Raw genomic sequence first — 144,179 nt, 5'->3', positions numbered from 1 at the left:
CACATGATCCAGGTATGATCCCTCATAAATCGACCATGCCCAATACATTTATGGGGTAGAAACTGCAAAAAAAATGCCCGAAGAACAGAAAAACCCCATCAAGCATGTACCGCATACACCTAATGTTCAAGCACCTACGCCCTACTACTCTCTCTCTCTTTCTTTCTGTGTTAGGTTCTCAAGAAGTTCGTCTCGGTGCCACCAACCCCGGGTTTTTTCAGATTTTGTTCCATGAAAACTGTTTGTTGGAATATAAGGGCTTAAATTGTCCCACGAAACGCCTGTTTCTGGTTGATTGAGTTAGGGTGCAAAAACCCAATGTTCTTGCTTTATGTGAAACTAAAATGAAAATCATCCCGCTCGTGGTCGTCTCTAGCATCTGGCAGGGAGTTAACTATTTCCTTAAGCCAGCGATAAATCATGCAGGATGTATCCTTATCTTGGGAAAGCAGTCTTTAAATTTCTTTCAACTGAATGTTGGTCTTTTCTCTCTGTCTGTTGCTTTCAATTTGTAGGCAGTTGATAGAAGGGTAGTGGTTTATGTTGTTTATGGCCCTAATCTCGCCGCCATGAGGCCCGCATTTTGGGATGATTTGGATAGGGTTGTCGTTTTCAGCGCAGATTGTCACCTTCTTATGGGGGATTTCAATTGTTTGCTACCTATTCATGACTCTAATAATCTCGTAATTCCTAATCCCTCTATGCGAGGTTTTCAAGACTTTGTTCATCGACATTTTCTCTACCCTATTCCTTTAACCGGGGAGCGCTTCTCTTGGTCGAATATGTGGTCTCATCCGTGCTATAGGGTCCTTGATATGGTCTTTGTCACTCCTAATTTATTGGACCTCATTTCCGACGTTAAGTGTGTGTTGTCTGCTCCCTCTATCTCGGATCATGGGCAGATCATTATTCATTGGGGGGATGACTTTCAACCCACCAGGAGCTTTGTGTTTGAAGAACGGTGGCTTCAACAGCCAGATTTTCTCTCAGTTATTGCTAATTCTTGGAACAAACCTGTTGATGATCATTGGGCCGCGCTCCAAGTTCAAAATAACCTTTCTCGTCTAGCTAAGGATATCAAAGCTTGGCTTCATAGTCGTAAGGTGGAGAAATTTCAGCAAATGGCCGCATGAGATAAGGAGATTTCTACGTTGTATCAATCTATGTCTTTTCCAGACTCTCTTTCTGATTTACAACTTCTCAGTCTTCAGGCCAGGTCCTTAGAATTAACTATGCTCTTGAAAAGCTGGAGGATCAAAGAGGAAATTCGTTGGAAGCAGAGGTCTAGGGTGAAATGGCTTGCGACTGGTGATGGAAACACTAAATTTTTTCACTCATATGCTTCCCATCGTCATAAGAGAAGGGTCGTTCCTTCTATCTCCATTGAGGGTGTTTCATATCTCAATCAGCACGTTAATCCGACAGTCTTGCTATATTTTAAGGACTTATATTCTGCTTCGTTAACTGCAGAGAGTGTCTTTGGTAATATCCTAGTTGGGTCAATTCAGCCTGAGCAAGCCAGATCTATACAAAGGAGGTTCTCTGACGATAAGATTTTTAGGGTCATTAAGGATCTGTCGGGTTGGAAAGCGCCTGGTATTAACAAGTTTCATGTCGACTTTTTTAGAATCTTGTAGGACTGTGTTAAATTAGACATGGTGAGCATGTTTGATGAGTTCCATCGTAACTCCAGACTACCTTATCATTTTCATGTTGCTATTATTTTGCTCATTCCGAAAGATGATGAGGCCACTGATATTTCACGATTCTGCCCAATCTCAGTTATGAGTGCTCTCTATCGGATGTTTGTCAAGGTTTTGACGAATAGGTTGAAATCGGTGACTAACCAGATTTTTTCAGACTCTCAGTTTGCCTTTATCCGTAATAAGAGGGTCCAACACTCGTTCATCATGGCGTTCGAGGTTGTTTATTCCTTATAGCATAGCGGTCAACCTTACTTTGTCCTTAAATTAGACTTTCATAAAGCTTTTGACTCTGTGCATTGGCCATTCTTATTTCAAATGTTAGCAAATTTTGGTATTAGTCATCGTTTTTCTGGTTGGGTGAGGGAGCTGGTCTCAAATGCCCAGGCTATGTTAAATATCAATGGTGTTAGAGGAGACCGGTTCAAGCTGGGGCGGGGTTTGCGGCAAGTGTGCCCCCTATCGCCTTTGTTGTTCAATGCAGTTGTTGAGGGTCTTGTGGTCTTGCTTAAGCGGGCTGTTGTATCGTGTTTCATTGATCCTTTGCAGGTTTTCGACTTTCTGGGTCATATTCTTACTTATGCTGATGATATGATCATTTTTTGTTGTGCAAATGTTCAACAGATGCTTAGGTTTAAGCTTATCATTTAGTTCTTTCTCTTCCTATCTGGGCTTTCTTTAAATGAGACCAAATGCTCTATTATCATGTTCAATGTTAATGTCAATATGTTTGTAGCTGGAAAGAGAATTTTTAATTGCACTATTTCTGACTTGCCTATTATGTACCTGGGTTTGCCGTTACAAGTGAAGCACATCTCTTCTGCTGCTTGGGCTCTGACGCTTCAAAAAGTGAAGCGCAAATTGCTTTTGTGGCAGTCGTCTTATCTCTCCATCGCTGACCGTCTAGCCTTAGTCAGACATGTTCTTTCAACTATTCCGGAATTTTTCATGTCTATGTTTATGATGCCTGTGGGAGTAGAGAAGCAGCTGACGCGCTTGCTGGCAGGTTTTTTATGGTTTGGGTGTCAACTCAAGGGTAAGCGTCACTTGATTGGTTGGCGTTCGGTGGTCTTACCTCGACGTATGGCTGGTTTAAGCATTCCTGCGCCCAGACTGAGAAACATTGTTCTTGTCGCCAAGCAATGTTAGTTGGCCTACCAACCGGATAACCCTTGTGCTAGTTTGCTTCTTGCTAAATATGAGGCTCCTGCTCTTATCCCGGTTCGTCTAGGAACCCGGGGATTGACGCTTTCTCATTTGCGTAAATCATGGTTGAGGGTTTTAGCCTGCTTTAGAGACCATTTTGAGGATTTCGAAAATCTTGGTCAGTGGTCGCAGTGGGCGCTGGCGCCAAGCGGAGAGTTCCTCACAAAAAAAGTCTATAGATCGTTGCTCCTCGCGGGGGCTGATTGGTTGCCCGAGGATGTGCTTTGGGCGAAGGGTCCTTCTCCCCATTCTCGAGTCTTGGCTTGATTAATTTTGCACGATAGGATCCAGACCCACAGTAATTTAAAGAAGTGGGGCATTCAGCTCCCGAGTTGGTGCATGCTTTGTCAAGCTGCAGAAGAATCTACGTTTCACTTGTTCTGGTCTTGCCCAGTATTTGTGGATCTCTTTAGCAGGACCTGGAGGCATCCGGAAGTGTTTGTTAAGGAGGAGTCCTTTGCACTAGATCTGATCTTGGGGCCAGTTTGTATTAGGCGCAACAAGAGGTGGAGGTTCATCTGGCGTACGTGGTTGCTTACTTCTTGGTGGTTTGTTTGGATGGCGCGAAACGATGCTCATTTTCGTCAAATTACGGTTAACATTCAAAACCTGGTGCATAAAATCTTGGTAGATGTTTATGCGATCTTGCGTATGCATCTTAGTGATCTTCCACTCCCTCTTGCTGACACTACCTCTCTCTTGCCACAATCTGGGCAAGCGGCTCCGGCGTGAGCCCGTTTTATATGTTTGATGTTCTTTTCTTTATTTGTTTTGGCTTTTGCTCTTGTTCAGTTCATGGGTTCAACATTTTGTTGATCTTCATGAGTGGTAATGTTGAATTACTTTCGTCTCTCTCTCTCTCTCTCTCTCTCTCTCTCTATATATATATATATATATATATATATATATATATATATATATATATATATATATATATATAGCACGCAAAGAAGAGTCCCAAATAACACTCAACAGTGTAACAGTTTGATTATTTTGATACAGAAGAAGTTACATGAATCAAGCCAGAACACAATGAGGTGCCAAAAACAACCTTCTAAAGGCGACTCAAGAAAAAACAGAAAACTCGTTATACATTGTTTGCCAAACGCGAATCAAAGAAAAGCAGGCAGCCCATATGATAAACCTGGGACGAACATATATAGTTCGCATATATCTCTTAGAGGCTGTGTCACATGTATACGACCATTTTCATGAAGTTTTCAATATGAATAATATATAAGTGCACCCGAGACGGGGCCAAAATAGAGTAGCCGTGTGACATAGCTTACATGCAACTTGCATTTCAGAACAACTCCTTGTCACTTCCAACACCATGCAAACTGCATCAGGTGAAGCTATTACAGAGCAACTTGCCAGAGACCATAACTTACAGCAAGATTTCTTTGCTGGCAGACGTCAAAAAGAAAGGCCTACACATGGTAAATCATGCCAACCTCTATGAGACTTATATGCGGGATGTTCAGTGCTACGGCCGGCCGGCGACAGTTCTTTCTCAAGAATGAATATGCAACATCCACAACAAACTTCTTTATGAATGAGGACGTCTTCCTAGCTTTGATGTATGAGTGGCCCATTATGTACGCTACGCCCGTTTGTTTAGCCTCGATCAGCTCGGTCAGCTCTTCTCTCACCTCAGGATCCATGGTCGCGGCATCAGGCATCTCGAACTGCACTCGTCGCCTTGCATTCAATTGTGGTGATTCCTGCTCATAAAGTGACGGCAGACCTTGGAGCGTTTCTGACTTACTGCTACGAACCGTGCTTGAGAGGCCGTCGTCCTCTGATTCGGACATCACTATCCTTGGGCCAGATCTGGCAGAAGGGTGAACAACAGCCATACGACCATCGACCGATGCTTCACAGCTGCCAGAGTGCAACTCCTCAACCTCCATTCGGATAAATTCTGATATACTCATCACAAGCTGATTCTCAAAGTTGTCGTCGCTAGGCACGTCTTTGTACCCATATCTGACGATACAACGATACATCCTGTAAGCTTTTGGGCCAATCCTGCCGATGAGGTATCGCTCCTCAGTTGGTACGTAAGGTACAGGAACAGATTTCACACAGATGAAGACTAGAATTTGGTGGAAGGCTGGAAGGTTAGTGACAAAGTGGGAGAAGATGGCCGGTACGCCCGTGACAAGGTCGGTATAGATTAAACCAATGCCGGGAACACGGACAATGCCGAGGCTGGGGCCAAGTGTTAAGATCCACTTCATTGATACCTTGTTTTGCAAGTCAAAGAGATACTTGCACCGTGTACCGTAGTGCCACACATACATTACTACCACAAAAATCGCAGCCAGGACGAGCGGTGCCCACCCACCTTGAGGCACCTTGATTATGGATGATGAGAAATACAGAGCCTCAATTGATCCAAAAAACAGCAAGAAGATGATTGCAAATAAGAATGACTTTTGCCATACATACACAATGACAAGAGTCATAAGCCATGTTGTCACAAACATCACTGTGATACATGCAATACCTACAGGGCAAACAAGTGATATTCTGCTTAGCATAAGAATGAAAATATAGTCAATCTCTGCCCATTAATAGAGAGATTTCTATGGATGAAAGTACTACTGACCATATGCATTCCCAATGAGAGTAGTATCTTGAAAACCGATCGTTGTTGCAAGACATATTACCATGAGGATCCAATTGATCTCCGGAATGTAAACCTGCCCATAAATCCTCCTTGATGTGTGGACGATCTTGACACGGGGAAAACAACCCAATGCATGACATTGTTTTATAATTGAAAAGGTAGCAGATATGACAGCCTGACTGGCAACTATAGTTGCTAAGGTGGCCACAATGAAAACAGGCCAAAACACAGCCTCTGTAAAAGCAAAAAAGAACATGAGCAATTAGCCATACAAAAGCAAGCACCACATCATATGCATGCACACAAATATACACAGTTATACGACCCTTACCCGGAATGGAATCGTAAAAGCTTTTCGGAACATCAGAGAAGTTTTTTGAAAGAAAAGCAGCCTGGCCCATGTATTGCAACACTAGACAAGGATATATGACACAACTGAAGGCAAGCTACAAGAGGGAGAGAAAGATCATTAAAAAATCATAAAGAGCTGCTAATGTTTCACAAACATATCAAATCCACTGCTGATCTTGGGTGTTCCATTCAATTGGATCTAGACTCAACACAGACAGTCCATATTAAGGTAATTCAAATAAAGATACAATCTATCTTCCCAAGACATACCACTTACCCAGTTGAGAAACCGATGTCATTGATACAAATGTTACAGCAAAATGACAAGGAGCATATATGGTCACCTACCCTGATTGAGGAACTTGTGAAGTGACCAAGATCTGCAAACATAGCTTCAGAACCTGATTAAATCAGGGAAAATGATTTAGATTAAGGTGCTCAAATAGCACTGACAAGGATAAAAAAAGAGCAGAACCACTGTGGAATAATAACGTGGAGGTTCAAGCTCGCACCTACCAGTTATGCAAAGAAGTACTCCTCCAAGAGATATCCAACCGTCTCTTCCGGTCTCTTTAAAGAAGTTATACACATACACTGGTGAAAGCGCACAAAATACTCTGGGATTCCAGTATATTATATTGTATATACCAATAACAGCAATGGAAAAAAGCCAACCAAGTATAATCGGTGCAAACATGAAAGCGACCTTGTGAGTGCCGCAATGCTGCAAGGCGAAAAGTCCAACGAGCACGAAACATGCAATAATTACCACCGTACCTATTTGTATAAGCATAGTAATCATGAAAATCCATAAGGAAGACATAGCTAACATAACCATATTCTGGAAAAAAGCCAACCCCTGAAAAGAGCACCATTACACTAACATATGCATATAGAACATTAAAATGCATTTAGATACCATAACAGAGAAAACTACAGAACACCTACTATCCAAAGTTAATAACTAAAACATGATAACCATAAAAAAAAATACTACTTATAAAACCAATCTTCTATTGTTTTGTTTTATTTCAAGTTAATTTCTGTGATAAAGAGGGCATAAAAGTGATGTCAGTTTTATGTCCAGATTGGATATATACATGCCCAAGGATAAGGTGTGCGTCTATTAAATGCTTGCATGTATGGGCATGAACACGTAAGCGTTGTGCAAATGCCCTGAAACTAAGTCTACACATGCAGTGAATGTATCCTTGGGGCCACATCCTAAAGAACAACAGCACAATTATAGTTTGAACTGTACAATTTTATGGACTTCTCTCCTTGCTTTCCTCCTTCAAAGAGCATTAGGCATCAGTCTTCTCATTGAACTTATATTTTCATATTTCTAGTAGCAAAATGCTAGACCCAGAAATGAGGAATCGTGACCATACATTTTCCTAAAATGGGCTTCATGTCACTCAACTTGCTAAACAGAAGAAAAGAAGAGCAGTAAACCAACTTTGCAGCAAACTAACAGGAAGCAGAAGAAAAATGCAACTTGTTGAAGATTTGAAAATGATGCATTCAAATTAATGAAGTGGTAAGACTCTCCCAACCCCACCTTGCACAATGGGAACAACTGAAACATGATCATCAGTAATAGGCTGTTGAGACATTAAAGTATAAATTGACATGCCAAGAATCGGATTACTAGAACACACCAGATATGGTTTCTATTATCTTCATAATGCCAGGTAATTCCCTCCATAATAATGCCTTCAGCATAAAATTGCTCTTGCAACAAATTCACAAAATCCCCTTAAACAAAACTTCACTAGGCAGAAAATTTTCCGCAAGCATGATACATAACAATGGAACAAAAATTCCGATCATCATAGCCAGAAAATCACTCATTAATAAGAATGTGATGTATCTCAAACATAATCACAAGACAAAGTTTTTAGGCAGACTTACAGACAAGAAATACTAACCATCATTCAAATTTCTGGCGCGAACTTGGAGCCCAGATATTGATGACAAAACTGCATTAAACCAGAACCATGGTACATATGATTTGGGCTCGATCAGTTTCAAAATTATTTTCTAACCAAAACAAATTTGAATTCAAGGACTCATGAAAATCAGAAAGAGGGAGAAAGCAGCCTTACCAGATATTGCAGGAGTCAGAACTCCATCACCAATCACCATACAGGCACCAAACAGAACTACAATTAGCAAGCATGTTCTCAATCTTTTATGCTTCTCAAGAAACCTTTTTAAGGGGGAAGCACCGACTGTCCTACTTGAATGCCCAAATCTATAGTATGTAGAGAGTTCCTCATCAGCTGCTTGATGATTAGGTAGTAAACTTAGTTTTGCATGTCTGCAGAGTAGTGAATACAGAGCAAACGTTCCTCCTGCAAATTTTGGAATAAATATAAGTAGAAAAAGAGCGGTAACAATAGGCATAATAAATTTTAGTAAGCACTCACCTTCACCATTATCATCTGCAGACAGTACAATGAAGACATACTTAAAGAGTGGAGTCACTGTTAAAGTCCAAAATATCAAGGAAAAGACACCAAATATTATCTTTTCACTTTGATAGTGGTGTAATCTTCCAGAGAAAGCACTCTTAAAAACATAAAGTGGAGAAGTGCTCAAGTCACCATATACGACACCAAAACTTTGGTAAGCTAATAGAAGAAGATTCTTATAATAAATCTTCCAGTGGACCTGCATGATCAATGGCCAATGTCTGAATTACAAAAACAAACAGCTAGTACAGCTGATGCATGTTCAACAGTGAAGATAATATGACCTTAAGATGAAAAAGATGCTAATTGGTAAATCAGAAAAATTAAATAAAGCAGACAACGTGGTCCTTCAAACAGATAGCTGATTAAAATTATTTTACTACAATCAGGACTATTATAATTATGTTAAGAAACAACGTTTCAGGTGTCTTGCATCGGATCTGATTTCAACAATCACACTAGTTCATGGTGAATAATTAGCTTCCTATAATACAGTAGAAACCAACAAGGAGTTTGCTAAGCAAATCACGTACAAGGTAGACGCCCTCACATTAAACAGCTGAATTCACTTTGAGGGTAAACAGTAAAAATATCATCATTGAAAAGGTGCAAGAATTAATTTGAAGCGTCTTGTAAACACTTCTAAAACTGAGATGCTCAATATCGCTTACACAACAATCACCAAAGGAAAAATTGTCATGCAAGCATATTAAGCATAGACGCGCTATAAGATCACTCTCCTGAAGCAGCTCCATGTTTCTTACAGTTATCAAAACCTACTTTCATCATACCCCATGCGGTAAACAAATCAAAGTTCTGCTCTAAAACAGCAAGGCGCTCTAGGTTTCCTAACCTATAGTCTAAAACTTGTTCCTGTTTTCCACATTTTTAACTTATAAAGTTTTGATGTTGTCTAAACAACAAACAACAGAATTCCTGCAAATACTTCCTAATTATATAAAAAAACAGTAAAAATTAACCGTGAAAATAAAACATTTCACAACTCAGCAGTCCACTTTCATATATAATACTACAAGCCAATCATCCTGGGATCTAAACTAAACAAGGTTAATGCTCAAATCCAAGAACAGTTACAAAAATGATAACCGCAGTGATGATGGAAGCAGATTTTCAAAGAAACAAAGGTCAACCATATCATATCAATGGCCATGTTCGTTTTGGCGATTGCCAATGATAGCATGTTTACCATGAACTCTTGGAAATCATGCCGCTGGTATAGCATTCTACAAGAGTACAGCTTGCAAAACATGAAGCACACACATTAACAACAATAGCACACATTAATCATAGCAGCAATTAGCCCTTCTCTATGCGCAATTAACTCAATCCAAAATCATGGAAGCAGCAACTGAATTAATTCTAGAAAACAAAATAAGGTGACTGGATATGCACCAATAGAAACCATAAATTTCATACAAACTAGAGATATATGATCTTTTTTTCCTTTTTCTCGAAAGGTAATTCTTCAATCTATCCTATTCACTTTTATTGGTATTTGTCATTGATACTGGAAAATTGGTTTTAGTTTAGATCACCTGACATATATATCCTCCTAAATCTAATAACACTAATAACACAAAAATGCTTCTCTGGGAAAAGGATTACTACCAACAATTATGCTTTTCAATAGAAACAACCAACAATTATATTTTTGAAAGAGAAACTACCAACAATTATACATTTCAAAAGAACATAAGGCAAATAAAAATAAAAAACATCATGAAAAGAAGAAACATGAGCAACAATCCAAACCTGATCATTGTATTGATTATGTGGGATCCCACTTTCCTCGTCCATATCAACACAATGAACAAGCCAACACGATTTACAGGAAGAGTTCCGGCTTCTTCACAACCAACCTAGCAGAAAAACCACAAAAAGCAAAAAAAGACGAGTACACGTGGTTAACAAGGACTAAAAACATAGGGGCAAAACTAGCAGAAAAGAAGGAAAAAGGGAAGGTGGGTGCCCTCTAAACCAAACAAAAAGCAAGAGATTTTTGTTTTTTAGAATTAAAAAAAAAAGAGAATTTTCCATCTTTGATTTGGAAAGATTTTGCTTTAGAATCGGACGTTTTGGTTACCGCCTCCATGTTTTCGTTTGGATCTTGCATGGCACGTGTGGAAGACAGTGGTGGATTACGTGTCACCATTTCTAAAATTGAAAAGCAACCACGGGTCGGGTCCTCCTTAATTAATTATTATTATCAATAGGCCCCTTTGCTTATGTTATTTCTGCCAAGCTTCTTGAGCCTTGAGCCCATTAATTGGAAGGATTTGAGGTTTGAACTTTGAAATGATAAAATACATTTTTGCAGGGAAATTCCCTCCAGTCCTAGTGATAAAACTTAAAAAACGGCAGAATATTACACAAATTTTCATGATATTTTTCAAAATATCACCAATTCTTCTAATTAATATCTTTTTTTTTTATAGGCAAGCTGGGGTTAGGCAAACTCCTACCAGATATCTCTTAAGCCCCATGTGTTAGAGGGATTCAAACCTGGGTCTTCAGCTCGGCACAGGACCCCGCTTACCACATGGGTTACTACATGTAGTAACATGCTACTATGATACCGCAATAAATAAAAAACCATCTTTCTCTTTTTATCCTATTTTTTCAAAATCACCATTCTCTTCTTGCCAACCAATGACAAAACTATCTCCAAAGTAACTTGACATCACATTAAAGAGGTGAAAAGATCAGGTGCACAAAATTTGTGCATTAGGCACCTAATTACCCTCCATCTTAAGGACAGGACCTGTTAGGTGCGAGACCCCAGACCTGATGGAGGGCCATGGAGTGCTAAATGCACAAAATTTTGTGCAATCATATTGCACCCGATCCCAACTCACGAAAGAGTGCATTTGTCTTTACATTTTTTTTAAATGTAAGAATGATTTTGAGAAATAAAATAAGTATGTGATCGTTTCTAACAAAAGATCAGGAGTATTATGAATTTTTTTTAAGTCAACATTATGAAAATATTAGCAAAAACCCAAGTTCATTCTAAAATAGTTAACGGTTTGGAATTTATTTTTAAAATTAATGAACTTTCAATTTTCACACAGACGGTTCTCCCCTTCTCCAAGTTTCCTTCTAATCAATGGGGCCCACCTCTCCTGATTAGTCATCCGCCCTAACGGCTCAAGTGATAAGCTTTGTCACATCCTGATGCACCAACGATAAGGCATCACACTGCTGTCCAGCATCATCATCATCATCCCACTCTGATTGCTATTGGACGGTGATGATGCTTTATTACTAGTGGACCGTGATCAGGCTTATTGCCTAATATATATATATATATATATATATATCAACGCGCTCAAGGAGGGACTAAACCGGTCCCTGTCCCTGTCCAGATGCTGTCCCGTGATTAAAAAGCAGGAACCAGCAAGTATGGTCCGAGACCGGTTGGTCTCAACACCTTCGCATTTAGTGAAAAGATCAGGTGTCATCACATTGACTGACATTTAGTGTGCCGCTGCACATGATCACCCTCCATCTTGGGGATAGAGCCCGTCAGTTGTGGGGCTAAGAAATGATGGAGGGCCATCCGGTGCAGCGGCACACTAAAAGTGTGTCATGTGAAGGCATCCTATCCTCCCTCTCCTATTTAACATGGCAGAAAGGAACCAGTGAGACACACCCAACCCACAAAGCCTCCACAAATGGGATATGGTGTGATCAGGTGGCTTTTGTCCACACTACAAGGATGAGAGTGATTCTTTAACAGCCACATAAAAAGTCATCGCGATGACTTTAGATATCTCCACGAATACCTTAGCCCCGAACAAATATTGCCATTATGAACATGTCTATAACTGTTCTCTTGCGACTTACTTGTTGAGTCTGATGTAAGCTGCCCGGTTCAGGTGAATCAATACCCCAAAGGGGCAGCCCGTATACTTGAATTGTAATAGCCTGCGGGCAAAATTATGAATGAAGTAAATGCGTTGAGCTTTCTTTTGTTCGCCCTCGTTGTGATTGCTTCTTGTGATTATAATTTCTCTCCCTCTATTCTCTCTTGCTCTCTTGCACTCTGATTACAAGCTTCCGTGATCGGCAAGCGAGCTGACAAGTAGGCTTGCGGCGGTGGGAAGGACCGTCGCGTCGCGCTGACCCATTGAAGGAAATAGGCCCGTGACAAGTGGTACCAGAGCCCGTTCTCATGCTGGGGAAGGGACTCCGGAGTCGGTGTCGTCAGACACGCCGACAAGCTGCGGTTTGTGAGCAAGACATCTTGACGCCTTATCAAAACTTGCGCAACACCAAAGGCAAGGCAGTTGCTGAAGCTGAGGAGATGAGTTCACCTCGGGGCCAAGAAGAGTTGACTGCAACTGTTAACAAGCTGGTGGAAGAGGTGACTTCGCATGAGAAAGCGATTTCACGTGCATGTGAATCATTCAATGAATTGAATGATGTGGTGGCAAGCCTGCAAGAGCAGGTTAACTTATTAATGGGGCAGGTCACTTGGTTGACAACTACAGTGGCCGACTTACAGACTGAAGTAGGGGAGCTTCAATTGAAGAACCGTACGTTGCAGCGGACGGTGACCCTAAATGACAGAAATGGTGAGAGGCCATCAAGGATTGATGTGCCAAGACCCGCAAAAATTCAATGGTTCTCGTGACAGCAAGGCCATTGAGAACTTCTTGTTCTAAGTAGAAGACTACTTGGATATCCAGAATGTGACCCTTGAAGATCTAAGAATTAAGGCTGCAGCGACCTTACTTGATGGTGATGTTATCGCTTGGTGGAGGCGGAAACGCAATGACATGGAGAGGAGTCAATGTGTGATAGACACCTTTGATGACTTCAAAGTAGAGTTGCGCAACTACTTCATGCCAAGAAATGAGCAGAGACAGGCTTACCGGATGGTTCGTGAGCTCAAACACACTGGTTTGTTGCAAGACTATGTCAGAACATTCCAGAAGCTTATGCTGGAGATACCTAACATGCCAGAAGATGACATGCTCAATTGGTTCATTGTGGGACTTCAGTCATGGGCACAGTCTAAAGTGAAAAGGAGCAACCCCCGTATTTTGGAAGATGCATATGTGGCGGCAGAGCGCTTAGTTGACACTCAGCGCAAGCCTTTCACCCCATCAACCAAAGTTGGGAAGAAGCCTGACCACGGAGGCAAGAAGAATGAGCAACGCAATGATAAAGGTGAGGCGTCGACACGCCATCAATCCGAAAAGAAACATAACTTCACAAAGCATAACAACAACAACAAGGGTGCGGTTGTGACATGTTGGTTCTGCGTCGATAGACATATCGCCAGGCAGTGCCCAAAGTGCCTTGTAAAGGACGATGGGCAAGCCAATGCTGCACAGGAAGAATGCAGCGATACTGAATGCAGTGACACTGAGACCATGCAACTAAGGGTGGCAATCGGGTCGGGTTGGCGGGTTGGCGTGTCAGCATACCTCAACCCGAACCCGACCCGTTTAATAAACGGGTAACCCGACACGACCCGCCAACCCATTTAATAAATGGGTTGGGTCGGGTAAACGAGTTTTTAGGTTCGCGGGTCGAGTTGGCGGGTTGACGGATCGGGTTGGCAGGTAGGCAGGTTGGCGGGTCGGGTTGACGGGTCGGGTTGGCGGTCGGGTTGGCGGGTTGACGGGTCGGGCAGACGGGTTGGCGGGTTGACCCACCCGCCTAACCCGTTTATTAAACGGGTCAGCCGGGTTGGCATACCCCCAACCCGAACCCGACCTGTTTAATAAACGGGTTACACGGGTCAACCCGTTTATTAAACAGGTTGGCTTAAGCCCAACCCGAACCCGCCTAAGAGGCGGGTTGGCGGGTCGTGTCAGAAATTGCCACCCCTACATCAACCAAGGATGAGGGCCATGCGATCGATTAACGCAGCTAGAAGTTGCACAACTAAGAACATGCAGGTCAGTAAGGAACTTATGTACATAGAAGTCATTATGAATAGAAAGTCTACTTCAGCAATGGTAGACTCAGGGGCCACACACAACTTTGTCTCGCGGGAAGAAGTAGAGCGGTTGAGCTTGAAAACTGGGCCAAAACAGAGTACTATCAAAACAGTAAACTCTGAGACCAAGCCCATCCTTGGTGAAGCAAGAGATGTGGCTACTCAAGTGGGGAGTTGGGTTGACAAAGCCAACTTCTCTGTGGTGCCCCTGGATGATTTCAAGGTGATTCTGGGTATGGAGTTTCTGCGAAGCCAGAATGTTATGATGCTGCCAAAGTTTAACACGTTGACGATCATGGGGTCAGACCTGTCACACACAGTGCAGTGCCTTACGCAGAAAGGCAAGTCTTCTGTGTTATCGGCAATGCAACTGAAGAAGGGTGTCAAGCATGTGGAGCAAACATTCTTAGTTGCAGTGCATGCAGATGAAGGGAAGGTAGAAGCAGCAGTGCCGCCGACCCTAACCCCACTATTGGAGGAGTTTCAGGGGGTGATACCCCCGGAATTGCCAAAGCGTCTTCCGCCAAGACGTGAGGTCGACCACAAGATTGAGTTGACCCCGGGAGCGAAGCCTCCTTCAATGGTTCCATACCGTATGGGGCCAACTGAGCTGAAGGAGCTACGCAGGCAGCTAGACGTGATGTTGGACGCAGGCATTGTTCGTCCATCAAAAGCCTCATTTGGTGCTCCGATCCTTTTCCAGATGAAACATGATGGCTCTAAACGGTTATGTGTGGATTACCGTGCTTTGAACAAGGTCACGGTGAAGAACAAGTACCCATTGCCATTGATAGCGGACTTGTTCGATCAGCTAGGCAGTGCCCGTATCTTTTTCAAGCTATATCTACGATCGGGTTACTGGCAGGTGAGGATTGCCGAAGGTGATGAGCCAAAAATAACTTGCGTCACCCGCTATGGTGCTTACGAATTTCTAGTAATGCATTCGGGTTGACAAATGCTCCAGCCACATTCACGACTTTAATGAACCAGATCTTCTACCCTTACTTAGACAAGTTTGTTGTAGTCTACCTGGATGATATCGTGATCTACAACAGCAACATGGAGGAACATGTCGGGCACTTGCAAACAGTGTTTCAGGTGCTGAAGGAGAATGACCTCTGTGTCAAATGAGAGAAGTGTCTCTTCGGGCAGGAGGAGATCAGCTTCCTTGGCCATGTTGTGGGGCGTGGTGTGCTGCGTATGGATGAGCAGAAGATAAGGGCCATCCAGGAATGGGTTCCGCCAAGCAAAGTGCCAGAATTGCGGTAATTCCTCGGTTTGACAAACAATTATCGGTGTTTCATCGAAGGTTATTCCCTCATTGTTGCGCCCCTCACAAATTTGTTAAAGAAGAATCGGGTATGGCTCTGGACAGGAGCGTGCCAAGATGCCTTCGATGGCTTAAAGAAAGCCTTAGTGAGGGAGCCAGTGCTGCGACTGCCTGATCATTCGAGACCCTTTGAAGTCCATACTGATGCCTCAGACTTTTCCATTGCCAGAGTTATTATGCAAGATGGTCATCCGATCGCATATGAGAGTCACAAGCTAAAGGATGCAGAGAGGCGTTACACAGTGCATGAACGTGAGATGACCGCCATTGTGTATTGCCTCAGGACCTGGCGGCACTACCTTTTGGGTGCCGAGTTCATCGTCAAGACGAACAATGTGGCCACGAGTTATTTTCAGACACAGAAGAAGTTGAGGCCTAAACAAGCTCGATGGCAGATGTTTTTGACTGAGTTCGACTTTGCCTTGGAGTACAAGGTTGGAAAGACCAATGTTGTGGCGGATGCCCTGAGCCGTAGGGCTGAACTGGCAGCTGCGCGCGCGGAGTCTTCCGAAGTGCATTTGGAGGGTGCATTGTTGAGCCGCATCCGCGAGGGTACGCAGCAGAATCCGACCACACAACACCTTGTTTCTCTAGCGCAGACAGGGAAGACTCGACGATTTTGGCTACAGGATGGCCTTCTCGTAACAAAAGGGGGATGCATCTTTGTACCACGGTGGGGAAGCATACACTATGGGCCGGCCATCCTGGTCAGGAGCAGACCTTAGCACTTCTTGAGCGCGGCTACTATTGGCCGTAGATGAGAGACGACGTTGAGGGGTATGTGCGGACATGTCTCATCTGCCAGCAAGATAAGGGGACAAACCAGAAAGCTGCCGGTCTCCTTGAGCCTCTACCAATTCCAGAACGTCCTTGGGATAACATCTCCATGGACTTTATTGTTAGTCTGCCGAGGGTAGAGGGCCTCAGTTCTATTTTGGTTGTGGTGAATCATTTCTCAAAGTATGCCACCTTCATCCCAGCTTTCAAGGAGTGCCCTGCAGAGAAGACTGCAGAGTTGTTCGTAAAGCATGTGGTGAAGCACTGGGGCATACCAAAGAGCATTGTGAGTGATCGCGATGCTCGCTTCACGGGCAAGTTCTGGCGTGAAGTATTTCGGCTACTTGGCTCTGAGTTGCTGTTTTCAACAAGCTTCCATCCGCAGACAGATGGGCAGACAGAGCGTATCAACGGGATACTGGAGCAGTACCTTAGGCACTTTGTTAGTGCCAATCAGAAAAATTGGGTGAAGCTCCTTGATGTGGCACAGTTTTGTTATAATCTGCAGAAGAGCGAGTCTTCAGGCCACAGTCCGTTTGAGATAGCCACGAGGTAACAGCCACTGACCCCGCACACTCTTGCCACACAAGAAAAGGGAAGGCCATCATTCGCCTATCAGTTTATTCGCGACTGACACGAATAAAATGAGTTGGCGAAGACATTCTTACATAAAGCAGCAAAGAGAATAAAGAAGTGGGCGGACAAACACCGTCGGCCCGCAGGGTTCCAAGGTGGGGACCAAGTGTTGGTGAAGTTATATCCTGCTCGCACAGGCATCTTTCGTGGGCGGCACCGCGGACTACTCAGAAAGTATGAGGGACCCTTCACCATCACAAAGAAGGTGGGCAAGCTGGCATACAAGCTGGAGTTGCCCCCATACTTCAAGGTGCACCCGGTGTTCCACGTGTGCAACCTCAAGCAGTTTCATCCAGATGATGGAGACCCGGAACGCAGTGTGCCACAACGCGCTCCTATCATGTAGAGGGCCCCGGCAGCACAATGGGCCGAGAAGCACCTCAGTCAGATCCTTCGCCATAAGGTCAACTACTTGGGACAAACGAAGAAATACTTGGTGCAGTGGGAGGAAACAACGGAACTAACGTGGGAGCCTGCATTTCGAATGAACAGCCGCTACCCGGCTGAAGTCAGGGCTTACCACGAAACAGATGGCGCCGAGGACGGCGCATGATTTGAAGGGGAGAGATGTTCCCTTGCGACTTATAGTGTACAATTGCGCTTAGAGTCTGTTTTGCTTTTGTTGAGTCTGATGTAAGTTGTCCGGTTCAGGTGAATCAATACCCCGAAGGGGCAGCCCATATACTTGAACTGTAATAGCCTGCCGGCAAAATTGTGAATGAAGTAAATGCGTTGAGCTTTCTTTTGTTCACCCTCGTTGTGATTGCTTCTTGTGATTGCAATTTCTCTCCCTCTATTCTCTCTTGCTCTCTTGCACTCTGATTACAAGCTTCCGCGATCGGCAAGCGAGCTGACAAGTAGGCTTGCGGCGGTGGGAAGGATCGTCGCGCCGCATTGGCCCATTGAAGGAAATAGGCCCGTGACAATAACGGTGCCTTAAGATATCACCATATATTTATAACAACGATATTATAATAGTCATTACATATGTCACCGTTATAAACATATTTATACCGACCTTAGCTATCATTGTTATATGATACAGTTATAATGATGACCTTGTATATCACCGTTAAATAATATGCTTATAAACTCTATAACTGTGACATAAATATCGTTGTTATTGAGTTTATAATTAGTTTGATTTTTTTTCTCTCTTCGGCCTTCCTCCTCTATGCTTGAGTGACACCGCTGGCCTCCTTCTCAAAGGTATCTCTCTTCTTCTTTCCTCATTGCCGCAAGTGCCAAAACTAGCCCCGACTGATTTTGGATTAAGGGTTGCATATGCTCGTAGAAAGAGAACGAGAGAAGTGGGTTGCAGCTATAAACACAACTAGTCTTCTTTAGCAAGGAAAAACAAAATAGAGTAAGAATAGAAGCATAAGTGACATAACAAATTCAACTTTCAGTGTGCATATGATTTGGGTTCTGTATGAGTTCTTAATATCATGTTTTTTTTTTTTCTGAAGGAAGAGTTCTCAAGATTGTCTTGTTACCTGTGATCTTCGGAAGCAGATCAGGTCATGCTGAAAATGAGGGTTTTCGCTCATGCTGACATCGTGGCCATCCGATTTGCATTTTAAAAAGCTCAAAAGTCAATAAAACCACGTGGCATTCATCCAAAATGCAAACAGACGGCCACGATGTCCGCATGAGCTAAAACGCTCATTTTCAGCATGACCTGATCTGCTTCCGTGATCTTCATATTGCCAACCTTCATATTGATCTGCATTTGTCCTCATTCTTGCATTGTTATGCATACCATCTGTCACTTGTGTTGATGTGTACCTTCTAATAAATGATGTTGCAAACCATCATCTTGGATTTAATTTAACCGCCCTTTTATTTTCAGTTAACCATTTGTGATAAGCGTGTTCCCTACAACGTGTTGCACTTTCATGGAGTTGACCAATTGTTTGAATGGAAGGCTTCCCTACAAAGTTTTTTTTTCAAATTTAAATTCTTTGGTTATCTGTTATAAATATATCTGTTTAAATTTAAATTTAAAATTTAAATTCTTTCAAATTGTTTGAATGGAGTTGACCAATTTGTGATAACTCTTTCTTTAAAAATATATCTGTTATTAGAGATAGATTCTTTGGTTAGGCTGTGTCGTAGAATGTGCCTGCAAATATTGTTGTCTTTAGCATCATTTCGGGAAATTCGCCCAGTCGTGCGCGATAACCGTCTCTCTCATGTGATAATAATCTGTAATTTGATAATTAATTCTCGTCTTTTTTTTGTTTGATTGACTGTCTATGTTGATTCTGATTTCAGAGCTAGGGTTTTCCAATTAGGTTTGTTGCATGTTTGATTTTGCAATGGTTCTTTTGTTTGACATGGGTTGTGAATGATGGATTAGGGTTTCTAATCTGTAGTTTCGCAGTGGAAACATTAGGTTTGTGATATGTCTCTTCTTGTTTTTGCTTGCCTTCCTTTTGTCGAAAGCAAGAGAGATTCCTTCCTTGATCCTTTTCTTTCTCCACATGTTGGATGTGCTGTGATCATTTCATAATAATGTTTTTTTCAGATTTTTTTCAGTTGTAAAGGGAGTTTAATGGTGAAGTATTTTATTGGAATTACTTGCCATGAGTAAAGACTTGGGAGGTGAGATGTTTGGATGGTGGCAGTTTCAATTGTATGCCAGAGTTGGTTTTTGTTACAGACTACATTGATGTATGCTTTATTGTGCCATTCATGTTATTTTACTTGCTTTGCAACCTTAGAATTATCTTGACATTGCTATTAATAGTATCAAAATTATAGATTTACCTTATTTTAATTGGTTATTTGTTCTTGTAGATTCTTAAAGAGAACAAAGACAAACGAGATGCAGAGTTCAATGAACAGTTCAAACATAGTAAGCGACACACAATCAAAACTTTTTGACTCTTCATCATTTTTTCAATTGGTTGGATCCAATATTTGTGTGTTATTACTTCATTGATGCATCCCAGACCTGTTTAAAATTCACATATCATCCATATTACTGACCTGTGAAAGGACCATATAATCCTAAAAGTTTAGATATTTCATTTTTTTTCTTATTTTTTGTATGTTGTATTTTTATTACACTTTTTCACATATGACATAGCTTTATCTTTTCTCTCTGTTATTTCTGCAAGTTAGGTCTTTTTGTTGATGGTTGCAGATTAAGAGTATAATCTTTTAGGTTACTTAGGATGCTTGACTGGTATGGCATTTATCATTTGCCTAAGAGTCAATGGTTTTCACTACTGTAGCTTACTATGAGCACCCTGAAACTACAGTAGTTGTAGATTTTGATGTCTTGTTTCCACTAATTTAGGATGCCTAACCAATCATTCTGTTAAAGGGGTCTCTCTCTCTCTCTCTCTCTCTCTCTCTCTCTCTCTCTCTCTTTTCTTCCAACGCTGCTGAGCTGCAACACCCCGATGCCAGCGATGCGGGTGAACTGCTACCGTCCGGTAAGCGCCACCCTTCCTCTTTATCTCCAAGGGCAAGAACCAGAGGGTCGTTTGTCCCCAATCTCTCTAAGCCCTCGCCCTTCTTTGCCCTAGTTGTAGCCTGCGACCGTACCTGGAGGCTCTCTCGATAACCCTCCCCCCCTTCCCTTTCCTTTCTTCCTACACTCTTCCAGCCCTATCCTGCTTTTTCTGGTAGCCCCTGCTCCCATCGACGCCGGAGAAGTTCCGGTGACTCTTAAGCGTAGTGACCTCCACAACAACGTTGTCCCTCGTCGGAGCTACCATCGCCCAACCTCTCGACCTCCTCTGCAGCGATGCCCCTCGCTGCGCAGGAGCCACCATCGTCCCTCTTCCTCTGCTGTGGCACCCCTAACTAAGTTGGAACCTCCATCGCCCAACCTGCTCTGCAGTGACGCCCTTCTCCGTGCGGGATCCACCATCGCCCGACCAACTCTGCAGCGACGCCCATCGCCGCTCAGGAGCCACCGTCGCCAGACTACCCCTCCAGCTTCGCCCTGCCTTCGCCCGACCTTTGGGTCATCCTCTGCATGGTCGTGCCTCACCGCATCGGAGCCACCATCGCCCGACCTCTACAGCGTCGTCCCTCACCGCAACTGGAGCCAACACCAGCTGCAATCGCCCACCATCCCTCAGGCATCAAGTTCTTTGGCATTTTGAGAGGTTTTATGACTGCTGAAAAGGTCGACCTCCCACTGCAACCGTCCACCATCCCTCCGGCAGCCAGGTGCTCTCTCTCTCTCCTTTCTTCCTCATGAGTTGCTCGTTGCAAATTTTTCTAGGGTCTTGCTTCTGATCGCTCTTTGGGAGCAAATCGGAGGGCCCTCCATATCATTCAGGATGCTCTTAATGACTGGTGTGCAGCATTCGCCCTTCGACGGTAGGGTTTCGATGTTGAGCTACCGTTTAGACTCAAGCACCAATTATTTTTCAATCTCTCGGATGTCTTCGGTTCATGCCTGGATGCAGGCTCTCTTCATATCCCAGACGTCAAAAAATTTATCTGTTATGTTAGGAGACAACCTCTCGAAGTCACTTCTGTCATGGCGTTGCTTGACCCGCCTTTCTTTTTTCGGGAGCTTCCACATTGGGTCGCTGATCGAGGCTGGCAGCAGGTTCAGCCTCCATGGCAACGCTCCTTTTGTGCTTTTCGCACAATATCTCAGTTGCGTCGCGCTAGACCGGGAGATTGGTGGTGTGCTTCATGTTTTTCTCTTAATTTTCAGAAACGCTTTGATTGTCATAGGTATGGTTCATCTTTCCTTGCTCATCATCATCCTTTTTGGAAGCGAAGGCGAATAAGTGTTCCTCACAACCATTCAACCAGGAAGCCTCTTGACTCCCACGAATCTCCTATGTTGGGGAGCCACTTTGCCTGTCAGAGTTCTAAGCGACCTTCGTGACATACTTCTTTTTCGCCATGGGTGCATATTGAAGATCTTTAGGATCCAAAGATTTCTTTTCTTGCCATCAAGATTGGGGCTATCTAGGTCCTGGTCCAATTATCACATGCTCTGCCCAGGCACTTCACCTAAAAATCCTTTTCTACTATCGCTCTGACTATATCATCTACACCTCCGGCGTATGTTGCCAAACCCAGCACGTCTGTTTGACTTCTCGTATCTCGCTTTCAACGACCGCCGAACGTACTGTTGGGGGGGGGGCATGATTTCTATCGCAACTAGTTTTGATTATTATCCTACCGATGATAAGTCCATTATTATTTCCCATGCTCATGCCCATCATGGTTTCTCTGTCAGTGACTCTGTGCCTTTCACGACTAGGGCCCCTTCTCGAGGTGGATTGACAGCTTGGTTAGATAGTCATGCAAAAGGTGGTAAAAGGTCAATTTTGCCATCGTCTTTCATTATTTTTCCATTGAGGCGTTTTGATTATATGGTGGTTCACTTTATAGCGTTTAATGCTCGTTCCACTGAGACTCACAGATGCATGATTATTGGTCTATCGGTTCCTTTTCCTTTATCGTCAATCGTCAATGAGGCCACTACTACTGCCTCTACCATCACTGATTATGTGTGTAGTTTTTGGAGGTGTGTGGCTCTACATTCTGCTCCACCAGTTCCTCGACAGTTCCCCACTCTGTCGCCTTTGGGTGTTGAGGTTGAAGAGGCAGCCCAGATGCTTGATATCTCTCTCTCCTCATCGCAGTTGATTCATATAATTGTCGACATGGTATCTACCATCTCGGCAGTCTCTACTATCCTATGTGGCTCCTTAGATCCTTCACTTGATGTTGTCTCTGGTCTAAGGGGTGATTCTTCAGGTTCTTCGAGGGCTACTAAGCGTATGGAGGTTGTTCGGCACCGGCATGTCAGCAGTGGTAGTAGAAGCAAGATGAGCAACTCTCTCAATGTAACGACTTTCGATGGTAGATCTCCACAAAGGTCGGCGAGGCCACACACTCCCCAGATTTTTTCAGATTGTGTCTCATGAAGTCTCTTTGTTGGAATATCATGGGATTGAATTGCCCCTCTAAGCGTATGTTTTTGGCTAATTGGGTTAGACATGAGAAGCCTGACCTGATTGCTATCTGTGAAACTAAGATGGAAGAAGTTTCTCGTTCTGTTGCCTCTGGTATATGGAGGGGTGCTGACTATTTTTTTAAGCCTGCGGTCAGCCATGCTGGTGATATCCTTATTTTGGGGAAGCAATATTTAAATATTTCTCAATTGGACATGGGTCTGTTTTCATTGTCTGTTGCCCTCACTTTGCGAGACAGTGGCAGGAGGGTTGTGGTCACTATTGTGTATGACCCTAATCACGTTGTCATGAGGCCTGCTTTCTGGAATAACTTAAATAGGATCGTCTTCTCAAACAGGGAGTATCATTTTCTTATGGGGGACTTTAATTGCCTTTTGTCTATTCAGAATTCTAATAACCTCGTTCTTCCCAATCCATCCATGCGAGGTTTTCAAGATTTTGTTAATTAGCATCACCTTTACCCAATTCCTTTTATTAGGGAGCATTACTCTTGGTCGAATAGGCGGATTCGCCCATACTGCAGAGTTCTTGACAGGGTTTTTGTCACTCCAAATTTGCTGGATCTCATTCCCGATGTCAAGTGTGTCTTGCTGGCTCCCTCTATCTCGGACAATGGTCAGTTAATCACTATTAGGGGGGGATGGTTTTAAACACGCCAGGAGTTTTGTGTTTGAACAATGGTGGCTCTAAGAGCCAAACTTTCACACTATTATTTCAGACTCTTGGAACAAGCCTTCCAATGAGCAGTGGACAACTATCCGGTGTCATGAGAAGTTGTCTCGTCTCGCTAAGGATATCAAAGCTTGGCTCCATAATTGAGATGCGACTAAATTTCAGTAAATGGCTACTTGGGAGCAAGAGATTTCAACATTGTATCAAACTATGTCTTCCCCGGAGTCTCTATCTGATTCTCACCTGTAGAGTTTGCAGGACAAATCTATTGAGTTATCAACACTTTTGATGAACTGGAGGGTCAAAGAGGAAATTAGATGAAAGCAACGGGCAAGGGTGAAATGGCTTGCGGCCGGAGACGACAATACTAAATTTTTTCACTCATATGCTTCTCATCGTTATAGGAGGAATGTCGTCCCATCAATCACCATTGGGAGTGTTTCGTACCTTAATCAACACGTTATTTTAGCTGTCACTTAGTATTTTAAAGATTTATATTTTGTTTCACTTACTGCGAAGGGTGTCATTGGTCCTGTTTTTGTCGGTTTGATTCGGCAAGATCAAGCCAGAATTATGCAAATGAAGTTCTCTGAAGATGAGATTTTTAGGGCCATCAAAGGTTTGTCGGGGTGGAAAGCTCCAGGTTCTGATGGGTTTCATGTGGATTTCTTCAGAATTTTTTGGTCTTGTGTGAAGACTGATGTTATTAGCATGTTTGATGAGTTCTATCGTAACTCTAGATTGCCTATTCAAACCCACTTGGCAATTATTTCTTTAATTTCGAAAGAGGATGCTGCCACTGATATTTCTAGGTTTCGCCCGATTTTTGTTATGAGTGCCCTTTATGGGATGATTGCTAAGGTATTGGCTAATAGGTTGAAGGTCGTGGCTCACCAAATTTTTTCGAACTCTCAGTTCACCTTTATCCACAATAAGAGGATTCACCATTCATTCATCTTGGCCTCTGAAGTCATTCACTCCTTACATCTTAGTGGCCAACCTTATTTTTCTCTTAAATTAGATTTTCATAAAGCCTTTGATTCTGTGCATTGACCCTTCTTATTTCAAATGTTATCCAATTTTGGCATTGGTCGTCGTTTTTCTGGGTGGGTGAAGAAATTGGTCTCTAATGCTCATGCCATGATTAAGATTAACGGCACTAGAGGTGGCTGGATCAAGTTGGGGCGTGGATTAAGGCAAGGCTGCCCTCTCTCGCCTTTGTTGTTCAATGCCATTGTTGAGGGTCTCGTGGTGTTGCGGAGAAGCGCCTGATAGATCCTCTAGATGTTTCAGATTTTTTGGACCATATTCTTATTTATGCTGATGATATGATTATTTTTAGGCGAGCAAACATACAACAAATGCTTAGATTCGAGCTTATTCTCTAGTTCTTTCTTTCTCTTTATGGGCTTTCCCTAAATGATAGCAAATGCTCTCTTACTATGTTCTATGTTCCGTCTCCTATGCTTGCAGTGGGTCAACAGATTTTTAATTGTGTAATCTCTGAGTTGCTGATGACGTATTTGGGTCTGACGTTACAAGTGAAGCGCCTCTCTTCCGCTGTTTGGGCTCCAACTATTTAAAAAGTGAAAAGCAAGCTTTTTCTGTGGCAGACGTCTTATCTCTCTATTGCTGGTCGTTTGACTTTAATCAGACATGTTCTTTTTTCTATCCTTGAATTCTTCATGTCAATGTTTGTGATGCCTGTGGGGGTGGAGAAGCAAATTTTTCATTTAATGACGAATTTTCTTTGGTCTGGGTGTCAACTTAAGAGTAAGTGCCATTTGGTTGGTTGGCGAACGGTGGTGTTACCTAGGCGTATGGCTGACTTAGGTGTTTTTGCTCCAAGACAGAGGAGTATTGCTCTTGTGGCCAAGCAATGTTGGATGGCCTATCAACCAGGCTCTCCATGTGCTCGCTTGCTTCATGCTAAATATGGTGCTCCTGATTTATCGTATTTTTGCCATGAAACCCGGGGGTTGGCGATCTCACACTTGCGAAGCATGTGGCTGAGAGCCTTATCGTCCTTCAGAGATCAAACTGGGGATGCTGAAAATTATGATCAGTGATTGCAATGGGCGATTGCACCAAATGGTGTGTTCCACACCCACAAAGTATATAGATCGTTGCTCCCCCCAGGGGCAGATTGGTTTCCTGAGTGTGCGTGATGGGGTAAGGGCCTTTCTCCAAGATCTCGGGTCTTGGCTTGGTTAATTTTGCATGATAGGGTTCAGACTCACAGTTATTTAAAGAAGTTGTGCTTTCAGTTTCCAAGTTGGTGTGTGTTGTGTCAAGCTGCTGAATAAACTACTTTTCATTTATTTTGGTCCTGCCCAATCTTTGTGGCCCTATTTAATAGGACGTGGAGATCTCCGAACGTAATTGTCAAATAGGAGTCTTTTGCACTTGATCTGCTCTTGGGCCCTATTGAAATTAGACGATGCAAGGGGTGGAGACTGATCTGGAAGACATGGTTGCTTACTACTTGGTGGTTTGTTTGGATGGCACGCAATGATGCTACTTTCCGTCAAATTCTGATCATCCTTAATCATCTAGTCCATAAAATCATGGTTGACGTATATGCGATTTTACGTATGCATCTTAGAGACCTCTCCTTTCATCTGAACAACGTTCACTCAACGGTGGTTTCTTCTAATCCAGCGGATCCTGGCTGGCTTTGTTGTTTGTTGCTAGTTGTCTGTAGTTTCTTTTTCTTTAGCTTTTGTTTTTTCTATATTTTAGTTTTATTTTCTATTGTGTTCGGTTCATGGGTTCAACATTTTGTTGATCTTCATGAGTATTAATGTTGATATTCTTTGGTCTCTCTCTCTCTCTCTCTCTCTCTCTCTCTCTCTCTCTATATATATATATATATATATATATATATATATATATACTGTAAAGTCTTAATTTTGTTTAGTTCACACTTCTTATTGTTCATTGTTTCCATTGTAGTAGAATCAGAACAGGCTAAGCTGAATAAGGAGAAATTACAGGCCACCAACTTTCACATGGTGGGTAACTATTTCTTTCTTTCATTATTGGTGGGTTTTATGTAAAACCACCCGACAATGTAGGGTGGGAAGATAAGGAAAAAAAATAAAGGGGGGATAACAGAGGGAAGTTATCTCCCCAGTTATCGGAACTCCCCGTGAGGGGAGCGGTTGCCACATATGATCATCGTCGGGGGGGGGGGGGGGGGGGGGGAGGAGGAGGTGCTTCCGGAAGAGGTAACGACCCCATTCCCTTTGTTTTCTTTTATTTGAGAGAAGAGAGATCTAGCATCGGCACCCAATAATTGCCGGTAGTGGATCGTTATGCCGAGAGAGAGATGTCTCTCTTTGTCGCACCACATCTCTGGCAAGCTGTAGAAAAAACAAAAATAAAAACCGGCAACCTTGGTTGTCGACATTATCGCAGAGAGAGAGAGAGAGAGAGAGAGAGAGAGAGAGAGAGAGAGAGAGAGAGAGCAACCTCTACAGAAGGAGGGGGTTGGCAACGAGAGGTTGCCGACAGCCCACGATAGGGAAGACGAGAAGTGGTTGTGCCCAGTGTTGTGAGAGGCGTACGCCTCATAGGCAAAGCGCACGCTCAAGGTATTGAGGCGTTGCATTGAGGCGTTTCAGGCTTGAAGCGCACACTTCACTCATGTGAAGCGCACACCTCAAGTCGAAACGCGCTTCGCTTCTAAAGCGTACGCATCTGTGTAGTCCCTACAAACCGCCTCTTTCCTGCCAAAATCTGCCGCCGGGGACATTGACGAGCAGGTTGGCGCCGCGAAGCCGATGGCGAAGAGGGCAAGGATCCCGATGACGACAAGGATCGCGATGAGAACCGCCGGGGAAACCTCCCTTGCACTTGCACCGCCGGAGTGTTCGGGTTAGGGAAGGGTCGGACGCGCAGAGTTGGGGGTTTTGGAGGAAGCGCTGGTCGAACGCCGCGGTGTCGAAGGCGCTGGGGATCTTTCCGGTGAGGGCGTTGCCGGAGAAGTTGAGGAAGGTCGGCTTCAGTCTGCCGAGCTTCGGCGATATCTCGCCAAAGAGGTTGTTCTCCGAGAAGTCCAGACTGTTTAGGGACGACAGGGAGGTGAGCGACGTGGGGATGCCGCCGTTGAGTTCGTTGTGGCTCAGATCCAGGATAAATAGCCCCTGCAACGAGCCAATCTCCGAGGGTATCTGGCCGAAGAATCGGTTGTGGTGCTTCTGGGAGCCGGTGAGGCAGAACTGGGTGAGGGAGCGGATGGTGCCAAAGACCTAGAGAGAGAGAGAGAGAGAGAGAGAGAGAGAGAGAGAGAGAGAAATAGATAAGGATGCCCTAGGGGTCCGGGACTCGGGGGTGAAAATGGATCGGGTTCGATTGGACCTGATTGATCATGAAGCGTACGCTCCAATGCCTCGAGGCTTACGCCTCGCTTTGCCTCAGCGCATTTAACAACCTTGGTTGTGCCCCTTCCGCCTTAAACCTTAGGTGAGTAGGCAGAACTGATTTGGTCTGGCTGGTAAACTAGACCAAGTAAGGTCTAGGTGCGACCCAAACTGAACCAGGGGGTCAGGTGCGACTGTGATCATCGCAAAAATTCTTCCTCTTGTGGTTTCTCTCTCTTCCTTCTCTTTTCCTTTTCTAACCTCTATTTTCCTCCTTTTTGACGGGAGAAAGATAAAAGAGAGAAAAGAAGAGAGAAGAGAAAAGAAAAGAAGAGAGAAGAGAAACTCTTTTGCGGGATCTCACTTGACCTTGATTTGAAAATATTTAGAAAATTACTCGCCTCCATTTTGAAATATATTGCGGGAAAATGGAGAGACTGGATTCGCTCGTCGGTACGAAGTTCGACCGTTCCTGACGCCTTTACCAGGGGTAATTGAACCAAGGATCGAATCTATGCCTTTTGCTTTGTCTAAATATTATCTAAGAATTTATTCTAAGTCTAAATGCACAAAGAATCATGCTTGTGCAATGCAAGGATGTATGCTCTTTTGAAAGATATTTTAAAAAAATTTCAAATGGTCTGAGATGAACTTGATAATGGAGTGAAGAAATGATTTCTGAATGATAAAATCTAACTTAGAACTTGAGATAGATCCGAGAAGTTCTAAGTCTTTGAAGTAATCAGAGTTGGAAGAATAAATCTCTGAATTTTGGAAAGAATGATTTGAAGTTTGAAATGAAAGGAAATGAAGTTTTAAAGTCAGAAACGGACTTTGAATTTGGATTTTAAACTTGGATTTAGGAAAGAAAATGAATATTTGAAATGAAATTTGAATTTCAATTTTGAATTTAGAATGGACTTGAAAAATCCAAATGATATTAGAAATAGAAATGGATTTAGGAAGTTCAGATGAGATCTGAAAATGGAATTGGATTTGAAATCCAAACTTGGGAATGGAATTAGACTCTAGATCCTAACTAGAACTGGGTCCAAGATCTGGAATCCAAGATGAAATTAGGTTCTGAATCCAAAGATGGATTTTGAATCTCAAATGTTTTTAGGATCTGATAGAGTTGGACTCTGGATTCTAAAATGGATTTTGATCTGAAGTCTGAGATTCAAAAGATAGAGTTGGATTCTGGATCCTAAAATGGATTTGGATTTTTGAAAGTCCAAATGGGACCATTAAAGATGGATCTGGGTTTTGAAAACCCATATTAAATTTAAAACTTAGGAAAGGTTTAAGCTTTGAGATGCAGAATTAATCTCAAACTTTGATTTTTGAAGGAGATAAACTTGATTTTGAAATTTTGAAATCAGAAGATGAATCAGAGGTTTCAAAGTTAGATTGGACTTTGAAAATGGAATTTTGAGATATTAAATTGAATTCGAATTTGAATTTGAACCTTGACAATGAATTTTGGACTTTGATTTAAAAAATGAATTTTGAGTATATAAATGAATTTTAAAGTCGAATTGGACTTTGAATTTAAAGTTTGAATTGGGAATCAGAAGATGAGTCAGAAATTTCAAAGTTAAATTGAACTTTGAAGTTTGATTTGAATTAGAATTTGAATTTTGGATATATAAATGAATTTCAAAGTCAAATTGGACTTCGAATTTAGAATCTGAAAATGATATTTGAATTTACAAGAGTTGAAAATTGATTTGAGAAGTGAAGAAGATATTTGAAGGAAATCACTTGGATTTATGAAAAAGAATTTTGAAAAAATATGATGCAATTCTATCCTAAATGATGAATGAATTTAAAGAATTTGGATTTTAAAAAGCTATTTCATTCTTTAAATGAATTAAAAATAAGATTGAAAATATAGCACATCCCTGACTATGGTCATTGAATGTATTATATAATAATCTATATTTAAATTCAAAAGAAGAATAAAATACATTTTTGGGGCTTCTATAGAATTTAAAATGAAATTAAATCTCAATATACCTTGACTATGGCCATTGGTATATATTTTGAGTTAATTTTAAGTTAAATTATGATAAAAGAGAAAAATATTTAAGGAAAATATGATGATTTTTGAAAAAGGGTCCAATGTGGATCCAGTGTTATTCCATAAAAGATGAAAATCCTAAGTTTCGTTCACATCCTGACTATGGCCATTGATGTGAGTCATCAACTTAGGATTTAATCACCTTTTATTAGAATAGTGCATGTGTCATTCGTGTTCTCATTCGTGTTCTCATTCGTGAACTTTCAGAAATAAAGGAGAAAATAATATGGGAACAAGTAATTTATGATATTTATAATGTTCATTCATTCTAATCTAGAACTGAGAATATAAATATTTTCATTATATCTAACTATTACATTATGGGAATGAATTCTGAAGAGATGGAAAACATCTATCTTGAGAAGGGGGAAATCTATAATCCTGCAAAACAAAGTTAGCTGAAGGTGAATGAAAGATATCATATCAGAGTACAAGTGCATGAGTCTATATTTACTTTACTTTAGAAAATGCACACGCAAATCACTACTCTTATGCTGAATTGGAAATATATTTGCATGACTTAGTGGGAAAATACACAGAAAACTTCTAACTACCATGCAGCTGGTGAGGAAGTCTATGTAAAATTGATCTATATATATGGTGAAGATATCTAACATATGTCAAATATGAAGAAACCCTAAAAACTAACCGTGGGCAGTGGTGGGAGGCACTACTTGATGAAGAGACAGCATGCTGTGAATGACAATGAAAGGTTGTGAAGGACTAAATGACAAATCTCTAGCAATGAACTTAGGTACTGAATGACCTTGTGCTGAATGGGCTATAACAGACAAGTAATGACAGCAAGATGAAATCTAATGTAAATGTCCAATGCCCCTATTAATCTTAAAGTTGTAGGCAAATGATAGCATTGCTACTAAATGTAAACATTATAAGCCAGAAGAAATGGTAATTTTGATGTCATAGATCTGAAGAAAGTGGTAAACCGGTTGTGTATGTCCATCCAAAACTGCTTTTACAGTTCTATGCATGTATAATCTACCTTTACTGCCCACATACATCCTTAAGCTTATGCAGAATTTCAACAGAGGATAGTTTGTGTTCCAAGAATGACAAATGGGCACGTTGTTATGCAACAATCATCATTTAGGGGTTGTCTCAGGTGTACCATACTCCAATTGTATGTAGAAGACACCATAATACTGACTATGGTCATCAGCTTTTCCTGGGAATGTTCAAAAAATCCTCCTAAAGATTATAACAAAGATTGTAACAAAGATTTTCAAGGATGCAAACAATGTTTCCTAGCATATTCATCAGCATTGATATTCAATCTTATCACAGAAAAATGTGGTGGATGCATTGTTAGCATCTATAGTCCACACAATATGTATGGATGGGCATATACATGTATGATAGGCTTTGCAACATGTAGTGGCTACAGACCTTCAGCCAATCGAATTTCAAGATGGATGTTCAGATGAAATGTGCACTGCAGGAAGTAAGTGTGGTGGTAGGGTGTTGTTGTATGATGGAGTGTGAAGTGGTTTTTGCAGGAAAAAAGCAGGTAATAGGACGCTGCATGAGCTTGTTGGCAGGAGCAAGCCATTTACATGTGGTTGCAGCCATATATATATATATATATACATATATATATATATATATATATATATATATATATACATATATATATATATACATGTGATAGGATTTATGAAAATATAAAAAAAACTAAAAGAGCTAGAGCTTCTCCTATGGTTCTACCCAAAATGAATCAATTGAGAAAAATACTTACCTCTTTAAATGAGTGTCATTGGTAGGCATGATCCTGTTCATCTTGGTGTCATTTGTCAACTCTTTACAGCCCTTCTACACTCCAGATTTAAAATATTTCATATGTGGATCCAATTGAGATCACTACTGGGGTGATCTGTAGTTACATCCAGCACATGGCAGCTGAGTTTGAGCTTTCTCTCACAAACTTAGAGCTACAAGCACAACGAGATGGTCATGGTGACTCCTGCCGATGGTGCATCCAGCTCCATTATTCCACTGCAATACCGAAACTCACTTAAATACAGAAATTTTTTGGAAAGTAGAACAAATCTTTGGAAATTTCAACTTCTGTGCATATATAAGAAAGCAAATTAATAGGACAATTATTACCAAAAACCAATTGCCTGGGAGAGGCTGCTAACCCCCCAAACTTATGCAGGAAGCATAGGGCATGAATCCAAGATAAATTGCAGGAGAGGGAATATACGTACCTATGTTATCTGATTTCAGACCATCAGAGACTGAATTCACCTTTGAATCGAACATAATTGGTCGATTCTGGCTTACTTAGTGCACAGCAGGTCGATCTCTCACATGAATCATTAAACATAATCAACCAAAACACAACATAGGACTCGAAAATATTGACAAATCAATAAAAGCCACAGATCGGGGATTTACAAGAAAACAAAAGGATCCCAGTATGATGTATTGAAGCTATCAACATAAGTAAGGCTGCGTATGAGGATAACTGATATAGGTAAAAGGGTAAGGTACTCTACTGTGTAGAATGGGGTGTGAGCCACAATAGGTGGCTGATGCACAGACAATGGAGGTTGTGCCTCCAAGAGCTCTCCTCAAATTTTCCAGACCAAATTTAGCAGCGTTATGGTCATCAATGAAAACAACAATTCCAATCTTTTTACCCTGTAGAACTGTAAAAGATAAACCATACAAAACAGATGTACCTCAAGAAAACATCCTCAAACTTTATGGTTCCCAATGCAAGCCATCCAGGTGATGGTTGGTTGCTTTCAACAACAAAAGGAGCTTCAGAGGGCAAATCCACGTATCTTCCAATTGTCTCAATAACATATAAATTGTTCTTTGATGTGAATGCTTGTTGATTGCTGTGATCCTAATGAATCACTTTGATTCTTTCGACATACCCACCTCATGGGAGAAAACAATTAGTGAACCATGACCTGGTGACCATTGCTTTAATGATACCGTCAATCCTTTGAAGAGGGATGCCTGAGGGTTTTTTTCACAACAGACAACCCATCTTCTTGTCATAGGTCTGATATACTTGCTACCACAGGACTTCGCAGCGAAATCCTCTAATCCTCACGGCCATGAAGATGATCAGAATAGGCAGAATCTGGTGTGACACTAAGTAGCTAGTTATCAAGATATTTTGTTGAAATGATGGATTATGCTTCCTGGAACTGTTAATGATCCAACACGAATGAGCACACCAGACAATGAGATTATCAATTGGGAGGAGAAAATAGCTATAATTTAAATTATCATCATGTTAAAAAAAATGTAGGTGTAAGTGACAGGATGAGGTTGCACAATCTAGTCAAGTGATCAGTGGATCAAACAATATAATTGAAGTGCACGAATTAATGGATTCATACAACAATTATCAAACCGAATACATGAACCTAGCAGTTGAACTAACAGGTTTAATATATATCAAATGTGGAAACTACCAAATGAATCTGTGAGTTTTGAATTCTGACAAAAACTAAATATCCATTTCAACTGAAAGCTTCAGAAACACTCTACCAATGGAATAACATCTGAAAATATAGCATGCTCACAGATTCCAAACAAATGTTTAATAGTAAGAGAGGAGAATTTTAACAGTAGTACTGCAATATGAAGTCAATCTGGTGCATTAACCATCCTTGATGAGCCTAATAAATTAGCCTTTTATCAATTTTTTTTTTTGGGTTAGACTGGACTTAGTTAAGATGAAAAATTGCAGGATGTAAGTAACAACTTCAGTGGGAGAGGTCCAGATCGTGATGACCCCTTTGACTTCTTCTAATATCAAGAATAGCAATAATACTGAAAACTTGATAACAAAAGAGGCAATCGATTAGATGCTAAACCAAAAGATGAATTCAATATAGAATTTAAATTATTTACAGATATAAAGGGAACAAACAAACAAAAAAAAGAAAAAGAAAAATCTAATTCCTATTCCCAATTTCATGGGCTTCAGACTGCATTGGTACATGAATGACTTGATGCACCAACCGACGATACCCACATTCCTGATGAACTGAGATACAAGAGTTATGTCTATAATATGCCATGCAGATTTGACTTCAAGGGTAGAAGCTATGCTGCTAGCAGATGCTTCTGAAGCTCCATGATCACAGGTTGTATAAGCAGAGGGCCAACTCATTGTCCAATGGCGCGTTACAACAGGAAAACAATGACAGTATGTAGGGGGTATAGAGGAGAGGATGCTGATTATGATGCTAGGTATAAAAGGGAAGTGAGGAATCTAATACAAATAGAAAATTAATATGCAGATAGGAAACAAATGAGGGAAATAAAACAAAAAACAAAAAAAAAACGATCGAACATAATCCAATATAAACCAGAAGCTGAAATATAACGAATCTAAACAGGTAAAGCAAATATGGAAGATAGGATTTAAGGTAAACTTAAAATTTAGAGAGAAGATCTAACACAGACCTATAATATCTAGAGGGTACAGATAATGCAGAATAATCCAGCGAAGGAGAGAACAACGATAATCAGGAATCACCAAGCGATGACGCAGAGAAAGCAAAACGACAGGAAATACAAATAAAAACAAGAATCAAAGTTAAAAACGAGAGAAATATGAACAGGAACCAAAGTAGATAGAATAAAATAGCGATTAAAATCAGGATAAAAAAAAGGATGACGCAATCTCCAATACAAGAGATAGAGCGTGGATCAAAAGCAAAATACTGCATAGAAAATAAGTTAAAATAGAGCATAAGCAGAGATTGAAAGAAAATCAAAATAGGAGAGAAATAACTTAAAGAAAGGGGAACGAAGGCAAATCGGAGACTGAAGCGTGAATTGACATCAGAATAACATGAGATTGGAAAATAAAATCCGCTATAGACTGGAATCGCAAATGAAATAATCAAAATATATAAAAGAAAATGGAAAATATGTAGGAATCGATCATTCCGTTGATATTACACTGTGTAAACCGATATTGCGATAGGAAAATCGGGATTACAAGTTGTGTATTAATGGTGCCAAAATGAGAAAATCAGAAATAAATTAAAGAGGGTAAACAAGAGAGACTCTTACTTTGTTTCTTTACAGGGATGATGAAACGAGAAAGGGGATTTTCCCTTTGTTCCACCATGAAAACCCTCCACTGGGATTGCTGATGCTTTGGAGGATCGTTCCTTCGATGGTTTAGAGGGGAGGAGGAAGCGAGGAAGAGGAAAACCGTGGAAAAAAGGTAAAGGATCAGAGAAGTTGAAGAAAGGGAAAAAACTTCGTGAAAGAGGGGTGCGGGGGTGAGAGGCGGTCCTGTTGAAGTCCCCTGCGGGCTTCTCTTAAAGGGAGAGAAGAAGATTTGGTTGGGGGATGGATGGAGGAGAACAGAGGTGGTTGTTGAAGATGAAGGGTTTTGAGAATGGAGGGAAGGAGAGGGAGAAGGTGGCTGAGGGTTTCGGTGAGAGAGAGGGCGATGGGTTGAGAGAGGGTTCGAGAGGGTTCTCGAAACCCTCAGGTTTTTGTAAAAAGCCTTTACTTCGGTTTTTTAAAGATTTTCAAAGAGCTCCCCCTTTTTAAAAGTTCTTCAAAGAAAAGGTTTCTTTAGAAAATGTTTTTAAAAAAAAGAAAGTTTTCAACAACTTATTTATTTTTATTATTATTATTATTATTATTATTATTATTATTATTATTATTATTATATATTTCTTATTTTTTGTGTTTTTCTTGAAATTATATATATTTGTATTTTTTTGAAAACGAAACTCAAAAAACTAAGAAATTTAAACTAATTTTACAAAATTTCAAAATATTTACAAAAGAAAGGGTTTTTTCTAAAAAATCAAGGTTATTTTGGGAAAAAAATTTCAGAAAATGGGTTTGGATCCAAGTTTTGAGAAAATATTCGAGTTTTAAACCTCGAATCGAGGAATATAACACGATGGATCCAAACGGATACCGAACAAACTGTCTGAGCTTTTTCAAAAAGTTATTTTGGAAAATTTAAAAAAATTGGACAACGAAACTCAGATTTGGATCTTTTATCTGGATCCGGATCCGAAATTGAGTCAGATATGTAAAATGAATTTAATTTCAGTAAAACTTGAGAAATAAAATGGAACTTAGATTTAAAAGTCACTCAATTACTCAAAAAATGGGATTAGGAGCAAAAAGGGAATATTTAAAAGATTTTGAAAAATTTGGGGTGTTCACAGCGACCCAAACCGAACAAAAAAATTGATTATACCAGTTCAAACTAAACTGGTTCAGACTGAACCAGTCTGGGCTCACACCCAGACTGGGTCCGATTTGACCAAGATCGACTCGGTCTAGTTCAATCCAGATCGAGTCTGGTCAATTGTTTCAAACTTGACTCGGTTGACTAAACCAGTTTTGTAAGAAATTTAAAATGCAAAAGTCATTCTAGAAAATCTGAGATATTGTTAAACTGTTTTTTTTTTTTAAAGCAAGCTGGGATTAGGTAAATCCCTATTGCTATAATCCCAAAAACATATAAGTGATTTTCTTTAAAAAATCCTTAAACCTATTAGTGATTTTAAAAGTCGTTGGTATGTTTAGTGACTGTAGAAAACATTGCTAATGATGTTGGTGACGTGAAAGCTGGGCTTGGTGTAGGATTGTCAATCGGTCAGGTTCATATAATTAGGTATTCCACCCAACCCGAACTCAAATTTTTTAGTATGGGCATAAATAGTGCTGCCTCGAATCATATTTGAGTTAACCGGAACCTTAGCCGAATTGTATGTGGGCTAAGAAAAAAAAAGGATTTTTGCCGGTTATCTGATTTGACCCAGTTTTTTTGCCTGATATCCGATTCAACCCAGCTTTTTCACCGGATATCCTATCCGACCCAAGTCTTTTATATATATTTTAATTAAAGTAAACTTCTAAAGTTATATGGATCCGGGTTTGAGATTTCATTTTTGTGACCCAACAAATCTTGAATTCAAACCGAAATCCCCGATAATTTGTTATTTGAGTGGGTATGGGTAACACCTTGATGGGTCAGATACCCAATTTATTGGTAGCCCTAGAGTGGCGCGCTAATGACGTTAATTAGTGACATGAGACAGGCTGGTCCCAAGAATATATGTTGAGTTTTGGGAGCTCGAGTACTTTGCCAAGTACTGCTCATGTTCGATCACTAGATCGGCTCTCAACTTAGGTAGCTAATATTGTGGCAAAATACAAAAATGGTTGTTTTGTAGGGTCCAAGCAAGTGCATGAAAAAATGAGCAGATAGGCCCAGCCCGAGAACACGACCCACCAAACTCTTTTAACTTTAGGGTAAGTTTAGACCATAGTTACTGGAAGCATCTCCCCAAAGGAGCTGGGAAGTCAGGAAGTGTGCTTTCAAAATGGGAAGTCAGGAAGTGTGCTTCCTCCAAAACTGGGGAAACATGAGGGAAACTTGCTTCTCATTTAGGCTTTGTTAGGAAACCCATGTTGGAGGGAGTTGCAAGGAGTAAGAAGTAGAACTATGAAATTCAACAAAAGTGGATTTAGGAGGAGTTGTAGACTCCCACTTTTGTTTGGAAGCATAAACAACTCCTTCTCGGATTTAAGTTTGCAACTACTCTGGATTTCTCGCCATGTTTGAGAACCCGTAGCTCGGTCGTCTGACCGAGCTAGGGCCTATATATATATATATATATATATAATCTTATTGTTTAATGAGGTAAAATAGGTGAATATAGGATTTACTGAGGTAAAAATTTTGAACCATCAAAAAATTAAGGACCAGAATCATTTTTATTCAAGGAGTTGCAAATACCTCCTCTATTTAAGAGAGGAGTTCAAAAGGATATTTTGGAGGCGTTGGTGTCGGCTGATTCCCAACCTAAAATCTCGACTCCCTCCAACTCCTTCTCTAAAATGCAAATCAGTGAGATGTATGCCATATGGGATAACTGTCTCCGATTACACTACAAATACTCCTGTAACATGCTCCCAAACAGAGTCTTAGGGGAACCGTGCTTCCCACTGGCTTCCTAAAATGCTTCCTTCTCACATTCCCCTCTTTTCCTTTGGCTTCACTTTCACTTTCCGAGATTTTTCCTTTGCCTTCCTCCTGGTTTTTGTGGGGGAAACTTGCTTCTCATTTAGGGGAAGTGTGCTTCCCACTAGCTTCTTAAAATGCTTCTCGCATCCCCCTCTTTCCCTGTCACTTCTTACTCACTTTTCATTTTTCCTTTGCTTTCCTCCTGCTTTTTGTGTTTTTCATGTTATTATTTATTTTTTTGGCTTCTCCCTTGCTTCCCACTCGTTTCTTTTTCGTTTTCCTCTTGTTTGCTTCACGTTTCTTTTTACTTGATGAATTTTCAAAAACAACTGCATTAAGTCCAGCATTTGTATACAGTTATTAGGAGCAGCACCAATTCTGGCATTGACTATGTTTACACAATAACAGGCATACTTTTCAAGTAAAATTGGGTGCTTACAACCACTTATCAAGAGTGGGAAAATTTGGGATATTGGAGCGCAATCAAAGTTTCTCCCACTTTTCTTGAGCTTGGCTGAGTCACCTGTGTCCAGAGATGACTCGAGCCTGTGGAACCTTCATTCAATAGGAGGCACTCTTTAATGCATCGAAATATGATTTCACCTAAGGGTGTCATTGGGTCGGGTTTACCCGGACCTGACCTGAACCAAACCCTATAGGGTCCGAGTATGGTGATAAATAAGAAGTCTCGATTAATACCCGAGTATAGTTTGTGAAATTTTATATGATTTCACTTAAGGGTGTCATTGGGTCGGGTTTACCCGGACCTGACCTAAACCAAACCCTATAGGGTCCGGGTATGGTGATAAATAAGAAGTCTTGATTAATACCCGAGTATAGTTTGTGAAATTTTATATGATTTCACCTAGAGGTGTCATTGGGTCGGGTTTACCCAGACCTGACCTGAACCAAACCCTATAGGGTCCGGGTATGGTGATAAATAAGAACGAGTATAGTTTGTGAAATTTTATAACAGACCTGGGCCCAACCCAAGTTCTGATTAATCCCACAAATTTTCAATGTAAAAATGATAAAAATATTATTTTACCGGGTATGGCCTGGGTCTGGTTCGTGTAGTTCTTATCGGGTCCAGGTATGGTTTCTTTTATGGTAGGTACAATTATACTCGGGTCCAAACCCGATACCATACCCAAAAATCATTGTCAGGTGTGGTTTCACCTGGGTCCCAACCCATTGACAGCCTTAATTTCACCGCATTCAAAACATGCATGCACACACACGATGGGTGGCATCGGAATGACCTGTGGGCCCCATTGACATTAGCAACATCTCGCTCGGACAATTTTTTGTGCCACTTATCTCAAATCCGTTCCACTCATCCCCTATGTCATCCCTATCATCATACTCCTTGGGATTTCATTAAGTTGTTTTGATCAATGTGGTCAGCATTATTCATTTAGTGAAGATGGACATTTAAATCACCGAAATTCAACTTGTGCATGTGTAGGATTTTTAGTGATTAAAAAATCTACGGTTGACAAAAAAATCATTTTGTTGTTGTTGAAAAAATACAATCCAAGGGTCAGTTTTTATTAAATGAATCATGCTGAACCCATCTATAAGGTCAAATTTAATCAAAACAACTAGAATTGGGCATGAAGATAGGGGATGATATTAGGGATGAGTGGCCCCAAACTCTATTTATCTTGATGATGATGAACGGCACACAGGGAAATTCCTTTGACTGTTCTCTGTCCAAGAAACCTTGGACCTGATCTGCTCTGCACGTGTGCGCACAGACACGTACTTTTCTATATGTAATGTGGTTTTTGAACATCATGTTTGCTGGGATCTGGCCACTGAATGTTAGATCTAACCATTTAGATGTGTTTAACATTGTACATTTACCATGACAGTAGGTATAATCATATACAATATACAATGAAATTTAATTGCTAAGATGGTGAAAAAACTGATGGTCACAATTCATGAAGTTAAGGATCTTTTAAAAATGGCCAAAACATAGTGTTGGAGTCAACACATGAAAATAGTAATAGAATATGCTAAGCATGATTCAAACGTCTGATTTTGCTTATATATATATAGATATATATATATATAGAGAGAGAGAGAGAGATAACAGAAGTACAGAACAAGCCCATGCTGATTCTCTCTGCCATAAGAAAGTACTGTCATACTGGAAACTTCTATAGCAGGAGCAAAGTCATGTTCCATGATGTGACCATGCTACACAGAACAGAGGAGTCTCAGATCCTAAACAGTCATAAAAACGTAAGGAAAAAGAAAACCACTATAAACAGCAAGACTACAGAGACTCTCTCTCTCTCAAATCAACCCTCAAAACTGGGAAGAGCCCAAGTCAAAGAAAACATCAGTGAGTGAAGGGATTGGCTGGTCGAGGCCTTCTGGTACCTGAGATGTGAAACACCCAAGCAATGGGTTCTGCATAGCCTGTGGGTTCAGCAGCCCCAGGCACTCATCCACCATGAAAAGGCTCTCATTGTGGGATGACTGACAGTGTCTCTCCTCCAAAGGTGGCAGCAAGAACCTATCCATATCACCCCACAATCCCTGGCTAATGATTTCATCAAAATTACTGTTACTAGTGCTTGAATTCCCACCATCATGGTTGTGGAAAAGATTGGCAACTTTTGAAACCTCAGTTTCCAAGCCCCCAAAGTTGTAGGTTGGATTGTTGGGTAAAGTGGGGTTTGCAGTTTCAGTTGATCTGTGCAAGTGGGCTCCTGAAATTATGCTGCTCAAGTAGCCTGACCCAGAATCAGCACAGCCCAAGTAGCCCTCAGTGGTACCTCCAAAGGGTGGTGCACCATATGTAGGATAGGTTGGTTGGGGGGAAATGTGGGTTGTTGTTGCATTAGCATGCTGTTGTGCAGTGTGGTAATTGATAGGTTGTGCGTGAGGCATAATGGAGAGAAGGGGTGGCGAAATGATGGGTGTCAGTTGTTGGGGATTATTGATAAAGGCCTTGGTGTCAGAGTAGATGAAGTTGGTTTTGGCCTGTGTCCCCTTTATGGAAAAGGCAGCTCTGTCATAGGCAAGGGCTGCTTCATGGGCTGTGTCAAATGTGCCAAGCCAATGCCTCTCCTTGGTTGTGGGGTCCCTGATCTCAGCAGCATACCTCCCCCAGGGCCTCCTCCTCACCCCAAGAAACCTACCTGGCTCATTCTGCTTCTTTCTGCCTCTCCTCTCGTGCAGGCATGGAGATTGATTTGCATGGTTGAAAGAGAAGATTTGGGTTGTTGGGTCAGCTCCTCCTATATTTAAAGTACTTTCCATTGTCTTAGAGGTAGACATTGAACAAAACGGTTGTGGAATTCAAAAGGTAATGGAGTAAAAATTATAGAAGAAACAAGAATTTTGGGAGGAGAGAAGAAAAACTTGGACTGGTGGATGAAAAAGAGTGGAATGAGTGTGCTTGGTAGCAGGTTGAGGAAGAGAAGAGAGTGAGGGAAATGGAGAGTAGGGGTTGAGAAGAGTTGGTAGAGAATTTGAAGGGAGTGGGGGGGAGTTTAAAGGGTGTGGTTTGAACATAGTGGAAAGGACACTGCATGGAATGGAGGAAAATACTTTTGGAGTGTGCTGACAATATTTTAAACTTTTTTTTTCCGTTTTTTTTTTACAATTTTTTATTTCATTTCTATTTCATGTGGCCTTACTATGGCGTGCCTTGAAGAACAATAAAATCCTCATATTGAATTATTGTCAGAAGGAAATTAACAGGTGGTGATGAGAATGTGGGGGCATGAGCATTTATTACATGGAGATTCACATCCATGCTTATTTTGTTTCAACTATTACATGCATTTTTTTTCATCCTCACATAGTTGTCAATATAAGATTAATTGAAATAAAGTATCCTAGTGACAAATTCTTCAGTTTTTTTTTTCATATCTACTAACCTATTTTTCTATAAAGCAACTGAGATTTTATTTGCTCTTTACCCAAGAAGGTGCACTAAGGCAGTCTCTGTAGCCCCTCCTATAATTATAAGTTTGCGCCCTAGTGTTAGGAGGTTTTGTTCAGGTAGTGACAAAAACTTCTCTAGATTGTTGAAAAAGACAAGAATTCCACCTACTTTTAACTTATGCTCAGCCAAATGACTAAAGTATCTCAAAGTTGGAATTATTTATTGTAATGAATTTGTACGCAGCCATGTTTTGGTGAAAAAGACATGTTTGAAAGGTATGTCCCAAGCACCAAAAAAGCAAAATTTCTTCCTTTATTAAGTTTTTACTAGAGAAAATTGAACAAAATACATAAATTTAATTTCTTGAACTCTGGTGGCTTCCAGGTGTATGGTCATAATGCAGCTAAAATTCCAGAATTTCCTGGATTTTGGTGTTCCCTCTAATTAAGTAGGAGGAAATTCAAAAGAGTTCAGGAAATTTTGGGTGTTTGGTGACACTCCAACATACCCAGTGAAAGTCTGGACTATCACATCTTTCTTAGCTTCACATGCATCTATCCCAAGCCTAGACCCTTCTCAAGCCTCGTGCATGAGCGCAATGCAAGGGATACTCCCTAGTGCTAGCATCCTTAGCTAGGCCAAATAATGAACCATGAAGCATGTGATACAATTTGCATATGGTGATATGGATAAGGAATCCTTGCCACCTTTTTTATACAAAATAATGTAAAATAAGCCTTAGTATTTGGATTTTATTTCAAATTATTATTGAATGTTGCAGGTGAATCCCCCTTGAACAGTACACTCGACACATCCCTAGTTCCTCTTCTCACTGTAGATACGCGTCTTGATCCAATAATTTTTTAAAGTTTAGTTACCAAGCATAATTTTCATAATAAAATAAGATTGCCCATGTGCTCCCTCCTTCTATTCAATATATAATTGATGGGATTTAGTCAGAATACTTTATTCAAGGGGTTTAATAATGGAGTAGGTAGGGTTGTTTCAAGCTAGAAAACATAAAATTGTAATATCCTATCATGTGGTTAATCTTGGTTCACATTGCACTTAGTCACGACTCACAAGACACATGAAAGAATAAGAAACAACTCATTAAGAAAGATTAGTACTAAGCAATCATCAAGGGCACTGTCTTGAAATTCGGGGGCAATAGTCCTATACGTGGTTGTCACAAGGGGGGGAAGCTTTGGACACAGCCCCAAAGCATTGGCCCTACAGTTTTAATTTGTCTTCTTCAGGGAGCATTTTTCATTGTCACTGCCCAAAAGCCTATGAGATTCTTGCTTTTAAAGTCTGAACATGTCTCAACATGGATGGTATGAGAGAGAGAGAGAGAGAGAGATGGTGCACATGTGTACCTTAACCATTATTCCAAGTTCTTCTGATCTAACCTAATGAAGGATGTGTTTGAGGTGGTGCTCTGACTGGAGAAGGATCAGATTGGATCCGGGTTTGTGTCTGATACTTCAAGTACCCTTACTCGGATCAGTATTGTATCAAACATGACTAAGCCCAACAAAATTCAGCTAAATAACATACTGTTGGTTTTGTATAAGAAAATTTGCATCTAAAAAATATGTTAGACTGAATCAGGATACATGGCATACTGCCACTAAGGCCCAATACTTTGCTAAGGACTTGGCCCCAGGTACTAGATCTGTTCTCATGGATCCAAGGGACATTACTTCTGTTCCATTGTTAGATCCTATATATCCAATTTGCCTCAACAACAAGAAAACATGTGTTGTTTTTGTTCAGTTTGACTTGTCTAGGACACGAACCATTGATAGTTTTTTATGAGGAATGGGGAAACTACCTCCGAGATCAAAGACCTAGTCACGCTGGCTAAGCCTACTGTACTTAAGGTCGTCTTCCCGACAGACAGTGTAAACCCATGAAGCACTCCTTGCCATTAGAGAGTCGCCTTGCTTCAGCACTAGCAAGGGGCATAATGCCCTTCCGACCTTTTCTTATATGCAAGGGGCATAATGCCCTTACCTTTCTTATATGCGAATCAAATGTTTCATTTCATCTGGGAAAAACCATCTCTTTCTTAACAATGTCTTTGTCATTTGATCCAATAGCGTTCTTTTTTTAGATAGGAACAGATTTGATAAATATTGATAACTCTCGGATAGAGTATTAGAACAGAAAGATCCATTAGATAATGAACGCAATGAATCAACAATTCAAAGTGATTTTCTTAATCAACCAGCATTCAAGGGGATGACATTCATGAGAATGGAACCCTGGCCATCTGTCCAGCAGCCAATAACCCCTCTCACTACGCCTAACCCCTTGGAGCTGATTCACTCAAAATATAAATAAGGTTATGAATGTGACAGTTAAAAGTGTCCCAAAAACAACATGAATTATACGTTACATGCATGCCAAATGAAGAGAGAGAAGCTTGCCATGTGGCCTTTTTTTATCATTGCAAAGATTAATTTTGAATGGCATAAAGTAGTTGCAAATCGAATAGTTGATCTATGGTCTTCATATGGTCTCTTGATCCATCTATATTAAACTAGAGAATAGTGATAAAAGGGAAAAAAGAGAAGCAAAAAGCAACAAATTTACTAATATAAAATAACTCTAGGTTCATGGCACAAGTAGTCACATTTCAATATATTTGATTCATAAAATACCTCAATCCAATACCTTTTCTCAATTGTACATGACCTAGATTTGGAATCTCTGACTGTTGACTTACCCACTCAAAACTTTTGAGGGTTTTCTCAAGATCATTAGTCATATTTAAAACATATTGAATTTTGTTGCATTCTGCCTTTTAATCAAGTTGAACAAGAAAGCACAAACTCTTATTATCAATTTTGTATATTTCTTTACTACCAGGAAAAAGGAGCACTTCAACTAGCCTCCCACTGTTAATTGTCCTCTCAATGGGTTCCACTTCTTCAAAGGTACCAGTTTTCTAGTTGGGTCCCACCAAATGCACATAAATGATCAACCTTGGAGTATAGCATATGATGATTGAATCTACAAATACCTTGAATGCTTACAACTTTTTTGAAGTCTATGTTGATCAAAAACTTCATACACATGGACAATAATATTGTTGATTTCTTGTACTTTTTAGGGCATTGGTTTTTGCATAAGAATGCTAGCTAGGAACCATGGAAAGGGGTCAAACCTATCTCAAAAGAAGCGTATAAGGTGAACCAATTGGATATATTTTAGGGCCAACCCCTTTTGCTTCATTAATGGCATTTTTCCTCAAGTGTGGACCGTGGTGTGTTGGGCTTTGAATGCATTGCCACTTTTCACTTTTTTCACGGAACACATGTTTTGTCCGGAGTGAAGGGACTCCCCGGTTTTGAGGGAACACATTGATGTCCATTTTTTTTTAAAGGCAAGCTGAGGTTAGGCGGAGCCCACCCTGTTATTATTCAAAGTACCACTGGGTTTTGAACCTGCAACCTCCCGCCACAAGGAGACGTGAACTGACAGCTCCTACCAACTAAGGGGAGCCCCCCGTTGGTATTGATGTCCATTTTTAGTCATACTGTACACACGCAGACAGAGAGAGAGATTAGTGGCATGATCCTCCTGTTCATGTGAATCGTTTACTCTCATTCCCTATGCATATTATAGGAACCCCATCTAAATTGGCCCATTGGCAATCAAGATGATCCTCATGCACCATATATAACCAGCAAGAGAGAGAGAGAGAACTTCACATGGTCTTGTGAACTAAGTAAATCGCTGATTTTGCTTTAAAGTCCTTTCCAGTAATTTTATATAGAGAGAGAGAGAATAGGTAGAATCACAATGTCTTGTGAACTTAGCAAATAGCCTATTTTGCTTAAAGTCCTTTTGGAAAATTGGGATGATATATATATATATAATATTGGCCACTAATGAAGGTAAAGAACTAATGAGTAGAAATCACTTTTTTTATCAAAAAAAAAAATCAATTTTTTGTAGATCAAATGTTACTGATGCGACCTCCATGGTTTTTTAGTAAGAAACATGTCTTGAATAATGTAATTATAACACGTAATTAGGTTTTTTAAAGGATTCAAAAATCAACGGCCCACAATATGCCAAAATTTCATAACTCAGAAGATCACATTTTTACATTAAAAAAGCACCGTGCAAGGCTTGACCCTTAGTAAGCAAACTATGTTGAACACATCCATGTGGTTAGATTGAGACGATACAACTTGCACCTATGATATCTAGCTCATTATTTATGTACCTTCATTAGTAGCCAATATATATATATATATATGTGTGTGTATAGAGAGAGAGAGAGAGAGAGAGAGAGGAACCATGCTCGTCCTTTGCTGCTACTGGCACTAGATTTTGTGAGATACAAGGCCTTGCATATTGTAGTAAATACATCTCTGTATATTTACTATTATCTAACAATTTCCTTGAAAGTGCCATTATGTCATATTTACAAGGTTTGTTTAGTAGGAAACGGGTTTTAGATTATGTGACATGTGACAAACATTTGTAAGTAGGTTTTTCAAAAGCTTGAAAAGCCAACATCCCAAAATGTTTAAAATTTTCACGGTTCATTTTGCTTTTACATAAAAAAAAAACACAAATCAAGGTACAATCCCTAGCCAAGAGGCTATATAAAACACACATTGGTGACATCAGATTGAGCATCTCACCTCAACAAGTCATGAAAGTGATACAAGTTTCTTGTGCCATTCTACCATGGACAAAGTCTCTTCAATCATTAACACTATGAGGGAAGGGAAGTGACGTGCTCCGTTCTATATCATAGGTCATGCCGTTTTAATCATGTGTCATAGGTGACAATCGGACACGATGACACGACACTGGCATGCACTATTCTTATTATAACATTTTTAATAATTTTTAATATATTTGATAATATCTCAATAAAAGTGAATTCTGAATATTAAAATATAAAATTTGTTTTTATTTATTTAAATTTTAAAAATTTCTTGCTTTCGTATCTTATTTTCAAAAAAAAAAAAAACTTACATGTTGAACCCGCATCGCATGTCGGATTAAGCCATACAATTCATAGACCATCACACTGGAGATGACTTATGGTTAATCAACCAAGAAGATGGGATATTATTCCATCTGATTGGTGCAAATAAAATCATTATCCATGACTGAACTTAGGGCTGTCAACGGGTCGGGTACTCCATCAGGGTATACCCAAACCCACTCATATAACGAATTTTTTCTGGATCACAAAGATGGAATCCCAAACCCAAATCAGCATAATTTCAAAATTTTGCTTATACTGAAAATACACATCAAATACTGGGGTCAGATTGGGTACCCAGCAAAAATCATAACCCAAACCTGGCCCGCATATTGCTCAGGTCGGGTTTGGGTCGACCTGAGTATTATTCGGGTTGGCACTTTTCATGCCCATACCAGATATTCGGGTTCAGGACGGGTTGGTACTGGTACAAACCCAATTCATTGACAGCCCTAACTGAACTATACTATTTAAATATATTACATGGTATTTTAATAATATGTGAATCTAATTACTTGACAATCCGTAACTAATAGGTCCTATTCCTATTTCATTTAAACTAAGCTATCATGCTTAAACAAAACTGAATCAATAATGTCAGTTGGCCAAGGAAAGGCATCTCGTAATGTACGTATTAGTGCCACTACATGATCCTAGCAGTAATAGTATGATGGTGGTAGTTCTCTCCTCATAGGGCAGCACATTTTATAAATAATTAATTAGTGGTTAAATTATGAAATGACAATGATATTACAGCTGCCAGTTTCTCTTCTAGAAACACCTATTTAAGTATTTAGATGTTATATTAATTAGTATTCTTTAACATTCTTTGAAAGAAGAAAATAGTTTTTATCATTTATTATTTGAGAAGGATGGGGATAGGTGCAATACAATTTTTCATTACGTAAGTGCTAGGTTTGGTCCCCCAAGGGGGGTTGGCGTAGTGGGGTGGGGTCTTGGCTGCTAGACAGTCAGTCAAGGTTCGAATTCCATGGCATCACTAGGGGTGGCAAAATACCCGCCAACCCGCGTCTTAGCCGGGTTCAGGTTTGGCTTAAACGGGTTAGTGTCGTAAGCCTAACCCATTTATTAAACGGCTCGGGTTCATGTTAGGGGTATGCCAACCCGCCAACCTGTCTGACCCGTTTAATAAATGGGTTAGGCGGGAGGGTCAACCCGTTTACCCGAACCCGACCCACCCACCAACCCGTTTACCCGAACCCGACCCTCCAACCCGTTTACCCGACTCTGACCCGCCAGCCAACCTGCCCGAACCCGACCCGCCAACCCGTTTACCTGACCCGGCCCGCTTATTAAGCGGGTTAACCGTGTCGTGTCGGGTTACCTGTTTAATAAATGGGTCGGGTTCATGTTTGCCACAGCCGACCCGTTTAATAAACGGATTGTTGAGGTATGCTGACCCGCCAACCCGACCCGCCAACCCGACCCGATTGTCACCCCTAGGTGTCACCTCTTTGTGCAAGCCAATGAGTAACATAGACCTCAGGGGCAGGGGTCCTATTTTAGCGTTTAATAACGAGAAACCCCTTGGTAGGAGGGGCGTCAACGAGTCTGATCTGGGTAGGACCTAGGTTAGTCCAAACCCAGATGTGATTTTGAGGTGCGTACCAGGTCTGGATATGAGTCTGATCAGGTCCACCATAAGGAAAACCATATTGTGGTGCTATAAAGATTACCTGAACCAGACCGGGTCCATACCTTATAAAATAATATTTTTTATCTCTTTTACGTTGAAAAAATCACAGATCAGAACCGGGTCTGGTATGAAATTTCATGAACCATACCCGACTTCAAATACTAATCGGACTCGTTGGGTTCGACCCGGATTCTAATAGGACCTAACCATATAGGGTTTGGTACGGGTCGGATCTGAGTCAAACCCAATTCAAGGACAGTTTGACACGCCTACTTGGTAATAAAGTTGAGGAAAAGGTCGATCTGGTCCCTTCTTTTATGTGGAAGGACGGGGACGTTTCCACCCTCCCGGTACGGCCCCCGATGGATGTTGACGTCAAAATCAATCAAAACTTAAGAAAAAAAGAAAAAGAAAATCTTCTGACTGGATCTCCTTTGATCTATTAGATCGTGCCACCCTTCCCGTGGGTCCCACAGAAGACGAGTAGAAGCATGCCACGCGAGAATACAACCGTACATGACTACCATTCCTGATGGGACACGTGGACACTGTGGCCACGTCATCTCACCCTGCAATTGGGAGGGGTTTTCTTCCACGGGCAGATATTCCTCGGCGATTAGTTCATCTCACCACGTGTCGCGTCGTGGAGCACTGTAAGACTTGACAACATCCTGTTGATTCGTCATAGTCTGCCACGTGGTACGGCCATTGTCATTGGGAATTACTCCGCTACGGTTGGTGTCGTGTCTCATTTTTATTGGTGCAAAGTTTGACACGTAAGCACGGCCTTTATGATTTTACGCCAACTTGGAATGACACGTTTCCATTGATGGTTGGATTGCTGGATGACATGGACCCACTTTAGCTGGGCAACGTGTACAACTGTGATTGGCTAATACCGCGGAAGCTGCTTGCCAATTGGTTGGTTGGTCTGAGTCAATATGAGAATGCACGGTAGGAATTGGACGGTTCAATCTCTGTGCTGGTAATAAATTCTTGACCCGACCCGACTAGACTCGACTCGATCGGATACTGCCCAACCTGTACGGGTGCACATCTCCTTTAAGCTGCCATCAGTTCTCCTAGGGGTGTTGACAGGTCGGACTCCACCGGAGCTCGTTTGGTCTGGATGGAGATCTGACTTTGAGATGCTGATATACTGGGTCTGGACCTATCATAAGAAACACCATACCCGGATCCTATAAGGATTACATAACCCTACCCAGTAAAATAAAATTTTTATGTTCTAGATTGAAATTTTATGGGTCTTTTATGAATTAAAAAGAAGTTAGTGAACAACTTGATCATTTATGTATGAAATAAGCCAACACTTGCTTGAAAATTAAGCTAAACCAAACAAATAAATTTCGATTTATGATACGGAAAATTAAAGAATGTGTTACTATTCCAATGATCCATATAAGGGGATTGGGATTATTGAATCCACACATTTCCCATTTGTTGAACTAGGCCTATCCATGTGCATAGTGCTACAGTTTAACTAATGGATGCCAATAGATCCGATTTGGTTTGGTTACCCGATTGACTGTACCATTTAGCTCTTTTTGGTTTGTAAAGCAATCCATATATGATAAAGCTAGGGTTATATTTGATCATAAAAGGCCAGATCTGGACCTGAATTCAAAACTAGATCCAGCAAGCATCCAAATCCAAATACATATAAAAGTGCATCCTGTTAGCTTCAAAGCTCCGATTATGTAAGATTCAGTAATGCCTACATTCAAGCCAAATCCGAAATCTCTAATTCTAATTCATGGGACCTGATTGGCTGATACATTATAGAACGGATTGAAGATCCGTTTATGTAAGATGCAGTAATGCCTACATTCAAACCAAATCTGATTCGTTTAGTCTCTAATTATATTTCATGGGACCTGATTGGCTGATACATTATAGAACGGGTTGAAGATGGATCAGACCCATAGTGACAAAAGTTAAAAATGACAAAATATCGCAGTAAAAAACTCATGAGAATTTGAACTTTTTTTTGGCAAAATCTTGGCAATAAAAAATAAATTGAAAATATATAAAATTAATTTTATATAATAAAATATAACAAATATTTAAAAATAAAAAAAACATGTATTTTTTTTATGATAAATAGGTGTTAAAAACATAAATATCATGTTTAAATCATGATATTTATGTTTTGACAAAAAAAATCATGATATTTTGAAAATATCACAAAAAAATACGGTTTTTAACTTTCAGGTAATTTCTCGCGTAATTTTTTATAAATCTCGTGATATTTGTCACTATGGGACTCAGACTCGGACCCAAACAATTGAGAAGCATTACATTTACAGATCGTACTTGATGAGAAGCGGCCAACTGGTTCATGATAGCATTAAAATTTTGATAAATTTATAACAACACGCCTCAGTTATTACCTATTTACATATGACTGCCTCAGTTTTTGGGTTTTTCTTTTGGGTTAACAATAAAAACCACCTTACTCACTCACGAGCTTATTGATATAAAAACTCCAGGTCTTCTTTGCCAACATGGGAATACTGGCAGCTTTGGCTAGGTCTGGGGAAAGAACCACGCAGCTTTGAGCTCGGTTGCTCCCCCAAAGCTCGTTCATGTTCATAAAATGAGCTCGGCGAAACGAGCTGCGAGCAGGTGTAGATGAGCTGAGTATGAACAATAGGTGATGGACGTTCTCCGTTCGGCTCGTATATAGACAATATATATGAGAAACATGTCATGAAAAGTGCAATTGGTTTGGTGGTCATCACATTTTTTTTTTAAAGGCAAGCTGGGGTTAGAAGGATGGAGAAATGGGAAAATATATTAGTTAAAAGAGGTTAGGGTAGGCCTAGGAAGACATGGATGGAGGTGATAAGAAAGGATATGAATGCTTTGAACCTCACCGAGGACATAGCATTGGATAGAAATGAATGGAGAAGAAGGATTCATGTGGAAGACCCATAATGATTTTCTTTGTTGGTTCATATCGCCGACCCCAATTGTTTTGGGATGAAGGCGTAGTTGTTGTTGTTGTTGCAAGCTGGGGTTATAAACTACCAGTTAAAATAAAACTCCAGCTAGTGCAATTGGTTTGATGGTGATAAATGTTTTTAAAGGCATGCCGTTCTGGCCACCTACCCTTTTTATTATTTTTTTAATATGCTGCTCATATATAGTTTTCAAACTTTGCAAATGCATGACTCCCAAATTTTCTGCCACCTTTAACCAAATAACTCACATTTTCTCTACCACCCCTAGTTTATTCTTGGGTATATATGCGAAACTAAAAATTACTGCATTGCCCCTATAAACACTTGTCTAAAATTCTATCTTTATGTCAAGGTAAATTGATTTTTCTACCTTTAGCTGGGCGGGCTTTATGGCCCACGATGATTTTTTCCTAGGAAAAAACTTTCAGATTTTTTTGGGGACCTATGTGTATTCTGTTACTTTTGAGAGATATTTATCCTCAAAAAGTTGGTTGGGGGTGGGGGACTCTTGTGGGAGGCCACCTGATTCTTTTTCCCCCAAAAAAGTTATCAGAACCATCAAACGCCCAAAGACACACCAAATGTCAAGTTAAAGGTTACAAGAGTAAGTCAAGTCTTTATTTTTTTTGATGAGTTTTGCTGTTTGAGATGGAAACAAGAGCGAATTAAAGGTTGAGAACTTAAGTGCACGTTTTAATTGTTTTGCAAGGATAAATCTTGTTTTTAGGCAAGCTAGGGGATTAACACCATGGGATTCGCACGCGCGCGTGTGTGTGTTATTAGCTCAAAATTAATTGCTTTTTGAATCAAGCTCATTGGTCAAATAACTTTCTTTTTAACTAAGCTTTTGAAAAATTAAATTTTAGAGAAAATTTTCAATTGGTTTCAATTTCAATCTTGGTCTTAGTTTGACTTTGACTAATCTTTTTATCACGTAATTTTAGACAATTGTACGTGTACCTCATAAAACCTTTTCAAAAAAAAAATATTTTTTTTAAAAACCGATTAGTGTTTTATCAGGATATAGACGTCAAAGGTCATTTTCAACCTATTTGAGGAGGAACACCTAGCCTTAATTGCTAGCATCAACATCTCTAGGCACGTTGGCATGTTAGTGAGTGCATGAGGCCTTAAATAGATACATGCTACCCATTTTGAGCCTTAAATGGGTGCATGGCACCTGTTTGGCCTTTATGGGCCGATGCAAATGGTTCTACAGACCGCTCTGTTAGAGTATATATAAACCACAGGTGCCTCAAGTCATGGCATCAACATGTTACAACACTATTTTTTTTTTTTTTTGTGCTTTCTCTTTTCCTTTTTTTGCCTTTTTCTTCAAAGTTATTTAAGTTAGTCGTGTTGTTGTGGGCTAGGAGTGGCTTCAAAATTCATAAACTCAAATATTAGTTAGGCAACTTCATCAGTTCCTACCGAGGTGGTATCCCATGTAGTAACCGGCGTCCTGTGCCAAGCTGAAGGCCTAGGTTAGAATTTCTCTGCCACATGGGGCTTAAGAGATATCCGGTAGGGGTCTCTGGTATATTAAGTCAAGCCACCAAAAAGCGTGTGGCCTAATTTGTTTAGCAATGAGGTCGTACTATCATCAGGGGGGGCAATCGGGTCGTGTCGACGGGTCAACATACCTCAACACGAACCCGACCTGTTTATTAAATGGGTCGGTTGTGGCAAACACAAACCCGACTCATTTATTAAACGGGTAACCAGACACGACACGGTTAACCCGTTTAATAAACGGGTCAAGTCGGGTAAACGGGTTGGTGTCGGCCGGGTTAGCAGGCGGGTTGGCGGGCGGGTTCGTGTCGGCCGGGTTAGCAGGCGGGTTGGCGAGCGGGTAAATGGGTTGGCAGGGCAGGTTCAGGTAAACGGGTTGACCCGCCCGCCTAACCCGTTTATTAAACGGGTCAGCCGGGTTGGCGGGTTGGCATACCCCTAACACGAACCCAACCCGTTTAATAAACGGGTTAGGTGGGTCGACCCATTTACGACACGAACCCGTTTAAGCCAAACCCAAAACCCGCTTAAGAAGCAGGTCGGCGGGTCGTGTCAGATTTTGCCACCCCTAACTATCATAATCAAGAGGCTTGTTCAAATCTCGTGGGGGTTGTCCCCCAACTTGCTTATCAAAAAAAAAAACTTGGGTAATTTTTACTTAGAAAAAAGAATGATATTTTGTTTACTATTTTTTAAACTTGGGCTACACTCATGGGTTTCAACTTTCAACCCCACAAGTGAAAAAAAACATTATTTTTTTATTATCACTAGCCAAAACGGCCTCCCTAGGGCTTAGACCAAACTCTCTCTCATAAAAAAATAAAATTTTACCTATAATAAGTTTTGATATGATAATTTTTCTAAATGAAATTTTTTTACTTGTTTGTGTAGCGATAGAAAAATATAACGGAAATCTTTAAAAAATGAGAGAGAGGGGAGGAGGTTGGTGGTGGTGGAGATTCTCCACCATCGCTCTCTTCGGCATGTCGCCAACCCACCTGAATGATGTTATTAAGACATTCCCCTCCCCACCTCTATTGCATCCTCCCCTCACTTGCTTTCCTCCCTGATCAAACAGACAATGCCCTCCTAGAGGCGTCTTCCCTCATCCCATAGCTCCTTGACGAGGTGCAACAGCCCTACCCTTCCTCCACCACAATGTCACCCGCTATGTCTCCTCCTCATGGAACAAGGCCATCTCCCACCCTTCCTTCTCCCTCTCTAAGCAGACCCTCGATCTCTCCCTTCCTTACCTCTCCATTCCCGCCTTCGACCCTTCCACCACCACCACCACCACCCCTCTCCATTGTTACTCCTTCAACCCTTGCTCCTCTGTTTGGCTACAACTTTCTCCTTTGCCTTTCTCCCACCTCTCATCTCTGTCGGCAATGAGGCTCTTAGTAGGGAGGTCACCGACGATGAGGCTCTCGATAATGATGGCTTTGCATGTGATCGTCACCACCCATGGTGGGTGGTGGTGGTGAGGTGGGGTTAGAAGAGAGGCAACATTGGTTGTAGTGGTTGGGGTGGTGGGAAGTGTGCATGCATGTTAAATCTTATTTTTTCTTGATACAAAACATTTATCACCATCTTAGAGGAATATTTTCTATCAAAATTTGTACTTTTTAGAAAAACTCTTAGAGAAAACTTCACTCTCGTTTGGAACAATAAAAAAAATCATACATTTTTTCTTCTTACCTTCACTTTTCTTACATCTTTCTCACTTTAAAATGTGCTTTCAAGGCGTTTTCTATTCCAATCTCTCTCTCTCCCCCTAACTTTAAGAAGTTTGTTAATATATACATAACTAATTACCTATTTTACTCTCTCTCTCTTAAATTTATCGACCTTTTTATTTTACTCTCTTATCACTCAAAACTTTGTTAGCCTTCTTAAGTTTATAAAACTCCTTATTTACATCTTTTTGACTATTAGATTTTATAATTTTTAAACTTTTTTTTCTTTATATTCGTTTGGTTCTTGTTTGGCTTACACGTTTCATGTGTAGGAGAGACCACTTGGTCTTGCAAAGTAGTGGCAGTCTTGAGGTCCAAACCTAGTTGTATCCTGGGGAGTCAGTCGTGCACAATCCTAGTTTGCATGTTCAGAAATCCTAAAGTGGGGCGATTAAAGTTTTAAAGATGGTGATCGTAAGAACTTGCCTCTGGCCTTGGGATCTTAGTTTTCAAAAATCTTGTTTTTGGCCAATGTCTCAACATATTGGACCCTTGATATGTGATATACATATTTGGTTTAGTAAGTATCAACCGTTAAGATCATGTTTTCCCAATGTGTAAATAGGATATTGTGAGGGTTGAAAAATCATGCCTCCTACCAAATTTTCACCTCTCAAAAAATCAGTTTTATGTTGAAAAATGAAATCCAAGAGTTGATTCATACTATTTGAATTATATTAAATATAACTATATATGGTGTCAAATTAGTTGTCATGACATGTCTCATGTATTTCAACTAAGGAGTTCATCACCTCAGAGTGTACAAATGTAAATGGTTCAGATTCAAATCGAATGTGACCAATACCATATTCAACTAATCGGATATTGGCTAAACAAATTCAAATTTATATTTAGATACAGATGGTGACAAGCTCATATCAGATGTGCTTTTTAACATATAAATAGATTCAGATATTTGTCAAATTTGGATATTTCCCTAATTTGGTAGCAAAAATCAAAACCATATTTGCATCCCATTATAATAAGATATATTTTTGGCTAAACAAATACCACCAAACATAATTGGATTCGATTGGATGTCGGATAAAATCTAGTTTATTGACATTCCTATAAGAGTGTAACGACCCCAAACTGATGCTAAAAAAAATGTCAATTTTTTTTTTAAACGAATAAATATAAATCATTGTGAAAATATAACCCATGGATCTGAAGTATATTACAAATTTTATATTCACCAAATCAACATCCATTCCAAAACACAAATTTATTCAATCCACAAATTTAAATTAAATGGAATTAACTAAGTAAACCCAATTCAAAGTTCAATAAGTTTCAAAAATAGTAACTCATATAGTCGTTATAATCTGGGTCACCAATTTATAAACTGACGCACCCTCCAGCAAGTCGGTCCTACTATCACTTTGCTCAGTTAAGACTATGCTTCAGTACCTAAAAAAGGTTTAAAAAATAAGGTAAGAATTGAAGTTCTCGTATGAGACCTTCTCAAAATCCAATAGTAAATAATGAAACATACATACATCAAATTAAACACAAGTTTAAGGAAGCCTTAAGGCACAATTCTCAATTAAAACAGGCTTTCAATATACACTAACTTAATTTCAGGCAACCAAAAATCGCAGGTCACATAAATAATGTTGATGCATGAACCAGAGCACAATCAATGCAACTTTCATCAATGGCTTTTTAATCTAATTGTTAATCATCTCTTTTGAAAGAATGTCCATACTTAATACAACACATTTAGGTTTCATCTTGCATAAAACTTGTGGATACTATAAACGGGTTAAAATGTTGAGGTTCAAGGTAGTCTGCAGTTGTATCTTAATCACAATTTATTTTATTAATTAGGTCTCACACATGTCCTTCGACCAACATCGAGAATCATCACCCTAAGTCAGAACTTTAGAAATCAACACTTAATGTCAAAATAAAAAGGGACATCATCACATTTTGATGTCGCTTTCTTGGTATACCAATAACTGTAGCTGAGTGAGACAACACTATCGCAAGCAAAGTGGTAGAATTTTTCTATAATCGTGGTTAGGAACACGAACCATTGATTAGGTTCTTAGGATAAACAGTGGACACGGCATTCAGTATCCTTATGGTCCCCCACAACTGCCAACCAAGGATAACACCCTTTCAAAGGGCAACCAAGGAAGAAAATTTGTTATATTGTTTGGGTCTCTTATATCATCCTTAAATTATTAAGAGTTTTGCACACAAGAACAATATGCAAATCAACATGCATTATACAACAAGGCCTTTACCTTGTCGATTATAATAGTGTAATACTTGTGTCACATTAAAGCCTTCAAAGGCCCACAAGTGATTCAACCATAACCACTATTTAATTTAATATACTTAAATAACAATACGGACTTGAGTGAACACCAAACTCACATGAACAAAAGAATGCCAATTTCACACTAACCTCATCTAAAATGCATACTTATGCATATTTGTGGCTACAAGAAATAATATGCATAATAAAATGAAAACTCATATTTAATTGAACTGAAAATTCATACTTAATATTATTCAATCAAGACCCAATTTATTCAATTTACAATCTCATATTCAAATTGCTTCACGAGAAATAAGGTTTTTACTTAATTAAATTCAGACTTAAATTGTTAAATAAAACTTGGATTTTTATTCAATCTAAAACCGTATATAAGCCCCCTCTTAAATTCTTAATTTAAAGCTTATTCAATCATATTCTAAAATCAGAAATTTAGTTTTAAGACCAACCAAGAAGTTAGTTTCATAATGGTGAAGAAAAATCAGATTTTTAACCAGTTACTTAAATCTCAAATTTTATTTAATCTAAAGTCAGATTTTGAAATCGAACAAAAACTCAAATTTTGTTTAATAAAATTCTCATATGCACATGTTTGGATAAATCTCATATTGTTTCAATTAAATTCAAACTCAAAACAGATTTAAACGAAAACTCAGGTTTATACAGTTAAGACCCAACCCAGATTTAACTAATCAACTGCAACTTCAGGTTTATTAAATTTCGAGAAAAAAAAACAGATTCAAATTCATCAACAAAAACTCAGGTTTTATTTCTTCAAAATTATAGATTTAATTAAGCTAGATAAAACTCAAATTCAGTTAAATCTAATAATAGATTTTATAACTTAACTATAACTCATATTTAATTCACAAAAATCCATATTTGCTCAAGCTTAAATAGGACTCGGATTTACAGAACTAAATCCAGATTTTCCTACCTCAAACAAATCTCAAATTTAACGTGTATTTAAATCTTTCTATTTACATAAATAAAAAATCCTAGCTTAAATACACAATATAAACAAAATTTAGCGCATGGCATGAACAAATATTTAAAGCTTGATATGATATGATAAAAAAAAAATAATGTGGGTGTGCATCCAAGAATCATCAAAACATGAATCAGAAAATGCTTGAATCTAGATTAATAAACTAACACCAATATACCTAAATCTAGACTAAATACAACTAATATGAATATGCTATTAATTCCATATGCTATTAAAAATATTACACTCTAAGACAAGGGAAGAAATTTGGATTTCAAATAACACTATGCAATAAAAATTTGTACAATAAACATCAATTAAACAAAATCAATGCCTCAAAAAATTATCAAAGCATGTGTAAATTTGAGCATGTAAAAATAATGTGCTCATGCTCTAACCAATATCAGGATCACTCAGATAAATGAAATTGGTTCATGCTAAAAATTTGTAATGCATGAACAAAATTTTGCACAGGCATGCATCCCAAGATTTTACATAAACGTGATATTTAGGACCTGAGCGAGTAAAAAGAAAAACCCACAGAAGCAAGATCCTAAAAATCTATAAGTGAACCCAAAAAAAACTATTGATCCACGATATAGCAGAACTATACCTATTGATTCCAAAGAAATACTTATAAACAAATCTATATTTTACTTATATTCATTTCTTTGCTTTTCTTAAATTCCATGCAGAATCGACCTATGCTAATCTCCTCCTCTAATGAGTTAAGAGAGAGGCTCGTACCTTTTCGCTATGGATTGATCTGCAAAGAAAAAAAAGAAGATGAAGAAAAAGCACAATCCAACCTGCATTATCTCTCTCTCTCTCTCTCTCTCTCTCTCTCTCTCTCTCTCTCTCTCTCTCTCTCTCTCTTGTTGCCCTCTCTATCATGATGCTCTCTCTCTAAGTTGTGTTTTCACGCCTATTTATAAAGAGAGAAAATCCCCTTTCTTTACCCAGAGAGGAGACAACGCATATAAAAAAAAAGCTTAGGAAGGATACCTTTCCTAATAACAAGTTTACTAAAAAAACTTTGATAAAATATGCCTAAATGAATTTAAAAAATTTTGAAACTCTCAACAGCTATGAACCATGGATCCCATTCACTGGTTTCACTATTTATTAAGGGTTCATGCCTAAACTAACCCCATTGTTTCAATTAAATAATAATATAATATTATTTAACACATAAAATATATAAATTATTAATAATTATATATTTTGAACCTAAAAATTTTATGAGGTCTTACAAACAGTATAACTCACATCTTCCTTTTCTATATTCCCGCAACAAAGAGAAACTTTGTTACTAGGCATTAGTGTTGTCATTGGACGACTAAGCTTATAAAATTGGGTAGAAAGAAGGATCTAAACACAAGTCAAACTCATACCAGTTTGGTGTGTCTTACCATGTCCAAACCTACGGCACAAATACACCAATATTTTGACCTACTCATGTTTTCACCACGAGATATTCACAAAACAAGAAATTCTTAACAAACTCACAAAAACTCCAAAATATTATATTCTCAATATATCTTGATTTCAATATATATATATATATATATATATCATTTATATATTTATATATATATATATATATTGATGCAAGGGCGGAGCCTGGTCGGTCCACAAAGAAGAAGAAAGACAAGAAGAAGTTGAAGGAGTATTAGGTTTAAAAAATTATTTGGATCTAATTTCGGTCTATTTGTCTCAATAGTTTATTTGAATTATGTTTGGATTTTGGATGTGCTCAAAATTTGTCATAGGATTAGGGTTTTCTCTTTCAAATATAAATATATTGTTATAGGATTTGTAATTAGTTTGGTTGATTAATTACTTTAAACTTGATTTTTCTCTCTCCCTTCTCTCCCTAAACCTTATTCTTTGCTTTATTTTTCGTAGTTGATAGTATAGACTCTAGATCATAGAGTAAATTCATGCAAATCGGACAACTGATTTACATAAGTGGTATCAAAGTCTTAGATCACACACTTACTAATTGTGATGGCAAACATTTCGAAGAAAAGCCTTAGAGAATCTATTGAAGCACATGTTGATTGTCTCAATAAAAACATGAAAGATCTGCAGAAAATATTTGACGGTGTCGAGGAGAAAAGCTTGATTACTGATCGAAAGATTAAAAGGTTTAATGAATTATTGGACATGATGGATTAGAATTTCGCAGTGATACCAGAGATGTTTAGGGAACGACTTGAGTGTCTAGAGAGCGGTGGATAAGTGACATGGTACATGGGTCCAAAACACATTTTCAACAAGTCTAGACTTGTTTCAACCTCAAACTTGTTCTTATGTTGCCCGTTTTGAACCCGCTTTCACTCCATACCATTCGAATTGAAACTCAAACCCATATTTCAACCTAGTTCAACCCCAAAATCCACCCCATTCAACCCTTTTGAAACTTTTTTTGGATCCAGTCTGATCCAAAACTTCTGTAAATATACCCATTATGTCCTAAATGCCCTTTTAACTTTAACCAGACCCATTAACCACCTAATCTTTAGCCCTACACCCCCAAAACTCATATTCTAAACCTTATTTTTACCCACTTTCATTGTTTGGATCCATTTGAAAACTTTTTATGCCACCCAAGAAATTATATAGGATCCATATACTCTTGATGCTTGGGCTTTGTCTGATCGGATCCCACCATTGTTAGACCTCCATGCAAAAGAAGTTGTATCAATTCAACCCTTTGCATATGTTGCGAGAAATTAGAAGAAGACTCTAGGTTGAATCTTCTCCAACCCAAGAAGAATGATGGAGGGGCGGAGTCGAATCTAGGTCAATCCACAAAGAAGAAGAATCTAGAGTAGTATTAGTTTTAAGTATTCATTTGTATCCAGCTTAGGTCCCTCTGTTTACAGTAGTTCATTTGGATTATATCTGGATTTCGGATCTACCCAAAATCCGTTATAAGATTATGGTTTTCTCTTTATGTATAAATATATTGTTATGGGATTTGTAATTAGTTTGGTTGATTAATTACTCTAAACTTGATTTTTATCTCTCCTTAAACTTTATTTTTTGCTTTGTTTTTCGTAGTTGATAGCGTAGACTGCAGAGATTTTTGCAAAACTGATTTGCGTCACGTATCAACTTACGCCACAAATAATCACCAATATTTTGACTTATTCATGATTTTATCTCTAGAAATTCACAAAACAAGAAATGGTATCCTTTTATTATATCGTGATTTCAATATATATCATTTTTTTATGACGAGAAACCCATGCCGAAGTGAGGAAAAACCCCAGGTGGGCCCACAACCACCCTGCCTTACATGGTCCCCCTCTGAAAGCTAAGAACACACCAATGCACCAGTAGGGATGATTTCAATATATATCATTTATTTTTATTTATTTTTATCAAGTTTTTTTTTTCAATATCTTGCACACTCCCACACCCCTCCCCCTCCAAAAAAAAATGAAAGAAATAAAATTTAAATTTTCGCAAGCTTTTCCCTTGATGACAAATAGACAACCAGAATTTGAGGTTTTGATCAGTCTTCAGTTCTTTTAATGCCAGGATTTTTAGGGACATAAACAGGTCGGATTTGGTTTGGGTTTAGGCATTAGCAAGTAAATCAAATCTGGATTCGGATTCAGAGTCAGATGGGAATCAGCTAAAAAAGAATTTGGATCCGACTAGCTTAAAATCCAACATTTGGGTTTTAATTGGATCAAGATACAAAACTCAATCCACAGTCTGGATTCAATTATTAATCAGATCCATATAATCCTTCCAAGTAGATTTGGAATCAGATGGATATCCGAACTAAATCCTAACCGTCTACAGCCCTAGAGTTTTCCTTCGCACTTCGATGGGGGCTTGGCATTAGGATGGTCCACACCCTTGACCCAACATGTCCAGCTAGGTTGACCTTTCATCCTTAAGTAGGTCCCTTTCTAGCACATATGAGTAATATATGTGTCATTTTATTCTCCTCTAAAAGGGTAACTGTATGCTGATCCAAGGGCAACCATCAACCATGAATTGGGTCAGGTTCAGGTAGTGTCACATCAGACCCGATTCTGAATTGAGTCTAAAAGTTCGACCTAAACTTCACTCAATCTATTTCGGGTTCAAGTACTGCGGAAAATTTTGAAGTCATATAGTTAACGGATTCAAGTATGACTCAGGTTAGGTTTTTAATGGACTCGTTAATTTTTTAATCAGGTCTAAGAATTAGACCCAGACCTGACCCATTTTGATTCAGGTATGGGCATGGCTCAAAAGTGAAAAATAGACTCATATGGATTAACAGGTTGGAGTTTTGACTCAAGTCTTGATATTATTGGTATTTTAGATATAGTCAGTGGGCTAATCAAAGAATATGTAAATTAAGAGAATTAGTTATTTATTAAAAAGATTATATGCTAACAAATGAGAAGTTTATTAACTATTCTAAATAATGTCATAATTAAAATATAAAATGAATATCTGAATACCAACCAATCATTTCAAGTTAAAATGAAAAGACATCAATCATATATCATATTCAAAAACAGGTTCTGGTTCTAATAGTAGATCGGATTTCAACAGATTCAGTTCATGTTGGTTCACTTATAAAACGGGTTTGGGTACATAGTCGTTTCAGATATGAAGCAGGTTCAGATTCGGGTTGGTTCAAGAATAAAACAGATTCAGGTACATAATCAGCTCAGTTACAGGTGGGTGCAGTTTTATATTATGTGGAACCATTTGGATCGGGTATAAAATGTGAGTCAGGTCTAAACGGGTTCAGACTTTTAGTTACAATATCTAAGACCTGACTAGTTTTCTTTAAGGGTGTACATTTTGGACTTGACCCACACCCATAAGTCTACTAAAATCAAGTCGGGTAGACTATAATCGGTATACCCAATCCAATTACACCCTTCATGATAGACATCCGTGTATTTGAGGGTATGTTTCGGATCTACGATCTTAAGATCTCGTGTTACCCGGATCTGAGATTTGGAACAATTAAATACACTCCAAGAAAGGCAAGAAATGTGGCATTCAAACAAATTATCTCTACCTCCTCTATGAACCTATAAGTTTTGCATGCATGCAATTCAAAATCAAACTTCATTTTTGGTCATTTTATCAATGACGACTATCATAGTGACAAACGTTAAAAAGGGCAAAATCTCGTTTTTCAAAAAACTCGCGAGAATTTGAATTTTTTTCATAAATCACATGCTTTTTCAGCAAAATCTCTGCAATAAAAAAATAAATTATAAATTATCAAAATTATTTTTTATAAGAAAATATTTATATAAATTATTTAAAAATAAAAATACATGATTTTTTCATGATAAATAGCCATTTAAAACGTAAAATATCACATTTAAATCACGATATTTATGTTTTCTTCATAAATCTCATGATATTTTGAAAATATAGCAAAAAATTGCCATTTTAAAATTTCAGGCAATTTCTCATGATATTATCGCGAGGCTTTTCATAAATCTCTGTATATTTGTCACTATGACGACTACACCCAATTTTTTTGGAATCTGATCAGGTCATTTTATAAGTGGGCGTTTTGCTCATCCTTACATCTCGGTCGTCCGTTTATTTGTTGCAGATGAATGTCATGTCTTTGTTCGCTTTTTCGTTAACAGGATTAACAGTTCATTTTTTAATGTAAAAAATTAAAATTATTTATACGGATCTCGAAAGCACCAAAGGTGTCTCAAGAGAACCCCTCTCTCTCTCTCTCTCTCTCTGTGTGTGTGTGTAAGCCGCAGATCGAAAGGGGTTTTTCGCTGGTCATGATCGACGTGACATTCACCCACAACAGGTAAACAGACGGCCGGGATGTAAGGATTAGCAAAACGCTCATTGTCAAAATGACCTCATCTGCTTCCAATTTTCTTTAGTTTCAAATATATATATATATATATATATATATATATATATATATATATATATATATATTTGACTACACCCAATTTTCCCTGCTAGTTGTCACTTCTCCAGCCCATTAATTCATTTGATGGCCTCATATGACCGCTGATCTTGGTGCCTTATCAAAGTTATCATTAGCCTCGTATGTCAAGCATTCTGACTTCTATTAGTTGGTTTATTTTATATGACTTTGCAGTAGGGGTGGCAAAATCTGACACGACCCGTCCAACCCGCTTCCTAGGCGGGTTCGGGTTTGGCTTAAATGAGTTCGTGTCATAAAACAGGTTGACCCGCCTAACCCGTTTATTAAACGGGTCGGGTTTGTGTTAGGGGTATGCCAACTCGCCAACCCGATTGACCCATTTGATAAACGGGTTAGGCGGGCAGGTCAACCCGTTTACTTGAACCCGTCAACCCGCAACCCGTTTATATATACGTTGCAAGGAAGATAACCCATATGCGGTTTCCAAAAAGAATGTTTTTGCTTCTAAAGGTGCAGCAGAGCAGCTCACCATCTGGTCTTGTATATTTAATGGATAAGTTCTTGGCTCTCAGCTTTTAATGACATAATAATTTATGATATTTTGTGCATTGAATGGGTTTTCACATTTTCTTTCTTTTTCTCTACATTAAGGGTATTTATGTAATTTAGTGAGTCTCGAATGTTCTGACTTCTGAGTTTGGCGCCTAAGATCAACATCTTTTGACTGAAAGAACGTTTGACAGGGGATGGATGATGAATAGTTTGGGATTTAAATTTTGTTGGTGACAGTAATACCATTGTTTGATGCAAGAAAGACATAGGCTTTTTAGATTGGAAAGTTGGAGGCAAAAGACTGAAGCACGAGGTTGTTCTTGTCATTGAGGTTGAGTGCAATGCCATCATTGCCTGAATCGCTGATTCTTTCTTGTCTTTCAGTCTCTGGCAGAAATAATAAACTCAGGCGGCTCTGAGCATTTATGGTGACCATCTCTTGCATCATCAACCTATCTTAGTCACTATTTATTTTATTTTTTTATCTGAATGCTACTAACTTTTGCAGTGACGGAAAAGACCTACAATGTTTCATAATTACCAAAGCATTTTAACATGCACCATTTCTTGAAAGAAGATAGAACATAATACAGATGAAGGTGTAATCGGGTTGTGTCGATCCGACCCGTTTATTAAACGGGTTAACCGTGTCGTGTCGGGTTACCCGTTTAATAAATGGGTCAGGTTCGTGTTTGCCACAGCCGACCCGTTTAATAAACGGGTCAGATTCGTGTTGAGGTATACTTCTGACACGACCCGCCAACCCCACTCGATTGCCACCCCTAGTTTACAGGAAGGCTTAACTTTCAACAACTACCTTGATCATACCCATTATGAATTTTTCGTTACTAGCCCACGAGGGCTTCACTCATCTGGTAGAGGAGACTTGTAAATGTCACTAAGCTCAAGGAACGTGAGTTTGAAACCCTAGGGTGTGTGTCACTCACCCGAAGGTCGAAATTGGGTGTACTCTTGCGGTGGGCAAGGGAGACCTAGGGCTTTTACACTAATGAGCTTGTGAGTGAGTAAGGTGATTTTCTCTTGTCGCCGACTAAGTTCGTATGTACTGTTTGGAATGCGGGCAAAAATATAAGCCCGTGACAGTTAGTATATGTCTGCATATTTTGTTGGAGGTCCTTTTTCTAAGGACTAAAAAATGATTTAATACGGATAACTGACCTACGCTTAAATCCTCTTTCAAAGAACTTTTGCCAGAAGGTGACAAAACTTGAAATTGGCTTGGCATACCATTAGCTCAGAAGTTGTAACATGAACAAGGATATGGACACTGATAATGTTGATGATAACCCTTCTCACCTCTCTCTTCTTGATTTACGGGATCTGGTCTCGACGGTTACAAGAAATATCTCGCGTATCAAGTTGGTTATGGAAACTGCATATCGCACCGCTATGATTGTTTCCAAGTTAGTTATATGCTATGTATTATAAATACTATATCCCTGATGATTCAATTAATAAGAGAAAAAAGGAGAGCGAGAGTGTTTTTCGTGGATGTAGATCTAATATGACTGAACCACGTTAATTCCTTCTTATGGCAAATTGTGTTCGTGATCCATCTGGTACACTGCGTAAATCGTTACACAGTGATACCTGCAAATCGCTTCCTATCTACATATCGCTACATGGTGATGTGAGTCATCTCAATAAATCGCCACATGGCGATCTCTCATAAATCGCTATGGTGGTCTCTCTCATAAATCGCTACACAGTGATATCTCGCAAATCGCTACATGGTATCAAAGCGTAGTTGATCTCTTGTTGTTGCGTCTTCCTCTTATTCTTGTCAAGTGTTTCTGGCAACTGTGTGTGATTCCTTTTCATGGCAAACAGCTCGTTAGGACAACCTCAATCTCCATCATCAACAGAGTGAATCCTCGTTCAGGATCAGGTACCTAATATAAAAATCACATCGATATTATTGAATGGTACAAATTATCTTTCATGGTCCAAATCAGTTTCCCTATACTTAAGCAGTAGATCTAAACTCGGATATATTAATAGAGAAATAACTAGGCCAAGCATAAATGACCCCAAATATCGTGATTAAAGGTCTGTCAATGACCTTGTTATGTCTTAGCTTCTTAATTCTATAGAAAATTGAATTGCTGAGGGTTTCTTATTTTTAAATATCGCTCAAGAAATATGGACCACTGCTGAAGAAATGTATAGTGAGCAAAACAATATAGCTCGTATGTATCAATTGTCCTGCGAGATTCATAACCTCAAGAAGGATACTCAAGGTTTCTTTGACTTTTTTGTTAAAATAAAGCGTCTATGGGATGAATATGACTCATATACATCCACATGCACGGATATGATTCCTTTAAAAAACTTCATGAAAAGGACAAATCATTTCAATTGCTCGTTGGGCTTGGGTATGAATTTGATCAAGTTTGAAGCCAGATCTTGTTATCAACCAAATTACTATCGGTTAACATAATATGCTCTATCATAATGAAAGAGGAAACTCGCCGTCGAGTAATGAATGTAGAGAAGTCTCTCCCTGAAACATCCTATAGAGCTCTTTTTTCTGATGTTGTAGCTTATGCAGCAAAAAACTATGAGTCATCAGACCTCAAAACAAGATTTCTTGTACCTTTTGTAAAAAAACTGGACATACCCGGGATAGATGCTGGAACCTTCACGATCAACCAGGAACTGCTCTAGCTCAACGTCTTCATGAAGCCGCACCATCTAGTCATGTGGCTACCACTTCAAACCCGAATGATAAATTTAGCTGAGAAGATTTGTCTAGTCAATTGAAGAATATCGTCAAGCTGCTTAAAACTGTTTGTCAGAAAAATGATCAAGTAGCTATGACGGCCTACACATCCTCTCCTTCAAATCCAGGTAATATTTCTACTCATCACAATGATAAAAATTGGATCATTGATTCGGGACCAAGTGAACATATGTGTTCGACCATAACTGATAAATTTAGGCTAAAACTAATTTACGGCTGCAAGCATGTTGTCATTGCGGATGGAACGAAAGTTGAGGTAACAAGTATTGGTAGATTCCAGCCGTTTGATCGTGCAAAAGAACTAGATGTTATGGTAGTCCCAAGCCTATCGGCCAACTTATTATCTGTGTCAAAAATTACAAATGAGCTTAATTGCAATATCACTTTCTCACCATATAATGTGATATTTTAGGACAGGGCGACGAAGAAAGTGATTGGTGAAGGAAAATTTTCAGACGGTCTTTATGTGCTTAGAAGACACGAAAGGGTCATGCTTGCTGGAAAATATGAAGGATGTTTGTGACATAAATGCCTAGAACATCCATCAAGCCAGTCATTAAACATATTGTTTCCTGATTTTCAATTTGATTGTCATTCGTGTGATGTTTGTAAATATGCTCGAATGACTAGACTTCCCTTTCCTTGATTAGATAATATTGCTAAAAAACCTTTTGATCTAATTCATACCAATGTATGGGGACCTTCTCTTGTAACGTCTTACTCTAGTTTTAGATATTATCTAACATTCATTGACGATTTTTCAAAGGCTACCTGGATCTATTTACTTAAGACCAAAAATGAAGTCCTTGGTAAATTTAAAGAGTTTTTTTCTATGGTAGAAAACCAATATGATACAAAAATCAAGATTCTAAGATCTGACAACGGCACTGAGTAAAAGAAAACTCAGTTTGACGAATTCGAAAAACAAAAGGGTGTAAACCATCAATTTACCTGCATAGGTACTCCTCAACAAAATGGAGTAGCCGAAAGGAAAAATCGGAATTTGCTTGAAGTTACCAGAACCTTATTATTCCAAATGAATGTTCCAAAAATATTTCGGAGTGATGTTGTTATGACTGCTTGCTATATTATAAATCGTCTGCCTAGCCGAATTTTAGAAAAACACTCTCCTCTTGAGATTCTAAAGGGACAGAAACTCAATTTAAATCACATGAGAACCTTTGGATGTGTTGTATTCATAGCCAAACAAAAATCGGATAAACTTAGCAATCGTGCTTCCAAATGTATCTTCTTGGGGTATTCTGCATCTCAAAAGGGATATAAATGCTATAATGTAGAAGAACAACGTCTTTATTCACCAGGGATGTCGAATTCAACAAAAATGTTTCATACTTTCAGCAAAATCAATGCCAGGGGGAGACAACATCTAGAGACATATTTGAGAAAAACTATTCTCAGAAAGAAGTAGTTCAGCCTGCGACCGACTCATATGAAGAAATTGCAACCAGCATAGGAAGAATTTTGGACTCATCGCAAGAGGCAAACTCAGAAACAGAAAATCAACCTTTGCTAAGATGGTCAGAGCGTCAATCCAAAACTTTTGCTCATTTAAATGATTATGTTACATTCTCAGTTATGTACCCTATTGAAAATTATATTGAGTATCACAAAATTAGTAGGACTCACAAAACCTACGTTAGTCGCATTTCTCAGATTAAGGAGCCATCCACATATGAGAAGGCTAGAATTGACCCAATATGGGTTCGAGCTATGAATAAAGAGCTACAAGCTCTTTATAAAAATAAAACCTAGAAAGTTATTTCTTTACCTCTTGGAAAAAAGGCAGTCGGATGTTGCTGGGTATATATGATAAAACATAACAGTGACGGGACTATAGAGAGATACAAGGCCATGTTGGTGGCTAAAGGGTATACTCAGACTCCAGGTCTTTATTACGATGAAACATTTGCTCATGTTGCCAAAATGAATACCATCAGAATTCTCTTATATGTTGCTTGTAATTACAATTGGCCTTTCTATCAATTAGATGTTAAAAATGCTTTCTTGCAGGGAGACTTAAAAGAAGAAGTGTATATGAAACTTCCACCTGAACATCCTGAAGAAGGAAATATTGATAGAGTATGCAAACTACATAAAGTCATTTATGGCCTGAAACAATCTCCCAGGGCGTGATACCATCAATTGAGCAGTTGCTTGGAACAACATAAATTTGTCAGAAGCAATGTTGACAATTCAATGTTTGTCAAAAAAGAAGGTAATCACTTGGTTATTATCTTGGTATATGTGGATGATATCATTGTGACAGACACAGATGATGAAGGCATTCAAGAAACAAAGAGGCTTCTGCATAACACCTTTGACATAAAAGATTTGGGCAAACTTCGCTACTTCTTAGGCATTAAAATAGCTCATTCAAGAAAGGGTCTGTTTTTATCTCAAAGCAAATATACGTTAGATCTTCTTAAAAGTGCAAAAAAAATCGAATGTAAGCCCGTTGAAACTCTGGTGGAAAGCGGACAAAAATCTATTATCTCTCCTGATGATGTAACCGTTAATAAGGAAGGATACAAGAGATTAGTTGGAAACTAATCTATTTAACTATTACTCGACCAGACATTACACATGTCATCAACCTCGCAAGCCAATGTATGCATGCTCCTCAAGAACTACATTGGAAAATCGTAAATTGAATATTGCAGTATTTGAAAGGAACGTCAGGCCAAGGATTGTGGTACAAGCGAAATGATTATCATCAAATTCAAGGGTTCATAGCTGCAGACTGGGCAGAAAGTTCAGACAGAAGGTCTACCACAGGATATTGTGTTTTTGTTGGTGGCAATATGGTTACCTGGAAAAACAAAAAGCAAAGGGTGGTGGTCAGATCTAGTGCAGAAGTTGAGTATAGGGCCATGGCAACTACTGCCAGTGAAATAACCTTGGCCAAAACTCCCCTAACAGAAATGAAGATGTCAGTCGATCTACCCATTACCATATTCTGTGACAATCAAGCAACAATACATATTACAACAAATTCAGTTTTTCATGAATGGACTAAGCATATCAAAATTGATTGTCATTATGTTCGTGAAAAGGTTCAAAGAGGAGAGATCTCTACTCCATATACTAAAAGTGCAGAACAACTTGCTGACGGATTCACCAAATGACCGAGTCGAGATCATCATCGTGACCTTCTCAACAAGTGGGGTTGTGCAAACATCTACACCCCACTTGAGGGGGAGTGTTGACGATAACCCTTCTCACCTCTCACTCCTTGATTTACGAGATCTGATCTCGACGGTTACAGGAAATATCTCGTGTATCAAGTTGGTTATGAAAACTATATATCGCACCACTAAGATTGTTTCCAAGTTAGTTATATGTTGTGTATTATAAATATTGTATCCCTAATGATTCAAATAATAAGAGAAAAAAGGAGAGCAAGAGTGTTTGTCGTGGATGTAGGTCTAATATGACCGAACCACGTTAATTTCTTCTTGTGGCAAATCGTGTTCGTGATCCATTTGGTACACTGTGTAAATCGTTACACAGTGATACCTGCAAATCGCTTCCTATCTACATATCGCTACATTGTGGTGTGAGTCATCTCAATAAATCGCCACATGACGATCTCTCATAAATCGTTACGGTGGTATCTCTCATAAATTGCTACACAGCGATATCTCGTAAATCGCTAAAGATAATGTGGATTTGAGATACTGATGCATGATTCTTCTGAAAAAATAGGATATGAGCAAACATTATTTTAGACATACACTATCAATATTATTTTTAATAGCTTTAGTATATAAAAGTATATTTTATGGCTCCAAGGGGGTTTGGCATGGTGGGATAGGACCCAGATGGTCTAGGTTCAAATCGTATGGGCATCACCCCTTGCGCAAGCCGAAGCGTAGCAGCAAAGGGTAAGCCCATGGAGTAACGCTGCCAGGATGGCATGCAGAGCCAGTGTGGCTAGGTCTTTGATGCTACACGTGGTTTTTCTGTGCAAATATTAAAATTATATTTTTTATTATTATTCAAAATATAAAATAATTAAAAAGATAAATGGTGGTGGACACATGTCACAGTGTGTCATTTGGGGCATGGGCATGACATGTCGTGTCCCTTAAACACTTGAACTCCGATTAGCGTGTCATTATTCGAATATCTAAAAACCAAGAATAGCCCTGGCTTGTTCTTGTGCAGCCCAAAACCAGATGAATCCGGGGCAGGTCCAAATTTCGGATCTGGCACACAACCCGAGAACAGTTAAGTGTTGAAAAGGGTCCAACCCAACCTGACCTGACTCGAGCCCGACAAGACCTAGTCTGAGCCCAAACACTCAAGGTTGGGATCAGGCCTATCAAGCCCCATTGGGAATCGGGGTAATTGGGCAGTCCCATTGTCCAACCCTACTTTTTTTGGTGTAAAGATATAGTGCTTATGTTAACTAGTGCAGATCGGGTGATCTGCCAAATTTTGTTGGAAAAGTGATCTGAGATGTTGACCATCTGTTGTTTCAATCCAACGGTCCCCTGTGCTTGTGAGGATGCTAGATCATTTTTCCAAAGTGATTTGGCAGATCATCTGATCCACACTCCTTTGGCCTACGAAAGGCCATGTTTCTTTGGGACCTATTTCCTGTTTGCTATGCCCACTAGGGTTGGTTCATCTATTTAGGGGGGGGGGACTGGTGAGGTGAAGGGAACCATAAAGAAATCAAGAGAAAGAGAAGGATCTTTGGGTTTTCTTTCTTGGGGTTTCCTCTTGAATCTTGAACCTTGTGAGTTAGGGGTTTGGATTGCAATTTCTTGTTTATACATTGATAAGACTCAATCTTATGTAACATTATAATATTATCTTGATTTAATTAAAAAGCATCATCTTTATTTCTCCCATAAACCTTTGTGTATTCCCTTACTATTTTCACTCTTTCTTTTGGTAGTTTGTGTTTTCTCATGAATATATATCTATATATATATATATATATGTGTGTGTGTGTGTGTGTGTGTGTGCAGAGGCGTGTTCCTTATGCAAGTCTAATTCCTTGATGTTAGTTTCTTATATAATGTTTGATTTTTCCATATGAACATTGAGAAAGAATATGTGAAATAGAGAGAATCATACATGACATGCGTGGTAAGATGATCGGGGAAGTAGCCCACAAGTTTTTGGTTAGGAATGCCTATGGTTTGTCACCTGACATGGGATAACAAAGTTTCAAAACCCACGGGTGGCATTCCTTGCTGGGGGAGTAAAGCTAAGTGTACTCTCCAATGATAACTGCTTTTCAAAACCCATGGAGGGCATTCCTTGCCGCAAGGCCAAAGCTGAGTGTACTTCCCACTGATAACCACTCATGGGGGGAGCGTTCCCTTGCCACAAAATCAAAGCTTAGCTAAGTGTATCCCCAACCAACAGAGGCTCTGCGTAGTTAGGAGCTGTGAGTGCAGGTCTCCTTGTGGTGGGACGTTGAATAATAATTGGTGGAGGTCTGCTTAATCCCAGCTTGCCTTTCAAAAACAGAAAAAGTGTATTCCCCAATGGACGGGGTATACCTCAAAGGTTCTAACGACCGGAGCCATGCCAATGTGCGGTCCTTGATGGCAGGGTTTCTCTTGGCCTAGCCAAAAAATAAAACATAAAAAAGATTGGGTACCCTTTTACAAGAAAATACAAAAATATTATTAAAAAAAATCAATATTTGGACATGATGTGATTGTGACTCGTACATAAGAGATATTAGAGTTTTGGTTGGGAGAGTCAGTACCGAAAGGGTACAATACATGATGGCTGTATGTCATGTATTTTGTGACGATAGTTGTCTCTTGGCCAAGATATTGGTACCGTAATAATACGACACATGAAACCTTAGCTCAAGGTATCACTGCCAGCATCCTAATAAGCTTGAATAAGTGACAGCCTCCCACTTTTCTCCATTTAAGTTAAATAAATTGCTTACCAAAATGTAAAATTATTGAAACAAGTCAAATGACGGAGTTTGGCAATTAAGCACTAGACCAACATTAAGTAGTAACACTTTCCTATTTTTCAAAAAAAAAAAAATAGTAACACTTTCCTTGAGCCTATGCTTTCATTTGAAACATTTTCCTGCATTTTCCAACATCTCACTACTGAATTGATAAAGAACTAATACCTTCTTTTTGAAAGGCAGGCAGATTTTAGTGTTTAATTGGAAAGGTGAGTTGATATGTGAGCAAGGCTGTTTGAATTTCAATTTGAAAATCCATTATAGAGAATTCTTGAAAGATGACCAAATAAGTTATGCTGTTGTAGAAAGAAAATAATAGTTCCTGCAGAATTATTAAGGTTAACAAAGTAAACGTTTCTCCTCAACACCAATCGAAAGTGACTGCATATTAATCCTGAATAGTTTTTATTAGAAAGATGCAAGTACCTTTCTAGTTGGTTGTATGATAATGAAAAAGAGTTTTATTTTTTTGGTGATGAATGGCAACCCAAACACCATGGTTGGATGGTTGACCTCTCAGATGAATCTAACAAAAATTTTCAAAGTCAATTCATTCGATTGATGATGAACTCTTAGGCCCAAACTTTTTGTCTAGTTTTTACCTTGTACTAAGCCTACCGAAATCCCTACGTGACTTACACGGGCCTTTTGGCCTTGTAATAAAATTTAGCCCTTAACAGAATGACATCTAAAGAACAAAAAAATGAATGGCTGAACAACATGGAAAAATGGTGGTGTTTGGATTGTTGTTCATCTCATTAATGAACAGCATCCAAGGCACCTCTAATGCTAATAATTGATATGGCCTCTTGAAATACATGGATCTCTAACCCAACGAGGAGGGGTCAGGCAGGAGATTGTTAAAAAATAAATAACTGATTGAATAAAAATTAAATAATAAATTAGAAAGGAGAAACAGAGAAATACGTGGTTATGCCAAAGGCCTACATTCACGAAAAAAATGTCTAATATCTTTTTTTAATTTATTCAATATCTCAATAATCAAGATGGAATAAAGATAGAGGTTAATTTTGAAAACTATAAAATTATCACCTTAGTTAATAAGTGATAATCTTTGTGATTGCAAATGCCCTCCAAGATAAGATATTATCTTGAAAACTGCTATATGTGATAGGTGAGATCTTTCATATCCTTATAAATTACAGCAAAGATCCTAGAATATCCAATCACCACAAATATGATATCCAAAGCAATAAATAAACACCCTTAACCATCCAAATTGTCTTGCAAAGAGATGTGACCGGGTTGGTAAAATTCATATAGACTTTAACAAATTACAGCTTTTAAGTAAAAAACAAAAGGGAAGAAAGAAATCTTGACGGTGCAAATTGGACAGATACCTAACTTTGGGATTCCTTGTGTGCATTGCATCATTACGGTTCAACTGTGCTAGAGGAGCACCAAGGCTACTTGCAGTGCCTATGATGGTGACTTTGACGTCACTGCTTTACTACTTGAAAAAATTTAAGAATGCAACAATAATGTAGGCAACCTAATGAAAACCTTGGGAAAATTAATATACCAAACTCGTAGTAGGATAAAGATTGGATGATACTCACGTGAGTAGGGAGGGGTGTCAAGTGGTCGGATATGACCCAGTCAGGACCTATACTGGATCCAGAAAGATTTGGTATGGTTTATAAAATTTCATAAACTAGTGAGTGTGCCCCCATGCTATGAATCTCTCTCTCTCTTTCTCGTGTGATAGTTCAACTAGATAAGTTTAATTTAAGATTAGATTTAAAATGATCCTGCATTAGTGAGTGTACACATGATATGAATCGCTAGGTTTAAAGGACATTAAATTCACCCTTAATTGAAGGAACCTTAGATTGAACCCAGGTTGAGTGTTAGATAGGGCCATGACAGAGGTATAGCATCACTACATATGGATCATTAGAAAGTAAAATTCATCATTAGTGACATAGCTCATTAGAGGCTGACATGCTTTCTCACCATAATTACGTCCACTTTGACCCTTCAAGGTGATCATCCAAATCCTTTTATCTCCATGTGAAAATGCCTTCGCCTTTTTAAATGGCCACCCCATGCTTTGCTTTTATGAAAACAATCCCCCCTTGCTTTCCTCGACACCTACAAAATTGCTCGGGCCAGCCAAAGTCCTCCAGAAATGACAAGCTGCCCTTCTTATTTCCTGCATAAGGGATGGGTGTATCAAGAGATTTTGGTATATATATCTATATATATATATAGAGAGAGAGAGAGAGTGTATGATGAGATTTTAGTAGCAGAAATACTGGAAATTTGCAGTCCTTTTAGGGGCTTTTTTCATCACGGTGCGGGTTTCCTTTTACCGATTAGACAGAGAGAAGGGTGTATCATGAGATTTTGGTGCGTATATATATATATATATATATATATATATATACAACAACAACTACGCCTTCATCCCAAAACAATTGGGGTCGGCGATATAAACCAAAAAAGAAAATCAGTCTGGGTCTTCCACATTAATCTGTCTCCTCCAATCATTTCTATCCAATGCCATGTCCTCGGTGAGGTTCAAAGCATTCATATCCTTTCCTATCACCTCCATCCATGTCTTCTAAGGCCTACCTCGACCTCTTTTAACTAATATATTTTCTCATTTCTCCATCCTTCTAACTGGAGCATCATTAGGCCTTCGCCGAATATGTCCAAACCACCGTAAACGATTCTCTCTTATCTTATTTTCAATGGGTGCAACGCCTATCTTCTTACGTATCTCCTCGTTTCGAATCTTATCTTTTATTGTATTTTCACACATCCATCTCAGCTACATTCATTTTTTGAATATGATGTCTCTTGGCAGCCCAACATTCCGTACCATATAGTAAAGTGGGCCTAATAGTTGTCCTATAAAACTTTTTCTTCAACCGCAATGGCATTCTACGATCGCACAACACTTCAGTTGCACTTTTCCATTTCATCCACCCAACCTTTATCCTATGATTTACATCTTCATCAATTTCTCTATACTTTTGAATGATATATCCCAAATATTTGAAACAATCATCCACCGGTATTTCTTACTCAGCAAGCTTCACTACACTCTCATCACTACTTCGTTGCTTACTAAACCGACATTCCATGTATTTTGTCTTACTCTTACTCAACTTAAAACCTCTTGCTTCCAATGTCTGTCTCCATAATTCTAACTTAGCATTAACCTCAGCTCTAGACTCATCAATCAAAACAATATCATCAGCAACCAACAATATCATCAAGCAAAACAATATCATCATCGATATATATATATATAGAGAGAGAGAGAGGGGGGGTGTATGATGAGATTTTAGTAGCAGAAATCCTGAAAATTTGCAGTCCTTTTAGGGGCTTTTTTTCATCATCGTGTACAATGGGGGGGCTTGGAGCAATTAGGTATTAAAACCATGAAAGAGATTGAGCTCTCTCTCTCTCTCTCTCTCTCTCTCTCTCTCTCTCTCTCTCTCTCTCCAAAAAGAGGACAGGTTAAAGTAAAAGAAAGAAGCAATAGACACTAGTTCAAAAGTGGTAACCATAAAACCTGGTTTCCTTCTGTGGGTAGTCCTAAAACCAGACTATACACCAGGTTTTCCGATCAAAATTTAACCTCTCTCTCATAGACGTAAAATCCAGGCGAATATATGCAAGGTGTTTGATGACATAACCAAGAGTGAAATTTGAAGTTTTGTGGGTGAAGACAATGGGTTTGCTATGGTTGGTGACCTGAAGCCCAGCAGCATTTCTGTTATGAGACACTTCCGACCACCCACCACCATCGCAAGTGCTGCTACAAAGCACACACATGAACATGAATGGTAAGCAAAGAGTCTCTCTCTCTCTCTCTCTCTCTCTCTCTCTCTCTCTCTCTCTCCAGTTTACTTTTTTCATAAGGAGAATGGAACCTTGCGTCTCTGGGCATTTGACCAGAAAACAGGAAGTAACCTTATCAAGGATTAGATTTTACGGGATTTGGTTAATTAAACGGCGAAAAAACCCTCGATCTTTTATGTACCTTACGTTTAGTTCTTAAAGTCGGACAATCCATGGAAAATTTTCTCCCCCAGTGGTATATTCGTCACTAGTGCCTCCATGTATAATGTATTAGAGTTCTCGCAATTAACTCGTGTAGACTGTAATTACCATAGTTATTAGTGTAAGAAATGGGTGTGAGAAACAAATCAATGCATGAAACATGGTTTAAGAAACTTATGGATGTGTAAATTTTATATAAAAAAATGACACAAAAATATAGTTAAAACTTGTGTTCTCTAATTAAAATGAACTTTAACTAATTTTATAAAACTATTCATTACATATACATATAGGTTTTATAATAAAAACATAGATTTTGAGAAGGAAAGATCAATTCTTATATGAGAGATTTATTTTCCTTGATTTCCTATTAGGAGAAGCACGCTTCCTGTTGCTTCACAGGCTTTAAGAAGTTTATGATAATTATGGTAATCACATTGTTTTCTTTCCTCTAAAAGCGTGGCAATACGGAGATCCTGCTATAAAAAGCTTGGATCCTTTTTAGTTTTTCCTCTAAATTTACGAATCTCCTCTCAATTCCAAAATGGTTGTTATGTTTGTGTTATATTGGAGTTTTTTCTTTTTATGTTTTCCACTCACAAGGACACACCAATCTTATGTAATTTTCGAACAAGAATATCACATAATACACGCAAATAAATTCGCCTGTATCCTTCTGACAGGCCCTTTCTTTCTTATCCCAAAGGTAGTGATGGTAGGCATGACTGCAAATAATATCACATAACGAAAGGGCACTTATAACGCCCACGAGAATAAAATTGGCAATTACGAACATGGAGGTTATGATAAAAGGACGAGCATGAGACAGCTTTATTATATTCTTGGTTAAATAATTCAGGATGAAAGAGTTAATGAGGAATTTGACTGGAATATTTGCTAGTTATCCAAGTTACAGCTTGCCTTTTGATGTAAAATTGCAATGAATTCCGTAATTGTAAATGGTTTTTTTCTAGGATGCAATTGCATATGCATAATATTGGTGTACACCTGGTTATTGTTCCTTTTACATTATGAATTGGCCCACAAGGGCTCCGCTTAATGGACTAAGGGTGACCATGGTTTGTCACCTGACATTGGATGACCACAGTATGAAACTCACAGGAAACGTCCCTTACCACAAGGTTGAAGCGAGGTGGTGAACCCCCACCCACCCATTACTACCACTCTTGTTTTTAAAGGCAAGCTGGGGTTAAGCAGACCCGCACCAGTTATTATTCAATCGTACCACAGGGGTTTTGAACCAACAACGTCCCACCGCAGAGAGATGTGCACTGACAGCTCCTACCAACCACACGGAACCCCTGGTTAGGGGGACCCCTTTTAAGGGTTTTATCAATCAGAGGCCTGTCAAAGTGTAGACGGTGATGGACCCAGCCAAAAAATAAAATAACCACTAATAAAACTGCAACCACTAAGGTTACTGAAAGATTCAGGACGAATATATCTGTCCATATTTATCCTATGAACCCCTGAAGAGGAAATCAAACCAGATAGCATCTAACTGTCAATTACTGTCATCTGAGATTGACAGCTTCTGCACTCATATGGTTGGGGAGGTATACAAAAGAGGGGGGAAAGCCACTTGTTTCTTCTTTCAGTACGTAAAACAAAACACCTTGTGTTATCATTGAACATTTGAACCTGCTATCCACATGAAATCAAAGTGACCGTTTAAATTACAGCCATCAGTTCATGAATCCTTATCCTTGTGCACCTTTTTCTATTGTTTTTTCCTCTAGCAGCTAAACTTGGCCTGCTCTACAATTATTTGCAAAACATTGATCACAGTCACTAGCTCATCCTATTGATAACTGGGACAGAGATGGCAGGCCAGACCAAGCCAGGATCTAGGACAGAGGTTGCAATTTTCTTCTCTGGGTTTTGTTTGGGAGCTGGAGATGGGGAGTTGATAAATGCTACCCACCTCATTTACTCTTATTGATGTTTGGAAGCCAGGTTTTTGGGAGATGGGAAGGGCGATGGGAGTGAAGGAGATTGCAGATGGGCCTTTTTCAACAAAATCCTCGTAGTTGACAACTCTCCTCTTATCACCCATTTTCTTGGCCACTCCCATCGCCCTTCCCATCTCCTCTCCTCGACAACAACTGCTCCCAAACAGAGCCTTATTGAATCATGTAGTTGAGGCAAAGCATAATTCCTGGGCTGGATTACTGTCACTTGCAGAGTAATACAACAAACACCTATAGTTAACCACATCATAATTGTATACTATGAACATTACTAAGTATGGAATATAAATTACATAGGATAAGGTATATACCGTATACAATACATCACATAATATGACCAACAGTGCCATATCATATGAATGTAAAAGTTTTATAAGTAAAGTCGAACCCTTGCCAATATCTTATTGAACAACATCTTAATCGTAAAGCATTAGTAAATAGTAATTATACCAAGTTATAAAACTATTACCAGTAGCACATTACCCACATTATATGAACTTTGCAGATACAAAAACCTTGGCAGTAACTGACATGAAGCTCATATTTAACACACACACAAAAAAGAAAGATGAGATAAAATAGCAGGGGTGTTTTGGTCATTTAGATAGCAGACCAAGAAGGTGACTTGCATTAGAATATAAACCAATGGTGACTATAGTGTTAAAGCCTTCTAACATAGTGCAGCTTTCAGTTGGCTTTCCATAGAGCGTTGGCAACCCTTGGGATCTACATGAAAATGTTGGCCAAGAAAAGATTATTCATCAACCATTTGCAGTTCCTCTTCATTTCTATTTGTTACTCACACTGGCCACTTTGTTTTGACTGCAGGCCGCTTTCAGATGTTTCCAGTGATCTTACAGTCGAAGTGAATGCAGCAAAGCTCTTCCTTCACAAGGCACCTCTCTCTCTCTCTCTCTCTCTCTCTCTCTCTCTCTCTCTCTCTCTGTGTGTGTGTGTGTGTGTGCACGCACACAGAGCACTGAGAAATGGAGACTGGAGCAGTCCAAACAAGAAAATCAACAGCTACCACATTCTCATGAGAGATTTACGGATTCTCTTTATAAAGTTTACAAGGACAAGGTCTCAAACAAAGCCTTCAGCTAAGAACACCTGAGAGATGTGAACCTTAATCCCACTCTCATAAGCTCACATTCTTGATTACTATACCAGAAAATTCATTTTCATACAGAAAAATAAAATAAAATACATTACGTAACTTCGAGACACTGGAAAAATCTGAAAAAAACATTGCATGTGCACATAGAAGTGTTTCTCTGTATGTGAATGTGTGTGTGTGTGAAGCATCTGTTCTTTCAAATTTGGCCATAATATGTCCACAATTCTATACTGTTTCATTTAATGCAGTCATTTGTTTATCTCACAAAAGAGGTCTCCAGAATTCTTAAGGCATGTTTGCTTGGCCCTCCACCTGAGAGTATTCACAGGAGAATCCCGTTCACAAAAGAATCAATCACACTTCTCAGTGCGTGAATCATTCTCTCATGGTTTATGGGAGAATCTCTCTCAAATGTGAATCATTCTCTCAGGTGGCCATGTGAATGATTCTCACAGGAGACCAAGCAAACATGCCCTCAGTAACTGCCCATTGCACAACTTGATGAGCTAGAATCTGTTCTTCGAGTTAAATGAAATCCTTCAGGGGCCTTTCGGAAAAGAGCATTGAGAAACATCAGGATCTTTGCAACTTTGGTGGGATTTGGGTCAAAATTCACCAGCTCTTGGCAAAGATTTAGGTCTGTGTATTTGGAGTAAAGATTACCTGTGAAACTATCAACAGCAAGTGGCATTTGCAGCATAGGACAGCCATCTGTTCTTCAGTTCTTGGTTCCCATCATTTCTGTCTGTCCCAAACACGACTTATTGTTGCATGAGTGACCATAAAAGCTAATTAGCTACAATTTCCTTCTCCCAGTTTCCTCTGGTTTGTCGAAGTGGGAAGATTCGAAGAATGCTGACTGAATCAAAGGATTCAAGATTGTCAAGGATAATCCTTGATGAATTCCCAGGTGGACCAGAAGCTTTTGAGCTAGCAGCAAAGTTCGGCTATGGCATAAATATTGAGATCACATTGAAGAATGTTGCTATTTTGAGATGTGCAGCTCATTATCTAGAAATGACAGAGAACTTCACAGAGAAAATTTACAAACTCAAGCAGAACATTATCTAAAAGAAGTGTTTCCAAGCATTATAAATTCTATTGATGTCCTTTATCAGTGTGAAGCTCTACTTCCAACTGCAGAAGATATTAGACTTATTCACAGATTTATTAATGGGATTGCATCAAATGCCGGAAAAGAACAGCTAACTACTGAGTTATCGAGACTTGAACAAAATTTCACTACAAAGGCTATCAGTTCAGAAACTGACACTTCACCAGACTGGTGGGGCAGTGGTCTTATAAAGTTATCTCTCGACTTCTTCCAAAGAGTCGTATCTACACTAAAGTCCAAGGGCCTGAAACAGGATATAGTAAGTAAAATTCTGATCAGCTACTCACAGAATTCTCTTCAAGGAGGATCGTTAGATACAGAGCTCCAAAAGAAACAGAGACTTGCAGTTGAAACAATTGTTGGGTTACTACCGACGCAGTCGAGAAAAAGCTCAGTGCCAATAGCATTCCTCACTGGTTTGCTCAAAACAGCAATTGTATCATCTGCGTCACCAACTTGCAGATTAGATTTGGAGAGAAGAATAGGCCTGCAATTAGACCAAGCTATTCTTGAAGATATCCTCATTCCCGCCAATCCATCTAACAGCAACTCCACATTGTTCGACACAGATACAGTTCAGAGAATTGTCTCAAACTTTCTCAACTTAGATGATGAAGAAAGTGACGATAATCTCCTGCAAGCTGAGTTTGATGTGTGTTATGAGCTTGATAGCCCAAGATCTCCCAAGCAGAGCTTGATTTTTAAAGTATCCAAGCTCCTGGATAGCTATCTTCCTGGAATTGCAATAGATGCAAATTTGACCCCCACCAAGTTCATGGCCACGGCAGAACCACTTCCTGACCATGCAAGAGTTGTGAGTGATGGACTCTACAAAGCCATTGACCTCTTTCTCAAGGTATCCTTCTTCAGATTACATAGTCATCTACATATTTATTGTTAAGGCAATATGAAGGTAGTTTTGCCAATGTATTTTCACAAACTTAATTTTTTGATGGGGCAGACAGTTCTTCGCAAATTCAATCATGAAATTTAGGATTTATGCAACAATAGCTCAATTTTCCTCTTCAGATTTTCAGATCTTTTCAGCTCTTAAAAACAACTCAGAAGGCTTCATTCATTGAATGCTCTTTCAGTTTTTAGAGCTTTTAAGTGCCCTTTGAATTTCATATGAGGAACAAGGGGTAAGTTCCCATTTTGAGATTCTGAAACTCAACAGGACAAAGTCACCATTTTCTTCCACCTGGATATAGAACTCCCTGACAGAGTATTAGCAATTTTTAGATTTAAAAAAAAAATTAAAAACCAAAAATTCAGTCTTCTGTTCCATAATACTTTCGACAAACCCTGATTCACCCTTTAAGATTTTCTCTATACCTTAAAGACCAAAACTAAAATTTCTATACAAATATCTGTTCTCTACCAACAAGATGAAAATTCAGTTGTTAATGAAAGCCAGTGCTTACCTATAGTCTATAGATGTACAATCTGTCCTCTTTAATGTGTAAGAGTTCAAAAACTCAAGGCCCAGTAATATTTCCACTGAGTGACAGGACATCTAATATTTTTCTCATAGAAATATGCTCTTTTTACTAAGAGACTGAAATTGCTCTATTTCCCTTGTTTCTAGCTTCCAAGCTGAATGTACCCAAACTTCAACTCTTTTTCCTTTTCCAAATTAGTCCCAATGCACTTTCTGTTTTCAGGTTCATCCTAACATCAAGGAATCAGAACGTTATTGCCTCTGCAAAACCATTGACTGTCAGAAGCTATCTCAAGATGCCTGCACACATGCAGCTCAGAATGAGAGGCTGCCCATACAAATGACAGTGCAGGTGCTGCACTTTGAACAGATCAGGCTTAGAAATGCCATGAATGGTGAGGGCCATCACCAACATCATCATCATCTCTTCTTTGGTTCCGCTGACTCTCAGCAGAACTTCAATAAACTGAACAGTGGTGCAGGCAGCGGTGCCATGTCACCAAGGGACAATTATGTTTCTGTAAGAAGAGAAAACAGAGAACTGAAATTGGAAGTAGCAACGATGAGGATGAGGCTGACTGACTTGGAAAAGGACCACATATCAATGAAAAAGGAGCTCATCAGATCAAATCCAGCTAACAACATACTCAACACTTTTGCAAAGAAGTTAAGCAAACTTAATGCACTGTTTCAAATCAAGGATAGCAGTTCGATCAATTCAAAGACAACACACGGATGCTCGTTTTCTATTTCAGAAGCGTAGGCATCATTCTGTTTCTTGATAATGAGTGTCGGCAGAATCACATGTAATGAATATAAGTCAAACTGTGATAGTAAGGAGATAAAGTTTTTTACTTCTTTTAATTGTTGTCATCCCTTGTTCTCTTCTTTTTCAGGGAGAAAGTAATATGTCAAAAAACAGATCAGTACCACACCAAAATGCCCTATCTGAATAAAAAACTGCAGCATTAGCATGATGTAGTACAACATGATTATTTTAATAACAACAGTCTAAGCAGCAAAATTGAAATATCACTAGTTGTGGTGATAAAAACCTGGAAAGAGCAAGAGACACTAACTCTCAAAAATTCAAGTTGTCTTTTGTAAACTCAATGCCCTGTTTTGAACAAAGAAACAAGTCCGTCAATTCTGAGAAAGCACATATGGACTCACTTCTTATTTCAGAAGCACAGGTAGCATTTTGTTTCTTGATAATGAGTAGCAGTAGCAAAAAGATGTAACTATAATATAAGTCAATTTGTGATCGCAAGAAGATAAATTTTGGCCTTCTTTTAATTGTTTTCATACTTCATTTCACTTCTTCCTAAGCTTGATATAGGTATGTCACGAAACAGATTTATACCACTTCAAGATGGGCTATTTGAATAAAAAACAGCTGCATTCCAGTCGCGTAGTACACCATGTTATTTTAATGACCAAAGTTCGACTTGCAAAATCGGAAGATCCATCATTGAGGTGATAAAAACCTGGGAGGAGAAAAATAGAAACTAACCTTCAAAATCCAATTGCTTCCGCATAAGGGGCACATTTTCACACACACACACACACACACACACACACACACACACACACACACACATTACTGAAATTAGGTCCTAAACTAATTCTGCATTGAGTGTTCTCTGAGTCCATAGACTTCCTTTCTGAATCCAGAAAGTTGAAAATTATCCATTCCCCCTTTTATCGTAAATACAACAATTTACATATTTGACTTTCATCTTACCGTTTAGTTGCTCAGCTTTGTCAAACATGGAGTTCTGCATCGTCAGCTATTTCTTGCAAAAAGCAGGATCATTATGTTGCCAATTAGTCTCATGCCCACAAGCAGCAGATTTTGCTCTTGTTAACATCAATCCAACATCTGGAATCAAAAGAGAAAAGGAAAAAAATGCAGGTATAAGAGTACAATTATATCACCATAACAATCCAAGTGAATTTTAGGACATTTATGAATGATTAAATACAACTTAGTCGATTTCGTTTAAGAACATGACTGCAATATGTACTAACAGAAAACAATAAGAGCAAAGACAAAACACCCAAACCAATATGCATCTACAATCATGACGCAAGAAATTTGCAATAGACACTCGATGAAGCATTTTATGCATTAGGTATACTGTTAGATAATAGCTCTATTAGGAAGCACCATTGCCTCTTAAGTTGGTAATTGCTCAAGAAGAATCACTCACCAAAACAAACAAAGCATTATGTTATTCAAGACCAATTCTGAAGTGACCTTTAAATAAAAATCATAGTTATAAATCAATTGTAGAAAGGTTGAGGTTGTTTTATAACTGTTAGGATGATGACATTCAGTGCGCAATTTGACATGTAACAAGTTGATTGAGGACAACAGCTTAAAAGACAAGGTTGCCTCATGGGAGAAAAGCTTAAAGTTACCGTAGGCACATACTGAGTAAAATGTTTCAAGTAGCAACCCATGAATACTGAACATATGAAACAAATTATTTTCCCATAATTATCCAAAATTGGATTGTGTTTCATCTTCAATCTGTTCTGATCTACCAATGTAAAATGTGGGAGATCCTCTTGTTGCTTGGTAATTCATTCACAAAAATTAATTTTATTGAAGAAACAAGGGAGATATTCTTTGCTGCATAATATAAAAATTAAAGAAACAGACAGGGAGGTATTCTTTACTGCATAACACTATGCTATGCTAAGGGATAGATACTGTTGGATACCTGTTTTCACCTTCAATGAGCTTCCAGAATTTAGTAGTTTGGCTTCTGCGTTGTATGCTGCTTCTCCTGCCTCTAGAATGTAGATTATGTGAGAAGTTCATAACAACTCCCCAAAGACATGTAAAGATTCATCGAATTTTGGACATGCTAGCTTATTCATCTTTCATTTATGCGCCTGTACGTCCTGTTACCAGCAAAATCACTTCCCTGTCTAAACTCATTACCAAACCCTTTATTTCTTCCCTGTCTAAACTCACTACCAAACCCTTTATTTCTTCCCTGTCTAAACTCATTACCAAACCCTTTATTTCTTCCCTGTCTAAACTCATTACCAAACCCTTTATTTCTTCCCTGTCTAAACTCATTACCAAACCCTTTATTTCTTCCCTGTCTAAACTCATTACCAAACCCTTTATTTGTTCCCTGTTGCACATGTCCAAATCGTTCCTGTCGACGAGGCCTGTCAAAATTACATAGATCACCATCCCTGTTGTTTATCCTTCTGGCAAAAGCATCATCTCGAGAACTTCTAGCATTTAATCTTTCTCTATAATCAGCTCCACGATCTTGAGTCCCAAATTTTCTTTCTCTACACTCCCTAACAAAGTTGTGAGATCTTCTAAAAGTGTTATCGCGACCTCTATTACCAAAAGAGCTGCTTATATCAGTTCTTCTCCCACTTGATCCAGAACGTCTATCATCATTGTATCCATAGTCATTGAGATACGAGGAAGACCTCTGTTTTTTTTCACGGACAATCTTATTTCCCATGCTACTTCTTTGGGATCTTGCAGTGCCTTCATCATCAGAATCTGATCCAAAAGAAAATCCATCTTCAGAACCAGAAAAGCTTCTTCCCCTCAAGTTTTTCTTGCTCAAATTCTGCCTAGCCCCTTTCTTTTGCTTAAATCCAAAGCCCTGCCCCACCTCATCATCAGAGTCTGAATCAAACATGATTTCATCTTCTAAATCAAAGGATCTCCCCCTAAGTGAACCACCGCTGCTTCTTCCACCACCCCGTCTTGAAACCTTTCTGGTTTCAGAATTCCAATCAGAATCATCTGGAAATTTATCATCAGAGTTGGACTCTTCCATATCCTCAGAGTTACTGTAAGTCGAGCTTCTCCTCCGATGAGATGGACTGTCAAAGGAGTGAGAATAAGCATCTTGTCTTCCCTTGGAGAAAGTATCAGTATCACTAAAATCATCGGATTCAGAAGAAGTCACTGTGATTGAAGTGTTTGCTGAAGAATCTTGCTCCTTGGAGTTGCCGCTTGACATATCTAGCTCATAACTGCCAACATCATCTTCTTCTTCATCAAAATCATCAAATCCTGTTCCAGCACCAAAAGAAGAGGGTTCCCTTCCACCACGTTCTTTAGATCTGCCTCTTTGGGACATCCTTTGCATTTGAGTGGCTTCAAAAGGATCATCTTCACACCCAGCACCATCTCCTGTAAATGACTGACCACTTGAAGAAGCATATTCATCTCTTCTGGGGGGATCCGCATATTCAAAAGCTGCAACTTCAGCACCATCAGACTCATTATCATCAAAATCAAAATTCCAAGCATTCATGACATTTTCTATATTGGCCACCCGCTCCAATCTTGTTCTTGGACCTGGTGGCTTCTCCCGCAACTGATTCTCAATAAATTCATCAGGTGGGCGCTTGTGGTCACAATGAAAGCATGCCATGTTTCTCCGGTAATTCAAAAAATTGCACCTAGAAGAAAAATATTAAACAAAACTATGAGCTTCCGACATTATTCACACACAGACAAACACAAACACATGGAAAGCATGTACATCTGCATGCTAACAGTTGTGAGGACAAAATCAAACAGTTAAAAACTTTTACATATACTCTGGATTCACAAGATGCAATCAAAATTCAATCAGTGGTCAGAAAACATACTGACTGCATTCCCATTCTCCAGGCAATAACTGTCTCTTTGGTCGCCTTGCATCACACTGTAAACAGACAGTGTTTTTGGCAAAGTTCATAAAATCGCACCTGAACTCAACAACAAAGCAAAGGTCAATGATTTTACTAAATACATCTAAAGCTCGTAAGTAATGGCATGACGATCAAAGGACTGCTACCAGTCATAGGTAGTATACAGCATGATAGCTTTTGCTGAACACCATAACAAAAAGACAAAATGGAAGAAGAAATAGAAAAGAGGAAACAAAAAATAAAAAAGATGTATATGTATTATGTGGGCATACTTTGGACAAAGCCAATCGCCTTTCTTCATTTCAATGTCATCACGACCCACTCGTTTCTTTGGTGGTTGAGGTGGTTGCTTGACTTTCGGTGGAAGTTTCTTGATAACTGGTGGTGGAAGGTTCGGATCTATAGGAATGGCACTTAGTTTCACAATTTCATGCAGCAACTTACGGATGACTGTCTTCAGTGACTTCATTTTCATAATTGGCCTGTTTTCAACTGACCCATTAATTGGATCAAATCCATAGGTTAATAAAACACGCATAATGTCAAGAGTCCGTGCCTCATCCTCTTTGCGGGTCAACAAATAAGCCTTCTCACAGGAACCTCTTAAACTGCAAGAACTGCAAACCTGAGAACATGATAGCATCACAGACTCAGACATGATAATTTACCAATTCTGGAGATATATTAGCAATCAACCATGACAATAGGTTTAAATGATCTTTCATGCATAAAATACCCTAACTTGTCAGTGTTGCATGTAGAACACCATTGGGACTATTGCTTTTGCGCACAGATAAGATATAAAAAGCTCTGGTTATGAAATATGAAATTTTCTACTGGGTTACAATAGGAAAATCAAGAAAAGTGTAGCCATACTTTGTTGTCTCAAACTAGGGCAGATTTAGCAATACTGAAACTCTATGTGATTCATTTTCTCTCCATCAGCTTACACCAGTATTATAAATTTTTATGCATACAAAAAATGCACTTTCAGTAAGAGACAGATGAGAAATAATGAAAGTCAATATGATGATGGCTAAAAAGGGAACAGCCAAAGAGGCATGTGTTTGTGGATTTGACAAAAGGCACAGTATAACCGCATGAAACTGATAATAAGTCAACTGAATTAGGAGAGTTGGTTTAGCATGCAAAGGTTCAACATCAATTAGACAGGACAAGCATAGGCATTTTCTGGTAGTTTTCAGTTTCATGAAAAGATGGATCCTTTTTTTCTTTTCCTCGATGTTTCAACCCAAACAGTGTTGTGAAAAGCGTTGGGGCGTAGCGAGGCGCTCCACCAAAATCTGAGACGAGGCGTAAGCCTCGAGGCGTAAAGCGTAGGCCTCAAAAAAAAATTATTTTTTTTTTTGAAAACTTAAAAAAAAACTATAAAAATATCTAAAATTACAAATAAATAAAAAATGCTTTATTGATGAAGCAACAACCAACAAGAAATAAAAAATCTCAAATAAATACTGAAAAATATGAGATTAACATGTAAAAGTAACATTAATGCAACAATTCTATTTTCTACTATGTGACCTGCAATACACAGATTTGAAATTCGATCTAATTCTGTTTTCTACTATGTGACATGCAAAATACAAGCAGTGGTCTTTGAGTAAAGAGGCATCAATACAATGGCTTGAAGATGAGTAACATTAAAGCCACAATTAAAATTCTAAGAAAATAAGGTGTCAAGCATACTTAGCAAGATAAGAAAACAAAAAAAATAATTTAGAAACAACACATGGTAAAAATCAACCACTAATGTTGTTCTTTACCAGTTTTAAGAATAAACATTATGACCAACAGCAAGGCCAAACTAGCAACTCAGACATTCACAAATAATCATTATGTTATACCGAGTTTTTAACATAATCAGTAGCTTCCAATACAAACATGCATGCATGCACACACATACATATAAATGTATATACAATGCATATTGTACAACATAAATTCTATCTATTTCATGTTGTTTACCAGCCCAAAATTTAATGCTAAAGGAGAGTAGAACTCAATCGAACTGCAGACTGTTATTTCACACAGAAAAATAACAGAAAAGAAAAATATATACAAATTTCTTTCATATCTAAATGACAGAAAAATAACAGAAAAGAAATTTTGTAAATGAAGAGGGGAAGGAGCATTACCTAAATGAAGAAGCTTGCATGGCCGAGAGAGAGACTGTGTGTGAGAGATGAGAGAGAGACTGCGTGTGAGAGACGAGAGAGAGAGAGAGAGAGAGAGAGAGACTGTGTGTGAGAGACGAGAGAAAGAGAGAGACTGCGTGTGAGAGACGAGAGAGAGAGAGAGAGAGACTGTGTGTGAGAGACGAGAGAGACTTTGTGAGAAAAATACGAGAGATAGAGAGAGAGAGAGAGACTAAGTTAAAACAGATATAGGGTCAGGGGCCCTTTTTTAAACCCTAATTTTTTGTCAAATGAGGGCTTTGACCCGTCATTTGACCAAAATTTCAAGGCATGTGCGCCTCATCTTGAGGCGCGCCTCGCCTCGAGGCATGCGCCTCAAGGCCTATGAGGCGCACGCCTCGGGGCTTTTATGCCTTATCCTTGCGCCTCAAGGCATAAAGCCCCTCGCCTTGAGGCGAGGCGCGCTTTTTGCGCCTTGAGGAGCATTTTTAATAACACTAAACCCAAATCAATCAATTCAAAACAAACTGATCTGATTTTACAATATTGAAATAAGGTGTTAAACAGAAGTTTAATCTATACACAACAATATACAAGTGCAGTGATGCCAAAATTTAATATAGGCCTTACAGGTAAATAATGACCACAAAGAAAAAAAGGCTCCAAACAAAACTAAGAATGGATGGCAGCTCACGGCCTAGTATAAAAAATGTGATCAAGAACCTGTTTTACTTGGCAATCTGATACCCAGAAGATGCACCACTTAGACTTAGCCCACTATAGCCAGAAACTTATTGGACCACCACCAACCTGCCAAACACAGCCTTATCATCTTATGAAAGGCCCTAAATCCAATATATGTGTTCTCCCTTTTTTTCTTTCTTTCAATCTGATGTTTTGTTTTATTTCAATTTTTCTATCCATCCATTGATTTTTTCAGCTTGTATTCATCGTCTCCGTGACTTTCCATGAGCATTGATGGTGTTATTCACCATTATGACTTGTTGGCAAAATTGAAATCAAGACTTCCTTTCTATAGGAAAAGAAACGTCTCCAACTTGTAGGCAGTGGATCCCAAACACTCTAAGCAAACAAAAGGCACTTTCAAAAGGTTTTACACTTGAAATTTTGATCGCACACAATTGGGCATCTTCAATCCCCAGTCTGGTGGAACCACAACATGTAGATAATCGGGCCAAGGTGACAACAACTAAGATAAACTTTCCAGGATCAACACCCAGATCTAGATAAACTAAATGATGCTAACCCAATGATGCATTTGTTCAAATTTAAATGTGAATGTGGTGATAGTTGCCACAACTATAAAGAACAGGCAGTAGGCAGAATTGTCAGGCTGCACGCAAGCCCATCATTTGCAATCAATAACTACAAAGTTTCAAACTTTCAATACTCCAATCAATAACTACAAAGTTTCAATACTACTTACATCTCCTTCATCAAGATGGACATGCTTCCTTAGTAACTTGGCAGAAAATACCACCTTCCAATCCACAGAAGGACAACCATGGCCAACAAGAATTTGAATATCCTTCCTTGACAATGACCTAATAATTACATACTGGTCAGTGATATACAAATGGTGTGTACAAAGAATAAGAGAACAATCAAGCATCACAGACAAGTGAAATACATAAGATTGTTCCAAACATGAACAAAGATTATCTGGCAATGAGTGATAGATTATCTATAAAGCATGTGTTCCCAAAAGAAAAACGGATTCAAGGGTAAAGAGAAAGACCAGAAGAACAAAAGAAAACATGTATAAAGAATGATTTCTAACGAAACATCTTCACTAATCCAGTCGTCAAATTCCAACCTTTAAGTTCTCAAAGATTTCCATCCTTAAAGTCAATAAATTATTTTTGCAATACGTATTTATAATAGAAAATTGAATGTGAATGTAAACAACTGTTGGATGATCTTCAAATGAACAAAGTCATTGTTCCAGTTATCAATAACCAACGTTGAACTATGATAAACGTAGTTACAATACTTTGGGGACCAAGCATGCATATAAATTTTCCCAACATCTAGTGTCATTACCAAATTTTTTCCACCTTGTCTTGCTTTTCTGGATAAGTGGGTGCTCCAGGACATCATCTAATGTCATTACCAAATTTTCCCAACTTGTTTTGCTTTTCTGGATAAGTGGATGCTCCATGACATCATCTAATGTCATTACCAATTTTTTCCTAACTTCTCTTGCCTTTCTGGATAAGTGGGTGCTCCAACATCATCTAATGTCATTACGAATTTTTTCCCAACCTCTCTTGCTTTTCTGGATAAATGGGTGCTCCAGGACATCATCTAATGTCATTATCATTTTTTCCCATTTTGTCTTGTTTTTTTGGATAAATGCGTGCTCCGAGACCCTATTAACGTCATTACCAATTTCCTGTGAACTAAAACAGTTGTCTCCATATTCAACTTATAAAACTACGTTTCTCATCAAAATTTCGGATCACCTCTTCCTCTGTCCCATTGAAGTAGGATACCATACAATAAGAAATAAACATTACGGTAACCATTACAAACGATTAGAAAGACGAAAGGGACCAAAACAACTCTGAAAGTTCGAGTAAGGAGGAGGAGGAAAAAGACCTCAAGATGTCGAATCTGTCTCTCCCGAAGTTAAGGCAAGCGGTCCGGACGGTCACCCAATCCCTCGTGAAATCGAACCCCTCATCAGCGAACCCCAACGCATCGACCGCGACGTTCTCGAGCATCATATCCTCGCTCTTCCTCCTGCGGTCGAAGTAGTTCTGCTGCAGCAGCCGCTCCATCAATTCGATCCACTCCGTCCACGGATGGACCATCTCCACGGCCAACCCTCCCCCTTCGCCCTTCATCCCCTCCGCCGCCTCGTCGCCGATCAGAGAAGACGAAACCGCCTCCGCGCCCTCCACACCATCAGAATCGGATTTCTCGGCCGGAGCGGGGGCGGAAGCGTCCGAGGCGGGCTCGATCTTCCTCCGCTCTCTCCAAGCCTTGATCTGCCGGAAGGCCTCGTCCTTGCCGGCGCGCTCGCGCTCGATCGTGTCCATCTGCTCGAAGACGAAGCTCATGCGGGCGGAGAGGCTCCGCGGCGGGCCGTCAGGGTCTCCGGCGGGATCGGTCTCCGGCGAGGGTTGGGCAGCGGCGGAGAACGGCGAAACCCCACCTCCGAGAAACCCTAGAGGGACTCCGGCCCGCCGCGGGAGGAAGCGGCGAAGGCATCCCGTCGCGGAGGTTCTCAAGAACAGGAAGAAGAGGCCCATGGCGGTGGGCGCAGATACGGCTGACGCTAAAGCCCTCCTAAAACCCTAAGCTCCGTTTCTAGTTGGTTCCCGCCACCGGGCGTTTCCTTTCCGCTGCCCCGAAAAAGGCTATCAGTGGATCGGGTTTGTGTTAGATACATGACCCGAACTGAACCCAAATACCCGGTATGGGATGAAAAGTTCCAACCCGAATATTATTCGGGTCAAATCGAACCCGACCCGACCAACATGCGAGTTTGACTTTGTTTGGCGTATAATATAATTCTGCTCGGATGTCTGACCTGATCCAGCTGACCCGAGTGTTTCTTACTGAGCACTGGGTCACTTAATGGGCCTGCCTCACTGAGTAAAACTCCAAGATAAGGACACGATCACCCAGCCTTATGTGCCCCAACCGTGATAAAGCAACAGACACCTCCATGCGCAAATGGGATTCGATCATGGGGCTCTCAGCTTGACAAAGAACCCTGTTGACCACCATGATAGTGATTATGTGAAAGTTTTATTGGTGTAGGTGTAAATATATATTTTAAGAGTGGGGGCAATATACTAAATGAAGCATGTTAAATGGGTTTTTAGGGGTTTTTTATTTTATTTTTAAGTTTTAGCTGTACATAGGGGTATCAAGTTTGGACTAAGGTAGAACCCAACTTGGACCCGTTTTGGGGGTATGGTATCGGGTTCAGACCCGGTTTTAATGGGGTTCACTATAAGAAAGACCATACCCAAACCTGATAATAAACTACATGAATCAGACGCAGATTATACCCTGTAAAACCATATTTTTTATCATTTTTACATTGAAAATTTGTGGGTCTTACTCGAAACGCAGGTCGGGTCTGGATCTGGTATAAAATTTCATAAATTATACCTGGGCCCATGTATTAATCGGACCTTCGGGTTAGAAAACCCGAGTCTTAATAGAGTCTTATTATTTATCACCATACCCGGACTCTATAGGGTTTGGTTCAGGTCCGGTAAGGATAAACTAGGCCCAATGACACCCCTTAGCTGTACAAGAATGACTTGATTTTATAGGGATCAGCTCTTGCAGTGTCCGATTTCATTGCATGGGTAGTTTTTATAAGATTCAAAAAATCAATGACCCAAAATCTTTGTAAATTTTCTAAGCTTCAGATACTGTTTTTTTTCATTGAAAACATATGGTACGGGCTTCTATTCCTAGTAAATCAACCCAAACTCATCTGTCGGGTCAGAATCACAAAAAAAGCACCAGAACAGCCAAAAAAACGCATTAACATGTTTTGTTTAGCATGTTTTCCTCACTCTTGTTTTGAACACTCTTTATATTATATTGATAGTGTTTGAAGTTCGTTTTCCATGCCTAAAATAGCCCGGGTTGGATATTCGAGCTAGATCAATTGTTATTTGGTGAGTTCAAACAAACCCGGATCCAACACAAACCTGATCAATTGACTAAGGCTGCCATATGAGCAGCTCATCGGCTCGAAATTTGAGCTTAGCAAGCCAGCTCATTTAGGTAAATGAGCTGAGTACGAATACAAGCACAACCCTGCTCCAAACATACGGCTTGTTTTACATATTACATTAATAGTCAGGTTCGGATGAAAAAAGATAGAACTGAATCCGGATCTGACTAGCCCAAAACCCAATATTTACACTTAATCGGATTCGGTGAGATATAACAACACCCAGTTTAAAACACTTGTTTTTTCAATGAATCCTTGAAAACAAGGTGGAAAAAAGTGAAAACTTTGTCTTTCATATTACTCCAAAAAAGAAAATTGTTTCATGAGAAATTACATATATAAAAAAAAAACTACTAAAAAGATCCAAATGTGGATTTAATTTAATCATAGTTCAAGCTCAAATCATGGATTTAAACCCTGAATTTATTATAACTTCTTAAAAGAATATTGTCGTGTATGGTCTTTTTTTTTACCTCGTTTTATATCATTAAAACCAATTACAACCTTACATGTGATCTTCCTTTTTTCTTTTTTTTCAACTAATTTGTTGTTACATTTGTTTTGTCATATGTATTTTCCGATACAAACTAGCTTTGGTCATGCATTCACTCTTTTTGAAATAACTTGCAATAGGGTGTGATCATATAACGCAGTAGCGGAAGCGAGATACTATCCGGTTCATAGGGTCCATTTAGATTCATCTTCATTATTTGTGTTATTTATGATTATTTAGTTGGGTATTAGTCTTTGGATTATATTTTGGATATTCGCTGATATCAAATCTACCTTAGATCCATAATAGGATTAGGGTGTATAAGGTTTCTTTATTAGTTGCTATATATATTGTTTGTAAATAGGAGAAGAAAAGCTTGATTAATGATTATCGGTGATTTTTAGTTATTTTTCATTAGTTTTTGTTTTAATATATAATTCAATTTTTAGCTATAGTATCAATTATGCATGACATCGGGGCAATACTCATGATCACTACATCATCATGCAAACACTAATACACAATTGTAACAGTTGGAGGGGCTCCAACGTCTATATGCTCCAAGGTCTCCATTTTAGCAATATAAATAGGGGTTTTCCCTTTTTGTAATTCTTAAGTTTTGTAGCAAAAGCTCTTTTATTTCTTCAATAAAGATTCATATTTTGTATGCCTTTGTACATTTGTGATCTCTTGAATGTATTGTGCCTTTCTGAACATTTGTTCAAAGCAAGGTTGTTAAATGTGATGAGGCGAAGCGAGGCGTTGAGCATGTTATGAAGCGAGGCGTAAGCCTCGAGGCGTTGAAGCGTAAGCTTCATGATCAGAATAATAAAATATATAATATTAATAAAATAATGAAAATTTTAAATAAGAACTACTAATTTGCTTTTAGTTATTTTAGTACAAAATCATAAGAAAATAAAATAAAGATTCATCACTGATCTCTGCGTCCCCCATTAACTGATCGGGGCCGAACAGGGAGGCGACGTCAGAATCGACCTTGAATGAGACGATGCTTGCAGCGCTTTCCAAGAACTGCTCGCCGATGAGAAACCGCGCACTACGGTACTCAAAGAGGAAGAGGAAGAGGAAGAGGAAGAGAGTGTACCAAATTATGCATTAGAGGACGACGATCTGTAGTCTATACCATGAGGCCGCTGACAGACCCTCACTGGCTACATCTGATCTTGAGAGCGGTTTTTTCATGTATAAATAAAAAAAGGCCACCGACAGATCTATGAGGTCGCCGACAGACCCGCCCTGCCCCTTAGAAGTTTTTTTGTTTAATTTAAACTTATACATGTAAGCCTGAAGTCCTACAAAAACTGGAAAAAAAAAACACCATTAATTTATACCTCAGGCTGCCATTAAAATGCATTCAGATAAAGTACCTTAACAAAAACAAATAAACAGGTTGTTTAATATTAATAGCCCTGAAATCAAACGGCCTTTTGTAAATAGATGATAAGTTAGGCATAATGTTTTAAATTGCTCGATATCTTCATCTTTTTTTACCTGACCAGGACAGTTAAAAAAAGAAAATCTTAAAATCACCGTTGAGGAGGCAACGCTTCAGATACTGAGTGTGCGCCTCAGTACCTTAAGCGTGTGCCTCGTCTGTGAGGCGTACGCTTCTCACAACACTGGTTCAAAGTGTTCTTATTATGCTTTTGTGCACGTGTTTTTCATTAAGAACTTAGTGTTCTTATGTATATTGTCTATTTGAAGACATTCTCACATGGTATCAGAGCTTGTTCTTTAAGAAAAATAGTTTGTATATCGTGTCATCATGGTGGTCACCTCGAAAGTTGTGCCCACACTTCATTCTTGTGTTTTGGCATGAAGAGCTTTTGCAATCCGCATATAGTAAAGACACGCTACAACAAGTAAGCAAAAAGAAGACCCGTTGTGGTCACTGTTTTATTTATTAAAGGCTTCTCTTGTCTCTCATAAAAAACTTCTCAAATGGGCAAAAAAGACTCTCATTTTTCTCTTGGTTTTAAGATTAATGGCTCAAACTATCTTTTTTGGGCCGATAATATGGAAGCCCACATCAAGGGTAAGGGACTTTGGAGTTATATCCAATGTACGATTTAGGAACCCGAGCAAAAAATTACTATAGTTGAAAAAGGAGAGATAAAGGTTCTTATTGGAGAGGAGAGAGCAAAAGCATTTGAAGAGTACAACAAAAAACATGAAAAATGAGAGATGAAAAACTATAAGATTCTCTCATAGATTTTTTCTTCGGTTGAGACTATAATTAATGCAAATATCTTGAAATTTAAGAAGGCATCTCAAGTATGAGAATATCTTGAGAGGATGACCTCAAGGGATTTGTCCCATAAATATTATTTTTAAAAAAGAGCTTTGACCCTTCAACAAGGCGAATTGACTATTAGAGAGTATTTCGTCAAACTATCCTCTATTTGGGACGAGCTTGCTATGCTTAACCAAAATGGAGTGGATAAGTCATAGAGCTTCGACACAAGCAATTAGAAAAAGATTAGTTTTTTAATTTTTTGAACAACCTTAGATCCAAATTTGAACAAATAAGATATTTCATTTTATCTTCTTTCACTTCTCCACTACTTGAATATATTCTTACCAAGCTAAGTGGAGAAGAAACTTGTATGGGATTGAGAAAGATCAATCCAAGTGTTCTTGTGATGCCCTCAAATAAAGAAAAAAATGAAGTAACATATACCGTTTCTAGACCGAAGAATTACTTGAAAACATATAAACCCTCTTATTTTAAAAATCAAAATCAAGAAGCGAGAGAAAATGGTGGCTAAAATTGAAGAAGAGATTATAGCGAAATTATATGTCATTTTTGCAAAGAATTAGGATACATTAAACCGGTCTGTCCAAAATAGAAGAAGATGGTGGTTGTGTCTACTACATTTCAACCACATATGGAAGAAGGTTCATCTACTTTCACTAATGGAGCTCTATCTATAAGTCAAGTCGTGGAAGTACTTCAACCTCTTCTAAAAAGAGCAATTTTTGAAGCCGCCATGTCAACCTTCTCTCTTCCCGGTAAGACTTCTTGGCTTTTAAATTTGGGTGCCTCCTTTCATATGACTCCAAATACTTTTTCTCTTTTCGAATATTCAAAAAATGTTTCCCCATCTTTTGTTTCAACCGCGTATGACACTTCTTTTGAAATCAAAGAAATTGTCTCCGAAGGTGAGTATCTCTCAAATGAGTTCAAAAATTATTTTGAAAAATACAAAATTATTTATCAAAAGTCTTGTCCTAAAATACATCAAAAAAATGGTTTAGCTGAAAGAAAACATAGACATATTATTGAAATCACTAGAATCTTACTTATTTATCAAAACATTCCAAAAAGATTTTGGGTCGAAACGGCCCTTGGATCCGTTTATCTTATAAATCGTCTTCCATCCAAAAATTTAAACAAAATTTCACCTTTTGAAATATTATATAAAAAAGAACTCGACTATAATAGATTAAGAGTTTTTTTATGCAAATGCTTTGTTCTTACGAATAAAAATGACAAACTCTCACTAGAAGTCATTCCTTGTGCATTTCTTGGATATTTTGAAACTTAAAAAGGGTTTCGATGTTATGATATTAAGAATGACAAATTATATGTGTCTAGAACGATAACCTTCTTGAAAAACATTAGTGGTTTTGAAAAATGTGAACCTCATGAAGAGAATATAGACTATTCCTTCTTGTTTGAATTATTGTCTAGAAATGATAATGTTTCTAGTGATGATGAATTCACATATAATGATTTTGGTGATAATAAAATAGAAGAAAATAACAACTCTTCTCATCAATCTATCGATCATCATATTGAAGAAAGAGTATCTAGTGATCCTATCACTTATACCCATAGAGTTAAAAGCATTTTTAGAAGTGCAATTGAAAATTATAGTGAACATAGTGAATCTACCTCTTCACATAAGATAAATCCTCAAATAACCGAAAGGTCTAGAAAAGTTTCTTCTAGGTTTATATCCTATGATTTATTTTTACCTAGATATAGAGCTTGTCTTAGCACCATTCACTCATATGTGAAACCTAAAAACTTTGAAGAAGCCAAGAAGAATGTTGAACTGAGAGAAGCTATGGATAGCGAACTTAGAGCACTTAGAAAAGCTAAGACATGGGAATTTCAAAATCTTCCTAGTGGTAAGAAAACTATAGGGTATAGATGGCTTTTTAAAGTCAAGACCAAGAGTGATAGATCTCTTGAAAGATATAAAGCACGCATAGTTGCTAAAGGGTATAGTTAGAAATATGAAATAGACTATGATGAGACATTTGCCCCTTTTGCATGTATGATTACAATTAGATGTCTCATTATTATTGCTTCAATTAAAAAATAAAATATTTATCAAATAGATGTCAAAAATACTTTTTTGAATGATGATCTTAACGAAAAAATGTACATGGATGCTCCTCGAGGTATGGAGACTCCTAAAGATAAAATGATTCACCTATGAAAAGCTCTTTATGGTTTGAAACAAGCTCCCAAGGCTTGGTATGATCAATTTACCAGCATAATGGTAGAAAATAGTTTTCTCTCATCCTACACTAACAATGTTTTATTTGTCCAGAACTCTGAAACAGGTATTGTAATTTTGTTATTACATGTTGATGATATGTTGATCACAGGTGATGATGCAGTAGGAATCAAGAGTATCAAGTCTACTCTAACCAAAAAATTTGAAATGTCAGACTTAGTTTTTTTGACATATTTTTTGGGTATTGAAGTTGCCTATTCTCACATGGGTTATTTCTTGTCCCAATTTAAGCTTGCTTGTGAGGTCATTGACAAGTCATGTATTTCAAATGACAAAACTTGCAAAAACTTCTGAAGTAGTAGAGACAAAGATGAAGATTGATAATGTGACTCCTTTAGAAAACCCTACTCGTTACAGGCAACTAGTTAGTTCATTGATGCATCTTAGCATCACCAGACCAGATATCTCTCATGTAGTGCATGTTGCAAGCGAATTTCAACATGCACCTACATCAGTTCATATGAGTTGTTTTTCAAATTATTAGATGTGTGAAAGGGTCCATAAAAAAAAATATTTGCATCTTCATCTTTTGAGTTAAATTTAATTACCTATACTGACTTTGATTGGGGAGGTGACCCAAATAACTGTCACTCCACCACAAGTTTTAGTATTTTTTTTTATGAATCTTTAGTTTCATGGAGATGTAAGAAACAACAGAAGGTGTCACTATCTTCTACGAAGACTGAGTACCGATCCATGGCAACTACAATCATGAAAATTGTTTGGATTCGACGATTATTAGAAGATATGAGAGTTTGTGTTCAAGGTCCTACCAAGCTATGTTGTGACAAGAAAAGTGTAATATATATTGTAAAGAATCACACTTTTCATGAGCACACGAAGTATATCGAGATGGATTGCCACTATGTTAGAGAAAAATAGGGATGACAATGGACCGGGGCGGGGGACAGGGTCTCCACCCCCGCCTTCATCCTTGTTTCATGTCCTTCATCCCCGGTTCAAACGGGGATGAGGCGGGGCGGGGGCCCGTTTCCCCGTAGTCTATTGCCATCCTTTAGAAGAACTAAGGATGGGGCGGGGCGGGGCTAGGTGGGGATCATGGTGGCATGGGGAAAAGTGTAAGTCCATCCCTACCTCCATCCCCGAACGGGGATGAATTTTAACCTTCATCCCTGCCTCCATCCCCATTTCATACCCTTCATCCCGGGTCCAAGCAGAGTGAGGCGGAGCCCCGCTTTCCTCCGGTCCACTTCCATTCCTAGAGAAAAATATCTAAAGAATGTCATTGATCTACCTTATGTGACATCATAATACTAGCTGACAGACTTTTTCACTAAGGAGCTTTGTTCTCCTAGATTCAATCTTCTTCTTGGCAAACTTTCAGTCACCACAACGTAAGTTTTAGGGGGGATTTTAAAATGTATTCTAATTATATACATATATTATATAATTTTTGTAATACCCTTTAAGGGTAAAACTACCATTTATATTTTACACATATTCTCCTTGGAATATGATTGTACTTTTTTTCATTTATTTTTTTTTTCTTTTTTTTTCTTTCTTCTTTCTAGCTATGGGGGGGCACATATAGACGTTGTGTCCCTCCAACGATCGCAATTATGATCGTTGGAGGAGCTCAACATCTATATGGAGCCCCTCCAAGGTCTCCATTTTAGCAATATAAACAAGGGTCTTCCTCCTTGTAATTCTTAAGCTTTTTCACAAAAGCTCTCTCATTTCTTCAATAAAGATTCATATTTTGTATGCCTTTGTGTATTTGTGCTCTCTTGAATGTATTGTGCTTTTGTGCACATTTGTTCCAAGTGTTCTTATTGTGCCTTTGTGCACATGTTTCTCATTAAGAACTTAATGTTCTTATGTATGTTGTCTCTTTGAAGACATTTTCACACTCATAAGTTCCAGACACTTGTTGATGTTACTTGTAGAAAACTCACATACCTGTTGTAGAATTTTGTGGCCCTAATTCAGAGGGTAATTTCAGTTCTACCCGTTTTAATTTAAATGTTAAGCCTCTTCCTGGCTCTACTCATTGTTGTTGGATATAGTAGGACCAACTCTATGGGATTGACAAACGTTTAAGAGTTGTCTGCCTGATGGACAAAAAACCCTTCTATGTCTAGCTTGAGTTGGTGTTGGGCTATCGACAAATGGCTGAGTTTGTTTTTTATCTTCTTATATAAAATTTATTTTAGACTGGGACTATTGGGACAAAGAAACTTTTGTCAATCATGACTAAAAAAAGTTGGATGACATTCAAATGCACAACAATCTTTAACTCGTTTCAGACATAATAGAATGTTTCCTTATCATATTAATGTGATATTATATATTTATAGTGAAAATGCAGGGTCAATAGCAAAGTTTGCAAAAGAAGGGTGTTGCTAATAAGATAAGGGAAGCCAAATGCATTCCTAACCTCATTTTTCAGATTGAAGATTATGAGAAATATCTCATTCAACTTAGCAAACTGACGAAAGTGAACTTGTTGAGACATGCCAGGCTCAACACAGCCAGGGATTTCAAGATATTGGATATCAGGGGTGCAAATAAACACAATGCATCTGATCGCAAATCAAGCCAAACTAATGTTGCTGCATCTCAAAATGGATCACACTATGAATCAGAAGAAGAGGAGAAAGAAGATGGAGTTTCCCAAGATGAAAATGAGTCTGAGCAGTCAACTGAATCTACTAATGACCAAAAAGAGCAAGAACAAGTAGATAATGATTATGAAGAACACATGGTGTTGAGAACCAAAAGGGCTAAAAGAAACATAGTTAATGACTCAGAAAATAATTCTGAGTAGGTAGACATGAGAAGGCTCTCATTGGATGAGTTGTTGAAGGATTACTGAATTGAAAGGAGTAGGGAGAAGGATAACTTTGATCTCTATAATTCTTGAGAAATTATGAGAGTGATTGAGGCACAATATGACCTGGGTTGTTTGCATGCATTTTGCTGGTTTAGACACAGAGATCTGTAGATAGTTCTTTGTCTAGTGGAAAAAGAATGAGAAGAAAAAAATAACTAAACCCGGTTCAAGTGTATGGCAACAATTTTGACCACCTGACTTGGTTTCTTTTTGGTAATGATTGTTCAATTGAAAATATGCAAGAATAGAAGAGATAATAAGGAAAAAAAGAAAAGAAAAGAAAAGAAAAAAAAAGAAAAGTTTTGGCTCAATAGAAGTTGGTAAGGTAGTACAGATCTTGTTGTCCACTGTCAAATTATTGAGAAATGCAATTGGATCATGATGTAAGGAAATAGGCAAAAATACAAATAACAAGTGATAACACTTGAAGATCCAATAGTGGACAAGAAATCACAAGCACATAAAGTGCAAATACATAAACTCATTAAGGAAAAATTGCAAGCACATAAAGTGCAAATGCACAAACCCACTAAGAGGAAATGCCAAAAAGCAAAAATGAATCAATATTATTGAAAAGAGGTGAGAGAACTACAACAACATGAGAGGGGGAGCACCTATTTATATACAAAACAAAAGAGAGAAAGAGAGAGAGCATTGGGCTCCTTAGTTGAGGAGCCCCCAACGATCATATTTATGAACGTTGGGGACCTTAAAAACTCCCTTTGTGGGGTCCCCAATGATCCAAAAGGGAGGAATATACAAAATAAAAATAAAATAAATAAAAGAAAAAACCCTAGAATAAGTTATTTTAAAGCAACTTATATTATATGTGAAAAGACCAAAAATACCCTTATCAAATAGTTTAGATAAAACAAATATATATATATATATATATATATATATATATATATATATATATATATATATATATATATATATATAAACACATGACCCACATGTGCATTGGCATCTAGGCACCCAAGTTTTTATGTCAGGAATCTCTACACCTCTTTTTGATTGTTGAAGCTCATGTTCATGCTTCAGGTGTGCCATAAGTGGCGAAGACAAATCAAAGCTATAGTCCATCTTTTCAAAGCATTTCAAAGGACCTCATGGTTCTCTGGGTAGAACTAGAATGCAATAGTTTGCTACTAACATATGTGAGTCATATCAATTGGATGGTCAGGGTCTTGTTGGTGTAGGATTTGAATCAAAAGATCGTTGGATATGATTAGGATCTTGTTTATATGATTTGAAAAGAGAGCAGCTTGGCCCAATGAACGGGTGCCATGCATCTGTTCATTTTTATTTTTTTTTTTGATATTTATGCAGAGAAACCGGCATCAGGATCAGAGATCTAACTATGTTGGCTTTGCCTGCCGTACTTATGGTAACTTTCTTGACAGCGTAAAACTCTGTGGGCTTACCCCTTGCTATGAATGGATGGGTGGCATCCAGTGATTAGACCGACTACCTTGCAATGTACTTAGTTGGTTTGTGTTGGCTTAATTAGCTGAGTAAAACACATATTTTTTGGAGCATAAGATTGAGTAGGACTCTTTTACTTAATACACATTAGATAAGTGACTCCCTAGTCATTGAGCCCATATTAAAATTATATATGTTGATTAGTTTTACTACAATGTTACTTGTTTTGTCACCTTTGTCTTTGTGTCCTTTGAACTCTGATGTTGTAACAGACTGATAGGTCAAATTTTGTGTCCTAAAGTGAGAGGATGGGACCAGAAGCGAATAATTTGGTACTTCAGATTCTCCACATGACATTTACTTTTTAGTTATTAGCCCCATCCTTTTGTTTGAAATTCAGAATGTGGAGTAATGACTAGCTTTGTTAGCTTTTTGCCTCCTTAATTATGTAGCTAACAAGTATTGTTGTAAGTGAACAAGTACGGGTGCAAATGGGCCAATTTCGGGTTGCATCATTCCATATCTTATTCTGAATCCAAACTTCAAACATTAGATTTGGATTTGAATAAGATTCAAAGAGGTCTGATTGAATCTAAAATACATGTGTCAAATTTCTTACACGTATTCATAACCTTCTCATTCTTGAAATGGGAACCATTGTCACTCATCATGTCCTTAAGAACATCAAAATGGCACACTATGAAGTAGTCAGTAGCAACTAAGATTAACAGTGATTGTTGGATGCATGTGAATGAATGATACCTATGACATCAAATACCTACATAAAAATCATCATAGGGATGCAATTGATTGTAATGTAAATGAAGATGCATGAATGACATTAAATGCTATTGACATTCTCTATATTTTCATACATAAGAGTAATAATGGTGATCCATGACTAACCAATAGTATCCTTCTTTTAAGATCTTTTTAACCATCATCTGAACACCAATATGTTTTTTAAAAAGATTGTTATGAAATTTTTCTAAAACTTTCTTGGCCTCCTCTTCGTTCAGACATCTAAGGAGATTACTATTGTAACCAGGGGCGTAGCTAGGATTCATGTGGGGGGGGGGGCAAACAGGGGTGTAGAAAAAAAAAATGTATTTGTGCGATAGTTGGGGGTTCGGGGGCAGCGCCCCCGAAAAATTTTTGTTTTGAGATAAAATAAAAAATGGCTACAATTATTAATAAAAATCTATTTCATATGGACAAATCAAACTATTTGCTGCAGTCAGGGCTGGGCTAAGACTGGGCTGAGCTACGTTGATTCGGGAAAAATTCATGCCCGTGAGTGTTGTGGGTCGTCACGGTACAATAATTACTCGGGTCATCTTCGACCTAGGCAGATGGGTCCATATTTCATTGGATCCACCACTTTTTTTGTGGGGGGTTTGTTCATACAAACCATTGACTTTGTTTGTATTTATCTCCACAAACACTAGAAAGGAATGAAATGAATTGGTGCACCAAATTCAGATCCAATTTGGAGTTGAATGGATCAAGCAAAACCAGTGATGTGCTGCGGGGTCCAGATCTGTCATTATGATTCCTGTATTCGCTGGAGGGAGATAAGAACGAGGTCCAACAACTGTTGATCCTACTTCCTAATGGGCATGGGAGATCAGATCTGGATCCAATCTGTGGGCAGCTCTATGAAACACGGGGAAGCGAGCTCCTGCAACATAACTGATGTAAATCCGTTGCAGGATTTATAAAGAAAATCTTGACAACTATGTGATTATCTGAAAAAATAAGAATTTGCAAGAAAATACAGGAAATAAAATAAACTAAATTTACTGAAAAAATAAAGAAAGCAGTAAACTGATTTCAAATCCAATTCTAAGTCAGAAACCTCTATAATTAATGAGTATTTATAAGGAAACATGAGAAACTCTAAGCCTATTTTGGATTCAAGATAGATTCAATACATTAAAAGATTCAAATATAAATAAAAACTTAAACTGAAACCGGATCCAAATGAATCTCTTGAACTCGGGCTGCACGTTGTTCTGCATCAATAATGCTTCAGGTGCATCTCTTGATGCATCGACGTTGCAGCTCCACTGCTGATGACCATCCATCTCAACATTTGTTAAAATTGACATGACTGGATAAATAACATGGCTTTTTTAGAATTTTAAATTTGTATATTTCTCTTAGAAAAAAATTACTCATGCACATGAAAGGTACATGACCCTAACTAACAAAAAGTTGTGAATTTTATTTGTCTTCATTTTTTTTTACATTAATTTTAGATAATCAAGCAGGGTTCCAATTTGAAAACCCTGAGATATCAGTCAACCAACTATGCTATTCGATCCTTTTATCTTCACCTTTTAACTAAGGGTGTCAACGGGTCGGGTTTGGTTCGGACAAGGTGGAACCAGACTTGGCTTCGATTTTTGGGTTGGACCCAGGTCTAATTGGATTTACCATAAAAAAAACATACCTGAACCCGATAAGAACTACAAGAACCAGACCCAGGCCATACTTGGTAAAAATAATATTTTTTTATCATTTTACATTGAAAATTTGTGGGTCTTAATTAGAACTTGGGTCGGCCCCAAGTCTGTTATAAAATTTCACAAACTATACCCTGATCCATGTAATAATCGGACCTTCTGATCCGGACTCGTGTCTTAATAGAGTCTTCTTATTTATCACCATACCCGGACCCTATAGGTTTTGGTCCGGGTAAATCCTACCCGTTGACACTTTTAACTACAATAGTTAGATTTAGAATTCACTTTTTAATTATCTCTTTCTTCCTATTTTTTTATATTTGGATAAATGGGTAAAAATCAGACAAGATAAACTTTTGGGCTATTCTTTTTCACCATTTTGTTTAATCAAATTCCAAACGATATAAAACGGTAACCATTTGTTGCATTAGCGTATTAATACAACAACAATAACAACTACTACGCCTTCATCCCAAAACAATTGGGGTCAGCGATATGAACCGACAAAGAAAATCATTATGGGTCTTCCACATGAATCCTTCTCCTCCATTCATTTTTATCTAATGCCATGTCCTCAGTGAGGTTCAAAGCATTCATATCCTTTCTTATCACCTCCATCTATGTCTTCCTAGGCCTACCCCGACCTCTTTTAACTAATATATTTTCCCATTTCTCCATCCTTTTAACTGGAGCATCATTAGGCCTTCGTCGAATATGTCCAAACCACCGTAAACGATTCTCTCTCATCTTATTCTCAATGGGTGCAACGCCTACCTTCTTACGTATCTCCTCGTTCCGAATCTTGTCTTTTATTGTATTTTCACACATCCATCTCAGCATACGCATCTCAGCTACACTCATTTTTTTGAATATGATGTCTCTTGGCAGCCCAACATTCCGTACTATATAGTAAAGCGGGCCTAATAGTCGTCCTATAAAACTTTCCCTTCAACCGCAATTGCATTCTACGATCGCACAACGCTCCAGTTGCACTTTTCCATTTCATCCACCCAACCTTTATCCCATGATATTTTTAATATTTGGATAAATGGGTAAAAACCAGACATAAACTTTTGGCTATTCTTTTTCACCATTTTGTTTAATCAAATTCCAAACGATATAAAACAGTAACCATTTGTTGCAATAGCGTACTAATATTTTTTATATTTGGATAAATGGGTAAAAACCATACAAGATAAACTTTGGGCTATTCTTTTTCACCATTTTGTTTAATCAAATTCCAAACGATATAAAACGGTGACCATTTGTTGCAATAGCGTATTAATTTATAGTTTTAGCAAAGAGATGAAAAATTGAAAATATGACATCTGCTTCGGCTCATGCAATTATTTGTCATCTTCATGAAATTTTTAATTTCAATCCATTCGTTGTTTCATAAACTAGTGTAAAACAGAACGGTTGTTTTTTGAAAATTTTAAGCGCTAATTTAAAAAAAAAAACTTTTGTGAGTGAAAAGACCAAAATACTTTTATTATGCGAACGTCGTCTCCAAAAACCTCGTGTCTTACATGAGATTGGTTACATGCATTTGAGTAATTTGTGGATTCCGAAGAGAGAGAGAGAGCCCCTATTATCGCCCTCTTCCGTCTCCTGCATCACAGAAGAGAGAGAGATGACGGAGGAGAGCGGGGAGAAGAAGGGCGGGATCGTCGTGGCGAAATCGTGGCCGTTGGATCGCCACCACGGCAGGAAGGATGAGAAGCGGCAGCACCAGGCCAAGATCACCATCAAGAGCTCCGATACGAAGGAGGAGATGCAGAAGGAGGCCATCGATCTCGCCCTTTCCGTACGGAACGCCAACCCCATCTCTTCTCCTCAATTTTCCTTTCTTTTCTTTTTCTTCTTGTCCCCACAATCCCGTTTCCTTCTTCGTTGCTTGCATTTCTTCTCCTTCTTGAAGTTTTCTTCTCTTTTTTAGCTCGGATTTTCGAGGCTAAAAGGCTAAAAAATACTAAAAAACCCTCTTTCCCTTCATCATCATCTTCTCCTTTTTTGGTTTCAGGCACTCGAGAAGTATAGCGTGGAAAAGGACGCTGCTGCGTACATCAAGAAGGAATTCGATAAGATGTACAGTCCCACCTGGCATTGCATCGTCGGGCGCAATTTCAGTACTCTCTCTCTCTCTCTCAATTCACCCACGAATGATTCTCGCTTTTTTAGCGATATTGGCGTTTTTTTTCCTTTCTTTCTTTCTCCATTTCGTCTACTTTTTCTTCTTCGTTTTTAGAATGGATTAAGGGCTTGCTTTCTGTTGATGGTAGTTGGTACTTGGGGGATTGTGTTCGATGATGGGTCTATCTCCTTACCAGTTGCGCAGTGGTGTTCTTCAAAGCTTTCATTCTGGTGAATCCGGAGCACCATTGTGGATCATTTGGGTTTTAGAGTGGTTTTGGTGCTGCCCAACTTGGGATTTAATGATTGGTGGTTAGTTGATGAGGAACACCGCTAGAAAGAACGGAGATGATTTTGTTGTCGTAGATTTGTTGCTCGAGGGTTATGGTTTGTTTTATGTTATGTCGTTGAGAAACCAGCAATCCTTTATGTGGGGTTATAATAGGATAACTGAAGGAAGTGGGAAAAGAGGAAGATCACTAAAGACTTTGAGGGTGGCAGTTGGAGGTGACACGAAAGATTGGAAAGTGACAGAAGTTGTAGCTCTAGATAGACAGGAACGAAGAAATAGGACTTGCAAAGCCAACCCCGTGTAGTTTTTTTTTAAGGTGAAATAGCTTTTAATCAGGGTGACAAAAATGGCAATAATCTTCTTTAACTGCTGTTAACTTCATTCTGGCCAATTCCTTCACTAGTCTAACGTATCAGCACAACTATTTTTCATTTTAGTAACTGCCTAAGCTGGCCATGTTGCAAGAGGATGATGGGCGACATAGTTCTTTCATCATTTTTTTCTTCTGTAAAATAACATTTCACAATTTTATCTGCATGTTCTGTGCAGGATCTTATGTCACTCATGAAACAAACCATTTTGTGTACTTCTATTTGGATCAGAAGGCAATTTTACTATTCAAGTCTGGATGATAAAAGCTGCAGCTTTTTGCGATGACAATGATTACGATGATGATGTTGGCAACACTGTTGATGTTCATGGTGATGAACATTGCAAGGATGATGGTGTTTTTGCCTGGTGATTGAGTTCGTGTTCATCCTTTGGACTGTAATGTAAAATTGCATGTAGATATTCGAATGTCGCCTGTATATTTCTGATACTGTACTTATTAATAATTTGTTTTCTAGCAGTAGATTCATGCCTTTATATTTCTACCAAGTAGATTAATTCCTATGCCTTTGTTTTTTTTCAAGAGCATTTTTCTACTTGAGGGTACAATTATCATTCGTTTACTATGCCTTTTTTTCTTCTCCATCTCCTTTTCACTACGTAATCAGAGAGAGAGAGAGAAAGAGAGAGAGAGAGAGAGAGAGAGAGAGATTGATTGCTGTGAACCAGCTTGGAAATTGGTCGTTCGTAACTTCAACCAAAGTGGTGTCAGGTGGTTGATCCTTGTGTGAACTTCTTTTGTTTTTTTGAAAGGCAAGCTGGGGTTAGGCAGACCCCCACCATTTACTATTCAAAGTATCATTGGGTTTTGAATATGCAACTTCCCACCACAAGGAGACGTGCACTGACAGCTCCTACCAACCACGCCGGAGCCCCCGTTGATAAACTCTTTTTGTTTTTTAGATGACTTTGAACCTTAATGGGTCTACCTTTTAGGCGAGCAGGTTGTATGTTCCCCCCGTGAACACGGGGCCGTGTGTTCGTGGGTCCGAATGAGTGCCACGTTGGCACTCATTCGGGAGTTATGTGAAGGAGGAATATCTTGAGATCCGCAATATTCCTTCGTACACACCCAAACTGACGAATGAGTGCCAACGTGGCACTCATTCGAACCCCGAACACGCGGCCCCGTGTTCCACGGGGAACATACACCACCCTCTCACCTTCTAGATAGTAAACCCTGAGTGAGTGCTCTAACCTATAAAAGACACCCACCGATCAAGCTACCGGTATGATCTCAAGCGGCAATTGATCCCAGGGCAAGATGTCTTTGTGCGAACTTTACCTTGTAATTCTTTGTTTTATGTGGATGAGGAGTGCTGGAATTCGCTGGTTTGAGAGGTGCGCATTTACTGTGTCCTGTTCTGATTGTCACTTATAAGACCTTCCAGTATCGATGGCAGATCAGATCAGGTGCAATCACATTGTACACTTCCTATGCCGCTGCACTTGGCTGCCTTCGTCTGCTGTTGGGCTCCACAAACGACCGTCTGTCAGCCAAAGATAGAGGGCGACTAGGTGCAGCGGCACACTCAAAGTGGGAAATGTGATTGCACCTGATCCAACCCCCCCCCCCTCTAAAAGTCTCCTTGTTGCTTTGGCCTTTCAGCAAAAGATGTGCACTCTAAGTATCAACCTCATGAGTCGACTCTTGACGCCCCTCATCTTGCTTAACTTAAGCGTGCCTACCTAACCAGATGTATTAAAGGCATTGCATAACAAAAGATGCTCAAGCACTGGTATTTCTTTGAGAGTACCACTTGGGTTTGCTATCCCTAGCCTTGTATGGGCCGTTGTGGTTGGTAAACCATTTTTTTTGAATTTATAACTAAAAAAAATCACACCCAGCCTCAAAACCTGATTGCGCTGGTTCAGTCTGCCATACCTACAATCGTCATGCTGGCATCATAAAACTTTGATGCTAGTACCCCTGCCTTGGGGCCTATGCTATGCATTGGTTTGCATAGAGTGGTGCCACCCATGAAAATCGAACCTTGATTGCCAGTCTAGCAGCCAAGTCCCCACCCCACTATGCCAACCCCCTTGGGGCAAGTTGGCCAACTTAAGGCAAGAAAAATTTATGACCTTAAAATGAAAGGTGAGTTGGTCAATTCTAGCTGTGTTCTCTTCTGCATGTTTGAGCTGGGAATGCAAGTGGGTCTGATCCAGGATGGAGGTTTTGCGATTTTTAGTTATTTCAGATTCGACTCTTCATGTATTTAGCTATTTCGGATTCGACCAGTTTGCATCCTTAGTCATCTTGCACTGTTTGTGACATGACTCGCCAAGCAATCATATTGTTATCCTTCTACTAGGTGCTTGGTTCATAGCATCATAGACCCTAATGTGAGAAAAACAAAGATTGACCAAGTTTGTCCTACCAACTTTAAGTTGGATTCATTACCTAGTTGGACCAACCTTTATCGGGCCCGCAATCACGGATGTGTTTGGCGCCTTCCTCAATGGATTATGGACCAAACCCAACCTGATTGTAGTTGTGCTCAAACCATTCAAAGTAGACCTAGTGAGCTTAGCAGGTCAGATTGGCAAGTAGATGGATACCTAAATTTGACCCAAAATTAACATTAATCATGTAACGACCCAAACTGAGGCCTTTCGATCCCATGTTTGTGGACGTTAATTTTCAAAGAAAAATTATCAAAACAACTATAAAACCAAGCCAATTATTTTTCCATAATATAGCATATCAAGGTCTCAAAATCACCATTAGATCATTCATCCAATATCACATGCCAGAAGTACTCCACAATACTTTAGGTCACCGATAGTTGAGTTTGAGTCCCCGAGTCACGTTCTCCTCGCAGAAGTGCTTCCCGATCCTACAATTGTAACCAAGCGATGGGTGAGTCTAAAACTTAGTAAGTTTTCATTTACAAACATAATACATGACTGTTATAATTGTAGTGAGCTCTAAGCTCCTACTCTTAGTTTAGTTTTTTAACTAAGCACATATATTGTTTACATATTTTATTTCTTTTTTTTTACCTTTTCCTTACATTTCTTAAAATCATCCTCATTCCTAGAATAAACATTATCAATGACGTACTCTACACTAATCGGCTATTTTGAAAATAGCTTCTTGGGCATAGCAACCCATATAGACAACTCTAGAGTCTATGATTGTTGGCTAGACATATGAATCACCAACAAACAACATAGTCTAAATCGGTTCAGACTATGGACTTTTAATCGCTGCATCTTTGTTACCGGTTGCAAGCAGAAGAGCCCAATATACTCATTGATAGCTAGACGAAAAGCTCGAGAGATTATACCTGACCCCAAGGTGTATGAGGAGTTATACATACCTCCAAGGTTTGTGGTTCATGCTACTTTCTACATGTGTCTAATAGGCTATGTTTCTAACCTCTAAGAGTTACTAAAGAATTTCTCAAAAATTCTAGGCACAAATAAGATACAAATACCTCTAACAAAGTCGTAGAACATGTCCTTCCTAATAGAGTTCTTTATCAATCTCTGTGTTGTTATCCTAGGTACATTATTTTTTTCATTTTCTTTTTTTTCCTACATTAGTGTATTATATACAATATCAAATATATGTTAACTAACTAATGTTCAACATGTAATCACAAATGCAAGCCTTAGTTCTAGGGATAACAATCTATCACAAAGACATATTTTCAATCAAACATACCACGACACTTACAATACTCCTCCCAAGGTATAAATGTGGCATTCTCATAATAAATCATTTTCTGAGAACCCTAAAACTCTATTTCCTTTCTCAAAACCTAGCATTACTTTCCACTTTTTACAATATATTATATGTATTAAACCGTTATTCTCATTCCCATAACAAGTACAAACATGATACAAATCATATTATTTGTTAACATTTATATGATATAAACATGTAATATGTACTACAATCCACATGCATCTTATTGAAAACATAAAAAATATAGATTCCTAAGCATGTAGTTCAGACGATCTATTCATATATAAGAAATAATTAGCATACTTATAAAATACATAGAATCACATAATAAGATGCATTTATGAATAAACCTATATCTTATTTATCTAGGGAGATATTTGTAAATGTTCACTTACCTTGAATCACACAAATCTCAAACTAAGGATCAACTTTAGTATTTCTGTAAATCCTGATATGAAATGAGCAGAAAATCCTAATAATCAATATCATTAAAATCCTTGCTTGTGTAAAATTTATAAAAATACCCATAAGCTTTTTTGCCAAACTCTCAGAGTTTGTCATATTGCCTTATGCCAATGGATCTCTTTCGAGTAAAAGAATTCAGGAATCCAAAAATTACCCAAATCTAATATCGAGATGAAGTGTTATGCTCGATTTACTAATTGAGCATAATAAGGGCAAAATAGTTTTTTCACCTCTCCAATGAGTCTAGATCCAAACATCAAGATTCAGGAGGGATCTAGCCGACTCTCTTGGTATGATTCTAGAATTTTGGAACAGATCTGAATCTTATATACATACCCAAAATAGGTATATATACAACTTATTTGCTCTTTGATCAATTGGACCAAGTTGGCCTACTAGACCAAATTGGCCTAATAGTAAGAGGTAGTTTCCTTCTCATGAGAGGTTGGGGGTTCAAATCCTAACCCCACCCTCTTAGAAATTTTTCCTTTTGTTTATGATCCTAAATTCACTGAACCTAACCCAGACCCAACCTGGTCTGGGTTCAGTTCCAAACTAAACCTAACCTTTCACCTAACCCGGACCCATCCAGAGATGGTTTCAGTTCTGTCCTTTAAACCTAACTCATACATAGCCTAGTCTAGGTTTAATACAAATCGAACCTACCTGATTCAGTTCTTGATTCTCAACTCTAGTTGAAATCCAAATCTAATCTAGATCTAACTGGTCAGAGATCCAATCCCTATTTCATATACTGGTTCTAAATTCGATATGATCGATCTAAAAGTGATTTATTTCGGGTTTGGTACAAAATGAAATCAAACTGATTCAAATTGGGTTTGGGTTCGAACTTGATCCAAACCTGATCCATTCTAGTTTGGTCTTATTGGATCCAAACCTGATAGCTGAATCCAAACCCAATCTAGTCTAGTTTGGTCCAACATGATCCAAACTTGATAACATGATCCAAACCTGATTAGTTTTGTGTTTGGTCTCACTGGATCCCAAACCTAAATCCGGTTCATGATAGGAGTTCTCCCTTATAAATATAATATATATATATATACATATTGTTTTTATTTTATTATTTAAATCTCTTGACCATACTCAGTTGGGACACCCCAAACCGAGTTGGTCTGGTGCAAACCCTAGGAATCACCATGCTTTGGCTTGAGCAAGGGGGTGACACCATGGGATTTGAACCTAGACTGCATGTCTAACGGCCTAAGCCCCATCACACTGTGCCAAACCCCTCGGGGGCCAATGTTGCAAATCTTGGTATTGAGATTCTTGATTCTCATGGGCGTTTCCCTTCTGCGCAAGTTGACACCCATGATAGACCCCAGGGTAGGACCCTTAGCCCCGGAGTTTTATGACACTAACATGACCACCGTAGGTATGGTAGGCTGAGCCAACGTAACCAGGTTTTCATGCCGGGTGCGGTTTCTTCGGGTTATAAAAAAAGGATTTTCTCAATGACAAACTAAACTGTTAAGAACTTGAAAAATATCCTAATATTTATTAGATATTATCACAGTTTGAATAAATCATGATATTTCCAAAACATGGCTGATTTTGCAACCATGGTTAAGGTTCCAACTATCTTGTTCGATTCGACCCATATGTACTCGAACCTAGACAGCTAATAGATCGGATTTGGTTAGACCTCTGGTCCAATACTTTATTTATATAAGGATACAAGTTTCTTAAGGTAGGATCGAAAAGGATACTCAGATCAGATCAGATTCAGATTTACCCATACAATTTATTTTTTGGATTATGATAAGATTTGAATCAATGTTTTAAGTTGGATCTATGCTCAGGTTCAGATCTGGTCTGATCGATCTTGCACATCTTACGTGTGAAAACCTTGTTTTTCTGTTCGCTTTTCTCTTACCTGATCCAGTATTACCACACATATTTGGATCCCGATTGGACTTTACATCATCGGATCTCATTTGGTTTCACACCCAAACTCGGATCTATTGTGCAAAATTTGGATTCAGATTTGGATCAGAAAGAATCCAGCCCATATCCTATCCGTTCTCAGCCCTACTAGACGCGGACTTGCCCTAGGCAGAGCTGAGCTGATAGGACCCAAAGCCCAGACACAGGGTGCTTGGTAGTTGGACTCGGACCCAGGTTCAGCACAGCAGCACGAACCGCCTCTTTCATGATAATACATGGTCATATCTGAGAAGAGTTAACAATCAAGCTCCAAACGCCAACATGTAGATAAACTTATTACATTCCCAAAATACTATTATTTTTCTGTTAATGACCAATGTACCAATACGTGCCAAATTATTATTGGTGACTTGTTTCTTATATTAGAATCATTGTAACTGTACGAAAGTTCGGCTGCTGCTTGAAGACCACGCGTGTCCTCCGTGCTCCCCATCTCACCGACGGCGCGCGTCTTCATGATTAGCTCTTCTTCCTCTTCGAGATCCACACTCGAGGAGTCGTCCCACGATTTTAATCGAAGTTGGTTGTCGAGAATGTTCAAGAAGTACGCTATCTACCTCCTCCCCATTTGATTTACATCGTCTCTCTTGATTGTTTTTTGATGAATTTCGTGTACCATTGGTCCTTCCTTTCTTCTTTGGTGTTGGTGCTGTTTTGTGTTAGATACAGGGCATTTGATTCATCATTCATGGTTATCTTCTTTTCTTTTTACTTCGCTACTTTTATGTTTAACTGAATCGTGAACGAGTGTTTCTGGTTTAGGTATCATTTTTTTGTTGGTAGGATTCCAATAAGGAAGGTTGACACGATGCAAGTGGAAGGGATCAGGAAAAGAGAAGGATCGTTGAAGACCTGGAGGGAAGCAGGGAGATGTGATAGAAACGATGGTAAGGTGACCGAAGTTGTAGTTCTAGATAGGAAAGAATGAAGAGACAATATGTGGTTCGGGTATGGCTTGATGATGATGGTGGTGATGATATTGATGAATCGATGAAGTTGAGAGATGAGATATTTGCCAAACAAAATCTGCTATTTTGGCAACAATGATTTGTAAATGCATTTTGGATCGTGTTATCCTTGTTTCTGTCATGGGCGTGGTGTTGGTCAATCTCTATAAGTTTGTTTTTGCAATGTTGGCCTCCTGCCGTCGTTTCAGTAACTCATAGCCAGCAACAGCACCTCAAGGGTGATTATCTATGTAGTAAAAACAAAAGCACCGACTAGGTGCCGAGTCTGCTGACGCCGTTGGCTACTAAAATGCCATCACCTAGGTGCAAGGGCAGTTTAGTCATTTTTATTATATGTATTCTATTATTTTTTTGTGTATATAATTATTATGTGTTTGCGATTTGTTTTTTGAAATGATGATAACATTGCTTAGTTAATTATATATATTGTTTATGTTATATATATGTGTTGTTTTACTTTGTTTTTGTGATTTTTTTTCTGTGAAACATTGAAAGCATGCCCAGTTAATTTTAGTTAATTATTATATATATATATATATATATATATATATATATATATATATATGCGTGTGTGTGTGTGTGTGTTACTTTGTTTGTGATGAATTTTTCTGTTAAAGTCTGAAAGTGAGAGATACATGGGTGATTTTTATTTGTATATATGTGTGAGTTTCTGTAATTTTTTCTATAAAAGCCTGAAAGCATGTTTAGCATTACTGATTATGTACTATGTTAATATGTTATTTAGATATGTATGTGTTACAGTACTTCTGTGATTTTTTTTTGTGAGAGGCTGAAAGTATGATCTTTTTTTGTGCGTGTGTCTAGAGTTATATATAAGTATATTCTGGTTATGTATATTTTGTGAAAGCATGTATAATTTTGTACACAACTTTGTATTACTAAAAGAATTAAACATATTTTGTGTATATTTTGTATATATATATTTTTATTTTTTTATTGGGGTACCGATTAGTTCGATTAGTACCGCCTACTCTTTTTAAGGGTCTACTGGCTAGGCACCGCCTAGCGCTTTTGACTATATAGGTGATTATCTGAATTAATGGATGATAAGTGTGTTGCACAGGTTGGTAGGTTTATTGTCTTTATGTTCTGAAGTGAGTTAACAGTATACTTTGCATAAGACATCAGGGTGTGGCTTGCATTCTGCTGAAATGTCAGCGACATGCCTAATCCTTTGCGATTAAGATAATGAAGAATTTTATTGAATTTCCTCGATCTGTTGCCTGTGATGATGGTGTCCCCTTGCAAGCCAAAATTTATGGAAAGGGAACAATGAACTGGTTTATGAAGAAAGCTATGAGAGAGAATGATTTGGCAGGAGCTGTCAACCAAGGATCTGGGAGTCTGTTCATTGAAGAATGATTTAACATTCTTTTCACCCTTTCTTCTCTGTGAGCTCGCTCTACAAATGCCCAGTAGGCTTTTCAACTTCCATATGTAGTTTCTAATGCTTACGTTATGTATTTCTCGATCAATCTATTGACATGATTTATAGTTGAGGGGCAGACAATGTAGTTGTGTCTAATGTATGACCGATTGCTTATTTACTTTGCACAATACGTTTTATAATTTCTTTGTACCTTGCCAAAGAAGCGATTCTTCTGTAAGTGTCCATGTGGGTGTTGTGCTATGTCACATGGATGCAGCAGAGGATATGGGGATACAGCCATTTTTATGACGTTTTCGATATGACTAAGGTATAAAAAGTTAAAAACTCTTCTTATGATACATTTATATTATGCCAGAGTATCTGCTTTTTGAATTTCAACTATGAATGTTTTTATTTTCATTTATTTTCATTTCATGTGATAAACTTCTACAGGTTTTCATCAGAAGATGTTTCTTCGCAAAATCAAGTAAAGGCATCTGTGCAGCGCAAGATCCGGCAAAGTATTGCTGATGAGGTATCATATTTTGTTGTTTCATGTTCACCTATGGATTCAGCATGATGGTATAATTTATTATTACCTTTGTTCAATTTGCAGTATCCAGGTCTTGAGCCAATGTTGGATGGCTTGCTTCCAAAGAAGTCACCCCTCATAGTTGCAAAATGGTTCGTCAACATATTTCTCTTAATGTGCTTGGCTTTGTGATTTGTTTAGCATTTGTATGGAGTAATCCTATAATTTCTGCTACACATTTGTATCTCTGAACTGCACCCCAAAAATTCCATTAAAATATTGCCACTACTCAATGTAGCTTAGAGTTTGGACTATGCCAGTCAAGTCTCCATCAGGATTAATGTGGGAACTGTTTATACTTTACACCTTTTTTTGGTTGCAATAGGAAAGGTTTTTAAATAAAAAAAAATACAAGAAACTAATGCATTGAGGGAAGGAATTCTAATGAAGTATCAGTTGGATTAACCACCACTAAAGTAGTGGTGGTTATCCACGATGTGGATACACCCTCCATCCGAGATGATCCTTCTGATAAATCAAGAGAGAACGGTTACGCAAACGGTTCCCACCCTATGCTCTATATATATGGGTACCATGAGCGACCCAAATACATGAGAAATACAGGAAAATCGAGAGTGAGGGTTTTCTTCTAAGTTCTTACCTCTCCATTCAGTCGATTTCCTTCAGCAGGGAATAGTTCCTGCTCACCGGTTGCATAAAGAGAGTCTGCGCTCCCGAAGGCTGCAGCCCGTCTGAGGAGAAACCATTCCTTGCTTGATCAACCACTGCTCACCGGCTCTCCTCTGCACCAGTCGACCTCCACCATCGGCAACAGCCGCAGTCCATCAATGACTGCATCAGGTTCAAAGTCTCCCCTGTTTGTTTTTTGTTTAACACAGTTTTTGCTGTGTATTTTCCCTGTTCTTGCGCAGGCTACCGGTAAGGAGGAGCATACCCCAACAATGGGTTATGGGCCCACACCCCGCATCCGCTGCATAGGGTGTGTACTGGTCGTCTGGCTGTGCAGGTTGCCGTGGGGCGACGCTGTCGCTGGTGGCCGACACAGACGACCGTCGCCGTAGGGCGACAGAACAAAAAAAAAAGGGGGGGTTCGGGTTTTTACCTGTGGTCGTTGGGCTGCAGGAGCATCATCTATCACCGGTGGAAGTATCACCGGTGGAAGTCGCGGACTGTCTCTGATCTAATGGCCGACATCTGTCCGGCAACACACAAGGGTTTAAATCCTGTTTCCTCTACCGTCGGGCGAGGAGAGGTGCAACATCGGTCCAGGCTCCGTGAGGGTCGCCGGCAGGTGTGGCGACATTGGTCGCCGGCAGGTGCGGCGATTTGGGTCGTCGGCGGCGATTTGGGTTAACCCTAACCCCCTTTTGCAGAAAACAGAAAACCCTCGGGTTTTCTGTTTTACAGTTTCGTTTTTAATCGGATGGAACCAGATCGGGTCCAGTACTGGGTCAGATCCGGATCCGGTTCTTGCCGGGTCCGACCCAGATCAAGTTAAAATCGGGCCAGACCCGAATCCGGTTCATGCCGGGTCCGACCCGGATCAAGTCAAACACCGGGTCATATCCGATTAAAACCGACTCCGACCCGGATCCAGTTAAAGTCTGGTCCAACCCAGATCTAGTTAAAGCTGGATCCGACCCGAATCCAGTTAAAGCCGGCTCCGACCCAGATCCAGTTAAAGTCGGGTCCGATCTGGATCCAGTTTGAACTGGTTTTGATCCGGATCCAGTAGGGTCTAGGCACTATTTGGCCTGAACCGGATCAGGGACTGATTCGACCCTTTTCAGGACCGGTTCAGAGCCATTTTTGACCGGTTCCTTCTAGTTTCTCATCGGTTTCGAGATGCTAAGACCTTGTTTTAATAAATATAAGAAAATACAAGGATTTTGGCATATAGTTATAGGGTTTTTATGAACCTTTGTTCATACTTGACACTGGTTCATAAGGTTCAGAACCGGTTCGGATCTTTGGATAACCGATTCAGGACTGTTTCAGATCGGTTCAGAGTGTTTTCAGACCGGTTCTTGCTTGAGGACTTAGGGTTTTACCCATTTAAGCATGTTTTTGTTATTGTTCATGCATTTATTTGAAATTATGCATCTGTAAATGATTGTTTAATATTAGTATTAAGGATAGTTAGATGACTTAGTGTATTCACGTCACCAAAGTGACTAAATACATGTATGTCATAAAAGAATTTCAACACTATCATACAGTTTAAGCTGATATTAACATTGTACTTAGATTCGTGAAACGATAAACGACCCAAAGGTAGTTTTATCATGTTCGAAATTTAAGTAGGGTAGAATAAGGTAAATGTGTCGAGATACATCACACATGTGTATCTAAAGATACCTTGTGTCGATGGTCTAACTTCACAAGAACCTTAGTTTTATCGAATATGGTCTGTAGGCAAAGCGGTTTCGCGTGTCAGAGCTCTTACCAAAGTAGGACTCTGATGACCTTCTTCACTCGCCTGAAAATAAGCATATTAAGTGCCTTTATTTTTTTGCTTTTTTAATTAAAGTTTTAGTCTCATACGAATGCTTCTTGATACATGTCTTTTGTCATGCAGTTTCTAGTCCTGTGATTTTAGATGGCTCTAGCTGTATACATTTTTTAGATGGATCAAATTTTAGTGATTGGAAAGAGACTGTACTTTTTATATTAGGGTATATGGATCTGGCCCTAAGGATAGTAGAATCTGTTGCTCTAACTGATCAAAGTACTATTGATCTCTGCTTTTGAGAAGTGGGAGCGCTCGAATAGACTTACCTTGTTGCTTTTGCAATCTAAGGTGGCTAAAAATATTTGTAGTGCCATACCACAATGCAGGACACTTAGAGAGTTTTTAAGTTCTATTGAAGCACAATTTGTGAGTTCAAATAAGGTCAGAGCCAGTACCCTAATGTCTAAACTCATATCTATGAAATATACTGGAGGAGAAAACATTCGCCAACACATTTTGAAATTTTATGAAAATAAGGAACATAGTGTCTCAACTAAATGACATGAAGCTCACCATCTCTGATTCTTTCCTAGTGCATTTAGTTTTAGCGTCCTTACCCTTGGAGTACGAACCTTTCACAATCTCTTACAACATACATAACGATGAATGAACGTTCAATGAACTTATATCCAAGTGTGTTGAAGAAGAAGAGAGGTTGAAAGGGGAGAAGGTGGAGAGTGCACATATGGCTTCTCATGCATCCAAGGTAGGACCAAGGAAGAATGCATTTAAGAAAAATGCTAGGAAGAACCCAATAGGGGATAAGACATCCCAAGGCAAATAATCCGACTCTGATCCCATAAAGTGCTTCTTTTGCAAAAAAAAAGAGACACAGGAAGATAGATTGCATAAAGTATAAAAAGTGGTTGAAAAAGAGAGGTAATTTTTCATTTGTTTATCATGAATGTAATTTATTACAAATTCCTGAAAATAACTGGTGGATTGATTTTGGTGCTACTGTTCATATTTCCAACTGTCTAAAGGTGTTTCTAAGCAGAAGGGAACCAACAATGCATGAGAAGAACATCTATTCGGGAAATAAGATGCATTCACATGTGAAGTGTGTTGGAACCTGCAAGATTACTCTAGATATAGGCATAGTTTTGGATCTTCATGATGTCTTTTATATTCCATCATATAGTAGAAAATTAATTTCAATTTCGAAATTGGATAAATTTGGATATTGTTTTAAGTTTGAAAATTTCAAATTGTTCATTTATAGAAATTCAATTGAAATTGGTTCTGCATCGGTTTATGATGGTTTGTATATATTGAACGTGAAGATCCAAACTCAAGAGTCCCTGACTTCTGAATACGCATTGGTTGAAAATAAACGTAGTTTGATAAATGATAAATCTTACATGCTTTGGCATCAAAGGTTGGGTCATATTTCTGAAACGAGAATAAAGAGACTCGTAAATGAAGGGATCTTGAAATCTCTAGCTTTTACCGACAATGACCCATGTGTTGATTGCATAAAGGCTAAACATACAAACACATATAAAGAGGGTGCCAAACGCAGTAGTGAGATATTAGAGATAGTTCACACAGATGTATGTGGACTTTTTACCCCCAGTTACACAGGCGAAAAATATTTTGTCACCTTTATTGATGACTATTCTCGGTATATGTATCTCTACTTGATCTTTGAAAAAACTGATGCTTTTCAGATGTTCAAAGAATTTAAGAAAAAAGTAGAAAAACAAACTGATAAAGTTATTAAAATAGTCAGGTCTGATAGAGGTGACGAATATTATGGTAGGTTTACTGATATGGGGTAAATAGAATGACCATTAGTGTAATTTCTCAAAGAGGAAGGCATTGTGCCTCAATATACCATGTCTGGTAGTGCCTATTAGAAAGATGTAGCTGAACGGAGAAATCGTACGCTTAAAGAAATGATCAGGGTCATGTTGAATTATTCAACACTTCCCATGAAGTTATGGGGTGAAGCTTTAAGGACTGCTGTGCATATTTTAAATAAGGTACCTACAAAATTTGTGCCTAAAACTCTTTACGAGTTGTGGACAGGTAGAAAACCATCTTTCTCTTATATGCACATATGAGGATGTCCTGCAGAGGCTAAGTTATATAACCCCCACATTAAAGCCTTTGATCCAAGAACAACCGGTGGTTATTTCATTGGTTATCCAGAAAGATCAAAAGGGTACAGGTTTTATTGCCCATCTCATTCACCACAGATCGTTGAAACGGATAAGGCAAAATTCCTAGAAGATGGTTAAATAGGATTAAGTGCACTTCAAAACCTTGGTTTTGAGGAAGTACAAGATCCAGTTTCGTCACCTGTTAAGGAAAACACCGAAAAATATCGCATTATTATTCCTAATGATGATGTGGTTGATCATTCGGTTGTTGATGCATAAATCCAAAGTGAACCTATTATGGACAATGCGGAAGAGCACGAACAGGATAATCAGGTTCAATCTGAACCCGAAGAACGACCTGTTTGGAGATCCACAAGAATTAGGAGATTTGTCATACAACCTGATTATGTGGTGTACCTTCAGGAGCCTGGTGATTTCATAGATATGGATGATGACCCGTTGACTTTTATGGAAGCTGTGGAAAGCAAACAATCTACACACTAGATAGAAGCCATGAAATAAGAGTTAGGCTCTATGGCTAAAAATCAAGTCTGAGATCTTGTCGAGTTACCTAAGGGAGTAAAACCCGTAGGGTGTAAATAAGTCTTTAAGACCAAGAAGGACTCCAAAGATAACATAGAGAGACATAAAGCAAGATTGGTTGCTAAAGGATTCACTCAGATGGAGGGCATTGACTACAATGCAACGTTTTCTCCCGTCTCAACTAAAGAGTCAATGAGGATAATTTTGGCCCTTGTAGCTCATTATGACTTGGAGCTATACTAGATGGATGTGAAAACACCGCTTCTCAACGAGGATCTGAATGAAGAGGTATATATGAATCAACCTCTTGGTTTCTCTGAAAATGATCGTTTGGTTTGCAAGCTCAACAAATCAATATATGGACTTAAACAGGCCTCTCGACAGTGGTATATTAAATTTTCCCAAGTCATTATGACTTTCGGGTTTACAAAAAACATTATTGATCAATGTATATACCTTAAGGAAAGTGAGAGTAAGTTCATTATATTGATGTTGTATGTGGATGACATTTTACTTGCAACCAACGATATAAAGTTACTTTCAGAGACAAAACAGTTTCTTGCATCACATTTTGATATGAAAGATATGGGTGAGGCTGCTTATGTTCTTAGCATTGAAATCCGTCGAGACAGAGCAAAAGGTTTTTTAGGCCCCTCTCAAAGATCCTATATAGATAAGGTGTTAAAGTTTTATGGGATGGAGAATTGTTCTCTTAGTTCAACACCCATATCAAAAGGTGACAAGCTGAGCCTAAAGGATTGTCCAGAGGACGATATTGACAAAGCACGTATGAGTGCTTATCCGTATGCATCAGTTGTTGGCAGCTTGCAGTACGCGCAAACATGTTCTCGACCAGATATTTCTTTTGCAGTAGGGGTGCTTGACAGATTTCAATCTAACCCAGGTTTACCCCATTGGAAGGCTGCCAAGAAAGTCTTGTGGTACTTGTAAGGGACAAAAGACTATATGTTGACGTATCATAAAGTTGATCACCTCGAGGTCATTGGCTACTCAGATGCGGACTTAGGAGGATGCCTTGATAATAGAAAGTCTACTACTGGGTACATCTTCTTACTTGTTGGGGGGGCGATCTCTTGGAGGAGTGAGAAGCAGACGACCACTGTTGTCCACACTATGGAGGCAGAATTCATAGCATTATACGAGACTACCTCGCAGGCTATATGGTTAAAGAATTTCATAGCACAGTTAAAGGTGGTTGATTCCATTGGGAAGCCACTGAAGGTCTACTGTGATAATGAAGCCGCAATGTCCTTTTCGAACAACAACAAAAGTACTATGTCATGTAAGTATATGGAATTGAAGTATTTTGTTGTTAAAGAAAGGAGGGAGAATCATTTAGTGCATATTGTTAATATTGGTACCAAAGAGATGATCGCTGATCCTCTTACTAAAGGGCTAATATCGGGATTATGTTCCGAACCTATGTCACATGGGTGCGGGTGCGGGTGCGGGGATTCGGCACTTCCAAAAAACCCGGGTGCGGGGGTGCGGCAGGGGCAAAAATGTAAAAAAAAAATTATATATATATATATATATAATTTTGAAGTTTTAACAGTTTTAACATTTAACAGTAAACATTGTCATAAACTCATAATATGATTTATCATGCATGTAGTATATCAACCTAAATATCAAATTATCAATCAAATAAGTAAAGCAATTACATAAATCGACCTAAATATCAATCAAATAAGTATGCATAAAAGAACTAAATTACATACCAAAGTATATCCTGATGAAGTAATGGATGCTAATAATTTTCTTCTTCATCATCAAATGCATCATTAGAAGGAATACTGGGCTCAGCTAAATCCATGTTTGTTACGTTGAATTCATGTTCTCCCTCGAAGTCACACTCTTTTGGGTTTACATCCAAAAAAAAAAAAGATGGGGGAGGGGCTCGGCCCTTCCCCTGTCGACCCAAAAAAAAAAAAAAACTGATGGGGGAGGGGCTCGGCCCCTCCCCTGTCGACCCCCCAAAAAAAAAGATGGGGGAGGGGCTCGGCCCCTCCCCTGTCGACCCAAAAAAAAAAAAAGATGGGGGAGGGGCTCGGCCCCTCCCATGTCGACCCCAAAAAAAAAAATGATGGGGGAGGGGCTCGGCCCCTCCCCTGTCGACCCGAAAAAAAAAAAAGATGGGGGAGGGGCTCGGCCCCTCCCCTGTCGACCCAAAAAAAAAAAAAAGATGGGGGAGGGGCTCGGCCCCTCCCCTGTCGACCCAAAAAAAAAAAAGGATGGGGGAGGGGCTCGGCCCCTCCTGTGCCGAAAAATGAGGGAGCAGGGGAGGCTCAGCCCCTCCCCTGCCGACCCAACAAGAGACCGAAAGAGGGGGGGGGGTGCTCGGCCCCTCCCCAGCCGACCCAAGAAGACGAGAGACATACCTGCGAGCCGAGAGGAGGAGCCGAGAGGAGGAGTCTGGGAGGCGGAGCTGGGGGCGGCGGCGCTGGGGGCGGCGACGCTGGGGGCGGCGACGCTGGGGGCGGCGATGGGAGAGCTCGAGCTCAGGGGGAGAGAGAGGAGAGATTAGGGCAAAAAATTTTTTTTGCCCTAATCCTCCTCCTTTTCATCGGGGGGGGGGGGAAATTTCGCCCAAAAATTTGGACAAAAATGACCCTGGGTGCGTTGACCGCACCCAGGGTCGTGTTGACCGCACCCGGTGCCGCACCCGCACGCGATCCCGCGTCGCGTCGCGTCGACGCGGGTGCGGCACCTGTTTTGCCGAGTCCCTGTGACATAGTTCCGAACATGTAATGAGGATGGGTTTGTTAAGCTTTGTTTGACATATGCGTATAAATAAAGTGATCACTTTCAGTTCTTGATTCTCATTATTTTTTGTTGTTAATCTTATAAGGATTAGAGATTCAATTAAGGATCTATAAAATAAATCATAAAGGCTAATCTATTCATCAAGTCATTCTCATAAAATTTTTTGGTTAAGGGTTTGTCGTCGGATCAAGTGGGAGAATGTTGGATTAACCACCACTAAAGTAGTGGTGGTTATCCACGATGTGGATACACCCCCCATCCGAGATGATCCTTCTGATAAATCAGCACATGATCAAGAGGGAATGGTTATGCAAACCGTTCCCACCCTGTCCTCTATATATATGGGTACCATGAGCGACCCAAAATACATGAGAAATACAGGGAAATCGAGAGAGAGGGTTTTCTTCTAAGTTCTTACCTCTCCATAGAGTCTATTTCCATCAACAGAGAATAGATCCTGCTCACCGGTTGCATAAAGAGAGCCTGCGCTCATGGAGGCTGCAGCCCGACTGAGGATAAACCATTCCTTGCTTGATCAACCACTGCTCACTGGTTCTCCTCTGCACCAGTCGACCTCCACCATCGGCAACAGCCGCAGTCCATCAATGGCTGCATCAGGTTCAAAGTCTCCCTGTTTGTTTTTTGTTTAACACAGTTTTTGCTGTGTATTTTCCCTGTTCCTGCACAGGCTACCGGTAAGGAGGAGCATACCCCAATAGTATCACAATTCACAAAGCCCAACCACGAAATGAGAACAATGATTCTTTTAGACTTCATCATTTTTAGACTCGTCTCTCTAACTCTTTCTTCACACGGAGATATAACTATTTATATGTTACATATGCCTTGTCATAAGAGGCCAATCCCATAAAAAACAATAACAATAAAAGAGTACAATGATTTTGGGGAACTCGACACGTTGCCTACCATGTGGTCAAGAAACCAACCTAGGCACTTTGATTATTACTGCAGCCATTGCCCCATGCTGCTGTTTATTATATTCGTCTATAGAAAGTCTTGGGAATATTTATTTGTTTATCTTCTGTTATATTTCCAATGCGTGTATAATTTGCTAGCTATTCAGTTTGGTTTCAAGCATACTGAGTTTTTAAAAAAATTCTTGAATTCAACATCCATAAAAAACCTAATTATTCATTATTATAAAGTGAGCAAATTTTGTAGCTTCTGAAGTCCACTTAGTGCACCAAAGATGCATTTATTGCACATTATGTGTTTCTATCAACTATTTTGTGTTTGACACTTTGGCTATTCACTGTTCTAGTATCATTGCCTTGGCCAGACTTCGTACAAACCTACTGTTTCTAATGCATTTCTGTCTTATTTTTTCTAGTCAAAATCATCTGAATTTGGTTCTGGTGAACAATGTGCCTTTGTTCTTCAATGTGCGGGATGGACCTTATATGCCAACACTTCGGCTTCTTCACCAATGTAAAGTGTTTCTGCAGTTTATCTGGTTCTTCATGCAGTAGAACTAAAGATTCAAAAACAAGCTAATTCTTTTCCCTTCATTAGGTGGTATTCTTGGTGGATGCTGCCTTATTTATCCTTTTTTACTATCTTCTAGAGAAATAGAGAAGTCTGCCCAAAATGTTTACTATCTAAATGCTTTTATCTTCTTTTTTGAAGCCAAAAAGCCTTGCTATCGAATTCTTTGTTTTTTTTGTTTTTTAGATCCAGACATAATGAAGACATTTCAAGTGGATAGGGGTGCAATCAAGTTTGTTCTTGCTGGTGCAAACATAATGTGTCCTGGTCTTACTTCCCCTGGTGGTGTTTTGGACGACAATGTATTGGTAGAAACTCCTGTGGTATGGAATTCATTTTTTCCCTAAGGCTCACAAAACCTAGAATGACAATTGTCAAATTTTGGGCAACATTGATATCTCAATAAGCTATGGTGCAGCTTTGTTCTAAAGTATAAGCTTCAACATGCTGAAGCTAAATTTTGTGGTATGGCATTTAATTTGGTGACCTGGATGTTTGACAGGCTATAATGGCTGAAGGAAAGCAACATGCTCTTGCAATCGGTTTTACAAAAATGTCTGCAAAAGACATGTGAGTTCTACTAATAACCGTATTGAACATGCTTTTCTTTTTTCTTTTTCACAACAAAGAGAACATATGCAATTCTCTATTTTCATTTGTGTTATTTAACTGGTGATATGTGCTTTCTTTTTCCCATGTAGCTAAATCACAACCTAGTAAGCATGTTATTCTACTCTTCTTGCTAAGTACCAATCCGTTTTTTCGCTTGATTTTGTTAATTGCGTGAATGATTATCTTAGATAATGTAGGTTTTGTTCATTCTATCACTGGTTCAAAAATTATAATCTAGGAGAGGCAGATCTGAGTATAATCATCATGATAACAAGCTCTGCATGATTGATATGCACTTCTAGACTTCTAGTATTCAATGCTTAGACTGTGAAAAGCTGTTTCTGCTTCCATGGTTGTAAGAATCTGTAGGCACATGTTGTTGACCTCAACTGTTTGACTAGAGCATGCTTTGCTGTGAACCATCTAACTTGTTGCATCAATCTAAAGTTACATCATGACCAACTGTAGGGACCTAAAACTTCATATTTGTGTGATCTTTTATTAGCAAGGAACATCCATCAAATCAAGTTGCAATGCTGAAGCTAAATATCTAGATACACTGAGACTTGCCGTAAATCTGGCTGAATCCACTTCTCTTTGATCCCACCTTTATGGTGAGAAGATGTTATTGCTGTGTAGATAGCATCAACGTGCCTGTGAGCCAGGTTATGGCTGTTTAACAATTAGAATATTCACATATGTATTCCATCTATATAGTTCAGAATTTATAATTGACAGACTGGGCCATCTTGTGTTCTGCATTTGTTTAAAAGTGCAAGATATTCATCATAATGTTTTGCTGTTATTTGGATATTTGATCAAAATGAGTTGAATTTAAGTTGGGGGTTTGTTATGTAAATATTCCATTGTGATACTTTTATGATTTCTCAATAATTAGCATCTAATGATGCTTAAAGTAAACAATCTATTTGATGTTGCAGAAGGGCTATAAACAAGGGTATCGGTGTGGATAACATGCATTACTTGAATGATGGACTTTGGAAGGTAATTGAGTGAACCCATTACCCTTGTGGTTGATGTACTATTTATTCTCTCTGTGAACATGCCTGCCACTACATAGACATTGGATTTTTTCATCTTTGAACAAGGGTTTATGGTTAGAATTAAAAATAAATTTGTCCATAAGGCTCAGTACAGTCTGTAACCATTCATCTGATGATTCTCCAGAACTTATAGGGTCTGACTCTGATCATGTGTCCTTAAACACCCCATATCCCTGCAGTTAACTTTGATGTGTTGGATTAGCTAAATTGGCCGATTGGCCAGTGAACATCAGTCTCATTCTCTATTTAATTGAAAATTTCTTATTTGTTTCTTACTTCCTACCGGTATTTGAATGTGTATGTAAGAATTTTTTCATGTCCTATGTTATTGCAATGCATCACATGAAGTTCTCTATCATACCATACGTACAAGTCTGATGATCTGGGGATGAGATCCCAGGTTGGGGCCATGTACTCCAATCACTGAACAACTTGCATAGTCAAGTTGCTTTTGAACTTTCTACAAGCATTTTCATTTTATCATGTATCCCTTGTATTTGAAATGTAAAGCTTAATATCATGAGTTTTATGTGTCTCGTGCAGATGGAACAACTGGAATAAGGCATTTAAGATTGAAGGAGTGCAGTTAACCAATGAATATGGTTGATGAATGAAATGTCTGTGGTCAGGTACCATTGGTTCTTTACTTTCCCCAGTAAATGCTTCATCCTTGGCTTTTGTAACTGACAAATGAGAAAAGAATTCTATATAACATAATTGAGAGCTATCTTATTGACACCATTGAGCATCTCTTTGTGGTATTAAGGAAAGAAGTTCAAAGTTCTGTTTCTGTTTGGAAAACAAGATGGACTTTCTCTCTCTCTCAAATGCACACACGCACGTATGATGATGCCAGTATCTATTTACTGTATCTGTGGATATCAACTCTTAAAAGAAAGAAGAGCATGCTAAGATCCATCTCTTGAAGCTATACTGGTATCCTGGCGATCGATCTTTGCCCTCTTCAAAAGGCAATCTTTAGCACCCTATGTCTAATGATTTAGTTCATATGCAGTGCTAAGGAACTAACTTATATTTCATATAATATTTTTTTAATGAAAGTCTGCACTATTTTCTCATACCAAGCACATGCAAAAAAAAGTATTAATTCAGTTGCCTATGAACACACGCTAACACGCACAATGAGGTGCACCCATTAGAGGGGAAGAGAGTCATTGTCTGTGGCACTTTTATTGTGTTGCTATTGAGCTAGTTTTGCGTGGAACAGATTGAGATGCTTTTAATTCCAAAACAAAACGCTAAATTTCAAAGTTATCCATGTCTTGGTATCAAGGTCTACAAAGACTAGGGAGCACGGCCTACCTATAAAGAGGGAAATTTTCTTTCCCAGTGGTAAATCTTGTTAGTTCAGAAGACAAATAACTCAGTTTTTCCATTGCCTCTCATGATATTTGAAGCCCAAGACTCCATGTTAGGACTAGGACTATTGGAGTTATCTGATCACCACAGAAGATGTAGCAAAGTACTGTCTCCCTGCAAATATCACAATTAATGACTTTGGTAATGCTACATGTAATGTTCCCTACATATATGATCTACAGGTTTTATAATAGTGCCTTTCATCTTGAGTCTACAGGTTTTGTGCAGTCACTTGCCAAGATGGATTGCAGTCACTGTAATACATCTGTGCTAAATAAAACATGTTAAATGGATTTTTTGGCTTTTTTGTATTTTTTTTCGTGGTTCCAACCCCATAAATGTGTTGTGCATGGTTAATTTACTAGGAATCCACACATAAATCATGTGTTTTTGATGAAAAAATGATATGTGAAGCTTCAAAATTTTACAAAGATTTTGGAACGTTGATTTTTTGAAACTTATAAAAACTCACCCATTTGTGGAATTCGATCTCTTCAAGAGCTGATCCCTACCAAATCAAATACATAGATCACATCTCTACTGCAAAATTTAAAAGTAAAATGAAAAAAACCCATTTAGCATATTTCATTTAGCACTGATGTATTGCCTCAAATTTTTAATTTTTTGAATAATTTTTTTGAAAATCTTAAAAATGTGATCTACATGGTTTGTTTAGTATGAATCAACTTTTGGATGACCTGATTATGACATGTGAATAGATTTTTATAAGGATTAAAAAATCAATGGCTCAAAGTAGTAGTGGGCGTAGGGTTATATAAGGTGCTGACCCCTTTGTCCCATGTTCAACTCCCACCGGGTATGAGGGTGCCTTTAACTGGTGAGGTCCGTAAGGGCTTGGGTGTCAGTGACCCCAACCAGAGATTACTTGATTCGGCAAGAAACTTCATCATTTGATCCTGTTTTCTTTTCTCTGTATTTTGGTTGAAAGATCATTTGATTATGTTGTATAACCAGTTTTTTCAAAAATTATAAAAATCAATCACCTGCATTGTACTAAAATCTCACAAATAAAATATCAAGTTTTTATGTGAAAGCAATTAAACCAAGTATGTTTCCTAATAAACTGTAAATGCATCTATGAGGTTGGATTTAGTAGAAAAAGCTTTATTTTTAGTAGATAGCATGCTTACACCAATAGCACAAGGTAGTCTCTCTCTCTCTCTCTCTAAGCTGATTTTCTTAGTGGGAAGAAGGGAATTATTGTAAACATGCCTTTAAAATTAAAGTCTCGATCATGGTTGGGAAATTAACCCTATACGACCGATATAATGACGTTAGATGGCGATTTAAAATTTGAAATGGGGATAACGCAGCCACTAATATAAGCATGAAATGGATGCTCTTGCCACCATCTACGTTATGGATAGCGTTATTATCCCAACCAGGACCAATAATGTCCTGGTCTCTATCAGCCGCTTGTTAGAATTGGGATGGCAGTAGACCGGGAGAGGGGGGACGGCCCGCGCCCCGCTTCATTTGGACTGGGGATGGAGGACATGAAACAGGGATGGAGGTTAAAATCAAAACCAGTGCAGGATGGAGGCGGGATGAACTTATGCTTTTCCCGCCCCACCTTGTCCCCGACTTGCCCCGCCCCGTCCCCAATCCTTCTTTAGGGATGGCAGTAGACTGAGGGGATGGAGTGGGCAGGATTTTGAGAGGGAGCAGGGGTGAAGACGTTGTCCCCTGCCTCCGGCCCGGTCCACTGCCATCCCTACTTCATTTGATCATTACTAAAATGCATGTTACAAGAAAGTTTTGGGCTGCAACTTGGATCGACTTTTGGAAGAACAGTGAGACTGTGATGGCGATTGCATATCACATTAGGTTGAAAGAGAGGCCCACGTAGTTTTACACTATCGGGACAACAACCGTGAGTACAGCAGGCTAAGACCAGCACGGCTAGGTCTCCGATCTCAAGTACGGTCTACCCGGTGCAATAAAGTAGAAAACCTTAGGAGGGACGCTGAGTAATATTCACTTTGGCTTGTACATGGAATGCACTCCTTGGGTTTCGAAGTCGAGATGTCCCTCCAACTCAAGACAATCGTGCCACTTGTACATGGAATGCACTCCTTGGGTTTCGAAGTCGAGATGTCCCTCCAACTCAAGACAATCGAGCCACTTCCTATCCATGTACACAGAGCTGGGGTGGGCTTATAGTGATGCTTAACATGGGTCTCGAAATGTTGATCTATCAAATAAACTTGGATCCTATGTCACAAAGATACGTGGACACCTGACGCGGGTTCGATTCAAAAGTTTGATTTGTTGAGTCTTCTGGAACTGGTTGGACAGGAAGTGATACTTCCAAGGTCATGTACGCATGAATTCTTGTGGATTACATGAAATATGGTATCTGTAAAACAAACATTAGAAAATGAGTATGACAGGCATATAGCATGCAAAATATTTTATTTTGTCCATGGTATATGGGTGCCACGGGTTTGAAACAGAGTTTTCATTAGGGCTGCAAAACAGATCTGTTATATGGCCAGATATCCGGTTTGAGGCCTACATGTTATTTCCAGATATAAAATCCTCTAAGAAAAATCCGAGGATCGGATTCACATCTGTTCAATCAGATATTTTGGATTCAGATCAACATTTTAAGTTGGATCTGAAGTTGGACTGAATCAAAATCTGAACCGATTGCATTTTTTACATGAAAATAGCTTGCTTCTGTTCTGTTTTTTCCGGATCCAGTATTACCATATGTATTTCGGAGCAGGATCAACCTTCGAATCTGATCGAAAAGGAAAAGAGATGAAAGAATGCTTCAGCCAGAAGTACCCTCTTGGGTACAAAGAGGGGCTCCACTTGTCTGGTAGGAGCAGCTGGTGCACGTCACCTTGTGTTGGGACGTTGCATGTTCAAAACCCAATGGTAAAGTTGTATAACTGGTAGGGTCTGCCTAACCCCTTTAAAAAAAAGAAGTAGCGTCTTGGGTGGAACATGGCTGCATACGTATGCTTAATTAACTGACTATCCATGTTTTTGTCATCATCTCGTTCCTTTGGATGCCTCAGATTTTAAATCCTCAGGACTTTGTTTCATGGCTTTTCCCATGAAAGAGGCTCTCCTAATGAAAAAAGGTCCTTTCTTAAGAGGTTATAACAAACATTTTTGTACTAAAATGACCATATTATACAACAAAAATAATGCATTTTTTTAATGTCTTGCAATATTTTAAATCTTCCCAATGTCCAAATTCATAAATTTTCGGTTACAAAAGAACCTTTTTTATCCTTTGTACAAACAAATTTCCTCCGTATATGCGAACTTCTTTCATAATATCCAAATATGCAAATTTTCTCTCACACATTTGCTAATGTCATCCTGCTTGTGCCTCTTATGCGATTTTATTTAAAGGAAGCTTACATATTTTGTGGACATTTGCACCATGAGTTGTGAAGGTCAAAAAAATGTGCACACCTTTTTTAACTAAATGCTTTCACATTTGAGAATATTCTGGCTTTCACACACGAATGTCCTCATACATTTGCAAACTTCTTCCTGCTTGTGCCCCTTATGCGATTTTAGTAAAAGAAGTACGCACATTTGGAGGACCTTTGCAACTCATGGTTAGCGGATGTTGTATTATATTTGCGAATGTCAAGCAAAGGGCCTTGTGCATGGTAGGGGTGGAAATCGGGTCGGGTTGGCAGGTCAGCATACCTCAACACGAACCCGACCCGTTTATTAAACGGGTCGGTTGTGGCAAACACGAACCCGACCCATTTATTAAATGGGTAACCCGACATGACACGGTTAACCCGTTTAATAAACGGGTCGGGTAAACGGGTTGGTTGGTCGGGTTCGGGTAAACAGGTAAATGGGTAAACGTGTTGGCGGGTGGGTCAGGGTTGGGTAAACGGGTTGGCAGTTAGGTTGGAGGGTCGGGTTTGGGTAAACGGGTTGGCAGGCGAGTCGGGGTCGGGTAAACGGGTTGGCGGGTCAGGTTCGGGTAAACAGGTTGACCCGCCCGCCTAACCCGTTTATTAAACGGGTTGGCGGGTTGGCATACCCCTAACACGAACCCAACCCGTTTAATAAACGGGTTAGAGGGGTCAACCCGTTTACGATACGAACCCGTTTAAGACAAACCTGAACCCGGCTAAGAAGCGGGTTGGCGGGTCGTGTCAGATTTTGCCACCCCTAGTGCCTGGTATTTGCAAAAGCACTATTAAAGGTAAAAAAAAACTTTAACCGTACTTCAAAAGTGTTGCTAAAACCTTTAAGAGAAAATTCACATATTCTCATATTTGGGAGGAAACTTGCATATTTGAGAAGAAATTCACATATTTGAAAGAAAATTCACATATTTATGAGAAAATTAACATATTTTGATATTTGGGAAAAAGTTCGCATATATGAAAGAAATTCGATTGTGTGAAGGGTAAAAAGGTCCTTTTATAACTAAAAATTTGTGAATTTAGACATTGATTTAAAAAATTATAAGGCATTTTGAAAAGCACATCTTTTTTGGTGTACAGTGCAGTCATTTTTTAAAATATGTAACATGACCCACATTATAAATATAAAAAAGCCTCTTCCTATCAAACGAGGTCATACCTTTCCCATGAAAAAGAACTTTTCTGTATGGGCATCCTTTAGACAGGAAAGTGGCTTCTTGTGGGTAGCGATGTAAAAAATGCTCAGTGATTTGGGATCTTTTATATATATATGGATCTCAGATCCTGATCTTTTTGGTTTGAGGAGAAGAGAAGTGTATTTGAGTCTCTTATTTGATTTGACATGTGAGAATTAGAGATTTCTTATAATCTTATTTACATAAAACAATGATTTGGTTTTTGGTAACTTGGCAAAGAAAAATCTCAACTTATTTATGTTCAAAGAAGTGCAAAAAAGAACTTAAATGCTGTAAAAATCATGACAACGCTGCAATATATTGAAGGATGATTTTGAAGATCACACTATATTTTGGGGATTTTCATGGTATGAAAAATGTCATGAGAATTTGAAATTCTTAAGAATATTTCTGACGATCGCTTGAACATGCGTTCCTCATGCCTAATTGGAGTAAAACCCTAGGGAGGCATTTGCAAAATTCCTACTCAAAGGGAACCTCTTTCCTTTGAAAGAACCACTTTGGAGGAAAAGTGCTTCCCCTTATGAACCTATTTTGAAAGGAAAGCTGTTTTTTTTTATTTATTTATCATGTGGCTCTCACTATATATTTCTCATAGATATGTTTGTTTCACTCTTATTTCTTATGAAAAAGAGTCTCTTTCATAGAAAATTGCATGAAACAAACGCCTCCAAGAGCTCATTTGTTTCATGGGGTCTACAAGAATTGCATTTCGTGTGAAAGGAATGCCCTATGAGAAACAGATGGACCAGCATGGGCCCCATATTTTTTCATAGGAATTTGTTTTCCCAAGGGAGAGGTTGTGAATGGGTCTTCAAACAAAAACCCTGCAACTCACAGAAAAGTGTGCGGCCCATGTGGGACCCATAGCAATATTAGCCTACTGCTTGGGCCGACCGTCTTCCCATCTATTACGAGAAAGTGGTCACTTTCATAGGAAAATGGTTATTTTCCACAAAACAAACGGGACCTTATGCTTTGTTTGCAGCTAGATGTTGGAAGGAGTAGAGGAATGGAAAAGTGAAAGCCCCATAATTCTTAGAATTGGGGCCAACTCCACTTTTGAGTGCAAACATAAAAGAATGAGCACAATGACTACCCGCTCAACTCCTCAAATGCCTCTCCAATGCTTTTGTCTCAAAGGATCATGTGCCATCACATGGCACACTTTGAGTGTGCCTCTGCACCTGGTTGTCCTCCATCTGCTTTTGGGCCCTACAACTTACAGAGGGCATTAGGTGCAGCGACACACTTCAAAGTGTGTCACGTAATGGCACCTGATCCTTGCTCGTCTCAAACAAACATTGCCAAATGAGTTTGATCTGAACCAAAACGAGATAGTTAGGAAGGAAGATGATAAAGAGAACGAGGGATACAAATGTATGTGGTTCGGCTTAGGTGCCTACATTCACGAGTAAACACATCGTCAAAACTTATTTTCCATTCATTGAGATTGTACAATTATATTGGCAACTTGCCAATAGAGATTGGTTTCTTAAAATGTAAGCTACTCTACGATTTTTCTTATATCTCTATACAATTTTCATGTTTCAAAGATTTTCTTCCCTTCTCAATTTAGGTGAGTTGGTTACAACAACTTCCATGTGAACTTGCATTTTAAGTCAGTAGATATGCGTGACCTTATCTCCTTCTCTTTCCTTAGCTGAGGCCTTATCACTCATTTCCTTGGCCTTGAATCTTCAATAGATATGCTATGCATTATCTCTTCTTTCCTTATCCTTGAGTCATCTGGAGATTGGATTCAGATCTAGGCTTGTTGGTTGATACCCCCTTCAAACTTGGCATGGGTGACGACCAAAGGCCAAGTTTGGGTCGTAAAAGCTGAAAATTGGCCTTAGGGGCTTGGTCAATATATCTGCTACTCATTCATGCGATGGTACAAACCAGGTAATCAATTGTCTTCGAGCAACTTTTTCACACACAAAATGATAATTGATCTCGATGTGTTTAGATCAATTATGAAAAGCAAGATTAATAGACATGTGCAATGCTGACATATTATCACAAAAAATAGTAGGAGCCTTTGAAATGAAAACTCCAAGATCTCTGAGAATATAAGTGATCTAGGTAACTTTAGCTGTAATGGATGCAAGGGATTTATATTCTGATTTGGAGCTGGATCTTGAAACAATGGGTTATTTTTTCGTGTTCCAAGAGATTCAATTTCCACCAAGATAGACCTTTGAGTATATGAGCATCCTGCCCAATCAACATCTAAAAAACCATATAAGACAAGAGAATATCTAACCAATAGTCGAATGCCATAATTAATAGTTCCCTTAACATATAAAGTAGTGAAACTTTGTGGGGCCATGGATATGTTGGCAAACATAATTAACATTGAATGATAAGTCAGGCCTTATAAAAGTAGGATATTGCAAACTGACTACTATACTTTTATAAGACCAAATATCTTCAAAGGGTTCATCATTTTCAGGGGCTTGAGGTTTCTCAATCACAGGGGTAGCAGTGAGACGACCATCCTTCATCTTGGCTCTATCATGGATATCATACGCATAACAGGTTTGGTCCAGGAAAAGGCCACTGAAATATTGAACCTGAACTCCATGGAAGTGATGTAAGTTATTTAGATCTTTCATGATGAATTCTTGGTTTAACCTTTTAATAACTTCAGTGAGAAAACTTGAAGTGCTCCCTGTGATAGTAATATTATCTGCGTATAGCAGTAAAAATAACCAACCTCGTTAATCATTACATAGCAACACTACAATAAAATCCTATTGACAACACGTATATTGTAAATCTATCAAACCAAGTTCTCGCAGACTATAAAGTCCATATAAAGCTTGTTTAAGCTTGCACACATGACCCGATTTGTTAATGTCCTGAAATCCTGGTGGTGGTTCCATAAAAATGTGTTCTTTCATGAAACCATGTAAGTAAGCATTCTGTATGTCTAACTAATGAATATCCCATTCATTTGCAAGGGCAATGGATATAAATACTCGTATAGTTATAGCTTTTATGACTGGTGAAAAAGTTACAACGAAATCCAATATTTGAAAGTTGAGTAAAGCCCTTGACAACCAAATAGGTTTTTAATCTTTCAAGAGTTTCATAGGATTTTAACTTGATCTTAAACACCCATTTACAACTGCTTGTTAGTGCTTGGTTCCCTAGGAACTAACTCCCAAGTGTCAGTTTGGTAGAAGGTCTGCATCTCCTCCTTCATGACATTGTACCAACCAGAGTGATTCATGGCTGCTTTGACATTCTTGGGTTCAGATGGTATCTCTATAAGTCAAAAAATATTTTGAATTGGGCTTTACAATCTGTTAGAGCCATTAACAACTGCAAATTCAATTTGAGACATTTGCATAGACTGACCGACTTGAGCAGGCATTTGAATGGGCTGACTTGGCTCGATTTCAATGCATTGGCCTAATTCATTTTCATAATGAATTTGTTCTACATAAGGCTATCAACCATGCATTTTGATCATCCTGCTGTACCTCGTTGACTCTGAACTGATTGTTAATAGAGGTATCACAATGCCAATAATCAAGTGTATCAGTTTGATGCATATGCTGATTTGGTTGCTCGCTTGGTAAGAATGTATCACCTGATATCCAATAAGAAAAAATAACAGATTCATTTTTACCGTTGGCATGATCTTTATTTCCTCAAAATGGAAACACATCCTCTTAAAAAATAATGTGTCTACTGATATAAACACGTCCAAAACTGACATGAAAGCACTGATATCCTTTGTGACATTCGCTATAACCAAGGAAAACACAAGGCAAAGCCCTTGGTTCAAATTTATTTTAAGTAATCTTGTAGGGATGGGTGTTGGGTTGGGTACCGGGTCTGCCCATGATGGGCGAGATCCACACCCGGCCCACCATTTGAGAAAGGGGGGTTTGATAACCGCCCATTATCCCCTCTTCTAGGGATTCCTGATATGCGTAAAGGGAAGAGAAGGGGAAAGATACAGATAGAGAAAGACAGTAAATAAAAAATCTGACAGTCACAGGAAGACACAAAGGCTGGGCCTTTGTGTGCTTAAGAGAAAGAGAAAGCACTGTGTACGCTGGTACACAGTGGGTGAACGTGCATTGTGTCTTTGAGAGAGAGAGATCTTAATAGAGAAATATGTGCACAGTGTAAAGGAAAAATACAGAGAAGAAGAAGAAGAAGAAGACAGTGAATCTGTCCTTGTGGTGAATCAACGTAGTGAGCACTTGGATCATGGATCTGTCATTCTCTCCAAGTGAGGGCGCGCATCCGTTGAGCAAAAGCAAGCATAGACGATCCTCTCACGCTTCGACAAGATAAAGGTATGTATCAATTCCTTCATTGGTATCAGAGCCATCATTTTATTTATGCTATATTTTGCTTGCGGATGTATCCCCATATCCACCATTATGCGTTCTTGATAGACGCACGTTGTGGGGCCGCTATTGGGCCTGCTCAAAAACCCTAGTACCGCAGGTCCAACCTTGGACCCATGTATGATGTGGCAGGGATGCATAATGGGCCCTTCGTTAGGCGGGCCACTGCAGTCTTAAGCCCAGCGACTAGGTCGCAGACCTGGGCTACTGCGGCGCAGGCCTGGCCCCAAGCCAGATCCTACGGCGCAGGCCCGTCCTCGGGCCAGATCTTGCGGTAGAGGCCGCAATCCAAGACCCAACCAGGTGAGATCCTGCGGCACAGGCCGCAGGCCAAGACTCTGCCCTGCGGCGCAAGCCGATCCTACGGCACAGGCCCAGACTCGACCCTGCGACATAGGCCTAGCTCCTGACACTGTGGCACAGGCCGCAGACCTGCCCCCCCGACCTGCCCCCGGCCATGGGCTAGGGTATTGCGACTGGGCTGAAGAAAATTTTTTTTTGGGCCGGACCCTGGCATGGCCAGGGTCCATGTGGGTCGAGGCCAATGGCTGGAGCCGTAAACTCCCTTGGTTAAGCCACTACTAGGTCAGGGATACCCGGATCCGTATAACTTTATATATTTTTTTCTCTGAATTTGAATGCATGTGATATAATCATATTGATTATATAAGGAGATCAAAGTACTTTGGAAGTACTTACTCTATGTGTTGATATCTTATTTATACAATCATAATACAACTTAGATAAATATAATTGTCTTAGGGAAAGCAGGAGATGATTGTGAACGTAGTGAGCTTTCGATTCTACGCCTTGAGGGAAATTATATCTTATCTAATCATGTGATTATGACTGCATATAGATGTGCTAATGATTAGGTCATAACATGCTTGAATAACATATTTACGCATTGTTTTTACTCTTATTTTATAAGGACATGGCTGCATCAAGTAAATCCATAATGGATTTAGCACGGATTGAGAAACTGAATCATGATAACTATGATATATGGTATAGAAAGATTCAGTTTACACTGGAGGAGGCCGAAGCCTTGGAGGCTCTCAACCATACTATGGATCGACCTGAAATTGGTAATTGGGTACAATCTTGTAGGGACATGGAGACCTATGAGAAATGGAAGCGCACGAATACTATTGCATGTGTCACCATGTTATGTTTTATACAAGATGCCATAATGTGCCAATTTAAGCATTATAAGACTGCTCAAAAAATGTGGATGACCCTTAAAGATAAGTTTTGGGGAACATCAACTACAAAGCTAAGAAGGCTGACCATCAGGTTCAATTTATACAGGAAGTCCCCTCAGCGCACTATGAACCAACATCTCAGGGAGATGACAAATATGATAAGAGAGCTCAATAGTGCATGACATACCCTTACAGATGAACAACAGGTTCAGCGTGATTCAGTCTCTGCCACATAGTTAGGAGCATATGAAAATAAATATGACTCATAACGAAAGTATTAAGACTTTCGATGATATCGCCCGTCATGTAGAGCTAGAAAATGATCGCCTCGAAGTGACTCAATCATTTAGCATGAAAGCATATGTGGCAAAAAGCTCTAAAAGGCCAAAATCTTTTAAGAAAAAATTTTATGGACCAAGGAGGTTTAAGAAGGGTAATAATAAGGGACAAGACAAAGAGCAAGAAAATAAGCCTTATCAGCGCTTTGAGAAGCGTGGTAGCAAGAAAAATAAGGCAAATGCAAAATATTTTAAGTGTGGCAATTTGGGTCACTATGCTCGTAAATGTCATAAGCAGGAGAAGGCACATTTTAAACATCCACCAAAAATTGCATGTTGAAACAAATTATCTATCTGAGAAACTGATTATATAATTGAGAAACTAATTATATAACTTGAAAATAAATTATATAGCTGTAAAAAAAACTATGAAACACACATATTTACACAAAAAAACAAACATGATTGACAACAAAATATAACATTCTAACGTGTATGTATATATGTTTTCTACACAAATACATGCATATTTATATAATTAATTAAATATATAACATATATATAATTAAGAAAACTGATTATATAACTGAGAACTTATTATATGATATAACTGAGAAACGGCTTATATGACTTAGAAACTTATTATATAGATGTCAAAAACTACACAACATAACAAGATTGACAATAAAATATAACATCCTAACATGTATGCATATATGTTTTCCACACAAATACACACAAATTTATATAATTAATTAAATATATAACATATATAACTAAAAAACTGATTATATGATTGAAAAACTAATCATATGACTTAGAAACAAATTATAAGCATAATAGGATTGACAAAAAATAGATTATATAATATATATGTAATATACACATGTTCAAACACATAATATATATATATATATAAAACTGAAAAACAAAAACTGAAAATAGAAAAAAGAAAAAATAGATGAAGAAGAAGAAGAAGGAAAGAAAAAGTTGAAAAAAGGAAAAAAATGCATACCTTGGGTTGATTCTTATTCTTCTCCTCCGGCCTTCTTTTCAGTAGAGAGACGAGAGCGGGGAGAGAAGGGAGATCTAGGATAACGAGAAACCAAAGAGTGACGAGAGAGCGAAAGAGCAAGGAGAGACGAGAGAGTGAGAGAAAAGGGAGAGACAAGAGAGCAAGAAAAAAAGAGGCCCTCGCCCTAATTAGGGTCGAGGCCTGATAATTAGCCCAAATTTTTGGTTAAATGGGGGCTTTGACCCATTAATTAAAGGGGCATGCCTCACCCTAAGGCGTATGCCTCAAGGCGTATGAGGCATATGCCTCAGAGCATATATGCTTTTTTGTTGCGCCTCAAGGCATAAAGGCCCTCGCCTTGAGGCGAAACATGATTTTTGCACTTTGAGGCGCATTTTTAATAACATTGCTCTGACCTAAAAATATAAGGTAAGAGGGGGGTTAAACTTCAACTAGTCTCAGGAAGATCACCATGACTATGCATGTGTGTAAGGTACCAATGATGTACAAGTATATATATGTAAGACAATTTCATATCATGACATGATTAGGCAAAAAAGTTTTACATAAAATAAAATGTATAATTATAGTTATTTTGTTTATCTATTTATTATTCTACGGGTATTCGTAGGCTAAGACAACCGTAACAGAAGAGACCACTCGAGAGTTTATTATGCAATATATTTTGATAACCCAATTGACTAACTAAAACTAAAATCCAAAGAGAGTGGTATAATAACCGAGAAAAACTCCCAAAGGCCAAACCAAAAATATGATGCATCCTTAACTTCTTCAGAAGAACATGAATCTACCACCTAGAACAAATTAGTAGTCAGACCCTCTAACTCCGATGATTGGGGACCAACTGAACCATTATCAATTAAAGCATAACATAAATGTTCTCGGAGTTTTATACCACCTACCCTCTCAAAGGTAAGTCCAAATCTGAATGGGTTATTTATTTTAAATTTTATTTTTAGGGTTTTATTACCTTAACCCAGAGGTGCCAACTAATATTGTACCCAATAGCTCATTGGTCCAAGTACCCACATAGGGAATGAACAACCCTACCGTATTGACATAAGCCCCAAGATACCTACCCAAGGTTGAACTTAAAATTTCTATTTATTTATATTAACCTATTCAGTGTACTCCGGTACCTTTAAACCAGTCGTGCAATAAGCATTTTGGTGCCTTTAAACTAATCAAGCAATATCTCAAGTTATGTGTGCAAGCGCATAAATTTTATAAGTTAGTACCATTGTAGCACTCTACTAGTCTATTTCAGACACATGCCCAATCATAAACAACCCCGTGTATATGTATACCATATAGGTCATGTAAAACCCAAGATTTTTCTTCGATAATTAAAATGAATGAATAATGAACTTTATAAGCATCTATGACATAAGTACAATTTCTTGATTGTTTTTGAAATTCTTGAATTTTTTATTTTGAATTATTATGAAATTCAGTCTCAAGTTATGAAGAATATTATAAGAATAATTATGGAATTTTAAATTAGAGACTAAATAAGAAATGGATAGCAAAATTGAATTAAATCAAATTTAATGAGTATTTAATAAAAATGGGTAATTTGGAATTGATATAAATTAGACTTTTAAATTAAAGTTTAATTTCAATTAGCTTTGGTGTTGGACCCATAGGGTGATGGCCTTCTAAACCACATCAAGATCCATGTAGCATTGAACTCAAAGAAGTTAGATTTTAATTAAGAAATTGGTTAGAATCTAATTAGAAGATT

General features: G+C 38.8%; 3 protein-coding genes and 1 pseudogene across 4 annotated transcripts; 2 read left to right on the top strand and 2 right to left on the bottom strand.

Annotated features, from left to right (window-relative positions):
• Positions 1 to 4,339: 4,339 nt before the first annotated feature.
• On the bottom strand, positions 4,340 to 10,485 carry LOC149839092 (potassium transporter 7-like). Its single transcript, XM_090003929.1, has 10 exons — positions 10,477 to 10,485; positions 10,178 to 10,252; positions 8,328 to 8,571; positions 8,004 to 8,252; positions 7,827 to 7,877; positions 6,412 to 6,672; positions 6,244 to 6,296; positions 5,876 to 5,990; positions 5,524 to 5,778; positions 4,340 to 5,421 (listed from the first exon to the last, which is right to left on the bottom strand). Exons 1-10 carry the CDS (start codon positions 10,483 to 10,485, stop codon positions 4,340 to 4,342), a joined length of 2,394 nt encoding a protein of 797 aa, XP_089860055.1.
• A 44,195-nt stretch (positions 10,486 to 54,680) lies between these two features.
• On the top strand, positions 54,681 to 83,951 carry LOC149839091 (BTB/POZ domain-containing protein At1g03010-like; annotated as a pseudogene).
• A 2,014-nt stretch (positions 83,952 to 85,965) lies between these two features.
• LOC149839090 (uncharacterized) lies at positions 85,966 to 93,370 on the bottom strand. Its single transcript, XM_090003999.1, has 5 exons — positions 92,637 to 93,370; positions 91,462 to 91,579; positions 88,131 to 88,483; positions 87,817 to 87,915; positions 85,966 to 87,624 (listed from the first exon to the last, which is right to left on the bottom strand). Exons 1-5 carry the CDS (start codon positions 93,290 to 93,292, stop codon positions 86,055 to 86,057), a joined length of 2,796 nt encoding a protein of 931 aa, XP_089860125.1. The 5' UTR covers positions 93,293 to 93,370; the 3' UTR covers positions 85,966 to 86,054.
• A 22,555-nt stretch (positions 93,371 to 115,925) lies between these two features.
• Positions 115,926 to 130,351, top strand: LOC149839089 (uncharacterized). 2 transcript variants are annotated; one of them, XM_090002255.1, is made up of 8 exons: positions 115,926 to 116,031; positions 118,299 to 118,380; positions 118,462 to 118,529; positions 127,697 to 127,794; positions 127,993 to 128,174; positions 128,354 to 128,421; positions 129,405 to 129,468; positions 130,071 to 130,351. In XM_090002255.1, exons 1-8 carry the CDS (start codon positions 115,943 to 115,945, stop codon positions 130,086 to 130,088), a joined length of 669 nt encoding a protein of 222 aa, XP_089858381.1. In that variant the 5' UTR covers positions 115,926 to 115,942; the 3' UTR covers positions 130,089 to 130,351. The 2 variants fall into 2 exon arrangements, with proteins under 2 accessions (XP_089858381.1, XP_089858382.1); XM_090002256.1 differs by having other exon boundaries at positions 115,930 to 116,031; positions 128,038 to 128,174; positions 130,071 to 130,348.
• The last annotated feature ends 13,828 nt before the right edge of the window (positions 130,352 to 144,179 follow it).

This window comes from Nuphar pumila, chromosome 4 (assembly GCF_984573655.1).
Source record: "Nuphar pumila chromosome 4, dmNupPumi1.hap1.1, whole genome shotgun sequence".
NCBI lineage: Eukaryota > Viridiplantae > Streptophyta > Magnoliopsida > Nymphaeales > Nymphaeaceae > Nuphar > Nuphar pumila.
Note: the sequence above shows the minus strand (reverse complement) of the source record. Positions and strands in the feature narration are given on the sequence as shown.

What these genes read in the sequence shown, in the direction of transcription:
- LOC149839092 (XM_090003929.1), bottom strand. An exon ending in CTTTTACGATTCCATTCCGG is followed by an intron (nt 5,779 to 5,875) that starts GTAAGGGTCGTA and finishes TTGCTTTTACAG; the next exon opens with AGGCTGTGTTTTGGCCTGTT. An exon ending in TCTCATTGGGAATGCATATG is followed by an intron (nt 5,422 to 5,523) that starts GTCAGTAGTACT and finishes TTTGCCCTGTAG; the next exon opens with GTATTGCATGTATCACAGTG.
- LOC149839089 (XM_090002255.1), top strand. Translation starts at nt 115,943, where the DNA reads ATGATTAGCTCTTCTTCCTCTTCGAGATCCACACTCGAGGAGTCGTCC. An exon ending in GGCAAAGTATTGCTGATGAG is followed by an intron (nt 118,381 to 118,461) that starts GTATCATATTTT and finishes TTCAATTTGCAG; the next exon opens with TATCCAGGTCTTGAGCCAAT. An exon ending in TATTGGTAGAAACTCCTGTG is followed by an intron (nt 128,175 to 128,353) that starts GTATGGAATTCA and finishes GATGTTTGACAG; the next exon opens with GCTATAATGGCTGAAGGAAA.
- LOC149839090 (XM_090003999.1), bottom strand. Translation starts at nt 93,292, where the DNA reads ATGGGCCTCTTCTTCCTGTTCTTGAGAACCTCCGCGACGGGATGCCTT. An exon ending in GACAGATTCGACATCTTGAG is followed by an intron (nt 91,580 to 92,636) that starts GTCTTTTTCCTC and finishes TGTAATTATTAG; the next exon opens with GTCATTGTCAAGGAAGGATA. An exon ending in GGCGATTGGCTTTGTCCAAA is followed by an intron (nt 87,916 to 88,130) that starts GTATGCCCACAT and finishes TGTTGAGTTCAG; the next exon opens with GTGCGATTTTATGAACTTTG.